The 141,662-nt window shown below is 39.4% G+C and overlaps 12 protein-coding genes, 3 long non-coding RNA genes and 4 pseudogenes across 21 annotated transcripts; 8 read left to right on the top strand and 11 right to left on the bottom strand.

Annotated features, from left to right (window-relative positions):
• Window positions 1-1,218: 1,218 nt before the first annotated feature.
• LOC130139617 (uncharacterized) lies at window positions 1,219-2,582 on the top strand (annotated as a pseudogene).
• Window positions 2,583-8,148: 5,566 nt separating this feature from the next.
• Window positions 8,149-8,856, bottom strand: LOC130139801 (polyol transporter 5-like). Its single transcript, XM_056317504.1, has one exon. It carries the CDS (start codon window positions 8,854-8,856, stop codon window positions 8,149-8,151), a length of 708 nt encoding a protein of 235 aa, XP_056173479.1.
• Window positions 8,857-18,266: 9,410 nt separating this feature from the next.
• On the top strand, window positions 18,267-26,516 carry LOC115688011 (uncharacterized; annotated as a pseudogene).
• A 1,108-nt stretch (window positions 26,517-27,624) lies between these two features.
• LOC115688013 (uncharacterized) lies at window positions 27,625-29,969 on the top strand. Of its 2 annotated transcripts, XR_008817820.1 has the most exons (3): window positions 27,625-27,687; window positions 28,575-29,373; window positions 29,826-29,969. It is a non-coding gene; the product is annotated as an uncharacterized LOC115688013 (long non-coding RNA). The 2 variants fall into 2 exon arrangements; XR_008817821.1 differs by lacking the exon at window positions 29,826-29,969 and having other exon boundaries at window positions 28,575-29,647.
• Window positions 29,970-30,909: 940 nt separating this feature from the next.
• On the top strand, window positions 30,910-37,194 carry LOC130139598 (uncharacterized). 3 transcript variants are annotated; one of them, XR_008817694.1, is made up of 3 exons: window positions 30,910-31,003; window positions 31,713-31,794; window positions 36,339-37,194. XR_008817694.1 is itself a non-coding variant. In XM_056316883.1 (3 exons), exons 1-3 carry the CDS (start codon window positions 30,964-30,966, stop codon window positions 35,097-35,099), a joined length of 303 nt encoding a protein of 100 aa, XP_056172858.1. In that variant the 5' UTR covers window positions 30,916-30,963; the 3' UTR covers window positions 35,100-35,187. The 3 variants fall into 3 exon arrangements, 1 of the variants encoding a protein (XP_056172858.1); XR_008817693.1 differs by lacking the exon at window positions 36,339-37,194 and adding an exon at window positions 32,040-32,647; XM_056316883.1 differs by lacking the exon at window positions 36,339-37,194 and adding an exon at window positions 34,919-35,187 and having other exon boundaries at window positions 30,916-31,003.
• A 1,898-nt stretch (window positions 37,195-39,092) lies between these two features.
• LOC115667717 (uncharacterized) lies at window positions 39,093-48,963 on the top strand (annotated as a pseudogene).
• Window positions 48,964-49,987: 1,024 nt separating this feature from the next.
• Window positions 49,988-50,755, bottom strand: LOC130139800 (uncharacterized). The gene has a single exon (XM_056317503.1). The coding sequence runs from the start codon at window positions 50,753-50,755 to the stop codon at window positions 49,988-49,990; it is 768 nt and encodes a 255-aa protein (XP_056173478.1).
• A 4,620-nt stretch (window positions 50,756-55,375) lies between these two features.
• On the bottom strand, window positions 55,376-56,314 carry LOC130139799 (pentatricopeptide repeat-containing protein At5g44230-like; annotated as a pseudogene).
• A 12,158-nt stretch (window positions 56,315-68,472) lies between these two features.
• LOC130139798 (equilibrative nucleotide transporter 3-like) lies at window positions 68,473-71,466 on the top strand. The gene is made up of 7 exons (XM_056317502.1): window positions 68,473-68,652; window positions 69,469-69,612; window positions 69,734-69,839; window positions 70,185-70,348; window positions 70,444-70,598; window positions 70,709-70,967; window positions 71,057-71,466. The coding sequence occupies exons 1-7, from the start codon at window positions 68,473-68,475 to the stop codon at window positions 71,165-71,167; spliced, it is 1,119 nt and encodes a 372-aa protein (XP_056173477.1). The 3' UTR covers window positions 71,168-71,466.
• Window positions 71,467-82,330: 10,864 nt separating this feature from the next.
• LOC115687989 (tRNA-specific adenosine deaminase TAD3-like) lies at window positions 82,331-88,695 on the top strand. 4 transcript variants are annotated; one of them, XM_056317368.1, is made up of 9 exons: window positions 82,331-82,492; window positions 82,570-82,624; window positions 82,734-82,807; window positions 84,009-84,088; window positions 85,255-85,337; window positions 86,159-86,258; window positions 86,814-87,251; window positions 87,750-87,859; window positions 88,148-88,695. In XM_056317368.1, the coding sequence occupies exons 1-9, from the start codon at window positions 82,414-82,416 to the stop codon at window positions 88,338-88,340; spliced, it is 1,212 nt and encodes a 403-aa protein (XP_056173343.1). In that variant the 5' UTR covers window positions 82,331-82,413; the 3' UTR covers window positions 88,341-88,695. The 4 variants fall into 4 exon arrangements, with proteins under 4 accessions (XP_056173343.1, XP_056173342.1, XP_056173345.1 ...); XM_056317367.1 differs by having other exon boundaries at window positions 84,009-84,127; XM_056317370.1 differs by lacking the exon at window positions 88,148-88,695 and having other exon boundaries at window positions 84,009-84,127; window positions 87,750-87,863.
• Window positions 88,696-89,083: 388 nt separating this feature from the next.
• LOC115687990 (glyoxylase I 4-like) lies at window positions 89,084-91,256 on the bottom strand. The gene is made up of 2 exons (XM_030613726.2): window positions 90,960-91,256; window positions 89,084-89,822 (listed from the first exon to the last, which is right to left on the bottom strand). The coding sequence occupies exons 1-2, from the start codon at window positions 91,202-91,204 to the stop codon at window positions 89,393-89,395; spliced, it is 675 nt and encodes a 224-aa protein (XP_030469586.2). The 5' UTR covers window positions 91,205-91,256; the 3' UTR covers window positions 89,084-89,392.
• Window positions 91,257-108,701: 17,445 nt separating this feature from the next.
• Window positions 108,702-109,546, top strand: LOC130134481 (translation initiation factor IF-1, chloroplastic-like). The gene has a single exon (XM_056317371.1). The coding sequence runs from the start codon at window positions 108,882-108,884 to the stop codon at window positions 109,356-109,358; it is 477 nt and encodes a 158-aa protein (XP_056173346.1). The 5' UTR covers window positions 108,702-108,881; the 3' UTR covers window positions 109,359-109,546.
• A 2,274-nt stretch (window positions 109,547-111,820) lies between these two features.
• Window positions 111,821-117,659, bottom strand: LOC130139740 (disease resistance protein L6-like). The gene is made up of 4 exons (XM_056317366.1): window positions 116,405-117,659; window positions 114,509-115,604; window positions 114,012-114,296; window positions 111,821-113,916 (listed from the first exon to the last, which is right to left on the bottom strand). The coding sequence occupies exons 1-4, from the start codon at window positions 117,160-117,162 to the stop codon at window positions 111,961-111,963; spliced, it is 4,095 nt and encodes a 1,364-aa protein (XP_056173341.1). The 5' UTR covers window positions 117,163-117,659; the 3' UTR covers window positions 111,821-111,960.
• Window positions 117,660-118,179: 520 nt separating this feature from the next.
• On the bottom strand, window positions 118,180-121,093 carry LOC130139742 (uncharacterized). Its single transcript, XR_008817841.1, has 3 exons — window positions 120,925-121,093; window positions 120,178-120,544; window positions 118,180-118,324 (listed from the first exon to the last, which is right to left on the bottom strand). It is a non-coding gene; the product is annotated as an uncharacterized LOC130139742 (long non-coding RNA).
• Window positions 121,094-121,240: 147 nt separating this feature from the next.
• LOC130139797 (disease resistance protein RPV1-like) lies at window positions 121,241-126,502 on the bottom strand. Its single transcript, XM_056317501.1, has 4 exons — window positions 125,191-126,502; window positions 123,766-124,861; window positions 123,267-123,551; window positions 121,241-123,172 (listed from the first exon to the last, which is right to left on the bottom strand). The coding sequence occupies exons 1-4, from the start codon at window positions 125,946-125,948 to the stop codon at window positions 121,241-121,243; spliced, it is 4,071 nt and encodes a 1,356-aa protein (XP_056173476.1). The 5' UTR covers window positions 125,949-126,502.
• A 1,589-nt stretch (window positions 126,503-128,091) lies between these two features.
• On the bottom strand, window positions 128,092-129,032 carry LOC130139741 (uncharacterized). The gene is made up of 3 exons (XR_008817840.1): window positions 128,860-129,032; window positions 128,643-128,727; window positions 128,092-128,479 (listed from the first exon to the last, which is right to left on the bottom strand). It is a non-coding gene; the product is annotated as an uncharacterized LOC130139741 (long non-coding RNA).
• Window positions 129,033-129,174: 142 nt separating this feature from the next.
• On the bottom strand, window positions 129,175-134,028 carry LOC130139796 (disease resistance protein RUN1-like). The gene is made up of 4 exons (XM_056317500.1): window positions 133,130-134,028; window positions 131,702-132,797; window positions 131,203-131,487; window positions 129,175-131,106 (listed from the first exon to the last, which is right to left on the bottom strand). The coding sequence occupies exons 1-4, from the start codon at window positions 133,885-133,887 to the stop codon at window positions 129,175-129,177; spliced, it is 4,071 nt and encodes a 1,356-aa protein (XP_056173475.1). The 5' UTR covers window positions 133,888-134,028.
• Window positions 134,029-136,739: 2,711 nt separating this feature from the next.
• LOC130139795 (disease resistance protein RPV1-like) lies at window positions 136,740-139,325 on the bottom strand. The gene is made up of 3 exons (XM_056317499.1): window positions 139,188-139,325; window positions 138,693-138,976; window positions 136,740-138,599 (listed from the first exon to the last, which is right to left on the bottom strand). Exons 2-3 carry the CDS (start codon window positions 138,897-138,899, stop codon window positions 136,740-136,742), a joined length of 2,067 nt encoding a protein of 688 aa, XP_056173474.1. The 5' UTR covers window positions 138,900-138,976; window positions 139,188-139,325.
• Window positions 139,167-140,164, bottom strand: LOC130139794 (disease resistance protein RUN1-like). Its single transcript, XM_056317498.1, has 2 exons — window positions 140,024-140,164; window positions 139,167-139,637 (listed from the first exon to the last, which is right to left on the bottom strand). The coding sequence occupies exons 1-2, from the start codon at window positions 140,162-140,164 to the stop codon at window positions 139,167-139,169; spliced, it is 612 nt and encodes a 203-aa protein (XP_056173473.1).
• Between the last annotated feature and the right edge of the window lie 1,498 nt (window positions 140,165-141,662).

The following is a 141,662-nucleotide window of genomic DNA, read 5'->3' as shown; positions in this document are numbered from 1 at the left end:
TTTTGAACCACCTTCCTTAAATGTTATTCTTTTTATTTTTGTGCGTGTTTAAATTAGATAAGTTTATAGATTTTTTGTTTTTGTTATACGAGAATCCTCCAAGAGTTGAGTATTGTATGATCAAGATTTTAATTAAAGGAATGTTGATAATTTTTACCTTGCGATGTCTATGGAACATTTATTTACAATCTCTCCCTAAAATACAATTGCTAATAACTCCACTTTCTAAATAGGAGTGAATTCCCCAAAAAATCCTAAGCTTTATGTCAAGTCTTAAATCTGCCCCGAACTTTTTTTTGTCTAAGAAAAAACCCTAAACTTTAGGTCCAGTCCCAAATCTGCCTCAAACTTTTTTTTGTCTCGAAAAAAATCCCAAACTTTAGGTCCTAGTCCCAAATCCGTGCCGAACTTTTTTTTGTCTCGGAAAATACCCCAAACTTTAAATTCAGTCCCAAATCTACCCCGAATCTTGTTTTATGTAAAAAAATAAGCAAATTTCAATTTATTTTCAAAAATATACCCCCGTGATCCCGTCCCAACTTGACGTGACACTTTCACGTCATAACAAATCAACATCAGCAAAGTAATAGGGCGATAGGAACAGATCGACGTTGCATTTTCACTTCAACAACAAATCAAACCAAATAAAAAATGTTGAAATTCTCCAAAATAAAATCAAATAAAATCATTTATTATCGACGTGGAAATGTCACGTCAAGTTGGAACTGGATCATCGAGGTATATTTTTGAAAATAAATTGAATTTTGGTGATTTTTTTTTACATAAAACAAAATTTGGGGCAGATTTGGGATTGAACCTAAAGTTTGGGGTTTTTTTCAAGACAAAAAAAAAGTTCATGGCAGATTTGGGATTTGATCTAAAGTTTGAGGTTTTTTCTGAGACAAAAAAAAGTTTGGGGCAGATTTGGGACTTAACCTAAAGTTGGAGATTTTTTAGGGAATTCTCTGTCTTCTCACTTGTAAACTTAAGAAATTACCTTGAATTCTTTTATTTCCTACTCGCCCTTTTTTTTTCTTTTGGCTAAAATAATATTTCCTACTCACCTATTTCATGGAAAATTATTATTTTTATATGCATAATTACTTAATTACGCGCTAAGCGCTTGTGTTATCCCCTATTATTTGATTAAGTGTATGAATATGATGATAATTGATATATGTTATCAGCTCCGACCTCCAATAGGCACCAAATCGGTGGGTTTTTCCTCCCCTGTTTTCTTCTCGTGCCGTTGCCCATCCTCCGTCTTGGGTTTCCTGCCTCAACCTCAATCGATCTTCTTCTTCTTCCCTCTTTCGCTTTCTCCGGTCTCGTCCGCCCCCTCGCATCACCGCTAAACCCTTAGGCTCGGGCAATGGCGGACTCCGACCGGACCCTGACGGGACACGGAGGTGAAGCTCCCGCGTCCCACCCGGGTCAAGAACAAGACCTCCGGCCCCCGAAGCAGAAGATCACTGGTCACACCGAGCTCGGCGATTACCGCCTCCGGAAGCGCAAGGAGTTCGAGGACCTCATCCGCCACGTCCGATGGAACGTCAGCGTGTGGGGTCAAGTACGCCCGCCCAGTGGGAGGAGTCTCAGTCAGAAGGACTTCAACCGGGGGCGCGCTCGGCCTGGGAGCGCGCTCTCGAGGTCGATTACCGCAACCACACGCTGTGGTTGAAGTACGTGGACATGGAGATGAAGAACAAGTTCATAAATCACGCCCGGAATATCCCGCTTGCCGAGGGTAGATCAGCTGTGGTATAAATATATACACATGGAGGAGAAGCTGGGCAATGTAGCGGGCGCAAGGCAGATTTTCGAGAGGTGGATGAATTGGATGCCCGACCAGCAAGGTTGGTTGTCTTATATTAAGTTCGAGCTCAGGTACGATGAGGTTGAGCGCGCGAGGGGAATTTACGAGAGATTCGTTGCGGTGCCATCCTAAGGTCAGTGCTTGGATTAAGTATGCGAAACTCGAAATGAAGAATGGCGAGGTTGCTAGAGCTAGGCATGTGTATGAGAGAGCGGTGGAGAAATTCGCTGATGATGACGAAGCGGAGATGTTGTTTGTGGCATTCGCAGAATTTGAGGAGCGCTGTAAGGAGAGCGAGAGGTCGAGGTGCATATGTAAGTTTGCGCTAGATCATATTCCGAAAGGAAGGGCAGAGGATTTGTATAGAAAGTTTGTAGCTTTTGAAAAGCAGTATGGAGATAGGGAAGGGATTGACGATGCTATTGTGGGTAAGAGGAGATTTCAGTATGAGGACGAGGTCAGAAAGAATCCGTTGAATTATGATTCATGGTTCGATTACGTTCGCTTGGAAGAAAGTGTGGGCAATAAAGAGAGGGTTAGGGAGGTTTATGAGCGTGCAATTGCCAATGTGCCGCCTGCTGAGGAGAAGCGGTACTGGCAACGTTTTATCTATTTGTGGTAGGTATATATTCGTGAAATGTATATGCTTATATTTACTCTCGAGATGAAATATGCCTCATGCTGTTTCTATTGGTGTTTCAGGATTTAGTATGCATTGTATGAAGAGCTTGATGCTGAAGATATGGAGCGTACATGGGATGTATAAAGGTATGTATGTCCTTGTGTTGTGGAAGTTGCATTTTTTCGCCTTTTTGACAAGGATGGGATCTATCTCACATCCTCCCTGTTTGTGTTTTCAAAAGAATCGGATTGAATAATTTGTTGGTTTATACCAACTTTCCTATTTATGCTAAGGAGTCATAAAAAATGGTTCATTGATCATGCTACGCTATAGATGATTGCTATATTTGTTTCTAAACTCATGTATATCTGATGTCTTGGGAGAGTTGATGCTACATAGGACTTGTACTAGCTAAACTGATGACATGTGATTTTCTCTTGTCCGAAGCTTCACGACTCGCAAGAAGGTGTATGAGAGTGTACAATGGAATCAGTGGCTTGTCTATCTGAGTAATTATTTATTTTATCTAAAAAAGGGGGTTGTTGACCTTAGGTTGTTATGGGTCCCTAATGGTTGGAGATTGTGTTTGTGAAGGTTTTAGTGGTTTTGCTGCATGGTTGAAAGTTTTGGTGGCGGGATTAAAGTTCGAGCAGATTCGAGAGCTACTATGCTTTGGATTTTTTCTTTTCTTTTCTTTTCTTGTGGGTCCCAATTTCCTTCATCCTCTTCCTTCTATGTTTTTTGCAGGCAATTCTCCTTTTACACTTTTTGTAAAACGTGGTATCCTTGGGTAAAGTTGATGAGGATGCAAATGGTAATATCATCGGAATTGTGAGGCCACAACAAGCCTAAGTCGGCAAGGCTCCACTCTGGAGATCTTCGTCTGAGACATGCCGTTGAAGACCTTCCTCTGCGGCGTCTGCTTCGGCCTCTCCGACGTGCCAGTCCACGATCCACTATGGTACCACCTTGAGGGCAGCGATGCAGCAAAGAATAGTTGCATCTCCGGCGACATCCAGCTCTTCGTTTGGATTGGCATCCAAGGCGTGGAGCTCGAAGGCGTTGTACGTGGCTCACATGCGCTGTATGGTCTGCCATTCTCCAAAGCTGTAGTACCTACATGTGATGGTGATCGAAGCTCAGGACCTCCACATCACTCTGAATCTGCCGCCACTGATGGTGCGAGTGGTGAGGGTCGATGCACAATCCGTGTGGAGTGGCGACGGTCAAGGAGTACGGGTTCTTTACATCTTGATCTAATTGCTTGTTGCCCTTAAGTAGTTGATACTGCCAAGTGCCATGAGGAGAAGTTAAAGCATTCTGCTACAACCTTCATTTTCCCTTTCTTGAAGACCGACTTGAGTTCAAAAAATTTTTTTTGACCCCACTTGCTAACTTCCTATACTATGGAGGAGAAATTTTTGTATCTCTATATTGTTCTGTTTTTCATGGTGGTGTTTCGGCCTGGGTTGTTTTCTAGTTTCTTACTTGAACACAGTGAAGAAGCTTGTCTATAATTGAATTGGAGCTTCAAGCTGTGGTTTTTCATTCTGTTTTTCGAGGTGGTTTTTTACCACTTGCACTCCGCGTCCTCCTCAACTCCGCCATAGGGTATCAGGAAGATAATTGCCTGAAGAGAAATAAAAAGATGAGGAAGAAGATGAAGGAAAGTGGGACCCACAAGAAAAGAAGAAGAAGGAAACCACAAAAGGGGAAACACATAGTAAAGGTGGGACTCGTGAACGGTATAATTGTCAAAACACTGTATTAATGAGTGTTTTAGTAAAAAAAATGAGTGGAAAAAGCGCGACCCAAGAAATTTAGAAGGAAATGGTACATAAACAAGACATATGACCTTACCTCTGTCGCCACTGCATGCGTCCACAAATGTGATCATTGTTTTTAAAAAAACTAAAGAGGAAATATAACCAAGGGAAAGGGAATAAAAACTCAAGCATACTTCTCATTAGACGACGCCAGTTTTAGGCTTCACCTTGCTACTTCTCAAAGGATAACTTTACAAATACCACATAACTCAAATTGCATCTTACTCCATCAACATTTCAGTAATTAGGAGTGAATGTTCATATGAAAGTCGAGACTCCTGTACCAAAGAAGGAAGGGAAGAAAGGGAAACAAATGGGACAATTGGGTTTACCATTGTCTGTTAGATACCGGTGGTGTGGTGGCACGTATATGCATTGGTTCTGTCCGTAATTGAAAGACTTGCATTCTTTGGACGATGGTTATATTTAGATGGCATTCCACTACTAGCGTTCCCGTCTCTTTTTGAATATTTGATGAACTTTTTTGTACATGAAAGATCTTGGATATCCGTCACAACTTTAACAACTTTACTCATCTGGGATGAGCATTTGGATCTAGGCTGAGGCAGCGCACAACCAACTTGACAGAAATCTGGACACCTTCTTTTGAGAACTCTTTAAGCCTTGGAACCATCAATTTGTACAAATTTCTTTTCCTTCCTAGATGCAGCCAACAATGTTATGTCGACCGGAACGTTGATTTTCGTCTATGAATCTCATTCCGGTCAGAATTTCCAAAAGAACCACGCTAAAACCGTAGACATTACTCTCTAATATGGAGCGCACTGAAAATAGTATATGTGTAGGCACTAGATAGGAATACATAAAATAAGTACCAATTGATCCTATATAGATATAAATACAATCCATGAAGTTCCCGCCAAGTATCTCAACCACCTCTAGCAATCAAAAACAGGTACTAATTGACCTAAAAGGCTGAAACAATAACTTGGTTCCGTCTTTTCATCACTTCTTGTTTGTTTTCCCTCGTGATTTTACTGAGTAAGCACTCTGCAAGTTGCTGCGGAAAAAAATCTATCAGTATTAGTCATAGAATTAATCAAAGTAATTAGTGGCATAAAAGTGTACTAAAGCCCAAATTAAATTTGAGATTTAGGAGTTGAGGAATGTCATTGAGAACAAGTAAGACTTTATTGCGCTCCAGCACTCTTTTCAGATTGTCTGAGATATCGCTTTCAAAAGCTTCAACTAAATCAGAAGATATTTGCTCCGTAATCTCCTCGGGCACCTCTTTGATGTTTCCATTAACGGTGAAAGAAGTCGCACGTGGACAGTTTGTGTTAAATAAAGTACCCTTATTTTTACTGAATAACTCATAATTTTCTTCTTTTCTTTTGTCTCCCTTGTTCATCAATACTTTCCCACTCTATGTAATTAAATACTTTCATCACAGTTTAATATGAATTCAATATAGACGTTGCAGACCTTATGAAAATTTTTTGCAGTGCGAACACTCGTTTTTTACATAATTAGACACTTTTACAATATGAAATTGCTATTATCAATAATTTAAACCTGCTGTACGTATTTTCATAAAATATATCATAGAGCAAATAATTTTTTCGCTCGCACTACAAGCATTAAGTTTACGGCCGACCACTATTGGCACAGGATACGCTATCTGCCATCAACATTCCAAAGTTCATTTTTAGGAAAAAAAAAACTCGAAGAAAATCAATTGATGGAAAAAGAAAAATTTCTCAAATTCTATTTTTGTTCTTCAAGTTACGAGGTGACAACTTGAGAATAGATTGATAAAGGTAATTGGGTATAGAATGTAAAGATTGGCTATTTAATTCTGAAAATATATGCTTAAGGCAAATTCATGTAAAATCCTCGTTTGATCAAACCTAATTTTAGGAGATAATGGTTTTAATCGCTACATTCTTACTCCATAGTAAATGATATGACATAATATGATAGAGTGTTCAATAAAATAATATTATACTATAGTTTCCTTGAGAAATGAGGTCTCAAATTAAAATTTGGATCTTACTAGTATGTATAATAACTCCAAAAGAGCATTCCATATAAGATTCGTCATTGCTTTAAAGTGTCAGTTTTCAACTTTAGAGGAAACTAATTAGCAGAATACTTGAACTAAGCATAGGTTCAGGCGCTCCTTGAATAGAAGTTCTTTTATTCATTGCTGTAATATATAACACATGGTCAAATTACCCTAGGAGATATCAATTTTCGTGCTGTAAGCAAACAATAGAAAATACTAGAACGCTGTGGCTCACACAATTCATATGTCATCGAGAAGCTTGAATTGTTTCTGTGGTTCCTCTTACTCTGCACCGGTGCTTCGAGCACTTTGAAGGAGGTTGTCTGAATTTTTCAACATTAAAAAGCTCAGTCTAGCTTTCCCGATTATAAAAGCCAACTCATGCAATGCGGCTGAGAGTTTTCAGAGGGACTCCTGGAATTTACAATCCTCAATCATCCATACACACAGGCACTCGACATGGAATTCATCCATCCCCAAATTGTTAGTCACCAATCATTCCACCGCAATCTAAAATAATTCGCCATTCCACATAGAGTGTTTTTTTTTTCTTTTGTGGGCATTTTCCTTATAAACCCAACTCTAATTTTAATTCAAAAGCTCATCCTCTCTACTCCACTCTCAAAAGCTTATGCCTTTAAACCCCCTTATAATTGAGCTTATCAAGCAAGAATTTTGAATGGAGCAAAAGACGATCACATTCTACATCATAAAGTGTTGGTTAATCCACTAAGAGAAAGGCCTCCTTAAGTGTCGTCAGTTACTCTCGAATAACTTATCTGTTTTGCTGCCTCACTGTCTTTTTTTTTTCTATTTGATTTTTTAGCCAAAAAAGAAATGTGATTTTTTCTATTTGAACATTTGTTAATATGTTTCCTTTACATTGTTCTCAACATTCAAACTATAAAAGTTGCGGTCATTGTTTTTTCAATTTTAAACAAGCCGGCTTTCCCTTTTATTTCTTTGCATATACAATAATTTATTGGATGGCTATTGGTCATTGTACTCGGTGATGAAAACCATCTAATTGGTAAAAAATTTGAAAGATGATATGTGTACTTCTTCGCGAAAAATTGGATCGTTGTGATTGATCCTAAGTTGGCAAGTTGGATCACTTTAAGTTAATAGATGAGAGTTAATAGACGTGAGCTAAAAATCGGATCGCCGCAATCCGATCACTTGTGTTAATAGACGTATTGGGCGCAAGTCAGCAATAAAAGATGGACATGAACTCGGTCAAATGGAGCGGGATGAGAATTTAAAACTAACTCAAACATTCAGTCAAATGGGTGATGATAAGAAGAAGAGCTATGTGTCACGGCCCGAAGAATTGGATCGTTCCTGAGGTTTTCTGGACGATGGACCGTGACCGACCCTTGGACGAGAAGGCGGGCCCCGAGTGTTCTAGTACTAGGGTTTTCTTGATGTCTTCTAGAATACTCCTGGGGGCGGGCGATACGGTAATTGTACCCTTCCGTAATAAATGCGGTAGTTGGGGTAGTTGGGGGAGTACGATCTCGACCGTTGAGATCGGGGTGAGATCTACGGATACGGTCAGCCCGATACTTGTATATAATGGGGTCTCCTCCCCTCATTTTATCATCTCTCATTTTCAAGAAGCAATACAAGTTCAGAGCTTCTCTCTCTAGAGTTTCTCTCTCTAAAGTTCTTGTGAGTGTGAGTGTGGGAAGGCTTACTTGGGGAGAAATTCCTAAGGCCGCACGGGTGTGGGAACGCTAGATCGATCGACCCATGACATATGCATGATGCGTGTCTAATCTTTAAAAAAGAAATACCCTAACAAGTAACAAAGAAATTTATGTTTATCAGACACCCTAATCTTATAATTATTCCCTTAGTTGCGGTTGCCTCGATCGCTTCCCCCCGTTGTTCCCTGCATTTCAATCTCCCTTACTGGAGACCTCCGCTGGATCCATTCACCAAAAAGTTGGCCCATCTCCTCCAGCGTCAGTCCTTTGGTCTCCGGTATTGTGATGAAGAAGAATACCCAAGCTATGATTGCAACCACCGCAAATGAGAAGGCAGCCCCACTGAGGGTGATCGGCTTATCCAATGCTAAGAATATAAAAGATATCAATGCACTCACCCCTTGGTTCGCAGCAAAGGCGATTGCGCATCCCTGTGCCCGTAACGTAAGTGGAAATACCTCTGAGTTGAAAACTGAAGTGACAGGCCCCATCCCTACAGAGAAGGAGGCCACATAAAGTAACAATGAGGCGATGCAAGTATTTTCCATCCACATTTGCTTCTCATCATTTGAGTTGTTATGCTTCGTGTCGATTTGGTCGATCTTCACAAGGCATATTCCAAGGGTGATAAGAGCCACGACCATCCCACCAATGCTGCTCAATAGCAACTGCCGTCGCCCGAGCTTGTCAAGGAGCAAAGTGGCCGGGAGGATGCATATCATCTTTACAATGTCGACTATGCCAGTCCATAAGAGTTTCTCGTTGGAGGAAGTAAGGCCACCCTTCTCAAAAACACGAGCAATGTAAAGAAGGATAGTATCAATGCCATAGGCCTTTTGGAATAATTGGATCATAATGGTACAAACGAGCGCGTGGCAGACAAATGGGCTCGGGTGGTGGAGGAGATCCCGCCACACGCCCTTCCCGATGTTCTGCGCAATGAAGTCATTGTTGGGTTTAAGGAGTACCTTTGATTTTCTCTAGTTTAAATGTAGGATAAACGTGGGCCCCACTGAACACATATTGATCAACGAATGGCGTAAATTTATTTCTGACTTGGCAAGTGAGGTGGACGCAACATTTTCCTTCGTTCCCCTTGTTGATAATATTTTAATTTTCCCAATTAAATTAATTACACAAAATTTAGGAATAAAATTTTTAACTCCTAAAACAAAAATATTTCCATTTAATTGCTTAGATATATTTTGCATTATTAGAATATATTTCCTTTTCAAAAAATAAAAATTCAAAAAAAAAGGAAAAGAAAAAAAAAATCGGATGGGGCCGGGTCGACCCAGCCTTTTTCCCTTTTCTTTTTTCCCCCTGCGCGGGACTGGGCACAGCCCGGCCCAGCCTCCTCTTCTTCCCCCACCGCGTGAGCCAACCTTTCCCCTCTCTTCCTCTCTCTTTCCCCTCCGTTGCTGTGGATCAAATGAACGGTGGAACAGCCCCGCCGTTCCGTCCAAGCAAGAATGAATGGAGAGGGAGCACCCGGTATAGGGCATTGAATGCCCCCTTATCCCCTCTCCATCCCTCTCTCTCTGTCTCTCTTCTCCCCCCCATTGTCACGGTGGCAAACAAGGAGCAGTGGAACTTGAGTATGCCGCTCGACCAAGTAAAAAAACGAGCATAGGGGGAAGCACAGTACGGAGAGCAGACTTTGTGCGGTCAGGAGGTGGCCGACGGCCACAATATAAGCCCCGATGAAGAGAGAGAAGCGGTCGGCATTTTCGAGAAACAAAGAGAGAAAGAGTGAAACGATAGAGATTTGAGAGTGAAAAAAGCATGGTTTGAGAATTTACAGGTTGCAAAGGGAATCCAACCAACCTCGCCGTCGCCAGAAAGCCAATCGGAGACCCCCCAGATGCGACTCAACCAGTTCGACTCCTCGGGCCTCTGTTTTCCCCTGTTTTTGTTTGCAGGTCGGCCGGGACTTGCACCGGTCATTTAGTGCGAATCCCGGCCCATACCAACCCTGATCCCGGTCCAGACGTCGCCTTCGGAGGTGAGTCTTGGCCGTCGGCGCAGGCCGGTGCCCCGAAATAGGTTGGAGGTCACCTTTTTTAGTTGTGCACGCCTGGTGTTTGATAAAAGTTCCAAGAGAAGCCGATTTGTTGTGGTCACCGGCTGGCAAGCAGGTAGTCGTCTGGCGACTTGGGTGGCCTGAAAATGCCTTGTGAGTGCCTCTAGAGGCAAGAACCAGGCCAGAACTAGCTGGGTCGGCCGGCGAGACGTCGGATCTTGCTTGACCCACGTTCCCACATGCCTGAGTCACGCAGGAACCGGGTTGAAACGGGCCTGCAGTCTCGGTCGGACCAGTATGTGGGCCCTTTCAACCGGTCCGGTCCCTTTAGGCCGGCCTTTTTTTGGAATATTCCAAGGACCGGACCCCAGCCGGGTTCGATCCAATGAAGAACCCGGGTCATTGACTGCGGTTAGCACTGACCTGGTTCGGATCTGGAGATCCGATCCGGGTCAGCTGATTTGGGTCGGGTTTCTAGACCTGAGTCGATTTTGACCGAACCCGGATCCGATGACCCGATCGGGTCTGATTATTATTATAATATATTATATTTTATTATAATAATATTTAATATTAAAAAAAAATTATTTTCTTAAAATATATATAAAATTAAAATTCCGAAAATTAAAGAAAATGGAAATTGGGCTTTGGAATTGCCTTTTCTCGCTTTCTTGTATGATGAATGCCATGATAGATTACACGATTGGTTGATTCGCATGTTTGAATTGCGTATTTAATTCGACCTTGCATGTACCTGATTAGAGACATGTTAGGCATTTGTTTATGCACTTTCGATACATTGATTGTCGTTTTCCTAGCATGGTTAGGATTAGAATCCTAGGATTCACAATAAGTAGGAAGATTGCACGATAACTTTTAAATGTTGTTTGAATAAGGTTGGGTACCGAAAGGACAGTAGTTAGATAACTAGTGTAACCAAGTCGCTTGACTCATTTGAATCTCTGATTCGTATGAGTAAGACGATTCTCTCATTGTCTCACTTGGATTTCTAATTGACCCACCCTAAACTGATTAGTGGCAACTCTTAGATAAAATTAATTTTCATGTTAATAACTTCAACCCTAAGTTGCAAGAAGGTATGGGCTTGAGATAGCCTGAGTTAAGTCCTGGGTTTAGACTTAACAATCCATTAGTCTCTTAACCACCCTTGTCGGCCCACCAAGGGCCGGCGCCCACGGGGAAGTTGCGACACCCCTCTTAGAGTATATTATTTTGGGGAGCTTATAGATTGAGAGAGAGTGAGAGTCATTGCTTTCTCATCCATGTGAACAATTGGTTATTATAAAAACAGTTCCTTTCTTAGCGTATGCACTTCATTCTGATGTTAGGTTCTTGATATCGGCTTTGCCGGTGACCAGCAAACATGTGGCAAGCCGTTTTTTTCTGAATATGAAGGATGAAAAAACAAATTAAATACTGAAATAAAGATAAACACAAGTAGAAAAATATTATCACTATAAAAAAAATTATCAATAATAAATTAGTAGACAAAAAAAATTACCCTGTTGATTTGAATCTTGTAGATGAAGATATGCAAGGACCTAAAAAACATTACAACATCAATCCTAGGATCACATGAGTCAAAACTAAAGTTAAAATAAAAATAAAAAGGATATTCCATCGAATTCCGGTCTAACACCCTAAAAAACCTCAAACTTTAAATCACGTCTCAATTCTACCATAAACTTTTTTTGATTCCATAAAAAACTCTCAACTTTAGGTCATATCTCAATTCTGCCATAATTTTTTTTTGTTCTATGAGAAACCCTTAATTTTAGATCTTGTCCCAATTTGAACGCCCAGTCCCAATTTTACCCTAAAATTTTTACAATCTTATAAAAAATCATAAATTTTTACTTGAGTCACAAATCTGCCCTTATTAACCCTCATTCCAAAATTTCTCGTTGGAAACCGAGAGATGGAAAGCTCCCAAGAACAAGCTGTTCAAGTATCTCGAGCACAAGCTATTCGAGCGTCCCGGGTGCGAGTTCTCTGACCGCCAGAGATGGAACATTCCCAAGCATGAGAGATCAACGAGCGCAAAATCACTAAGGGCAATTTTGACGAAGGGTTAATTGAGAAAAAATTTGAGACTCAAGTAAAAGTTAATGATCTTTTATAAGACAAAAAAGTAATTAGAGTGAAATTAAAACTTGACCTAAAACTGAGAATTTTTACGAGACGTATAAAAAGTTTAGGGTATAGTTGGTACTGAACCCAAAATTGGGGGGTTTTTTATGATACAAAAATAGTTTATGGTAGAATTGGGACTATATCTAAAGTTGTGGGTTTTTTATGGAACAAAAAAAAGTTTAAGATAGGAATTGGACATGACCTAAAGTTGGAGGTTTTTTATAAGACAAAAAGGTAAAATTGAGAGAAAAGCTAAAGTTTGAGGTTTTTTAGGGTATTAGGCCATCAAATTCCATATAAAGTTTGTATTTGAGTTATGAAGTTTCTTTTATTGGGAACAATATCCTTAAATCTTCTCATTGACCCAGAGAATAACATATACTATTTTAAATGTTGCAATTTAAAACCCTTTGAATTTACTTAAATATTTTCTTTGATGGAACAATATCCACCAAAACTTGTGGGTCAATATCTTCTAGATAATTACTTTAAATCTTTTTTTTTTGGGTGCTAAAATCCTATCTTTACCTCTTGTGACTGACTGATTGCACTCTCCCACCGTTCTCTACTCGCTTACACACTGTTGAACAAGTCAAACGAGAAAATCAACTTAAGCAACTATATGTTGAATCGCGAAAATCAAGGGAGATCTGCAAAAGATCCGGCTAAGATAACTGGTCGGAAGGAGAGATTAGAAGGGGCAGGTGACGAAAAGAGAGTAAAAAAAAAGAGGGGAACACACAAAGAAAATCTCTCGGTGACGTCTTTGAGGGCTCGTTATCCACTCCCGTTCATCCGTGGCGATCTTCCGCCGTGACTCCGCCGCGAGCTCCGTCACGCCGGTCGTTCTCCTACAATACACACTCAACTCTCCATCCATCGCCGTGACCTTCATCTCCATCGAGTCCAGTTCTCAGAGAGCTCTAAAACACTTTGTTTTGACGATTTTTTTCCTTTCACGAACCGTCACAATCGCTATCGAACGTTGTCCGAAGCTGTCGTCTCCATTAAACTCGCCGTCGTCCCGAATCTTCCCTGCATCACCCTGTTCTTTGGCCGAGAGAATTCGAGGATTTCTATTCTCGCTAGAAGCTCTGTTTCTGGCACTCATCTCCACCTGCGACGCTCTCCAGGATGTGATCGTACTAGCTTGACTAATGATCGCGATCAGAATTCCTCCTAAGCAAGGTAAGACTCGAAACACTCTGATTCGGTTATTTTGCAGACGAAAGGTTAGTTTGAAGTCAATGACGTTGATGTTTGTCTGGAAAGTGATTAGGGTCGGAATTAAAACCTTTTCTAGAAATACTTTGGATTGAAATGTATACTCAGTATTGCATATAGAATTGTTTTCCACGATGCTCACCATTTTGTTCGATTAAATGCACGAGTTAGATCCGTGGCTGTGACCATCAGCTCCTGTTATTTATAGATTAGAAACCAATCCGGCATATCCTAGATGATTTTGTTAAAAAAAATGTTGATTACTGGATGTGTTTGCTAAGTCAATTTCCTGCCAATCCAGAATTTCTTTCACATATTGGTGGATTTGATTTCCATTACATTTTGTCGTCCTCGAGTATGTTACTGATTCCTTGTTTCTGCTGTTGTTGTATTTGCATGGTTCGTGTTAAACGGTGACTATTTGCAATAAAACGGCTGGAGAAGGTCAAGGTTATGGATTCTTCGAGAATGTTCATCTTCTATCTCGGTAAGTCATGGCTGAATGTTGATGGAATTGCTGTCCGGCAAGGGCCGAAGATGATAACTAACAAACATAGTTCTTGCTATAAAAATAAGTTATCGGCGAGGAATATATGTTTGATATCTTGACGTTTTGGAATGATGAGCTTCGAGTTTTGATAGTCTGGTTTAGTGAGCTACGTTTTTTTGGATTTATGTTTTCCCAATTTGTCTTGAAGAAGACGATGAAAGGAATATGAAAAAGAAAAAGAAAATCATGGGTTTAATCAGTTCACAATAAAAGATGGACCTAAGTTGAGTTTTATTAAACATGAGCTTGTTACGATTTTAATTGAGTTTGGGTTTGGCTTCGTCTTGGAAAGTTTGGGCTTACTTTCACTCAAATAGATTTGGGCTGAATTTCTCTTTTTAATCATGTGAGTCTAGATAGATCGAAAGGGCCTGATTTAAGATTCCAAATTTGTATCTGTGGCCCAGACCCGTAGGATCAGATCAGCCCATATCCGAGCCCGGCCCGAGTCCCCGTTTCCAGAAAATAAAGTCTCTGTAGTTGTTCAAATATGAGCATGTTTGATAGATTTTGTCTGTTAAAATCATTTTGTTAGCCATCAAGTGAAATTTTTTTTATATATTTCGTGGTTGTGGAGAATGAATTTGAACATGCGTTGTTTTCCCTGTTTTGTGTTCTTCCTGCACTTTTATGGTGATTGTGTTGTGGGTGACCTCTGGTGAGATGGTGGTGTGGACTTAATGGCTCCAGTGTAAATCTGTGAAGTTTGTGTCGATTATGTTTTCTTTTCCATATCCGGGGACTGTGTGTTTCTGCAAAGGTTATGTCCGAGAATAGGAATGGATTGCGAACGACTTTAGCTGGCGGTGGCGGTCCGATGGTGGATGAAGGTAAAACGATGGTGGCTGAGTAAGAGAAGATCGGTCTTGTATTTTAATGCGTGGTCTATGGATGTTCGAATATTAAGCTTATTGCTTCTGTTTAGAATAGTTTGATTAAGTAACTTTGGTAGTCTCTTGGGAATGAGGAAGAAAGGGAAGAACACAGACGTCCATGGAAAAGAAATAGAAAGATAAAAAGATAAGAGCGTTGCTAAGCTAATAATGGTGCTGTTTCTACCACATACTGCCATTGAGATTTAATTGGCAACCGGAACCTACACAAATAAATAGTCATGCATCATATTTGGGAAAGAATCACAGACAAGAATTTCTCAGATATTCAACACCATTTCTTTCTATTAAAAAGGAAATGACACCAATAAGAATGATATCTAATTCTCAGTAATTATTTTTTTAAAACTTTTACTACTTAAATGTAAAACTCAGTTCTTTTGTAGTGTATCCGCAATAACATTTTAACATATTATAGATACAATGAAAGCCAAATTAGCAACCACACATATTTTTACCTAACTTAATGAGATTTCAAAGAATTACCCAACAATTGAATATTTGTACTCTGTAATAAGTCTCTTTTTTTCGCATTTTTTGAATTAAAAAACAATACATATATATCTAGTTAAGTTATTCTGAACAAAAAGTTGGCTGGCATGTTGAACAAGTAGGATTGTACTTAAAAAAACAGTGAGGCAAGAAATTTAGTTAAACACATTTTTAAATACATTTCAGTTTTTGCTAATCACAAGATGATCATATTTTTTAGTTAACTTGGACTACTATGGCTCGAGCTGAACGTATCGATGATTTAAGCTGTTTAATTTGATGTTACTATTACGAGAAGAACTAGCCTTAAGTAACATAAAAAAATAATAGCATAAAAGTTTAAAGTAAATAATTTTGTGATTTTAAAGAATTAGACTTCTATTAGTTTTAAATTGGGTGAGACACTACAATTAAGTAATGTGAAGAGTGAATAGAAATTCTACTGGATCTTTCAAGTTTGTCATCTTTCGTATTTGGTTTTGTTTATAGTTATTAAAATTAGATCACATTGAGGTGATTTTCTCGTTACTTGTCCATGTGTAGATGATTTATTTTTTAAATGAAATGAGTAGTAAATTTTTATTTTGCAATGTAAAAATCATGTAGGATATTATTTTAGTTGTAATAACCGGAAAAAAAAAGATTTAAAAGTTTATAATGAAAGATTTTCTTTTAGTTGCTTTTAATATGAAAGCTATAACATAAGAAATGAAAGACATTAATAATTATGACCACTTATAGGTGGCAACGTCAGAAATTCTTGGTGTCATCCTTGCCTAATGGATGGTAGTCAGAGAATGAATAAGCAAAGAGAAATCGGTAAAACAAGTTGTTTCGGTTTTTCTGCAATATGTGCGGTGGTGAATGCACCATCGTTTGCCTCCCAATAACAGCTCCTTTAGCTTCTCATTCTCCTTCCCACGCTAATCTCGCACTAGATCCCCTCTTTTTTCGTTTTAATTATAAAGAGCCCATTGTCATTTTTATTTCTCTTTCATCTTGTTTATCTTGTTATTATCTTTTGGAGAATGAGAAGCTAACTAAGCCGTTATTTGGAGGCATGTGACGCTCCATTCACCACCGCACAAATTGCAAGAGAAACTGGACAACTTGTTTTGCCGATTTCTCTTTACTTATTCATTCTCTGCCTGCCATCCATAAGGCAAGCCTGACACCAAGAAGTTCTCACGTTGCCACCTATAAGGTGGTCCATAATCATGAATTGTTTTTCATTTAGGGTTAATATAATGAAAAACACTAAATTGGTATACCTGTGACAAATTTATCCGAAACTAATTTTTTGATCACAAAAATCCTAAACTGGTACACCTGTGATAAATTTTCCTTAAAACTAATTTTTTTACTGCAAAAAACTCCAAATTGGTACATTTGTGACGAATTTAACCTCCATTTAATTGGATTAATACCATGAAAAATCGCAAACTGGTACACCTGTGACAAACGAAAGGTAAAGCCCCAAAATGGTATACCCCGTCAACTGTCACGTGTCATCCAATTCAAAAATTTGATGGTAAAATTTAACGGAAACTAACGGAGGGTAAAATTGTCACAAGTGTACCAATTTAGTGTTTTTTGTGATAAAAAAATTAATTTGGGATAAGTTTGTCACAAGTGTACCGATTTGGTATATTTCGTGATATTAACCCTTTCACTTATTATGTTATAAATTTTATATTAAAAGCAGCTAAAATAAAAACTTTCACGGTACATTTAACTTTTTTTTCTTGTTTTAACTAAAATAATATTCTACATGATTTTCACATTGCAGTATACAAATTTACCTACAATTCATTAAAAAATAAATCATGTACACATGGGCAAGTAACGAGAAAATTCACCTCAATGTGATCTAATTTTAATAAGGGTAGAAGCCACCAAAAATCCTAAACTATGCCCATTGTGACATATTTACCCCAGACTTTTTTTTGTGAAACCAAAAACCCTAAACTTGTACCTATGTGACATTTTTACCCAAAATTTGTACAATGTGACACATTTACCACAAACTTCTTCTTGTGACATCAAAAACCCTAAACTTGTATCCGTGTGACATGTTTGCCCCAATAATTTGGTGTCCCAGAAATTTTTTTGGGTTTTCAGTGTCACAAAAAACAAGTTTGGGGTAAATGTGTCACACAGGCATAAGTTTGGGGGTTTTTGGTGTCACTAAAAAAATTTTAAGGTAAATGTGTCACACGGGTACAGTTTTGGGGTTTTTGGGGTCACAAAAAATAGTTTAGGGTAAATGTGTCAAGGTGGGCAAAGTTTGGGTTTTTTTTTAATGGCTTTTTCCCTTTTATAACTATAAAAAAGACCAAATGTGTAGGCATCCATACGACTCCTCTATCGCAGAGCAATCATCAATGCATAGACTGGTTGTTGAATTGCTTGTGATATTTTGATTAGGTTATAAGTTGCATTACAACTAAAGTTGAGTTGAGTATTTATTTGAAGTTGATCAGGTTGAAGTCCATTGCAATTAAAGTTGAGTACTGATCTGAAGTTGATCGACTTTCAATGCTGGACTAGTTTAGGGAAGCACTCAATGGTTGCGAACTTTTGACTATTCTCTATAGCTCCAGTGCTATAAGATACACGTGGCCCTGCTATAATATACATTTTTTCTCAGGATTGTTTACAAAAGGGTTAAAGCTGCTAGAAGTTTGCTTTCATTGCTTGGAATTCCATGCATGTTAAGTTTCTAACAAATGATTAGATGAGTCTTCATAGATTCATCTTTGTTGGTCGGTGTTGCATACTTACAGTCACTTGGGTTTGCCTGTTTAGGGTAGTTTCTGCTACTTTAGTGAAGTTTTATGGATGTTCTTATTGCACCTTTTACTTTAGTTTGGTATGCAATTTTTTAGTTAAATTCATATATGATAGTTTGTTAGCAATATAGCTGTGATGGAACATGTATGAGGTCGTTTCATGCTACTGAAGAAGATGGTGAATACTCTCTTTGCGATTCTCTTGGATTTTCACAGAATGAAGTTGATGCAGGATGATACTTTATTTCTTTTTTTTTTCTGCTAGGCCTTTTTTTTGCTCTGGTTTCTAATTGTACTTTTGTCGTGATGTTGACAGGCAGTGCAGATTTTTAAGTTCCAAAATTGTATTAAAAAAAAAGTGAATATATCATCTGGACAAGATATAGCCAAGAAAGCCAAAGTGACAGATGTATCAAAGAAATTTCACGGGGATACTGCCAGGTCCAGGTTCTTGGAGCCCAGCACGTCTTTTACCATGAGGGAGCACACTTCTCCGGGTGAAAGGTTATATTCCTTCATGACAAAGGCATCTACGCAAATAAAACCAGGAAAACAAGTTGTACCAGATAGTGAAGAGAGAAGAGCAGTGCAGCCTGCTTCCAAGAAGTCAGACGACTCGCTTCCTGCACTACATGCTGACAGAGAGAGGAGGTGATTCGTTCTTGTCTGCTATCTTAGTTGGTATTTAATGATCAGCGAATGCGAATCTGTAGGATGTATTCCATTCTATTTAATTCTTCAATTATGTGTTCCCACGATAAGCAGGCTTTTGAATCTAATGAAAGAAGATGTATCTTCAGTAAGCATGGAAGATGTTATTAGAGAGCAGAAAGTCCCACTTACTCATGCGCGATATCTGAAGTCAACTGTCGATAAGGCAATTACTATTGAGGAAGTGGAGGGTTCAGTTCAGGTACATATTTATGCACTAACTCAATGCGTCAATAAGGATACTTTAATTGAAAGATTGCACGTGCAGGCTGTTCAAGCTGCTTTGCAGAGGCTAGAGGAAGGAGACAGCATTGAAGATGCAAAAGTTGTCTGTGACCCAAATGTTCTAACGCAGATATTTAAGTGGAAGGTTCAGCACCTTCACATCTTTTTTTCTATACTCACATTTGAGGTCATTCTTATGTTCTAGTTTCAATCCGAGATGTGGTCTCTCTTTCTCTCTCTCTGTTTCTCCCCTCCCTCTAATGTCTGGTGTAATTTGCACTGTGCTTGATTGAAAAAATGCTTTGCGGCTGCACTCATGTTTTTCTCTTAAGTGGAAAGAATAGCTAGGCCTTTAAGTTATCAAAAGCATTGGTTCTATTTGTGACCTAATGTGAGCTCAGACTGTAGATTAAGCTTCTTACGTTTGATCTGGTCCTTTATTTTCCAGCATTACTTGCATCGGTTATTTGTTTTGACCATTCGTCTTTATATGGTTTTACTTTATCTATTTGTCTAAAATTTTTGTAATCAGCTGTTTCTTTATCTTTTATAACCATTGGAGGTTCATGCATGATTTATCTCCCTTTTTAGCTGATACTCGAGAAAAGAAAAATACATTAGCTCACTCACATGGCCCACTCTCTAAATTTGTTGCCCTTGTTATGCTTCCTATCGAATGTTTTCCATCCTGTTGCAATTTTTTTGTTGATGAACAATCTCTCATATGCTGATTTGATTGGCTGCAGGACAAGCTTAGAGAATATCTTGCACCATTCGTATATGGTATGTGCTACACTTCCTTTGGTCGACATTTTACGAAGGTGGATAAACTTCAAGAGGTGATTGTTCTATGAATCTGAAGCCTTTTTATCTTTGAGTTGGAAATTTTAGTAGGTTTTATGTGCAGATGTAGTGCTTCGGTCACTTGCTTTTTTGGCAAATTGTTACACACCAGAATGAAATATATAAGTAAAGATAAATAAATTGATTTTCGACCTTCTGTTATGAAATTTAAAGATCTGTGCACCCCCTTTCATTTGATAGGGAAAAATAGTACTTACAACATAGAAGTAACTAAATGTTCGCCAGCCCATTCACAAAGTAACACTTCTATGAAATTTTATGGAAGTCAACAACTTGCAAATTGTTGCTCTATTTATGCTTGCAGAAAGCTATTCTGGAATCTCCAAATTTACTTATATCTGTTGCCTTTTCTAGGAAATTCTTCTGATTTTTTGTCGAATACAACTTCTTGAAACAAGAAAATGTAGGACTTATGGATTTCATCTATCACTAGTCTCTCTATACTATACTTGTGCCCCTTATACCCCATTACAGGTCAGATTTTCTTAATTAAGAAAAGAAGATGGATGTTTCCATTTCCTTAGCTTCCTTACTCGGCTTTTTAGTGAGGCTAGCATCTTACATATTTATATGACACTTGGTCAGCCCACTAGGTTTCAGTCGGTTTCTTTGTAGTAGTGAGTTAATCGGTCCCTTCATCTGATTGCTTTTGTTTACATTGAATCTTTATTTTGAGGTATACATGCTACCATCTAATCTGATCTTAATATAGGGTTTTGTAACCAATGAAATTGAACAACAAAATTCTATGAGAAATTATTGAAGCTGTCAGTTACTTTGATGAGACAAGTACCTACAAGATATCTCTTTGTCACCCATGGACAAATAAAAATTGCACATAAGCTTTTGTTGACTTATTTGAACTTGTGACAGTTTTGTATTTGGTGAATAATGTGCATAAATATTGTTGGTTTGTTCATCGGATAGGCATTTGGTTTAAAGAAATGATGTGTCTTGATAGAAGCTTGTGTATTATATTTCTGTATGATTATATGGGTGAAGTGCACACTTTTAATGATACATCCTTGGACGCAGATTGTTGACAAGCTCCATTGGTATGTTCGGGATGTTGACATGGTAAGAACGTAACGCTTAGTAGTTTGTTTCCACTCTTGATGCTTGAGAATTTTAAATGTAGAAGATCACGCTGATCTACGTGTGATCGGCAACATGATTGGTGAGGTTTCTTCTGAGGGATTGAAATTCTGAATTGCTTTGCTCGAGCTTATATTTCTTCAAATGAATCTGACAATCATCACATTCCCTCGTGTAAATATTTAATCTTTCACCAGTGTGCCATAAAAATGAAATCTGCTTCTTAAACTTTTCCCCCTTACAATGGCTCTGTTCGTATGACCTTTGATGTCACTCATCCAACTCATACAAATTGCATTGACAGATTGTTGACTTCTGTTGTGGGGCTAATGATTTGAGCTACTTAATGGCAAAGAAGCTTGAAGTGACCGGAAAGAAGTGCTCTTACAAAAATTATGATATTTTTCCACCAAAGGTAATTTGCCCGTGCTACCTCATTTCATTAAGTTTGATGTGTGAAGAATGTTTTAGTTGTCTTTGCAGACGGTTCTGCAGCATGGCGATTTCATTTTTTTTTTGGGGGGGGGGGAATTTCTTTAAGGGTGGTTTTTTTGCTACTATTGTTAGTAAGCTTGTGTCTAGTGGTTGTTCACTTGTTTCGCTGGAGGAGGTTGAGGGACGTAGAGCCTTTCTTTGTTCCTGTTCCAGGGTAGTAAAGAAGAGACAAGTCCTTAGATTGTGGAATGGAAATATAGGGTTGCCATAGTTATTGAGTATAGTATCCGAGGTTAGACTAGGTTGGCTATGAAATAATTGTACTCTCTCAACCATCCATTTGTACAAGTCATCATGTAATTTGTTCCAATAAACAGTAGTTTACAATAGAGTCAAACAGCACGATTGTATAAGTCATGCAAGTTTCTTTTTTATTTTTATTTCCTAATGGTTTAGAAAGTTCAAATCAGGTTTAGGATCCTTTAATATATGGTTCTAGAATATGCTAACAGTCTTTGGAGGAGCTACAGAACAAACAACACCTGCAAATCTGTGGCTGGTTATGTTTGAGAAGTGGTCAAAGAGGTTTTGGAGGAAGCTTCTAAGGGGCCTGAGTAGTAAAAGAAAGAGGTACAGAAAATATAGGAAAAAACAGTTCAAAAAGTAGAGGCTAGAGTTAATAGTATTGGCATAAGAGCTAGAACTTAAAGAAATATAAGTTGGCAAAGAAGGAAGCTTGTAAAGCGAGCTGGAGCACAAAGGAAAGTGTTCCCAAACGTAAGACTTTAAACCCGACTGAAAGATGAATTTTGGATGGGAAAGTACCATATTTGTGAAACCAGAATGTTCGAGATAAGAATGCATCGATGAGTGTATGTGCATTTGATGATAGAGTTGAAACAAGTGTATTCGTAGAAAAAAGTTGGGATGGCATACGAGAGGAAGGGCCTATGGAACAAACTCATGAATATCTGAGATAGATATGCTATCCCACAACCATGGCCCTTCCTCGGCCTTGAACAAGGGACTGCCTTTTAGTCTCTAGAAATCACAAATCCATACCATAAGACTTTCAAGTCTCAGAAATTTTCTGTTCCACAATGTCTATATAGTAGCAAGTGGTGAACAAAAATCATGTAACCCAGTTCACCTTATCAAGCTGACAGTGCAACTCTAAATATCTAAGGTCATCAGACCTTGAGGAAGAGAGGGAAAGTGTTTAGAAAGACATAGGAGATGTGTATGCCATAGAGATTATCCTAACTCGGTCTTATTGCACAACTGAAGGATGATACCCTTATATCGGTCCAAGGGTATTACATACCCTTAACAACACAACCATAGACTCAAGCAGTATGCATCTTTATTAGATGCTCTTGCAAAGCACACTGACACATACTTTGGCCAAAGTTGGCACACTTATTCTAGCAGTACAATAATTCACAACGAGAGGTCTGGAAAGTCATTGTCAGAGTAGAGGACATCTTCAGGATTGTCTTCATCCACATATTTCCAGCGTTTCCATCGTTTCAGGTCTAAAGTAAGCTGTAGCCTTTATATGTTTAGAGAATCTGGAGATGCTTTGCTGTTGCTAGTGCTGGCATCGGATTCTCTTTGAGAAGCATTGGATTCCCTGTGAGGAAGTGTTGGTTGCAGCTTGCTGGCTATATTCTGGAGATCAGAGGGGGGACCGTAATTCCATGGGTCTTGAGAAAGTGGTCCTGGGAACACGACTGTTGTTGAGGAGGCTGCCGAGGTTGAGGTGTTTATACAGGGTTATTTGCATAGAACTCTGATATGCCCTGTCTGATAGCATCTCTAGTTGGTTCATATGCCTGCCTATAATCCCATGGTACTTCATTCAGGAATGCATTAGGCCATATTTCTTTAGGAACAGTGTGGTTCCTTTCGCATAATATCTTCTGTTTTTCTCTGTATTCAGAGTCGATATCCGCAATGCTGCATCCATATGACCTGTATGCTGTCGCAGAGGAGGATGAAGTGTTGAGGTACTCGAGCTTCAGAGTGCAGGAGCAATGAATGAAAATTATCTCCATGACCTGCTTAGTAGGGAATGTTGATTCAGGAGGACTCATGTAGCCTACCTACATGAGTTGTTATATCATTCTTTTGAAGTTATAATTTTAAGTGTGGAGTAGACACACTGTCAATTTTCTGTGAAAGGAAATTGGTACCAAAATTTGGTAAGAAATTGCTGGATTGTGGTTTGAAGTGCAGTTGAAAGCTTAGCCATCCTGTTAACTATGAAATATGGACGAGGAATAGGCTGTCCATAACCATAAAGAAGGGCATGAGTAAGTAGTTGTGAGTCGGCCACAGTTGCCTGCTTTCTCAGCCTTATCCTCATTGCTTCCACTTTGGTCTCACCACTTTGGTTATGCTTAACTTTGAAATCTGAAGTAATGACAATTTTGCAGGATGTTGATGCTTTTGAAGCTTGTATAAGAAACTTGAGGCATGCCAAAATAATTTTACTAGTGACCCATGCACTTGATGTGTGTGCCTTTTGCGCATGGTGTTTACATTGAGGCACACACGACTGTCAAAAAGTTGGATGATATGGAACTTGAGTCTGTCTGTTAGATGCAATTTGCTTGTGGTTTAGAAAATAGGTTTATTATTCATGTTCCTCACTTGTTTTTGCACTTGCAATTTGTTAGCGATTCTGTTTTTATGCCTATAGGTTGAAATAGGGAGTCTCTGTTAGGGTCTTTCCAGGCTGTGGCCTCTGGTAACCCATTTTTTATGCTTTAGCATTTGCTTTGAGTTAGTTTAGTTTTCAGTGAATGCCATGAAGAAGAATAATGGTGGACTTAGCATATGCTGGTAATGCTGGTGTTGCTATGATCTCTGTGAAATGTACTTGGTAATTGAACCTGGAATTGCCTTTGTGTAAGCCTGGTTTTATATAGTTTCTCCTCCTTTTGATTGCAGAATTACTTCGAGTTTGAACTGAGGGACTGGATGACTGTCTAACTAAAAGAGCTACCTTAAGGGTCGAATTTGTTAAGTGGCAGAGTTTTGCTTTGCCTTCTGCATTTTGGTTGGGTGTATTGGACTTTTTGCTCCCCTCTCTCCCTCCCTCCCTCCGTCCTTCCCTCTCTCTCTGAATATACCCATGTATTATTGAATGTTTTATCATTCTATTATGTTGCTTCCTTAGTAGATCAAGGGGCTAAATCCTCCTTTCGGAGTTAGAGCAGCTTTGGCGAACAAGTTTATTGATAAAGCTCTTGAATTCAAACCAAAGCTCCTTATTCTGATTGTGCCATCCGAAACTGAAAGGTAACTATTTTACTTTGAGCCCTCTCTTTTTCCTTTGCAAATACTTAAATCTAGTGGTGCGTTGCAGATTAGATGAGAAAATGTTTCAGTATGATCTGGTGTGGGAAGATGATCGATTGTTGTCTGGAAAGGTGAAATGGGACATCCTGTTCATCCTTCTGATCATATGTTTGCATCTGATGGCTTCACTGTAACCCTTTCATTTTCAGTCATTTTACTTGCCAGGGTCCATTGACGTGGAGGATAAACAAATTGAACAGTGGAACAATAAGCCACCGTTGCTGCATCTATGGAGCCGTTGAGATTGGACTGCAAAATACAGGACAATAGCCCAAAAGCAGGGTCACTTGCCAACGAAGAGAAAGAGGCCACTGTCAAGCGATGATTGCAATGGATCACTGGATCTTCATTATCCGAAAGATGACTGGAGCCTTTGGGTCGGTACTTCGTCACTCACAGGTGATACCTACGTGCCAATGGGCAGGCCTGAAGAAACCAAAGACCGAGTCGATATGGCTGAAGGTCAAAAAGGGTGTTTTTCTCGAAATGACAGCGGAACAGATAGCAGGGAGTCTACTGGGACTTCTACGGGGAAGGCCAATGGTATAGGAACAAGTGGAAGAGAAATTTATGAGAAGTCACCTGCAAAGGAAACACCTCATCATCCCTCGCTTAAGTTGACAGATGGGAAGTTGTCATTCAACGATCGGTCCTCTAAGCAAAAGGCAGGTGGTAGAGGAATACGCGGAAGAGAAATTGATAAGGAGCCACCTCGTTGTCCCTCGCCCAATTGGACGAATGGGGAGTCTTTTTGCTCAATGATCGGTCCTTTAGGGGAAAGGCAGGTGGTAGAGGAATACGCGGAAGAGAAATTGATAAGGAGCCACTGGCGAAGGTAACCTCTCGTCGTCCCTCACCCGAGTCGTCTGTCAATGATTGATCCTCAAGAACACGTGAAGTTCTCTTTGAGAAGGATGTCTGCGGCGGCATGAATTATCAACACGCTGGCCCGAGCATGTCTGTCACATGCTGAGAACTTTTATGGCGGGCAAGGATCCACTCTCTCTGATGATGCCAGCAGGATGTATGGACTGAACAACAATGAACATTGTTCAACTCAGAGATGGTCAAGTGGTGGTGGCCCTCTTACCATTCATGGGGCACGGAACTTGGAGGGACAGCGTACAGCTCATATGAGGGACACTGATAATTGCAGACTCAATGTCTCTGAACCTTACTAGAGGGACCTGGAGATGCGTTCGCCGGTCCGTCTGTATGGTCAGCAAGATCCAAATGTATCTCAAAGAAATTACATGACAGGTCATGATCCCGGGTATGACCAGCCAGGGCCCTTGACATCTACCTGTGGACTCCCGGGTTCCATCGCCGAATCATCCCAGCAAGCGAACATGTCAGCGATGGAACGATATGCTTCCCATTTGGATGAACTGAATCCGACGAGAACGAACAATGCGAGGCCTGAGGGAACCGTGATTCGTGGAAACGGGTATCTTGATCCTAACGGGGGACCGCAATTTGGATAGCAAGGCGATTCTTCTGGCTTTGCTACCGGTCCTCGTTGGCCATACTCTCAACAGAATACTTTCGGTTGGCTTGATGAATAGGTGCTTGGATGTTACTTCCCGTTCTTCCTCTTCCTACATGTTTTGACAATGTTTCAGATTGTTAAGTCGTACTCTCAACGGCGATCTATATAATTTTAGTTCAGAGAAGAGGACAAGTTTTTACAGCATGGTTCTGATATTTCACTTTCTGCTTGAAATTTGCGGATGCTTTTCTTAATCGAGAGTGCAGCGTGTCAACTTGACATCTATTGCTCTTAGGCATGATTGAAAACACTCTCTCCTATGCCCGTCTCCTGTAATTTTTTCTTTTCTTCTATTTTCCTAGCCTTAGCCTTTTCACGTTCCGGCCGATGGAGTCCTAAATCTTTTTAATTTTTTTAATTTTTTTTCTTATTTTTTCTTTACTTCTTTTTTTTATTTTTATAGTGGCCGGCCTTGCGAGGCTAGATCTAGCCAAAGCCAGGGGAGGGCTGCGACGCCCCCTCGCCTGGTGGCCAATGAGGGCCCGGTGACTCTCGCTGGCCACAGTTAAAAAAAAAGAAGAAGGAAAAGAGAAGAAAAGAAAAAAGGAAAAATAATAAATTAAATGGAAAATCGATAAAAATATAAAATATTATTAAAAATTATCCATGTCAGTAATTTTCAGCAAAAATTGGCCGTATAGACCTAATTGACAAGCGTGAATTGGTTTAGAATTCAATTGGCACAATAAAAAATTTAGGATTGAATTTGCAATCCTTCGCTTGTTTCGACATTTTAGAAATTTGAGTAAAGTTCGTAAAGGAGTGGGATCGGATATTTTAGAGAGTTTTGAGTCACTAAATCTGGGATACGGAATAAAGTTCGTGGGAGAGGTTCTCCTCCGATTAATAATTTCATTAATGACATCGATATCGGTTCATAACCTCATGGGACGTGATCATTTATCATTGGCCTCTCAATCTATCTCTTTGCATTGACGAATTCGAAGTCGACTCAGCATTCTTCACCTGTCAACATGTCGTTTGGCATCATTTCTCGTTCGAACCTCTTAGCCCCTTCCAGATTATAAACAAAACCCAATGCAACCAACTACACAAGCACGATAACCATATCATAACATTTTTCTCTTCGCATACAAAACCCAATGCAACCTCCTACACAAGCATGATACCCGTATCAAAACATTTTTCTCTTCGAATGTATGAATGTGTAGCATCAATGAGATGCATGATTTTTGTTGTGATTTTGTTAAAGCGAAGGTAACATACCTTGGTGCGCTGGGAATGATATATGCGATTGCTGTACTCGATCACCTGGGATGGGAAAGAGCCCATGTCATTGGCCATTCAATGGGTGAGTTTTGAATGACCCAAATTTCATGGATGCTTATTTGGCTCTATGGTTCATATGAGAAATTGAAACAACCATTCCGATTGCAATTTCTGGATGCCTGGATTTATCTGGCCATTTTTTAAACTTAATAATGAACTAAAAATCACATTCATGACATGTCTGCCCGTGAGTCCAGATCGGGTTCCTGTTTGTTTCAGGGTGACTAACTGCCCTCTTTGGCTGTCAAAACAGGAGCTATGATCGCTTGCAAGTTGGCTGCCATGGTGCCCCACAGAGTTTTATCTTAAGGATTGCTCAATGTGACTGGTGGAGGTTATGAATGTTTCCCAAAGGTATTGCATCCATTTCAGTATGCGATGGTCCTTCCTTTGAATAGAATGATGGAGCTTCATGGAGGGCACCTAGTGAGTCATGAGAGGACTAAAGAGGTACTTTATTTGAACAATAATTGGAAAGCTAGATATTGTTTTTTTAGAGGGCAGTTTTTCTGGCACTACTACATGCTTGCTCCATGATAATTTATAGAGGGCAATTAGGTTTTCGGAGTGCACTGGACAAACATGTGAATAAGTTGGATGAAATCATTCTAGACGGTTAGCTTAGTGCTTATAGGTTTTGTGCTAATTATCAATGAAATTGATATACTTTAATTCTTTCAATTGACTTGTTGTGCGTATGAATTGAGATCAAAAGGAATTTGTAAAGTTTATTCAGACTTGAGAGGTTTTTAGATGTGGCTTTTGAACATATTATTGCAGTCCAGAGTTTCTCAAAAATGAGGGAATCACATCAAACTGTTTCGGTATTTTGGTCATACAAGTTGATTTGATTGTCTGGGCTTGATTGTTGAACTGCAAAAGATGGATTGAAGCTATGCTCTTGTTCAGGTTAATCAAGCTCTTCTCAAGCTGATCAAGGTATCAGAAATGAAGGTTGTCCAGCATGATTGGACTGACTTGCCTAACAATAGCCCTGGTGAGTATTTCCATGCTCAGAATGATTTCCCGGTCTCATTTATTCATTCTCTGAAGCATTTGTGCATGTTAGAGAATCCCGAGATCGACCTAGTCTTCAAACTTTTTGATGAAAGGATGACTCTAAAATGATGAAAGAATTCATTGTCTTAATGACGCCTTATGCAAACTATGCTAAATATAATTGGGAATGCGGTGAAGTTCACAAAGCAAGGCTACGTATCAGTTGTAGCTTCCATTGCAAAACTAAAGTCTTTAGCGGAGTGGCAACCAACCGATTTCCATCCAGTCTTTAGCAATGTCCACTTCTACCTGAGAGTGCAGGTTGATGGCTTTTGCAGTTTAGCTTCATTTAGCATGTATAGATTGTCCTTTTGTGCAAAACTCCTTATCTTCAGCTCTCTCTCTCTCTCTCTCTCTCTCTCTCTCTCGGCTTGCTATATATTGCTTTGCTTCATGTTCTCTTGCACTGATAAATTTGAATTACAGCGCATCCAATATCAGAAAACATGGCTGTCTTTTGTAAAAATCGATCTGGGTTATCATTGTCTTAATGACGCAACTGACTTGGATTCTCATAACAAGTTAAGGACTCTGGCTGTGGCATACAGCCACAAGATATTTCTCAAATATTTACCAGATTTATTCATCCTCGAAGTGGATCTAATCGAGGTAGTGGCGGTGTAGGACTTGTACTTGCTATTTGCAAAAGGTAGATTGCACACTGCTTAACGCTTTTGCTCAAATTGCAACTTTCTTTTCTTGTGTAAGCATATATGGTCGTTTGGACGCTTTACTGATTACTAGTTCGTCAAGCATATGAAGCCCTATTGTCTCATGCACACTAAACTGTGAGTCAGAATGTCCAACCTTGGGAGGGCTTCAAATGAGTTCAGTTGAATCAGGAAAGATCTATGGATCTTTGAACCTTAAATTTTATGCTTCTCGAAGCATAATATCAAATAGCAGCCCTTGAGGTTGTGGATTGATTTATTTGCAGTGGTTACTATTTTAGTTTTCTGACCCCTTTTGGACACTCATGATATCTCAGAGACAATTTTCTTGACCCTTTTGTCTACTAAAGTTTGCAAGCCACCGGATGAAATTGCATTATCTTGATTTTGTGATCTGACATCTCGCCTACTCTCCTTTTCATGATTTTAGATTTATAAATCTCATGAGAGGTCACATATCCATCGAGAGTGAAGGCCACGACAAGGGCACTGACGTCACTTTTGTCGTCAAACTACAGAAATGCAGCAATGCAAATGACTCGGCAGCACACAAGATTACACCTAGAGCTCAGTCTAGTCAAGTCATGGTTTGTGCCGATTTTGCTCGGCACAAACCTCACAGAGATACTGACAGAACGGTCCCCTCCAACTCCCAGTATCAAAGAAGTTTTTGAAGCCTCAAATGCAAGTTGGCATATCCCAACGAGGTCTTCCCAAGATATCTTTCAGATGAAAAATGGGTACTGACTACGTAATCCCTCTTCATCTTGGAGGCCTGCACATCTGATACTTGAGTGATACTTCAAAGCATCAACTTTATGTCTTGATTAGAGAGGTCTCGAGGATGCGAGTAAGAAGTTGTGCAGGGAGGCCCTTCTATTTTTTTGTAAGTAAAAGAGTTTTTGTATGATCCAGTAATTGTCATATACTACCATAGGCGGATTGGGATGAATTCGCTAGAACACGAGGGACCCGACGCAAGTGTCCAAGCAGTCTTGTGAGTATAACTTTCGACTGTTCCAGTAGAATAACCGTTGATCCCTGCACTCTCAATTTTCTTGTGTTTGCACTTGCCCTACATAGTCCTAGGAACTAGGTCCATGATGCACTATAGTTTGGGATGTTCCCAATGATGGAAATTCACGTTCTCTATGTGCGGAGCAATGACTAACATGCGCTTTAAGAGTTATTAGCAAAATGTATTACCAAATCACTCTCCTTCTGCAAATTTGTTAGTATAATAATAGCAATAACTATTATTATTATTGTTGTTCTTTGCCTTTTTCTTTCCGGGTGGGGGGTTGGGGGACGACCGGATTGAAGGCGGCACCAGCAGCTCTTGGAATTAATCGCCTAATTTTTGCGAATGACATCTCAAGCTTTTCACAAGAGCCTCTCAATTTACATGCAATGGAAGCTTTGTCTAGAGGAATGTTTTCGCACTACTTTCTGCCTCCTCCGATGTTGGGTTTTCGTCCTCGTGCTCATGCACTTCTCATGTGCTATCTTGTTTCGTTTTTTTTTTATTATCTTTTCCAGGCAATACCAAGCTCGCACCAGAGGTCTCAATGCGTACGACCGGCGCTGGAAGTTGGTCGATGATTTACGGTGCGTGTGGCTTCTTTCTTGTCTCGCATCTCCCCTCTGATAGAATGGGAATTCCGCTTTTGTCTGTGGGTTGCTGAAATTTGCTGGGTAATGTCGTGTCCGCGGAAGTTCTCTGTGTACTAAGCTAGTTACGACTCAAGTTTCAGTTCGTGGTGTGATTTGGTTAGCCGTATGCTTTGCTCTGGAGTTGGGACTACATGAAACGATGCACATTAAGAGCTATTGATGTGTGGTTTTCCCGTGGTCCTATATGAATAGGATGATGAACAGTCCCCTCCAATTAGAAGGATGGGGGCTACTACAGTCATCCTCATATTCTCGTCTTCGATGTCGATGGAATTCCGACTTGCCTTCTATCCTAAATTTTCTACAATAATTCTGTGTGAGGATTTAGTTGAGTGGGACTTAGTTATCTGCTGAAGTTGGATCCCAACAACGAGTGCAAATATCGAGCTTCTTATTTGTAGGTTCATGGTGTCCTGCAGTAAAATGGATAAAGAATGGTCCTTTTTGTGAAGGAGGAGGTGTCTACACTTACCCTCACATATTATTTATTTTGGGTGGAGTTCATCTTAGGTTCTTATTTTCAGCAATGTTAATTCTTATGGTGATATGGGTCTTCGCCATATTAGAGCATTCCAATTATGGAGGTATGCTTGCTATTTCTTCGTAGGCAAAGTCCCAGCTTACCATCTTACGGGTTTTGCAGTTACTTTCTATGGCAAAGAAAGATCAGCACTAGCAAATTTGCCAGTTAAAACTGATCAAGACACTTTACGAGAAGGCTACAGGTATTTTCATCTTGTGTCCCTATACATTTTTATAGCATTTTGTATATGCAATATTTCTATTTTGAGCCAGAGGGTACTAGTTATGTTTATTTCGTTTTGAAGCGCTAATTATAACTTTATTGAGGACTATAACTTAAGAGAGAGGGCATATGATCAAAGTGAAATGCATCAATGTTGGCAGGCGTTCCATCTTTATAAAAATTCATTCAATACTCATGGTTCTTAAATTTCGTTTTCCTCATCAGTGAATCAGAGGCTACATCAAGTGTACCACTGCCGATGACTTTTACTGTATAAGTCAACCGTTTCTCTCCTTTCTTTCCTATTTTTTTGGGGATTTGATGGATACTGATGTTCACAAGCTTATGGTGTCATTTGTGCAAGTCTTGTATGATGTTGTTATGCTACATAGGTTAGATTGAATGAAGCGATGTTTTGAACTGCTACTCGTTCTTCCATTTGGTATCTCTTAACAGTTTGCTATGAATCATGAACTATTAATTGGGAGTTTGCTCAGTTTATATGGATGGTCTTTTCATCTATCTTTGACATTTCTTCTCCTGCACTTCAGTGTATGCATTTATCGATTTCGGCGCTCTTTATCAAGGTCATATTTACTTCAGATTTATTTTTATACTTTAATTAATGGATTGATTTAGGTTTATAAGAACAGAGGAAGAATTGAAGCCGATTGTTAGCTTGTGTGAGGAGTGAGAGTTTCTTCTTGACAAGAATCCTGCTAGTTATAACCAATCTCTAAAAGTTAAACATCGAGTAAGAAATGAACTGCAAATACTAACCTAACAACACCATACACAAAAAATTGGGAGAAACAACTCTTCAAAACCCAAAACCATTTATCTGCATGAGCAGAATAACAAACCACAAGATTAATAATTAAGGAAACTTGAGAGATGAATAGGACCAAAATAGCTTATGCTTCGCTCCTCTTTGCTACGTAAAACAACAGCCCATCAGCCTCCTTTAAGAGACACTTTTTCCCACCCTACCAAGGGTTCCAAGCTTTCAACTCCTAATTTATCCACTCCCAAAAAGGGGAGGTGCCACATGGACAACGTCTTGGCCAAAAACAGCCAATACTTAAAGAAGTGAAAGGTGCAGCTGAAATTTGGATTGGATCGGGAAGTACGTGCCCTGAAAAGTATTTGCATTGGATTGCTGGGAAGAGAATACTTACCTAATTAGATCAGCAATAGATACAATTTTTCGAGTTCTCCCGCTGTGCACACTCGCGAAGCTTAGGTAATCTTGCCATGGAGCCATCATCATCCACTACCATACAGAGAACTGCCACAGGTTCCAATCCAGCCAACACAGCAAGGTCGACAGAAGCTTCTGTATGCCCAGCTCTTTTCAGGACACCACCCTCCCTGTACTTCAATGGGAAAATATGTCCTAGCCTGTTGAAATGTTCAGGTTTCAAATCTCTAGATGCAAGAGCCAAAACTTTCGTTGCCCTGTCAGGCGCTGATATGCCTGTAGTTATCCCATGCTTTGCATCCTATAACAATATCTAATTAATTATCATCAGTTACAAGATACGAGAAGAGCTGATTGAAGGAACTATTTAAGCATCTTACAACATATACCACAGTCACGGTGAATGCAGTCCGAAGCTTCTCTTGATTCTCCCCCTGATTCACCATCAAAGGAAGTTGCAAGCGGTCCAAATCCTTCCTCTTTCATGCTCGCACAAACAATCCCAGTGCCATACTTCACCATAGATGCCATAGCCTAAGGTGTTGCCATTAAAAGATCATCCTCATTCTTCCTGTCTTCATCGTCTGCCACCATTACAATCTGGAATTCAGTTCCAACCATGAGATAGGCATTAATGGATGAACAATTGAAATGCACTCGAAAATGCAATGCAGAAAGCCTACCAACCTTCCCTTAGCGGATGTCCTCGATCGCTTCTGGAATAGAAGCAAAGGCTGCTCTGGGTGGATCCAAGTCAAATTCATCATCTTCGATGAGGATAACTCTCTGTAGACGAAAAACCAATTTGGCGAAGAAGGGTGGGCCTGAAGCAGCAAATTTGTTGATTTCGAGTTTCGGCAGACTCTACATGAAACTAGACCACAGTTAGATGAATATAAGACACATTTTTCCGTTGACAAATGCCCTAAATTCTAAGTGTTTACTTTCACATGCAACCGAGAGGTTTTGCAATCCTGGTATGGAGATCTAGCGATTGCTCGTGATACCTTCATTATTCATCGAAAAATCTGATATCTCGTGGATGCTCATGTTGTGTTTTCATGCACGTTGGACGTTGGACCACAGGTGTGATTTTGAAATTTCACTTTATTTAATTTATGGGCTCGTAAGATTACCAATTCTAATAGAAGACATGGTCTCTTTTTTCCCTATTAAGCATTTCAGGTGTATCGAAAGAAGATAAATATTATTTACAAACCGAGAGGATGTGGTAGAGACGATCAGTGTTAGAACCCTCGAAGCGTTACCGTGGGAGTTCAAAAATTGTGTACGCTATCGTAGGGTCTAAGAGCATAGTGTTAATGGCATTTTGCCTGCAAATTGCCAGGTTGGGATTGAGGACCCATGCTAGAAAATAGTAGCATAAATGTGCATTTTGTTTTCCTTTTGTTTCTTTAGTATTTGCTTGTTTTTATTATGTTTCTCATCGTAGATTGGTTCACAAAATATCTACATTGACAGAATATTACTTGTGAGTTCATAAAGAGATACATTCAGAAGAACTGGCATATTGCGACTCTTAGGTATTTAGACAAATCGTGGCTGGGGCAGCTCAACACCTATCAACACAATTTTTTGCAGCAAACATCTCTAGCGGTTGGTCAGTGTTCGCAAGAGAAACTTGTCTGCATGTTTGAACTTTTTGGTAGGGATGGTGTTGTGTTCAAAGTCTCCATCTTCAGCAATGCCGGTAGCGATAAGAACCTCATTTAGGTCGATTGAGATGAACATTGGAAGATTCACTTGAGGCTATATATCAGCAAAGCAATTCGTGTCTCCTTTATTCCGCTGCGATGAGTCAATTGAAAGTGCACTTACTTTTGGCTTTTCTTCTGAATTAGTTACAATCTCATGAGAATTATCCTTATTTCCCTTTGTGCAGTGAGCCCTTTCGAGCATCTTTTCCATGGCATATCTCCATGGTGATTGTCACCCATTCCACATCTGTGCCTCACTGTCCAAACTTTTCCCAAGTTAACTTGCTTTCAGTAGAAATTACTGGATATGTTATCTTCCTTCAAGTGTTCATGGCCATATGTGTAAATCAGGACACAAGGTCATAGGGTTGAAAAAGGCAATAACCACCATGAATTAGGAATCTAATGATTTATAGTTCAAGTATAAATGCCTCCCAAAAGGGACTACTTGATACTTTCTCTGCACATAATGACTACTCTCTCTCTCTCTCTCTCTCTCTATATATATATATTTTATAGGGATTGTCATAAATAGTGTTTATTCTTTACAAGCAGCTTTGATTGCTATCCTAGTGGAAATATGGACGGTTACTCAAATGTAAATGTTGATCAAGGTCGCTTTTGGAGAATTTTTGTCCAGCAAATATAAGAATCTAATAGACAATAAAGAGCAATTCTCTACTAATATGAACTAAAGATACATGGGATTGCATTTTCCCTTAGCTCCCAAGCACTTCGATCCTTGGACCATGTTCTCCTTCTAATCCTTGACTTCTGACTCTTCAGGATTTCTATCCTCTCTTATTCTGATTTTACTCCGATGCACTTCAATTGTTATGGTGCATAAGTATCATTCAATGAGATTAGATGTTGCCGCATTTGTGGGTCCATATGTAAAGAGTAGTAGCTATGAAGGTTGTGCCCAGTTTGGTTTTTGTGTCCCCAATTCAAACCAAACGGATTACATCACATGTATCTTCAGTGTCTCTTTACTTCGAATTGCAAATCGAGATATCAACATGGCAAAGGCAGGTCATAGAATCAGAATCCAAGACCATTTGTAGGGAGAAGTTCGGCAATTCACTTAATGTTGTTGGATTAGATTGTAAGAGGTGGATCAAACAAGGAAACTATGTTGATGAGGACTTACTAACACAGCAACAATGTGTCTAACTCGGTGATGGTGGACCAGTTGTGATTGTACGGTTTCACCATTTTGATATAATGACCATGTAAGAGTGTTCAAGCTCTAAAGAGTTACAAGATATTTTTGTACTTTTCTATAACTAATCAGAGTGTGTGAAAAGAAGATCGATAACTTCATATTTTCACTAGATTCGTGTGTGTCTCTTATATTTGATTACATGTACTCTATTAGACATATACATTCTATATGGGCACTAGCACTCCCCCTTTTCTTTATGTTTGCTTGTAGCTATTATGTTTCTCATCTTAGATTGGGTCACAAAATATCTACATCGACAGAGTGTTACTTGTGAGTTCATAAAGAGATACATTCAGAAGAACTGGCATATCACGACTCTTGAGTATTTAGACAAATCGTGGCTGGGGCAGCTCAACACTTATCAACACAATTTTTTGCAGCAAGCATCTCTGGCGGTTGGCCCACGTTCGCGAGAGAAACTTGTCTGCATCAAGATGTCTGCGCGTTTGAACTTTTTGGTAGGGGCGATGTTGTGTTCATAGTCTCCATCTTCAGCAATGCCGGTAGCGATAAGAACCTCATTTAGGTCGATTGAGATGAACCTTACAAGAGTCGCTTGAGGCTATATATCAGTAAATTCGTGTCTCCTTTATCAGCTGCGATGAGTCAATTGAAAGTGCACTTACTTTTGGCTTTTCTTCTCTTTTCTGAATTAGTTACAATCTCATCAGAATTATCCTTATTACACATATATTATATGAGGACTTGTTTTGTTCTGGAGCTGTCTATTTGGATCGAGATTTGTCTTCTTATCCTCGGTGAAAGCACCAAAGTTACATTGGATGATGATATGCTACTGTGCCCTTGGTATGCTTACAGGCGGCAATATAGGGAAGAGATATGCCAGAATCGATGAGCTTGGCGTGCCCCTTTCAATCACTGTCCTTTCAAGTGCTGCTGATGCTGATGCCACCATTCGAGAAAGGGACAGCAGAGAGGGAGTTCAGGTTAATATGGGTATAGTGGCTTCCGTTGTGAAGGCTTTGATTGACGGGTCGAGGACCTGGTCCGACGTAAGGTCAAGTTTCCCACATCGTGAATAGTTTAGTTGCTGATATCATTGTTTACTTAACTTTACATCAGTTAGGATCAAACATTTTTGTCACAATTTTGGGGGACATCCGAGGTAGCAAACAAATGGTGTACTTTTGATACGTCTTTTGCTGGCTAAACATGCTGTTCATGTCTTTTTCGTGTGGTAACCCGGAGATAAAAACAAATAGGAAGTTGCAGATCTGCCTTGGTCTCTTCTCTTGATTTCTATCGCTAATTTTTCATAGAAATTGTCTTAATATCGAGTCTGAAATACGCTGAATTTTGCATTGTTTACATGTGTTTTTTTTTGGGTATTTCGTTGAAAAGATGACTTCTAAAAGTGAGGATAACATAAACCCTAGTTTCCCGTGACTCCGATATGCAAAGCCCCTTCCACAATTTGTATGTTATCTCACGAAATGATGCGAATTTTGTTTAACAAGAGACAAAAATATTAGCTTCGAAGAGTTTCAATGTTGCAATGTTGTAAATTACCAATTAGTGAGAATTCCTACCTTTTTCCGCAACTAGTCCCCTGAAGTACTTCCTTGGAAGATTTTTATCATTTTCACTTGACACCACAATAATTTTGTTAATAGCACATACAATTTTCCTATATTAAGAAACTTTCTGACCGTTATCAAGTTCTTATATTTTACTATTATATATGATATGAACTCAGAACTCCGATTCTTTGTTGTTTGAAAATGGGTAGATTCATAACGCAATTCGACGGGTAATTCATATTCGAACTCGCATTCCGATCTTATATAGATGAAAAAATTCATGGAAATTGTCTTAATGTTGAGTCTAAAATACGCGGAATTTCGCAATGTTTACATGTGCTATTAGGGTGGGTTTTTTTTGGTCGAAAAGAGAATTTCTAAAAATGAGGATAATATAAAACCCTAGTTTCCCATGACTGATATGCAAAGCCCCTGCCACCGTCATGGCTGTTGCTCCGCCAGATGCTAGAAATGTTCTTGCTGTTCAGAGATCCTAGCTTTGATCGCATGGCGGCCGATCTTAGGAATAGAGTAAAGGCAACTATTTCTTTTACACAATCCTTCGTTGATCTCCATCTGTGATGCTCCAGGGGGCTGCACGAGCACGACGCATCCTTAGGGAGTGGCTGACGTTCTATCCTCCTAAAGGAAAGTTGAAATTGCTACGTATGGTTTTGATGTATCGTGTTCGTGTTCCAATCTAATGCGACTCCATGGTTGGTGAATGGTACCGGAGGCTTCTTTTTATGTGTCATTCTCTTCATTTCATTTTCGGGCATACCTCAGAGTTTAAGGTTAACTATGACACTGCCTTGTTGAGATCACTAAACTACATCCTCCTTAAATCTAGTTAGGGGTGTCAAAGTTCGACACATCATGATTCTATTCAATTTGATCTTAGACAATTAAGTAAAAACATTCTGCTTTTGACTCTAACCACTTCTTTTCAATCAGAAAGTTGGCTAGAATCATTAATAACCAATTATCAATAGTAAAGAACGATAATTTCCTAATATGACATTTTTTTTTCATGATTCATTGGTCAAGAAAATTCCAAAATCAATTTTAGGCAAACTTCAATTTCATTCAGCTTTAGAGAAAACCCTAATTTTTCAGTGGTTTGATTCAAGTTTCAAGTATAAAATGGAACCGACCCAAATTATTTAATATGGTCTCTAAATTATCGATAAGTATTCAATTTAGTCTTTAGATTATATGAAAATGTATAATATTGTCCTTTTATTAATTCAACTTAACGAAATCTGTTTGGACGGTGGACCAAAAAAAAAAAGTTACACGTGAATTTTCTTTGTAAGATATTCATTTCAAATTTGAATATAATAATCTATATCATCAAATAACGGTAAATATTCAATATAATCTTTATCTAAAAGATGGATAAAATGATGGATATATCAATTCATTATTTTTAAAAATTCAACTCAGTAAATAAATATCTGCCTCGTCAAAATAACGTCCGATTTATAATTTGAGAAAATAAAAAGATTATATATAATTTAGTGATGATATTTAATAAATTAAAAGTTGGGGGCCTTATTAGTGTTATTTTCCCCTTATAAAGAAACAGTAAGCCTTATGCATTTTCATCGATCCCGAAAACGATCAGCTCCTGCTGTCGCGCAAACAAAACAGAAGTCAGTGGCGCCCCGCCTCCGACGAGCGACGACGCAGACTCCGCCGCGAACGCCGACGAGCTCCCCCCGGCCTCCGGGAGGCCGCGGTTCTCAGCCGCTATTCGAAGCGCCTCTAGTCGACTGCGAAGCTCCGGAGGGGGGAGATTAAGCGAGTCTTGTTGTTGGTCGACGTGCTCGGCAGTAGACGGCGACGTGCCGAGGCTGTTGCTCCGAGCGCGAAGCGCGTAGATCCGGGGCGGAAAGATCCGCTCGTCCTGTCCGATCCTTCAGGAAGTTGCTGCTCGACTCGCGACGCCGTGCGTCTGCTTGGAAGTTCTTGTCGAACAGCTGTTCGATGACAATTATGGAATTGAAAATGGAAATTTTGAAGATTACAAACAAACGGTGATGCGACTGATGCGACGCTAATCCTCCTGAGTCCGCTTCAATTCAGGTTTTTGAGATGGCTGATGATCGGAGTAGTCTCTCTCATACTTTCAAGTACTTACTAGGTCAGTGCCACATCCGTTGTTCTTTTTTCTCTTCGAATCTCTTCTCAATTTGGTAGCTTTTGATGCGTTGTTTGATCGGATTTTGGAAGTTTTGTGCGTTTTTCTTTTGCTGAGCAAGTTGGTTTCTTTCTCTTGGTTTTCCCAATGGTGGAAATCAGCTACGCAGTTTTTGGCCAGGGGAATCCCTTTTCTGTTCAATACGTGGATAGTGCGGCATCTCACTGCAGACGATTACGCGGTACTCGATTGGTCCTGGCCTTTTTTTTTTTTTTCCTTTGTTAATTGTTGAAATGTTCACTGATGCTGCATTATCAGGTGTTGTTTATTAGCCGGTAAAAATTTGGACTTGCAGTCGTTTAGTATATGCACACTTTTAGTTTGCCTTCCGGCATCAAGGAATGGGAAATTAGTGTTTGCGGGAGTTTCTTGCAGGCTAACTATTCTTCATTCTTCTAGAATGTCTGAGTTTGCATATAAGCGAGAGACCCTGTTATGATGTATGAAGTTGGAATTTTAGCAGTTAATCCTTATCCCCTGATGCTGGGTCTCTCTAATCTCGCATCCTGTACTATCTGTGATGTATTCCGATATTACATAGATGAGATCTTTCAATATGTTATGTTATGCCATGTTATGATCTTCTGCTCTGTGTCTCTGTAGATTAGACTGAAATTTCTGTGTCGTTATTAATGAAGCTCTACGCGGTAAAATTTCATCTGTTCGTCACCTGTGTGTTGTTCCTCAGTCGGGAGGGATTTTGTCGAGCATGCATGCGAGCTGACATTCAATGGTGCTTCTCCTTGCTCTTTCATGTATGCATATTGGTGACAGTTGTGCTGTTAGACTTTCTATCATTCTGACGTTGTGTATATACTAATTTTTGTTTGGTCGAAGCATATATACTAACTGGCGCTTGAAGGAGTTGGCACTATTGGATCTGTGTTCAAGTTTATTGATTACTTGCTAAGTTATGTCTATGTTTGTATACACTTACCTTTACCAAAAAAAAAAAAAAATGTCAATGTTTGTATATTGTAGGGGAGACAGCATCAGTAAATAAGCAAACTGCTTCTGGTTTGGTGTTTTGGATCTATTGAAAAATAATGAATGCCACCTAGTGCTATCTATTGTTATATCCTTCGAAAAATTCCCATGTCAGATTCACATATTTAATGTCCATTTTCAATTGTCAATCAAGTTTTCTCTGGTTTGCTGGCCTAGTGACTGGAGCTAGTTTTATATAGTTCCATCTCTCGTCGGACTTGTGGAGGCTGCTGTTTAGTTTGTCTTTGCTACCTGTGTTTTCATAAGTTTGTGCTCAATCAAAACCTTTATAGCTTTCTCTGGGTCCATTGTTACCTGTATCTAATCCTCTATATATCCAAAGAAAAAGAAGTCAGCTGTTGGTGTGTGGCAGTAGTACACATGAACTAATATCTGGAATTTATGTAGGTAACAAGTCAAAAAATGTAGACCTTGATGTTCATCTGCATTACTTTTAGGAGTTTGTGCTTTGTGGTTCTGTTTCCGACTCATAGTTTTTTTGAAGTTATGGATATATACTTACCATAATGTCTTGTGATGCTTTAGCAATGGAGCTTCAGCAGGAGAAAATGTTATAAAGCTATTGAAAGTTGCTTGGATGACTATACCACTTGGACTAGCCATTACTGCTGCGGCGTGTTCTTTTATCTTCTGGTGGCAGGAACTAAGTCATTCTGACCCATATGCACAAGCTATTCTTATAAATGGTAACGTTCTATCCTTATCAGACTTTAAGTAGTAAGTTTGCAGATTGTTTGTAAGTGGTTTGGAAATTGAACTCATTGTGTTTGGTTCTAAGTGGCACTTCTGAATAGCTCTATGGCCCTCTGCATAACATGCTCTCCCTGGGAAAGGCATGTGCAGAACCTGTTATAATATTTCCTTAACGCATCTTTTGGTTGATCTGCTCTTTTGGCTTGCTGAGTTAGAATATTATGGCCTTAGATTCGATAACACTTGCTTAAGTAGTTAACCAGGTCAGTTGTTTTCTACCTTTATTAGGGAATAAGTGGATAAAAGTAGCTTAATGCTTTGACAAAATACCATTTGATTGAAACTAATGACAAACCATCTTTCACTACTTCTTAATTCTCCTTTAAGAAAGCCAAAGTAAACCCATCTGAACCCAGTGCTTTATCCCTATTACTACTCATAATAGCATTCTTGATCTCTTCTTCTTCAAAAGCTAGTTCAAGAGTCGATGCCATGTCTTCACTAATGCGCTCTCAAAAGACAAGTCCTCGGGACGAGGACAAGCGTCGCAAGTCTATAGTAGTTCCCAATCTCCTCCTTTAGCAGATTAATGTCTTCAAAAGTATTCCTATCAGTTTCCATTCTATTCAAAATTGCATCGCCTATGAACCCTAGCCATTCTGTGGAAAGTATCTTGTATTACGATCCCTCTGTCTTAGTCAAAGGCTTCAAGACTTTTGCTTCCACATGATTTCTTCCAATCAGATCACATCAGCGAGATGCTTTTTCAGAAGTATTTGTTCTAATCTCTTGTTTTCTTTTCGTCTTATGTACTTTTCTGGTAATCTAATGCATTAAACAATTCTTGCCATGACAATATTTTGGCTATGCAGGTTTTGCATGTATGTTGGAACTTTTGGCTGAGCCTTTTTATATCCTCTCCCAGAACCTGCTTCTGCTCAAATTACGGTTATTGGTGGAGACAGCAGCTACATTTTTACGTTGCTTAACAATGTATATACTCATTGTTAAGCAAATTAACATGGTAAAGTTTCTGGCTACTAGTTATGAAAACTCTTATAGAAGAAATAGAAGATATCTACCTTGCTGTTGGGCTGGTTGGTTCTGCTTGTTATGCTATTTAGTATACTTCAGTTTGTGAATTCTTGTGTCTTCTGCCTATCCTACATCTTCAATGTGGATAGTTGGTCCAAACGTTTAATTTTCAAGATGCTTTGCTGTTGAAATACTCCATTTGATTGATGAGTTTAATGAGCAGTTATTTACGTATTACATTCTGGTTTGATCAACTCTGCAATAGAAAAATCAGATAGGTTGGTTGGTCCAAATTTAAGTTGTGCCTTTCTCCCTTGGATTTAGCAAATGGTAATGTGGATTTCAGAATATGGACATAACAGTGGATTCGCAGTATATCACAATAATTGTTGCTTGTCCTTTACTCAAAGGAGCTGTTTTAAATGATTCTGCAGGAAAAGGGAATTGTATTTGCGTTGTCACAAGTTGCATATGGAGCTTGCTTCTTCTTTGGTTAGTGGGGTTTTTACCTTTTCTCGAGTTCATTCAAGAGTTCTGATCTTTTTCCTTTCAGGTATAAATCCATTTCTGTCCATGTTACTCTCATATCAGATACAATTTGGTTTGCCTTCATATATTCTGCTTTGCTCCTCTTCTGTCTTCTTATGCTGTGAGGATAATTTAGCTGGAACTTATGCTTATGCAGAGTGAGCGGTATGGCACACTTTGATGGTCAGCTTGCCAATATGTCCATGATATTCACTTTTCAGTCCTTTCGAAAGTTGATCCTTCAAGAAGGAGAAAAGATGGTTCTTGTATGGTTTGATACACCATATAATCAAGCTGTATATGGCCTAGTAGACAAACTAGGTAAGGCTTTTGGTACGTTGTTCTTGTGTATAGTTAGTAACCTTTCTATGCACTAGAATGTTATGGATATGGTCATACTCTAATCGCATGAATCGGGCTTTTAACTTGCTTTTTCCTGTGCTTTATGTTTGAGAATACTTAAGTTGTTGATTTGAATGACCGTCAGGGAGCCTCGTGGTGAGGCTGGTGTTCCTTCCCTTTGAAGAAAGTTCGTATACAGCATTTGCAAGGTCCGCATCAGGTTTATTTCTCTTTTTTTATTTGTCCTTTTTCTTTAGATGTAAAGATATCTATCTTATGTTGGTTCCATGTTTCTCTGTATAGTCATGACACCTTTTGGTTTTGCTCGAGCTGACTAGCTGAATAGCAATTCGTTTCTATAGAATCTGTGACTGAAAAGGTCTTTTAAATTCCATGGGGTTTCAAATTTTGGTGAGAATATGAAGAAACACTGCCTCTGGGTGAATATAATTTGTCATGCCATGCACAAAAAGGGCATGACTACAGATCTATCTGGCTATCTGTCCTGTCAATCGACACTCGTTGCATCTGTTGCGATTTCACCTTGTGTTGATTAACACTTCATATTGAGGAGAGTAAAGAATATTGATGTTGCTATTACGGGGAGATCTTTTGCTTCTGTTACAATCCAACATGACCAACCACCTAACAACCCTGACCAAGGCTTTCCCTTTAATTGCGACATCGATCTTTTCCCGCATTTCCACTGTAATATCTGGTATGTGTATTGAGATCTGGCATGACCAACCATGGAGGGAAGTTTTTCCTTCAAAATATAGCAACAATTGGGTGGATACAAGTTAATAGGAACTTCTTATTGGAAATCCATGGAAGTGGTGATTTGACATATGTGACCTTGCATGTTTTTGGCAAACTCGTAGAGACATATTTTAAGTTTTGTCTAAAGGCAACTTCCTGGAAGGCATGAATAGTACATTTCTGTCTGCACGTGCATGCATGCGTGTTTGGATTACTTTAGGCTTTATGGAACGCTCTCCCAAGCAAGTCATGCATAGTTTGGTGGTAGAACTACGTCTTTTTTTATCTTTTCTGTATTATGAGGAATGATTGCTGACATGGTCCAAAAGTTTTCCAATCTATTTATTCTTGGAGTAATAGGCACAACTTGCACTCCAGTCATACGCTATTTCTTAATTGTTGTGTGTATATGCATCATCTACATTATTTTCAACAACTTATTTATATTTTATATTTTTATGTCCTTACAGGACAAAGTTCAGATAGAAGTCGGAAGATAGGAAGAAGTCTTACAGAGGCCCTTAAACTTGTCATGTTGATAGGTATGTTTCACTTAGTTTAATTTGTTTTATTTGGGAATTTCTTATTCTCAACCCTCTGTTTCCACATTTAACATACAACTCTCAATATAGGCTGCTATGTAATGCCGTTTTATGTGCATGGCTGAGGAACCCCAGAAACATACAATCACTTAGCATTCTGAATGATAATTGCTTATCAATGTCTTTGCAGCTATGATTTCTATTTCCTTTTGTAATTAGCGTGTACCTTCATCTCCAGATCGTGCTTATTAAAGAGTGAAGCTGTTTAAAAGTTACTTCGTTCCATTTATCTGTATATTTATAGACATGATCAAGAATTTCTTATTGCTTTATTATCTAATCTATGCGCAATGAAGCAGACACTGAAATGGGACTTGCATAATGCCTCTGGCCTTATTCTAAGTGGTTGAATCTTTTACTTGACCTATATTTTGGCCGATCAAATAGATGCACAACAGTGTCTAACTAAAGTTATACACCTCTTAGCTTTGTTGTTATCTGCAATTTTCGTTTATTAAACATTAGACCTTAATTAAAGCAATGACACTTTTCTATTAGTCACTTTATGCTCCTTGATGAGTTAGGTAGACTCTTTTGGCATATCTTTTACTTGAATTCCAGTATATGTTACAACCTAGTTGTCGTGTGCCTTCCTATTTTTTCTGTTACCAACAAAAGGTCATTGACTTGAAACTCAAACAACGTGATTTGCTGTACTATCATACATTTTTCGACTTTAAGAGTGTCTGAACAAGATAGTAATGAGGATTCAGGTTTTATAATATGCTTATCATGTTCCTCACTAGACAGAGCATAAATGGAATACTATAACCAGTTTCATCCGTTAAAGCCTGTGGCGATATCCTGTTTGAATATGCTCTCTCTCTCTTTCTCTCATGTTATCTGTGATTACATGCCTTGTAGGTCTTATATTTATTGCTTTTGGCCCAAGTTACTCTTACTCCCTGATAAGGTTGTTATATGGTCAAAAATGGAGTGATGGAGAAGCACCAACAGTCCTCCGCTACTACTGCATCTACATCTTTTTCGTGGCTATGAATGGTTAGTGATGTTTATTCTTTAAATATGGATCTAAGATTAGCTGCTATTGCATATATAATCATTGTGAAGAGCAAGTGAAAATAATATGAGATGGCATTTAGGATAATTCCTTTGTGCTCATACTCCTCTCTCCTCTCCCTTTAGGTATTTTACTACTAGCTTAGTTGAATCGGTCATGTTACCACAAAATTAGAGTACCAATTAATTGACGTTTCTACTACTTAATCACTCTATATTTGGTTCCCCGCGAATCGCCGTATAGATTAGGATGCTTCATAATCCTGAAATATTTTGTCAGCTTATATCGGAGCAGAAAGGAGATATCCAACTATATATTTGTTGATTATATAAGATCATGTCATATGGTGCAGTGTGATTTTCAACTAGCGATTGAAATATTTCATTTGGTCCTGTGGCAAACTGAAGTTCGTCGAAAAGCAAACTGTCTGACTCAGCCATCATGGAGATGCTTACATCACATCTCTTCTGATTATGCATCAGGAACTTCGGAGGCATTTCTGCATGCAGTTGCGGATGAAAACCAGCTCAAACGCTCAAATGATATGTTGCTCGTGTTCTCATCCATATATGTGGTGCTAAATATCATGTTAATAAAATCAACGGGTGCAGTTGGCTTACTTATGGCAAATTCTTTGAGTATCCTTTTTCCCCCTCTCAACTGGTGTATTTTCTTGTTACCCTTCCATAGTTAAGCCAGATTGCTTGGATAAAGAAGCGAATTGTAGATGAACTGTGACAACTTTGAAGTCAAAGCATCAGCCTATGCTTCCTTTTTCTTCAAATTTATAGGAAACCCTATCTTCGTTTTCAGCCCTTCCTTCCCCTATGTTCTAATCCAATTTTGTTGTCGTTTATTAAGGAGTGCTGGTACTTGGTAACATCGTTATCTCTTAAGATCAGGAGTTGAGATTCTTGGAGATTATGTTGATGAGGTTCTCGATTTTTGACTTCCTTGATTGGGTTAAGACATGCTTTTGAGGATAATCTGCTCTGCAACGTTCATAAAAAAGTATTTCCAGGTATGACATTGAATTTGGATCTTTTGCTTGTCTTTCTTGGCAAGTCCTATCCTAATTTTAATGTGTGATTTGGTGGTTTGCACAGGATTCTTCATCCTTTTCATTTCACGAGTGCTTCCCTTCAGGGTCAACAGTTTTGCTGCTTTCTGGTTTAGCTACACTTACCTCGGAGAAAATTTTCTTGGACAAGGAAAACTTTTGGCCCTCATTTTTAGTTCATTTTTTTGTTGGGTTGACTTGCTTCTGCACATCAGCCTTTGTCATGTAAGTGACGCCCTCTTCTCTTATTTCCTTTCATCGACTATTTACCATGGTCTTTTACTGTTTGAGTGTGTTGATGTATTTATGCTAAGCTCGTATGATTTTCTGCTCCATCAGTTATCCCCGTGAGAAGGCTTTTGTGAACAGAGTTATCCGCTTTCGTGACCATGGTGATTGATATACCAGAAATCATCCAAATCCTCAACCAGGTGCACTCATGTTTTCTAAGGCAAACAAGTTTATGTTTGTTTTAATTGCTTAGTTCAGTGAATGATATTACAAAAGAATGATTGTTTTGCAAGAAAGACCATGCCCAGTAAATAGAATGATGCTTGCAATGTTCGACATTCTTGGCAACACAACACCCTACAATGCAAAAACTAGAAAAGTTACTGGCGGAAATATGAATTTTGGCAAGAGATGAGCATGATATACTGGACACTACCACAGTTAAAAGAGAAAAAGCAAGTGTTGATCATATTTTTAGTTTATATGTTAATCTAGCAAGCAATAACCTGAAAATGGCACGAATTACAGACGTGTACACAATGACATGAGATGATTGCCTCCCTTGGGTCAGACACCACAGCCATCTATCATTCAGCTTTTCAAAATTATCGTTGGCTGAGATGGGACCCGGGAGGATGCCACATTACATTCACTATTGTTAAGAAATTTTGAGGCAAATATAAACTCCCTACTACAGATGACATGGTCAACCCCCTACTTTCAAGAACATTGGAATCTAACTTTGTAGTTTACTATTTGAAGGAATTACTTAAAGAATGGGTAAATTAGTATTACCCCTTGGCTTGACTATCGCAGCTCGGTAATTGGTTTCACACGATTATTCTCGCTCTCATTGTGAAAATGAAATCTGCATCATCTCTGGCAGGTGGTAGCCGGTAGGCAAAGGTTTGCTGATGAAAACTAGATTGATGAGGGACACGAGGAAAGGAGGTGATGTTTTACAAGACACCTGCGCCGTGCTCAATCGCGCTCCAGTCTGACTGTAAGAGACGAGCAATAGGTTCAATTGGTAGTCATGACCTGTGAGAACTTCAGATTGATTAGCAGCAAAAAATGGATTGATGATTATTATTCAGATGTAGACTAGGTATTCTTTCTAAAAACAGAATGGTGACATTTTTAATTTTGCATTTGAAGTAAGATCCTTGAACAGATATTTTCGCTGAGGCCTTTTGCTTCAAAATGCAGGGAGGTACGAGCTACCACCTCCGCAATCTCACTCGCGTTTTAGCTGGTTTTTAAATGCATGTGCGAATTAAATTCATTAAATCATCAGTAACTACATGCATTATCTCAGGGAAAAACATTACGAGGCTTTGTTATCATTGTTGTCATAATTGTTTTGCCTTGCGAGTTCTTTCGCATTAATTCGGTAAACAATTAGATAAGATTTTGTCTGATTTGCAGAAAAGCTCTATTTATGGCCTATTCTGGGTGAAATGTGGCTGCATATCGGATGGTAAATCCCAAACCCTACTTATATGAAAGATAAAGGCAAAGGAAGATGGTTACAGAAACAGGTTGGATACGGAGGTTATGCCTTATTGCCTTCTGGTGCATCCCGATACATGATGCTCGCACATTGGCTTCTAGGCATTTAAGGGAGTTTATTATTTCTCTAGTTCCAAATCGTGGAGGATGAGAATAGATTTGGGAATCTGATCGCAGGCCTGTTGAATGCTAGATCTGGGGTTTCTAGTGAGGAGCTAAACTGTAACTTTTGTAGGACCGAATACGAATGAGGGAGGACAAAACCATAGGCTTCTTGTTCATGTGTTTTCCTTTTTTCCAAAAGGCGGAAGCTGAAGTCCAAAACTTACCAGCGAACTCATCAGCGATAGTGATGTTTCAGGTTGTTTTGGACGTATTCTTGGGGCCAGTGCTTGGATCTTTTCTTTTAGCTACTGTTGTTTCAACTTGAGGAGCTTTACTGGAAGATGTTCTTCGCATTTTTTGTAGTCTTTTGGAGTAACATTAAATGTGTATATTACCCGTGAAATCTGATTTCTTCATTCCATTAATGTTGTTAGTGGATACTATGTTGGCTTCATTTTGTCATTTTGGTACTGCTCATCTGATGGCTGATGTTGCTCCAAATATGTAAGACTCGTTCTTTGACATTTTGTACGCTTTGATGTTTGTATGTCTTGGTAATGTACATGCACAAAAATTGCTAAAATATACATGACTACCCCAAAAACTATTAAATCAACCTTAGTTGACCTGCCTCATATAAGCTTTCAGGTGATGAAGACTTCTTATTCAACTACATAAGATGAGTATGAAGTCCAGATGGTGAGAAGGGTACAAAGTTTGGTTTCTAAACTTTTGGTAAATGGGATTAATCATGACTTACTTACATTCTAAACCTGCCAAGTGACACAGAGAGACCTACTGCTTGCTTTGTGCATGCCATTGGCAAAACTTGTCTGCAAACTTGTCTAACAGCATGTTGTTGGATCTGAATTTTGTGGACGGTGGCCTGGAAAAAGAGCCGTCTAAATCTAGTGAACCAGTGATTGTTAGCTTGTGTGAGGAGCGAGAGTTTCTTCTTGACAGTATAGTACATAGTACTGGTTGGCTATGAGTTTTCGAGGTGCTCCAATTTGTGGATGTGTTCGAAATTGTTCGCTCACAATTGTTGAATCGCAATCTTTGTTAATCTGAGTTACGCATTTAACAAAGCGTCGGCCACACACACTTAGAGAATAAGTAGAACGTCAAGCAATTTCATCTTGATTTTTTAACTTTCCTATATCTGCTGCTTCACAAATACACTGTGCATTGCATTATAATTCTAACTGTTCATCAACCATGTGCACAACAATTCCACATAAGCTCCGACGCTACATTCATTTGACAATAGACTAAGTAGAAATGATCACTAAATCATAGATCACTAAAGAAGAAAAAAGACCATTATGGCCAAGAACCTAGCAAACTAAAGAAGAAAAAAAGACCATTATGGCTTCAGTCAGTAGGAAGTTAGGAACACGAGGGAAGATTGTCGACCGCAGGGTGATCTTCGGTTGCTATATCAGCGCCCGTGACCAAGCTTCCCTCAGTCGTGGAGTTCGCAAAGGCGATCCTGAGGTCGTCGCAACGCACTTCGATGTGGCCAATGTCCTTCTTCTTCGCCCACGAGGCATACGCGTACGCGCCCCGCATCCTCAGCCCCAGCCCAACGACCACCGTCCCGACCGACCTCCGCTCTCGGTCCATGTCCTCGGCCACCGCCGCCTCCTCGGGCCTCCCCATCGTCATCCTCGTCTTGACCACGGTCCTGTCGGTTCTCCGCAGCATGAAGGGCTTCGCCGGTGCCACCGCCAACCGTTGCGCCGCGTCCCAGTGATAGTAGAGGAAGCATTCCACTTCGGTGAAGAAGAGCCTCCCGAAGATCCATGATCTCTCCACCAAGAGGTCGGCATTCCAAGTGGCGCCGGTGGGTGCGGCGACTGTGAGGTTGGACACGATCAGGCCGGCCACCTTCACCGTCGGATAACTGGGCGGGACAACGCAAAACAAGGAGATGGAACCCAAAACCAGTACGACACAGACCTCCAAGAAAACAATCAGGCAAAGGTAAAGGAATTTGTCCTTCTTGTAAAACGGCCGAGGTCCCCTCGGCGGAGGCTGAGGACCGGCTTGGCTGGCGGCGGCCGCCGTCGCTGGGGCGGGACGCGGCGGAGGCTCGGGACCGGAGCGGCCGGCGGGCGCCTTCGCTGGAGCGGGACGCGGCGGAGGAGACGCCATGGGGAGGAGGATTCTCACTAGCTTAGGGCTTCGGGAGTGTGAACTGTGAAGAAAGCGAGAGACGTTGATTGGACAAGGGGATAAATCCCCACGGCAGTTACGGCACCGTTAAGAATAACGGTGCCTTTTTTAACCGCAACGGTCCCGTTTCCTCTTATCAGCCCTAAATTACTGCAAAAAAGTCGTAAAACCAATTACATCCTCTCTTATTATCCTTTAATCTGTGCGAAAATTCAAAACTACTTTTTTTTTAATAAAAAAAAATGGGGGTCTGTTTGTAGCAATTATGTTGCAAATACGTGGCGGTGACGATTTATTTGTAGACATGGTTGCAGGATTGTAATTTGTTTTTACTTCTGGTGTTGCCAAATAAAATTTGGACTTATTACATTATGTGCATGGTATAAGTACAACAAACTTAGGGACCTGAAATGTCGATTTTCGAATGTCATGGGTTCTCTACAAAATTAACCGAGATTTAACACGGTGTAACTGTGGACACAATTTCCTCCGTATTGAAAATTTGAAATAACCCGTATTTTTGTTTGGCCTTGCTAGTAAAAAGTCCTAAGTCCATGCATATTTTAGACGGTCAATATTGGTCCAAAATTAAAAAATTAATATCACATAGTCAAACGTTAGAAATTTACATATTGTAAATAAAGATATTCACATTTTAGAAAGTTTTGCACTTACACCATAAAATTGAAAATTCTTCGTATACTGTCATAACCGTAATATTAAAAAAATTTCATTGTTGCACTTTGTTACAATAAAACTTTGTCAAACGTCGTCACAAAATACTCGAAAGTTTTGAAAATGTTGAAATATCAAATACTACAGCGTACAATTGGTCCATTTATGACATCTTGACTTTTATTTATCACCAAAATATTTGGAAATTTTCAAAAATATTCAACATCAAATACTGAATTGTAAAACTGATTTATTTTTAAAACTTAGAGAAAACGTCTAAGTAATAGGTCTTTACTATAAATAGAAAATTTTTTATCCCAAATGAGTATATATCTTATTATTAGTAGTAGTAGTATTTCACATTTTCTTGACATTGTTTCTCAAATTGCGTCTGAAATTAAAGGACAATTTTGCAGGAACTTTGGACGACGGGACCCACCTATATGTGCTTGCAATGTCCAAGCCACGCATGCAAAATTGCTGAGACATTTACTTTCTCCATGGAAATCGGAAGGTTTTTAGATGTCTTGTTTGGCAGTTGCATTAAGGGTATATCAAATGAGATGTTCATCGATTACGAGGGTCATTAAGAGTATATCGCGTCTTTAAATTTTGAAAATAAAATATATTAACTTGTTAGTTAGATTGACTACAATAATTAATTAAAGATAGTTTCTTTTTTTTTATTTAGCCAATAAGTGATTTATCAAACACTTTACATCGAAATTGAAACTCATTAGCAGAAAACTCAATTTTACAGATGAAATGTGTAAATTGATTTATAATTAGATGATACGTATATTTTCGGTATTTAGTTTTAAAAAATTATCAAAAAAATTCAAAAAATCCAAAAAAATTGAAAAATTCTAGAAAAATTCATCACAATTTCCAAAAAATAAAAAAAAATTCAGATTTCGGGAAAATAGGAAATTTGTTGAATTTTTTTCAAAAAAAATCAAAAAATCAAAAATTTCAAAACTTCATAAAATGACTTAAAATACCTGTGGCCATCCACTTTTAGTGAAATTTAAATTTTTTTAGGTGCCCAAAAAAAATTCAAAAACTCAAAAATTTCAAAACTTCACAGAATGGCTTAGAATACCTGTGGCTACCCACTTTGAGTGAAATTTTAATTTTTGGAGGTGAAAAAAAAAGCAAAAATCAAAAATTTCAAAACTTCACAGAATGACTTAAAATGCCTCTAGCCACCCACTTTAAGTGAAATTTGATTTTTTTTAGGTGCCCAAATGGTATTTTTTATTTTTTTTATTTTTTCATTATTTTTCGGCACCTAAAGAAAATTAAATTTCACTCAAAGTGGATGGCCACATGTATTCTAAGCCATTCTACGAAGTTTTGAAATTTTTTATTTTTTGCTTTTTTTTATTTTTTTGGCACCTAAAAAAAATAAAATTTCACTCAAAGTGGGTGGCCACAAGTATTCTAAGCCATTCTGTGAAGTTTTGAAATTTTTGCTTTTTTGCTTATTTTTATTTTTTTTCGGAACCTAAAAAAAATAAAATTTCGCTCAAAATGGGTGCACAAGTGTATTCTGCCTCATTCTGTAAGCTTTTAAAATTTTTATTTTTTATTTTTTTTGGCATATAAAAAAATTTAAATTTCGCTCAAAGTGGATGGCCACAGGTATTCTAAGCCATTCTGTGAAGTTTTGAAATTTTTTATTTTCTGCTTTTTTAATTTTGTCGGCACCTAAAAAAATATAAATTTCGCTCAAAGTAGGTGGCCGTAGGTATTCTAAGTCATTATGTGAAGTTTTTAAATTTTAGATTTTTTTATTATATTTTATTTTTTTTGGCATCTAAAAAAATTAAATTTCGCTCAAAGTGGGTGGCCATAGGTATTAAGCCATTTTGTGAAATTTTTTATTTTTTATTTTTTGATTATTTTTTATTTTTTTGTCATCTAAAAAAAATTAAATTTCGCTCAAAGTGGGTGGCCACAGGTATTTTAAGCCATTCTGTGAAGTTTTGAAATTTTTTATTTTTTGCTTTTTTTAATTTTTTTTCGGTACCTAAAAAAGATTAAATTTCGCTCAAAGTGGGTGGCCACAGGTATTCTAAGACATTCTGTGAAGTTTTTAATTTTTATATTTTTTGATTGTTTTTTATTTTTTTGGCATCTAAAAAAAATTAAATTTCGCTCAAAGTGGGTGGCCATAGGTATTCTAAGCCATTTTGTGAAATTTTTTATTTTTTATTTTTTTGGCATCTAAAAAAATTAAATTTCACTCAAAGTGGGTGGCCATAGGTATTCTAAGCCATTTTGTGAAATTTTGAAATTTTAAATTTTTTTTATTTTTTTCGGCACCTAAAAAAATTTAAATTTCGCTCAAAGTGGGTAGCCACAGATTCTAAACCATTCTGTGAAGTTTAGAAATTTTTTATTTTTTATTTTTTTTTCCCACTTCAAAGATCGTGACTTCCAGATGAACATGTTTTTTGAAGAAAGAGTTCTCTCAGAAATAATTCTCATTTTTTGTCCAAAAATAGAAAACCTACTTTTTTTTTTTGTTCTGATTTCTGGTTCAAAATCGGTTCTGGAACAAAAAGTTGTCCCTGAAATAGAAAAATGATATTGCGTTATCAAACGGGTTTCTGTTCCAAAACTGTTTCTCGGAACAGAAAACTAGTTCTGGACAGAACCGGAATAGTTATCATGCGCTATCAAACACAAATGGTCCACGAATTTTGGCTCAATATGTATTTTAGTCTCCGAATTTTTAATTTGTTCAATTTAGTTCTCAAATTTTAATCCAACATGTAATGTCATTCCTGAACTTTTAATTTGTTCAATTGAATCCTTGATTTTTTTGTACATCTTCAATTTATTCCTTGTACAACACTGAGCATTTTCATATAGTCCAAGGGATTAAATTCAACTTGTATCAACAGTTAAAGATCATATTGAATAAATTAAAAGTTCAGAGATGACATTGCACATTAGGCCAAAGTTCAAAGACCACATTAAACAAATTAAAATTTTAGATAATACATTGTACGTTTGACCAAAATTCAAAAACTATTTGTATCATTAACGCTAAGAATTTCGATTTAAGGAATTGCTATAGCGAAGCTAATTGCCGGACTCACATATAGAAGTTGGTTACCATGCAAACTTATGTGATTTTTTTGTCCTCGTTTTCTTATTCTCTCTTTATTTTCTTTACTTTCCCATGGGTGCATTTATGATTGAAGTTTCTCATTTTTTTTTCCTTTATTCTCTTAATGCGATTATCTTTACTTTCTGATTGTCTACCTCGTAATAGGGGCTAGGTTATGATAAAATTGTATAATATTTACGATTTCTTTTAGCTCGCTTTAATGATATCTATGTGTATAATTTACCTTATAAAGTGAAAAGCATTTCTGTCATATTAACAAGAGGTTAGCATTTCTCTTTTTCATCACTCAGTAATGCTATTTGCTTTTACCATGAAATTCATCAATCCATTCGGTTTCTAAGTACCCAAAGATAACCTTGCATACCCGTGAGAACTAGTAGGATGAGGAATAAAAGACCTGGCAATTTTCTACACAATTTAACACTTTTATACGTGATTATATGGCGAATTCGAGAGTGACGAATTGACACAAACTTAATATACATAGGTTTTATATCATAATTAACAAAGCATGTGTTTTCTAAAGACGCAATAGCAAAACCCCGTTATAACACGCTGTCGAGACGTCTTCTTCACGCCTTTACCTTCAAGCTCGTCCGCGGGTTCCTTCGCCGAGAGGTTGCCACGTCAGACAAGCTCTCGCCAAGGCCCCAGCCACTCCAACGTCGAGCATCACGTCGCCTCTTACGGCCCGCCACTCCAACCATTACCGGATTATTTCCGGCGACATGAAGAACCAAATGCCATCCCAGCAAAGCAATCACACACATGCGTATGAAAGCGAGGTAAAGGACTGACCGTGGCGGCCTCTAACGGCGGCCACCTCTCCAGAGAGGGGAAATGGATTTTCCAGAGAGGACACGTTCGTCCATAGCCGATCCCATAACAACATTCTCAGTCGGCCCAAGTCCAGATTTTTCGGCAACATCCCGAACCCATTTAGCATGTTTAGCCGTACCCAGCTGAGCACAAGCCGAGATAACACTGGACAATGTAATCTCATCCGTCTCAACTCTAACATCCTTCATTCTCTTGAAAAAACTGCAATGGCTCCCTCGGTTTGACATTCTGTGCAAACCCGGTAACCATTGCAGTCCAAGCCACCATATCCTTCACCGGTAACCCATCAAACAAATCGCCGGTCTTCGTGTATGCCACTATCAACGTCATCCAGGAAATAACATCTCTGTGCAGCATTTCGTCAAACTCCTTACGCCCACTACCTAAATCGCCGTAAACGTGAAAGACACGGGGTCAACGCCCTCCTTCCTCATGCTCGTATACAACCCGATGAACTCCCCGAACGGCCCCTGAGCCAAGTACCCACGAATGAGGGCGGTGTAGAGAAACGGGTTCGGGCACTCGACCTGCCGGAAGACGAGGCGCTGGTACGAGTCCATGGGGACGCCGAGCTCGGTGAAAGCGTGGACGAGCTTCGGGAGGACGTAGCAGCACTAGTCGAGGCCCTGGCGGTAGAGATGGGCGTGGACCTGCTTGAGCCGGGGGAGACCGTGGCAGCCAACGAGGAGCGAGAGACGAGGCGGGACTCGAGTTGCTCTCTGTCCTCGAAGAAAGGGAAGGAGTTCCCATACGGCCGGCGGAGGTGTCTGTGCGCGGCGTACGGAGAGAGCTACCTGGGAATGCACTGGAGGGATGAATTCAAAATTTGTATTCTCTGTCGCCAGCTCATTACGTCCTTTTGTCCAGCCGTTATTCCCCATTTTTGTCCCTTCTCTCCCTTGTCTGTTCTGTCTTTTTGTCTTCTCTGCTCTTTGTCCCGCTCACAAACGACGCTAAAGAAGCGAGGGTGAGAGGAGAGGAATGAGTGAAAGGCCAGGCTGGGCTTGTTGAGTCCTCAAGCTGCTTCATGGGCCTTTAAATTGAAATGTCTAAAATAGAAGTCCAGAGTCATGAGTTTATGGGCTTTGAAAACTATGGTAGAGATATGGGCTGGGCCCAAACTAAAATAAAAGGAAGGAAAAATAAAAGATCCAAGTTCAAACGGGCCGGCCGGAACCGGCCCGGTTCTAATTAGAGATGTCAGTGGGGTCAAGTCAGGTCTAGTTTTCATAATACCCGACTGACCCGAAATATCAACATGTGTCAAATTTCAACCCGAGACAAAACCCGAACACGATATAGCCACACGATCGGGCCAGGCCGGGTCGGGTCGGGTTCCGTGTTTCAAACAAAACATTAGAAGTCATAGAATCACATCAATTTCTCATGACTCAAGTCTCCTTATAGATGTTTGGACGCATCTTGCAACTTCAACAAGAAGGATTAATTTGCATCCAGTGAACCGAGACATTAGTACAAGATGCATCTTGCAACTTCCGCATTTAACATACATTTCCACAAGAGCTTTATCAACAATTGGTCAAAATCCAAACCGCGCTTTGTAATCTAGCTGTGGAATTGTTAACCATGTTGGAGACTTTCTAGATTCAGTGAAACTGGCGAAATCCAATCGTACCAAATCCCTTGCCAGATTTAGTGAATAGAAATTTTCCATGGCAAAGGCAGGTGATAAAGACCCATAAAAAAAAACTTTCTAGATTCAGTGAAACTGGTGAAATCCAAGTGTACCAAATCCCTTGCCAGATTTAGTGAATAGAAATTTTCCATGGCAAAGGCATGCAGGTGATAAAGACCCATAAAGAAAAAAGTATTAAATGTGGAAGGAGATGAATCGTTCCATGAGAGAGAGAGTGTATTGTGAATTAATACTTAAGGTTGCAAGTCAATTTTGGTAAAGTAATGTGTTTCGGTTCGGTTCGTGTTATGACCCGAACCAAACCGAAACATATCACAATACCCATTTTATTATTGTGTACCCGAACATAATAAGACCCAAACCTAAAATACCATAAAATTTCGGGCTAGTTCAGGTCGGTTCGTGTTTCGGTTTGGGTATAGTGTTTGGTCTTGACACCCCTAATTCTAATAATTTTATCTTATTATCTCTCCTTCTTACATTACTTTGGCCCATTTGCATTTTAAGCACCGATTTATCGAATTGGCAAAAATCAGATGTCAACACACGTGACCTTGAAAGCCAGCTTGTCAATTTTTTCAATAGAAAGTACATATTTGGCAATGTCTAGATTGAGCAAAAGGAGAAAAAAAATTGTAACCAAGTCGTTTTCAACCAAGTTTCGTCAAATTTATTTGACGTGGCAGTTCAATCACAGCTGATCGTCTTATGTGTAACGGCAATAATGTGACGTGGACTGAGGTTAGATGAGACGACTCTATTTTGTTGATATAAATTGTGTCTTTGCTTGGTCGAGTGGCTAAAACCCCAAATCACCAAATCTTTAGCTCGAACGCTTGACTTAAACATAATCGAGAATCCACGACTGAATCTACCAATAGCAAAGCCGCGACACCCACAATTGCAAAAGCAACATCACCCTTCTGAAACAAGACCACCACATAAATGAAGTACACAAAAACAAACTCACCAACGAAACGTAGCAATTTCAACAGCAAAAGTGAAAATTGCCAACGGACCCCCATTTTTTCCTCGACAATAATCAACTTTGTTTACCATCAATCATTGGTTTATTTCCACGTTGTAGCAAAGATATCTCGTCAAACTATTACATGTTCTGGCCCGGGCAACGTGCATTGCTTTTTTACATAAATGGTTCAATTATGGGATTGTGGTAATAATGCATGGCTGCTTTCTTGGAAACTAATTACTTTATTGAGGATATCATAAAAAACGAAAGTATAGGCTAAGAGCTCTGAATGTTATTTGTCAAATCATTCCCTACTTAAGTTACCCGGTAAGTTTTCCTATTTACCATATAGAGACTTCATTCATGTCATAAATTATACATTGATGTTGATATTCTTCTTCTAATGCCATAATCAATTGGAAACTTCTATCTTTATTTGCTTAAAATTTCAGAGTACCATAAAGTTCCAAAATAAAAAATAAAGAAAACACTCAATAAAATGTAGAATGGCCATACACACACGTGTGTGTGAATAATTTTTTATAATGTTCTGCCGATTTACATATTAGACTTGGCATAACTTAGACCCTTATATCTAATTAATGTTGACCGTTAAAAGTCTAGATATTTCACGTATTCTCTCTCCAATTTTAACGTTTTTTTTTACAGAAAACTCCTCATATCATATCATAAAAAAAAAACTCAGTTTGTAAGAAAATTTTGAAATTGTTTATTATTTTTGCACAATTGTAAGATTAGAATGTTAAATTACTCCCTAATCTGCATAAATGTTATGGATATTTCTAAAGGTTATGACTACTTTCTAACAAAAAAAAATGTATGAATAAACAAAAACATCGGAACCGAATGTTCTCACGTTCTCGTCTTTTAACAGCATTTTTCCAAATTTAGGAACTGCGGAAATGTTTTAGATAAAACCACGGAATTCTATTAACCAAATTGATATGCGATCTGACTTAAATTTTCATGCAAGTATTTCTAGTTCTCGTGGTGCGGATTAATATGGTTTTTCAATAAGACCCTCCTAGCATGCATGCCAAGCCTCGGCTGATTTTGATTTTGAAGGTGTCAGGTCCGAAAGCCCTTTCAATAGCCCAGCCCAGCCCCTCCCTCCTTTTCAACCGTAATGGCACGGAAACCATACCATACTCGGGCATGATTGCTTGCCACCTTCGGATCACCTTAAGCAAAAGTTCGAATCGAGGCATTTTGTGGAAGATGGGGATGCCCGAACTTTGCAAAGGATAGGGACAAGTTTAGGGAAAGAATGAATTCAACCACAACTAGACGGAGCTCGATTCATGACCAGGGCGAGGAAGAAGAAGACGACGATCCCGATCAATCGATCGAGCTCATTCTCTCACATTCACCCAATCTCTCTCTAGAACCGAAGCAATTTATCAAGATGACGATTTAAAATAAAAGAGGGGCTTGTACCGGTTTGTAATTTTTGTGTGCGAACTTCACTGCCTCTAAAAGGGTGCCAAAAAGAAGTCCCGAAATCTCACGCATAAGTGGGCCCCAGTCCTACTGTGTACCTGCGTTGCAGGGAATTAATCTGGACATGGATATTGATTTGGAATACCTTTTGAGAGCCGGGCTGATCGAACGGCGGAAATTAGAGGTCAAGATCCGCTCTGTGTGGGATTGGGCGCAGAATACAGGAATCGCGGAAGATATTTGTTAGATTTCGGATTTTAATTTTTTTTTATGGGGGTCCACCAGAGATTGCCACCCCGAATGGGAACACGCCACGTGGGGAACAGATTGATGTGGGATGTATGGGATTTTCTCTCTGATAAAACTTTGTTCATTGTCGATACTCTCTTTTTCTCTTTTATTTTTAACTTTAACCCATTGGCTACTAGACAAGTGGAGTGACCGATCTAATTTTGATTATGGGCAATTGTGGATGTTAAGGATGTCCAAACTTCTATTTTTGTCATCACGACCTACATGAATTAGCAAACTATATCCCAGGCGCATGCATGAAAATCGATACATGCTTGATCTTTTATCGAGAGATTCAATCTTTTAAAAGTGATCGAGACGTGCCCTGATTCGTTGCCGGCATGCACGCGACCTTGTTTGCGACCCGACCTAGCTTGATCCATCAACGGAACTTTCTTCATTCGCCATTCCTCTCTATTAATTGTTACCGCACCTTTTCTATTCCTCATATTTTGATTATCTTTTTTCATATCACTATGCAACTGATCCATATTGCTATGTTTCAAAATATTAAAATGCTCTTGCAGGGTAATCTCAATTGCGTCCTCCATTTTTTAAATTAAATTGTCATTATCTTTGTCTGGTCTGGCATAATTGAAGAAACACATGAATCTCAAAGGTCACTGATTGGGGAATGATCAAGTCGGTAACTCTTTTGAGTGTTTTCATAAGAGCTTCACACCCATTACAAAATATTCGATTTAACTCATAATTTCTTCGCATCATTAGCAATCCGAGAAATCTAAGGTTGACGAACCTGTTGTCGAGACCCCATCATAAAGGTTCTACACCCGAAGATTCGAAAGTGGCTACGCTAGGTTGACGAGCCTGTTGTCGATTTTATTCTCTTTTGCAACTAAGCTTTTATAAGGGTTCTACACCTGGCATGCACGCGACCTTGTTTGCGACCGGGCCTAGCTTGATCCATCAACGGAACCTTTGTTATTTGCCATTCCTCTCTATTAATTGTTACCACATCTTTTCTATTTCTCATATTTCGATGATCTTTTTTCATATCACTACGAGCTGATCCATATTGCTATGTTTTGAAATAGTAAACTGTCCTTGCAGGGGAGTGAAATTGAATGATGGGGTGCTGTAATTTTGCAACTACATGTCGATCTTGCCTAATCTCATTTAATAGAACGTATGGAGTGGCCTTCAGAATGTACACAATTTAATTGAATCGCATGCTTTGTTTAAATTAGTGATTGCCTTTTTGTATAATTGTACACCATCACAATATCTCTTAAGCATTTTGATTGAACAATATTAGGCGAAAAGAGGAGTCCCCTTCATACTCGAAAACTATGAGGTGAATATGACCAATGGAGTAAGGTTTTGTGAATTCCCACCACCCTTTAAACAACGAAACGATGTGATTATTACTCATTTCTAGTTCTATGGTCCAGGAACCGCCTCGAACATTGAGAAGCATCGTGTTCGACAGACCCTTTCCACATCTTCTCAATGGACTTCTTGGAATTAATTCTCTATCATATAAAAAATTAAGCTACAAGTCCATGAAAATAACTCATAGTCAAATCGCAAGTGCAGAATAGCAATGTTCAAAGTATGCTGCGGAAACCATGGCACAGTTCACTTCATCTCGATTGGTTCAGGACAAAGACGGGACTGCTCGGTGACCGAGGCAAAGATGCCTTCCCATGTACTATAGTTAAAGACGAGTTTCCAAGGCAAAGGGGGAGTGGTAGTGCCCATATAGAATGTATATGTCTAACAATTTATCTAATTTATCTGATGTGGCCTTTTGAAATTCAATTTATGATGGTTGCGATTGACGAAGCACCAAATAAGTGTTTATGTTGCCCCTACTTCGGCGTCAAGTGTGCCCAAATGAAGTTAAGTGGTTTAGTGCATCCGCATTATCGGAATTTTTTAAGCATTAAATCAATTATTTAGATTTGCGAGTGTAATGTATCCAAAATTACGTTGAGTTAGCATATATTTCATGGATGAATTTTGACAATTAAGTCTATTTGAACCGTTTAATTTGTGTATACCTGAATATTATGATTTGTGTCCAGTATAATATAACTTGGTGTAATAGCTATTATAATATTATTGTTTTAAAATGCTCAAACATTAGTTAATAGCTAAGATAACAAAGGAATACATCCAAGTAAAGTATATAAGATACCTTGTCCATTAGATTAGACTTATGGATGCGTGTAGCAAGGCAGATGGGCCATCGAACGGCTACTGAGCAAAACTGTAAAACAGTACCTAATCCCTGATTAATCAATACAAAACCTTCTTTAAGAAACCACATACCAAATTAGCGACATTTTTTTTTTATTATTTTCAAGAACACGTGATATTCAAACTTTTGACTTGTTAACCAGCTGATAGCCCTTGTGCAGAAAATTAAAGATTCAGCAATTAATGCTATTCAGCTTGTTAGATAACTCTAATTAGTTTAGACTTAAAAGATTCAATTAAGCTAGAATTTGACTTATCTAATACGTAAAAAAATGGGTTCACCTAATTCATTTAGTAGAAGATATAATTGGTGATAATTATAATCTTGTCAACTATATGGTTAGGACCTTCCAATCATGGTCGCGAATCTATTTTTGGAAAGAAATTATAGATATCTAGTGATTGTCAAACAACTCTTTCGTTCTATTTTAACACTTAAAGATTATTAACACTTAAAGATGAGTTCTTAAGTTCTTAGCATTGATTCCTCAATATTGTCAAATAGGCCTAAATGTACATAAATCAATACATTCATGTAGATCGAATAAGGCTCCGAAAGAGTGGTCGGTGTGGCCTCAAATTCGAGATTACTTTGAACTGGAGACGTAATTTCAATTTAAGTCACCACCTTCTAAGTCATTACCTGCACTGCCTTTGAATGAATTTATATGTATGGAATGTTCACTTATGCTTCTAAGTCTACCAAAATTCTCATGTTTCAAAGATGCTCAAACAAGATTTAGTGAGTTCCAAAATAAATAATAAGGTATTATCTGAAAAAGTAAGCAATCTGATACCACATTACTTAAAGTACAATTGATAATAGTAATTCCGTCATTTGCCACAAACCTCTCTTTTCTTGGGGCAATAATGCCAAAGATGGAATTATGGCTTTTTTCTTTTTCCCCATTGCTTAGTCCTTTTCCTCAACAATCTGATAAGCTCATCATTATTCTTAAAGGCAAGAGCTCAGTGTGAAGTTGTAGGCCAAGAACATACTGATGCATCGACTTTTGCAACTCTTTAGTTCATCATAGGAGATAGCCTCTATATACCAGGCCTTTGATTCAAAAGGAGTTTTGTCTGAATTTGGAAGCTTATCCTGATGCCGACCGTGACAAAGTGGACCACATTTGCCTTGTATAGCATCGACCACTTTACTGTTTATAAGATGTATTCAAATTGGCCGTTACATAGTTAAATCATTGCACATGAAACCTGTGCAATGATGTCCGCAGCAAAATGTGGACAACACTCAGTTTTTGGTCTATTGCACCAAAAGTTGGAAGAAATGACCTTTATCGCTTTCTTTAAAGCTGAAGACGTTTCACCAGAGATACGAACATACGAGCATCTTACATTTTCTTCACATGAATTGCAAGAAATCGTTGCAAGCATATGCATATTTTGTGCTCAGAATCTACTATACAGTTTCGTTAGATGTGCATAGATGCAGAATGTAGAGTATCCTTCTGATCTCTACTTCTTTATTACTGCACATGGTAATACACATCGTGCTGATGCAGTTTCATGTTTTTCAGGATACGTCTGCTAGCAATGAAGCATCAGCTCCATCATTCGTTTGTTGCTGCAGGAGCAAACGCCTGTAAACTGAACTTTAAAATGGCATCTCATCAATCTTCTCCTGTTCACAATTGGGCATATGATCTGCCAAAATGTAAGTTCCAACATATTGTGTGATGTTGACGATTATGATTCTCATTGATGTTGCCACTTGCTTGTGGAGTCTCTTGACATTGTGATCTGTGTAGTCTGGAGGTTGATGCATCTGATTTAAGCATATCATCGGAGCTCGATGTTGAGGGCGAAGTTAAGGTTTCCATGTCATTTTTCATGCATATGAAGTGAAGATGCGTCTCCCAAGCACACGCGCCACAGATGTGATCGTGCGCATAATACCATATGAGCCTACATTATGATGCTTGCGTGGCTACAAATTATAGACTCTAGTCTTTTGTAGATCTAAATGTAACATATATGTTATCGTCGGCATGATTGATCTAGTAGCCTTCACTTTTTGGTTCTTTTTTGAAGGTGAGGCTCTACAAATAAATCAGAGTTCTAAGGAAAATGTCGTTATCACTATAGTATTTATGATACTATGCCACTATATCGATCTATTGTATCTTCAGGTTATATCAGTCTTCTAACACGCGTCTTTCTTTTTAGAATATTTTATTTGAATTGTTTTTCTATCATCTGACAAAATTCTTGTCCTTATGATCATTCAAACTCCTTGATGAAATAGCGGCTAAATATTCTCTAAAAGAGTTCTCGATATTGTCCTAACATACCATAATTTGGAACTGAAAAGATGGTAAACATTTCACAGTTTCAGCTCGTAGATTACCAACGTCAACTTGCATTACGCACCCGTGATTGTCATTGAGTGGAGAGCTGCTATTTCCGCCATAGTGCGGCCTCTTTCACTTGAATTTGCTTATGCAATGCCACATGCGTTAGATTCTCTGGTGTTAGTCATTATTTATAGTATTATACAAAGTGGGAAAAAAAACTTCTACTTTTAAAGGATTTTAAATATCCTTGAACACTTATTTTGCAAATATTGATTTTGTGAGCAAATATGTGAATTATAATTCTGTAATCTCTCACATGTTTTATAATTGTAATCTAATTTTTCCTAGCCTTCTAAAAAAATTCAAGTCTCGAAATATTTTTATCCTAAATTCAAACCTTCCTAATTTTTTTTATATAAATACGGAAATTTTCTCAAATTTTTCTTTAACTTTCCCCCTTCTTCTTGTCAAACTAGAATTTAGATCACGCCCTCTTTTATTTTTTGGTTGGAAGATCACGTCCATTTAGAAGAGAAAAAAAAAAGGATGGAAGAAAAATGATTTCAGCTTCAATCCGAATGCATCATTAAATGGTCATGGTGATGTTGGGCTTCTTTGCGTTGAGCTTTTCCTTCGTCTTGCAACCGGCAATGGCAATGCACTTCAAAGCAGCAGAAATTCCAGCGCTTACGATGCGAGGAGCCGTCCGAGCATGGGAGGAGCCATCCGAACCTGGAAGATCGCGACGGTTTCCGGGAAAATTCTGAATCCTCCACACCGGGCCTCATGCAAGACCAATACTTTCTTTTGATTGCAGATTGCTTATTGGGATTTGGCTTGTAGTTTAAACCGACTTCAGTTCGTTTCGGGTGCCATGATCTGTGCGTGATGTGAAGTCGAAGATTACGAGGATATTCTATTTTAACGTCCATGTTGTTACCACGTCGGTGGCATTTGAAGCGAAGTTTCCTTTTTCGACATACAGTTAAGAGATGTTTGCTTTCGGATGGTTGAGGAGACATTTTCTTTATTGCTTTCTCCAAAAGAACTGAACTGATATGTCCGAAAAAAATGCATGCTTGTTTGTAGCATTCAAGAACATTGCACATGAAATTTCCAGCACAATGGTAAGGAAAGGACGTTGGTTTGGCTGAAGTAGTTGGTTTGAACAAGTAAACATGGGAAAAGAGTAAACATTTGTTCTCTCTCTCTCTTTCAAACAGCGCAATAGGTATTATAGCTTAGTTACGTTACAATCATAATAGCTATTACATCATAACCTTAACCATTACTGTGAGCAAACCAAACGTGCAATAACAAATTTGTTTACAAGGAGGAATAGAGAAGTGGGCCGGAGGGAAAGTAGTGAACTTGCATCTCAAGATTACTCTAGCGACCTCCATGAACTAAAGACATGTGAATTAAAGTGAGAGGAAGTCTGATAGTAGCGTATTTCATGATGAATACTTTCCAAATAACGAGGGATGTGAGGAGGCTAGGTAAAATAGAAAGAAGCTTAGGGAAAGAATAAGAATGAGGGAGCATGTAAGATGAGAGTATGAAGTCCAGATATTGAGAAGGGTACAAAATCTGGTTTCTAAACTTTTGGTAAATGGGATTAATCATGACTTGCTTACATTCTGAACCTGCCAGCCAAGTGATACAGAGAGACCTATTGCTTGCTTTGTGCATGCCATTGACAAAACTTTGTCTACAAACTTGTCTAAGAGTATATTGGAAGTTTTGGAACAAATTCCTAAAAGCGTACGACACCTACTTGAAAAATAAAAAATGCAAGGGCTCGGCTAACATGGAACCAAAAGTTCAAGGGTTATATTGAAAAATTTCCTTAATCATATCGAACTTTTTATTCACTTGTAAGGAGTTTATTTTTCTAATTTAGACCCAAGAGTTGCAAGATCGTACCAAAGTTCTCATTGTGGTGCACATATAGTGTTAGTAATTTTATAATTGATAAAATCCTAAAACACATGACACATACTTGAAAGAATCAAAAAGTATAAGGGCCCGGCTAACACAGAACCAAAAGTTGAGGGGGCTATATTGAAAATTTTCCCCAATAATATCCAACTTTATCCGTACGTAAGGAACTTATTGTTCCAATTTAGACCCAGGAGTGTTGACACATGAAATTTTGTCGACAATTCAATTTTTTATTCTTAAAAAAGAAAGAAAGAAAGACTAGCTAAAAAACAAATTACTCAATTAAAAGGCGGACCCAGACCCATAAAACCTGCCAATTCAGTCATCTGCCCATTTTTATTTTCTATTAGCCCATTTGGTAAGACCATTGGGCTGTCACTTAGACCCAATAAAAGGGGGCCCGGCGTTCCTTTATTATTTTCTCTCACCTTCGTCTAAAAAAACTTCAAAAGCTTTTCTTTTGATCACATAAGATGTAGCATTCTTATAAGAATACAAACTTAATTCACCATGCCATTCGTTTTTCCAAACTCTCTCTACATCGACCATGACTTTTTCAAGGGGTCGCGTTCTCATTAGACTAGTAAGTATTTTAGAGGCCTATAAGGTTTTCAAGACAGCCCGCTATCATGTATTTTTTAACATGCAAAGAAGTGGGGTCGATTCAATAAATAGTCTAAGTTAAAAGGCACTTCGACCGAAAGAAAGTTAGAGAACCATCATAGCTACTCGAATTAAGCTTGCGAGGCATTGAGTAATTAGGTCCAGACCTTGTATTACCAAGCTCAAATTCGATTCAATTTATTTTGGAAGTCAAAGATTACCTTATCCATATTTTGGGGCACACTTTTTATTGGCCAATGCCACATCACCCAAATGACGTGGCTTTGCGGCACTAAGACAATGACGCATTTGGAGTTTTCTGCTGTCGTCGCTTCCATATCACTGCCTCCGGCCTTCAGATGTGACGCTCCGGTTCCTTCCTTCCACGGTGGAGCTTGCTTTCTTTCTTGGTTTTGCCCGGTCGAAATCTCTCCATCTCCCTGTTACTTCGGACTGAGAGCATCAAGCGATGTGCGTATCGTCTCGGGTCCCGAGTTCATGTCGACACTAGAACGAAAGGCGATAATCCTCGACCCTAGATTATTGACCTGGGTGCAATTCCAACGATATGCGCACCACATTGCTCTCTCCTACACGATACACAAAGTGTCGAATGCTCGTGAAGATTTTTCTTCTTCAGAGGAAGATATGCACATCTCCAGAGACTTGAGAGATTGACTCGAAGGAAACTCCAAAAGGGATATCTTTATAGTATAAAAAGAAAAGTTGAAAGAGGATTTTAATCATGAATTTTCTTTCAAAAGGTTTCGCTAAAACTCATAGACATTCATCAGATAAACTTATGATTTATGCCTAACTAATCGATAGTATCGTTATTCAAAGTTAATAAGATAGTTAGATGTTTATCTATAAAATGTCTCGTGCTTTTTATAACCTAATCTTCCCAATTTTACAAAATTCGAGTCCGAAATTTCAAAATAGATAAGATACTCATATTTTTGAATTAGAAATAACATGTTAGGTCTACGTGGTGAGTTCGTTACAATTATATTCCTAATGGCCTCCTTTTGCGGATTAGATGAAGGGAAGTGAGGGTGGGTTGAGTTGTGGCTTTCATTATCAAATTCTTGTTTTAAGCCTAAAAGATTAACATTATTCACGAAGAAGTGAACTTTTAGACACTCTCGGAGACTATATTGATTGAATAAGGTATTTCAAAAATAGAGAAGATTTCTCGATGCACTTCAAATTCCATCACCTCAAAAGGGCAAAGAATCCTCCTCGAATTCGTCCCAGCCGTCTTAAGTTTCTTTGCGCGCTCTTCTTCGTACAGAAAAAAGAGACAGATTCTTCCTTTTGTCTAAGTTGCTGTTCGGTGTAAGCACGTCGCTCCCCAAGTGATCACCGTTCAATGTCTCTTAGGTAGACAGCTTTTGATTGACCAGACTCAAAAGTAACTTTTCTGTGGGCTGAGTTTGTTTTCTTTGGTGAGTTTTGCAGGGAAGCAACAATGATCAATGCTGCTGAAACGGGGCTTCCAGTTCGACTTGAGGTCTGTGTCTCCATGCGCTCGTTTGTCTTGTTTTACAGTTTTATTAGGAAAACTGGTACATGGGTATTATCTTGATCGATGCGCTCCGCCTGTTTGATGACATGTTGGAGTCAATGTACCAAATTGTTTTTCAGGGGAAGTTTAAGGCAATGGTTTTCTGTTGGGTGCTTGGACTTGGGTCTCTTGTGGCTTGGAACAGTATTCTGACCATTGGAGATTATTACTATAAAGTGTTCCCGGTAATCAATTGCGGATTATTCCCAACTTCCCATGTTCTTTTAAAGTTAATACCCTGATCGCTCTGTTTTGTGATCTATATTTATTGAACTTTTTGTTCTCTTTAGCTGTCTGATTTGATTTGGAAGAGTCTTGACTCTGTTTGAGTTCCGAGAATTGTAGTTCTATAATTGTTTATTCAACACTGTCTGACTAGAAAACAGGTGTGTCTAGAGAATTTTGCTAATCAAGTTGATTTGTTGTACCGTGATTTCACCATTGTCATCGTGGCCAAGGTTCATCTTCTTGATCCGTTGACTCGTGGCAATACGAGTTTGTTGCTATATGGTTGATATAACTATCACTATGCTGGGTGACGTCCGGATGGGTAATTAACATAATCATCTTACGAGTGCTATTTTAGGACTAGCAAACTATTTACTTGTCTTTTGATATCTTTTCTTCTAATTATTTCGTTTTGTAATTTGCTTAGTGTAATATAAAGTCATAGGTTGATTGCGCTATTCTAACTACATGTTTTGTGTTGGCTGAAGCATTATCATCCTTCGAGAGTGCTTACAGTTATTTATCAACCATTCGCAATTGGGACGATGGCTATCTTAGTGTACCATGAATCCAGAGTTGACACAAGAAAGAGGAATATAGTTGGATACACTCTTTTCACTCTAAGTACACTCTTTCTCATAGTTGTAAGTTGTCCGAAGGCATAAATCTTTCTATTCATGGTGATCCTACTAGTGCAATTATCTAATTCAAGTTATTTTCCATGAATTCTGGTATCTTACATTAACTCCATTGCTGGATTTCATACATGATAGTTGGACTTAGCCACGTCAGGGAAAAGGGGAATTGGGCTTTATTTCGGTATATGTCTGATCGTTGCTTGTTTTGGAGTGGCCAATGCTCAAGTTCAGGGTGGTATGGTCGGCGATCTGTCTTTCATGTGTCCTCAATTCATGCAGGTGGGCGGTCTCCTACTGTTTTATTGCATTCTTTCTGCAAATTATTCCCTTAAAGATGCATCTTTTCAAGTTGGATCTTGGTCTTTCTACCTCAAATTATGGAGGATTTTCATTTATGCAGTCGTATTTCGCTGGTTCAGCTGCATCAGGAGCACTAACATCTGCTTTGAGGTTGATGACAAAGGCAGCCTTTGACAAGACTCATGACGGTCTTCGCAAGGGAGCTAGTATGTAATTCTTTGTCGTCACTAGAAAATCTTTATCAATTTCTAAATTCATCCCGTCATGTAGAAGTCTTGTTGTTAGTGGAATTTTAACACTCGAACAAGTCTGGTTTGACTTGATAGCATCTGTGATCACGTGCTTATAGCATGTAATCCTTAAGGACTTAGGCTTTATGTCATACCATGGTTTATCTCATTTTTTAAGGAATTATCAATAAGTAGGTAAAACCCACTTTCCTATGTTGTGCCTTGACTATACACAGAGGAAGCTCATGGTGCAATAATCAGCTTTGTCATGTGAAAGCAATATGCAGAATTCTTCTCATCAATTTTCAATTTATTTTTCAGTGTTGTTTCTGGCAATCTCTACGTTCTTCGAGTTTATATGCATCATTCTGTATGCTACTTGGTTCGCTAAGATTCCAGTTGTGAAGTCCTGCCGCTCCAAGGCGGCCTTGGAAGGGTGTAAATCTGTGTCGGCTGACCTTGCTGCTGCTGGAATTCAAAGACAGGTGCATCATAGCAGTAAAACTTTTTCTGTTGTAGTTGTAAAATTTGTGTTCCTTTCAATGTATCTGAAACCTTGAAAATTTTGAAATTTTGGCAGGATGAAGGCTCTAAAGATGATCGATTGAACAACAAACAATTGTTGTTTCAAAATATAGATTATGCCATTGGTCTATATCTTACACATGTTTTGACATTGACAATCTTCCCGGGCTTTCTCTATGAGAACACCGGAACACACCAATTGGGATCATGGTGAGTACTGGTAACAGAAGCCGATTTCTCTAACGCTTCTCACGATGAATGTCGCCCTCTGTAAAGGTTTGTGTACTCACTACAATCTTGCTTTATCGCTTCCGTTTCAGGTACTCGCTAGTTTTGATTGCTATTTACAATGTATGGGATTTCATAGCTCAGTACATTCCCCTTATCAGTTGGCTCAAGTTAGAGTCCCGAAAGGGCCTCATGTTAGCGACTCTTGCCCGTTTCCTTTTTGTCCCTGCATTCTATTTCACAGCAAAGTATGGTGATCAGGGGTGGATGATAATGCTCGTTTCTTTCTTGGGCTTGACCCATGGTTATCTTACTGTCTCTGTTATGACAGTAGCACCCAAGGGCTACAAGGTTTGACCCGAACTTTATCTCTTTTGAGTTGTGTTCATTTTAGCACAATTTCTTCTTACAATTCAAAATGGGTCGAGCTCTTTTTTCAGGGACCAGAGCAAAATACCTTGGGCAACTTGCTTGTGTTGTTTCTGTTGGTTGGGACATTTTCGGGAGTCGCTCTTGGCTGGTTGTGGACGATAGGCAACGGCAAATTTTAGAGAGCCGTATCGCTTTCATGAGGATGACTTTTGTTAGGGAAGGAAATGATCTCACTCGAGGTTCTTTCGATTTGCATATATTGAAAAGGACACAATCAGTTGTTAGGCTAAGTACAAGTCACATTTCCCTTTCTCTATATATAAATGCCCATTAATTTTGCAAGTAGAATGCAATGGTATTTTATTTGTATTTATCAATTATAGTAAATGTTTCGGTACGGCGAAAATGCTTTTACTTTCACACTCAAACCTCTGGGAGGAAAACCCTATAGCTTCACTACATTGAAGTATTTATCCTTTTTTTTGTGTGGTCATTATATAGTATTTATCTTTGAAAAGCCTCACTTGGGGTATATTTCAAATCTTATAGCTGCTTTGAACTTTAGTACAAGTCACCTAGAACACTCTTCAACTGGATGCGATTTGTATGACAGCCTTTTCAGCCTTCCTAATTCTCCTACAGCTCAGATGAATCGATCATGCACAGAAAAAGCCCGACTTCTAGCTTATTTGTCTGCTTGATGTCCAATTTGATCTGATTTGATATGCCGGTACCGGATGCTGACAAGGGAATTTATGAAATGATTCAAATGAAGAAGGGGAGAATACTCTCTTGCAGAGCTGACTGCATACAACGAGTTATCGTATAAAAGGATCAACAAAGAAAGGATCGGAAAAGAAATTCCGATAATGCAGGGATTATGCAACTAGTTTTATGTCCACATTTTGATGCATGAAATGGTCATCCCAGCAAAAGACACTATTGACGGACAAACAATCTCTATCAGTTCAGAAACTCTCAGTTATATAAATTTGAGCCATTAGAGTCATAATAAGCCCAAAAACTTTCCCAATATATTCTGCAAAAAGCAATAAAGAAGAAGCAATAGTTTGCTTCTGCAACACGTCCATTGACACAACGTCATCATCATTAAGCACATGTTTCATGCAAAATGTAAGAACCTACAAACCCACGCATGCACGGCATAGGATATCTACTAAACTTGCAAAAAAGAAGATTGGAAAATAGTTATTATTATTCGATTTTATAGCCAAAATAGGGGTCTCCAGCAAGAAATCTCGAGCAAATCCAAACGGTCGATCGTGAATAGGGATCGACGGTTCAATTTGTGTCATGTTTGTGGATTCGTAGATGGCAAGAAGTAATAAGCATATTAATTTATAAGTTTAATATGACAATGGATACCACATGCAATGCAATTGCCACGTGGCATACGGTCACCTCCATTTGCCCCCAATGTGATCAGTCACACGCCACGTCGCGCAACCATATGAACTCTTCCAAACTTTACAATATTATTTTAGATTGGTTCTGAGCAAGTATGTCGGTTAGACTCCTCCTTTTTTGCCGTAACAAAAATTTCAAAATTTATGTGAAGTGCCTTGTTGTAAATAATTAATTCGAAATAATTTTATAAATATTCTCTAATAAGGAAATCTCTAATCTGTATAAATATACTTCATCACTCCACTTCAAGCTAGAGCATTCAATTTGTATATACTGGTGCAACTTTCTTCCAAAGTCTATGATCATGTGCCGGGTAAGCCGGACATTACACTTACAACTGGATTTGACAAACACCGAAGCTGACACATGCTCAGAAAGTTGACATATCTTTTTTACGTAACCTTGATAAATATTGTGGAAACCCAACTTGAATTGTGGCAAATTAAACCGCATCACCCCACGGCGCTCATCTTTGGCCGCTCGATGAAGGTGTGCTCGACTCTGGCGCTCATGGCTACATGGATACTTAATGACATTACTCCCATGGCACTCATCTTTGGTTGCTTGATGATGGTGTGCTTGATTCAAGCGCTCACAGCTACCTAGATATTCGACGGCGACTTCGCTCGTTGACGAAGCTCGTAATTAAAAGAGAGTACCACAACAAATAACATCCATGGTAGTGATGTTAAGTGTTGACAAAATCGGTAAGTTTCGGAAAATAAGATGACTAAAGATAGCATAAAAGAAGAAAATGCTAGGGTTTGATTTGATTTCTTCTCTTGGTGGCTCCGATACCACGTAAATATTTTTTAATAAGGAAATCTCTAATCTCAGTATATATACTTCATCGCATTCAATTTTCAAGATAGCGAGGTGAGTTTACATAACACGAGAACAATCAATACATCGAAAATCGCAATTTTTCTTATTTAATCGCTTCAACAAGTGATGCGACACCAACCATTGGAGATACGAACTGAACCGACGGGACCACGGCGCATCGGATCATGTTAGGAACACGAGCATCTGCGCTAACACAGTAGCCGCACTTTAAGCAAATCCCAAGAAGAAGAATGGAGTCAGTCGCAGACGAATCCGAATCATTCGACGCATGGCCACCCTCGAACGAACATGGCGGGCGTCGTCACGGGACAAGAAGGGGAGGCAAGGAAAAAGATCCAGGGATCGATGCTCGTGCGCCGCCAGCGACTCATCCCGACTTCTGACTGAAGCCTCTGGCATTATATCGCTCGGGGACGGGGGGAATCGAATCGTGAAGGAACTGCAGTTTCTGCATATGCCGCCATGGTCCCCGTTCCAGATCGTCTTTATCTTTTGCCCATTAGGATTGTTCTTGTGCATAAGAATAATCCTAATCTCCAAGAAGGAAGAGCCCAGCCTCCCCCACTTCCTCAAACCACATTCAGGATTCCCTGATTCCTAGCCAATTTGATCTGACCTCACAGTCCACTACTGCCAATATCCACAGATTTCTTTTGTAAGCCGAGTGCTTTGAAACTATGTATTCGTATGTGGGGTCCGTTTGTTCGAAGGAAAACTGTTTTCGAAAGATTGTTTTCCGACTTTTCATGGTCGAAAGTAAAGAAAAAAAGTTTGTACTTTTAGGATGCTTAAATGAAGAACGAGATTACCAAATGTATAGCCTGGGTCCATGTTCGATGTTTGAAGAACGAGTTCATTTGTACTTTTCGATGTTTGGATAATGGGAGGCTAATCGATTCGTGGAAAACGTCTTCCGTGCACTAAAAATAATAAACTTGCATAGAGGAAAACGAGGTTCTAGAAGGAAATCGCTCTCCTTAAACCATCAAACTAAAAAAATTTTCTTAAAAATGATTTCCATGACAAATATTTTCCTTAATCATAAAGTTTTCTGTGAAACAAACACAATCTTTGGTGTAGTGATAATGAGTTGGTGTCAAGCAAGTCGGGTGAGTGATTACGGAATAGAGAAATGTGTGTGGATTAGGTGCATGGCATTACATTAGATTTCTTGCATTGCAAAGTGCAATATGCTCCCATCTTTGTGCCTCCCACTCTGCTTTTGGCCCTCCTCTAGCTCAGTTCATGTGATTAGCGATGTATTTCATGGTCGAAAGTAAGGAAAAAAAGTTTGTACATATCGCTGTTACTTCGCAGCCAAACACACCTTACCTTGAGTTGAGAAAAATCAGCAGCGACTAAAGCTCGATCGGCCTCGGACTCCGACTCCTCACTTGAAGCTCCTAATCTTCCGACTGCTGCAAGGAAAAGGACTCTGGTTATCTTTCATTCCCATCGTCATTGTCTCCGACGGCTTCTACCTGATTAATCAATACAAAACCTTCTTTAAGAAACCACATACCAAATTGGTGGCATTTTTTATTATTATCTTCAAGAACACGTGATATTCAAACTTTTGACTAGTCAACCGGCTGATAGCCCTTGTGCTGAAAAGAAAGGATTCAACAATTAATGCTATTCAGCTTGTTAGATAACTCTAATTAGTTTAGACTTAAAAAACTCAATTAAGCTGCATTTGACTTATCTAATCCATAAAAAAAAAGGGGTCACCTAATTCATGGTCACGATTCTATGTTTGGAAAGAAATTACAGATACCCAGTGATTGCTAAACAACTCTTTCTTTCTATTTTAACACTTGAAAATGAGTTCTTAAGTTCTTAGCATTGATTTCTCAATATTGTCAAATAGGTTTAAATGCACATAAATCAATACATTCATGTAGATCGAATAATGTTTCGAAAGAGTGGTCGACATGGCCTCCAATTCAAGATTACTTTGAACTAGAGACGTAATACAATCAAGCATTTATCTATGCGATGTTTTTGATTTTTTTTTTTTGTCATTTAGCCATAAAACAATATGAACGTATTGTTGATTGGCCAAAAGGCAACAAATGCATAAATTATAAAGCATGGGCTCTTTGCAAATGCGCGAGCCTAGGCTGGAGTGACCTCCTTCTTTGTGTGTGTTGCGCTTGCCTCACCTCCGCACCACCGTTGCCACTCACTCCCATTACCCTACACGTCATGCCACCGTCATCCTTCGCCTACCACCATTTCCGCCCCCGGCCGGAGGGAAAGTAGTAAACTTGCATCTCAAGATTACTATAGCGACCTCCATGAGCTAAAAACATGTGGATCAAAGTGACAGCAAGTTTGATAGCAGCTTATTTCATGATGAATACTCTCCAAATAAGGAGGGATCTGCGGAGGCTAGGCAAAACAGAAAGGAGCTTAGGGAAAGAATAAGAATGATGGAGCTTGATTTCGTTGCTTTTTTCCAATTAATGCCACAAGAGGAGATAACAGCCATGACAACTCAGATGACGAATTTGTTACTCCCGGAAACAGTGAGGATGACGAGGGTTGGGATAGACGAAGGTTCTTCTTGTGTAATCTAAGGTGTAACCGCAAGAACCTTGTTTTCAAAAGAGGAATGAGATTTGAATCTTCATCTCAATTTAAACATGCTGTCTAAAACGATGCGAATTAGGAGATACTTTGAGGCAATATGCAGAGAAAAGTAATGTTACAGGGCATGAGATCATCTCTGCTTTTGGAGGCAAAGTGTGCATACATAATGGTCACAAAGTATGCAACACCTTGCCTGCTTTTTTAAGCCTACGTGCTGTGCACATGAAGAGTAAACGGCTGATGAAAATTCCAATTTGTTCATATTCTTCGATCGTACAATGTGTCTACTTTCGTGTGCGATGTTGAGGAATGGTTGACGAAACAAGACAGTAATAAGAATCGACGTTTCGTTAGTAAAAAAATGGAGATTTCATTACTAAAAGCCGACACCAAAACAAAGTAATAAGCTGCCATTGTTTCCAGCTACAAAAGAACTTCTAAGATCCTAATCTATCCAACCGCACTATGTCAAGCGACCTAGATGACTCTCCTCTATTTCCAACATTGACAAACATGCACTTACTACTCTTCTCTTCAATATTCATTATTTTTTTTTCCCTCAAAATTCACATTCTCTCTATACTCTATCAGTCGAATCTTCTGCTTCAAGTTCTCCTTTTGAGCCATCAACATCGATACAACTTTCAGAGATCACACCCTTCGAAAAATTCCACTCTGCATTAGGTCTTTGCTGGAAGCAAAGTAACACACAATCAAGCATCAACAAAATATCAGATTTTTCCGGTAAATTATGATAGCGTACCAGCAATCGTTAGATCTTAATACCATGATTGCAAAACCTCTCTCGGTTGCTTGCAAATCTGAACTACATTTAATCGAAGCATCCCCACAATCGACACTTTGAATCGTTGCCATCGGCTGCGGAGGTAAAAACCCATTAAAAGCCAACCTCACTCACTGACACTTTCAGTCCTTCGTATGGAAGTTTGTTCTTGACTACTTGGTAGACAAGAGATCGTGCAACTGTCTTGCGCCCGGTGAGGATTAGTCGGATGCCGAAATGGCCCCGAAACAACTTCCCTTTTTAAGAAAGGGGAAGCAAGATCGTATGCAATCATACGAAGCGAAGAGTGAGCAGCTCAGAAGCATTTACCGCTCTTTCCTCGTGGGAGAGGTAATGGCAGTGGGATTACGAGCGAGGGTGTCACGCGCTCTTCTAGTGAAAGATCACTTCAATACGTGAAGCAATTACTCAGTGGAATAGGCCCACACGCGTTACGTGCAGATAGATAGCCAATATGTTCATCGCAGATTCCGAAGAAAAATGACGATGCGTGAATCGAAATGCATCTGGTGCCGACCTTTTCACAGGTGGAAAGAGACCAGTGCAGGGAAACGAATGAGCTTTGCGAGTGAGCGGATGAAATCAGACATACCTTGGAAAGCGACAGAGAGACCGGATGCGAGCGATGAATGCAAAGGTCCCGTCTCCCGAGCAAAAGAAGGCACTTCGAATCCGAGTATGCTTCGGCGATGCTCGGACAAGAAATCTTCGATTTTCACAGCCAACTGTACGGTGTGCGCCGAAGTATATATGATGTGGGCGAGCGAGGGAGAGAGATCTACGTTCGCAGAAAACGAAGACTATGCTGCTCATGTCGATCTGATCTGAGCAAAGCGAAACCAAGCTATTTTCCTAGTCAAGGTGGTGATCGCCGTGTGTGCGAGCATGTTCGAAGACGGGACGCGATGGGCCGGCTCAACGACTTGATTTGATCGGTGGAGGTCGCCGCCAGAGAGACAATTTTGCCCGCGTGGAAGATCAACGGCATGTAGGCGTGGCCGAGAGCGGCCTTGGTGTCCCGTTTGGTCAGATGTACTCCTTTTCAATGTCGTCTTCTGTTCTATTTAGAAATGTCCGCTTGCTTTTAGGATGCAGAAAACGACATTTTTTTTTCTTTTGCCTAACCAGCTCAGCTGCTGAATAGATTCATGATGACACGTCAGCTGCCACGTATGCTATTCAACGGTGGTTCCAACTTCAACGGACATGTCGTTTGATTTTATATTTGAGATATGCCCGCGATGAATGTAAATGAGAGCCTTACCGCTTTTCCTTTCATGACAACAGATGGCCAATCCTATGCTGTTAGACTTTACAATAGGGTGCATGTAATCAATATGAGAGACAGACACGAATCTAGTGAAAATATGAAGTTATTAGTCTTCTTTTCATACACTCTGATTAGTCATAGAAAAGTACAAAACTATCTTGTAACTCTTTAGAACTCGAACAATTTTACAGGTTCATTATTTCAAAATGGCAAAGCCACACAATCACAATCGGTCTTCTCTCACCGAGTTAGACACACCGTTGCCATGTTAGTAAGTCATCATCAACATAGTTTCCTTGTTTGAGCCACCTCTTCAATCTAATCCGACAACGTTCAGTAAACAGCCGAACTTCTCCCTACAAATGGCCATGGATTCCGATTCTATGACTTGCCTTTTCCTATCTCGATTTTCAAGATAAAGAGACACTGAAGGTACATGTTATGTATTCTGTTTGGTTTAAATTGGGTTCGCAAAAACCAAGCTGGGCACGACCTTCATAGCTACTCTTTACATATGGACCCATAAATGCAGCAACATCTAATCTCATTTGATGATGCTTATGCACTATAATAATTGAAGTGCATCGGAGTAAAATCAGAATAAGGGAAGATGGAAAGCTTGAAGAGCCAGAAGTCAAGGATTAGAAGGAGAACATGGTCCAAGGATCAAAGTGCTTGGGAGCTAAGGGAAAATCCAATCCTTGGTTCATATTAGTAGAAAATTGCTCTTTATTGTCTATTAGATTCTAATATTTGCTGGACAAAAATTCTCCAAAAGCGACCTTGATCAACATTTACGTTTGAGTAACCGTCCATCCTTTCACTAGGATAGCAATCAAAGCCACTTGTAGAGAATATTTTCTCGACAAACGCTATTTATGACAATCCCTATAAATAAATAATATATATTCCTTTGCAGCAGTCATTATGTCAAGTGAAATTATAAAGTAGTCATTTTTGGGAGGCATTTTATACTTAAACTAGAAATCATTGGATTCCAAATTCATGTTGGTTATTGCCCTTTTCCAACCTTCTGACCTTGTGTTCTAATTTACGCAAATAGCTATGAACACTTGAAGGAAGATAACATATCCTGTGGTTTCTGCTGAAAGCAAATTAACTTGGGAAAAGGTTGGACAGTGAGGCGCAGATGTAGAATGGGTGACAATCATCATGGAGATATGCCATGGAAAAGATGCTCGAAAGGGCTCACTGGACATTTAGACTATTTGGTCCGACCTGCACAAAGGGAAATAAGGATAATTCCGATGAGATTGTGACTAATTCAGAAGAAAAGCCAAAAGTAAGTGCACTTTCAATTGACTCATAACAGCTGAATAAAGGAGACACGAATTGCTTTACTGATGTATCCTCAAGTGAATCTTCCAATGTTCATCTCAATCAACCTAAATGAGGTTATCGCTTCCGGCATGGCTGAAGATGGAGACTTTGAACACAACACCGTCCCTACCAAAAAGTTCAAACGTGTAGACATCTTATGCAGACAAGTTTCTCTTGCAAACGTGGGCCAACCGCTAGAGATGTTTGCTGCAAAAAATTGTGTTGATAGGTCTTAAGCTGCCCCAGCCACGATTTGTCTGAATTCCTAAGAGTCACAATACGCCAGTTCTTCTGAATGTATCTCTTTATAAACTCACAAGCAACACTCTGTCGATGTAGACATTTTGTGAACCAATCTATCATGAGAAACACAATAAATACAAGCAAACACTAAAGAAAGAAAAAATGGCAGACGAAATTCATCCAATCTGCTGCTTCAAGCCCACCCTTCTTCGCAAATTGGTTTTTCATCTGCAGTGAGTTATCCTCATCGTTGATAATGAATTTGACTTGGATCGACCCAGAGCAGCCTTTGCTTCTACTACAGAAGCGATCGAGGACATCTGCTGAGGGAAGGTTGGTATGCTTTCTGCATTACATTATCGAGTGCATTTCAATTGTTCATCCATTAAGGTCTATGTCATGGTTGGAACTGAATTCCAGATTGTAGTGGTGGCAGACGATGAGGACAGTGAGAATGAGGGTGATCTTTTAATGGCAACACCTTAGGCTAAGGCATTTATTGTGAAGTATGGCGCTGGGATTGTTTGTGCGAAAATGAATCAGAGGGAGAATCAAGAGAAGCTTCGGACTGCATTCACCGTGACTGTGGTATATGTTGTAAGATGCTTAAATAGTTTCTTCAATCAGCTCCTTGTATCTTGTAACCGATGATAATTAATTAGATATTGTTATAGGATGCAAAGCTTGGGATAACTGCAGGCGTATCAGTGCTTGACAGGGCAACGACAGCTTGGGCTCCTGCATCTTGCAACGACTGCGAATCCTGTTGGAGGTCCACCCAGCTAGTGCCGACCTGAAAAGGCAAGACAATTTAGAAATCCCTATCAGAAAATCATCATGCTCTTCGCCCATGTTCAAGTTCTACCTTGCTACTGTTGGCCTTACTAATTATGTCCCCTCACTTATCACTCCTATGTCTGCCAAAATTCAAAATGCACATTCCGTGTACGTACCGTGCATTTACCGTGCACATATCGTGCACTTACCATTCACCTTTTCTAGGAGAACTTATGGTAAAGGACTCCTCAATGTGTATATGCTCAAAGAAAATACCGTTAATTTAGTGATTTTGGTGTAGTTATTTCCAAAATACCTTTGAAGTTAAAAAAGAAAAGAAAGACAAATCACCTTCTTTTAACTTTAATTTTCTAGCCTTAGTTTTTCATCCAACAAAAATTGATGATAAATTAAAAAATAAAAAATATGCTACAAAATTAGGAAAAAAAAAGAAAGAAAAGAAATGAATACCTCATGAAAGGAGGTGAGCAAGCCGTGGTAGAGAGTAGGAGAGATCTCGACGATGTAGACAGGAGCAATGGTGAGGACATAGCCAACACCGATATTGGTGATGAGGCGGCTCAACATTAGGAAGAATGAGTTGGGCACAATGCCCATGAGGAGGGCCCCGACAAAGAAGAAGGCCGCTGCCAACACAATCTTGCAGCGACTGCGAATCTTGTTGGAGGTCCACCCAGCCAGTGCCGACTCGAAAAGGCAAGACAATTTAGAAATCCCTATCAGAAAATCATCATGCTCTTCGCCCATGTTCAAGTTCTGCCTTGCTACTGTTGGCCTTACTAATTCTGTCCCCTCACTTATCACTCCTATGTCTGCCAAAATTCAAAATGCACATTCCGTGTACATACCGTGCATTTACCGTGCACATATCGCGCACTTACCGTTCACCTTTTCTAGGAAAACTTATGGTAAAGGACTCCTCAATGTGTATATGCTCAAAGAAAATACCGTTAATTTAGTGATTTTGGTGTAGTTATTTCCAAAATACCTTTGAAGTTAAAAAAGAAAAGAAAGACAAATCACCTTCCTTTAACTTTAATTTTCTAGCCTTAGTTTTTCATCCAACAAAAATTGATGATAAATTAAAAAAATAAAAAATATGCTACAAAATTAGGAAAAAAAAAAGAAAGAAAAGAAATGAATACCTCAGGAAAGGAGGTGAGCAAGTCATGGTAGAGACTAGGAGAGATCTCGACGATGTAGACGGGAGCATTGGTGAGGACATAGCCAACACCGATATTGGTGATGAGGCGGCCCAACATTAGGAAGAATGAGTTGGGCACAATGCCCATGAGGAGGGCCCCGACAAAGAAGAAGGCCGCTGCCAACACAATCTTGTAGCGACTGCGAATCCTGTTGGAGGTCCACCCATCCAGTGCCGACCCGAAAAGGCAAGACAATTTAGAAATCCCTATGAGAAAATCATCATGCTCTTCGCCCATGTTCAAGTTCTGCCTTGCTACTGTTGGCCTTACTAATTCTACGTTAAATATATACCTAGCTTTCCATTAGTGATACCGAGTTATCTCATTTAGCTTAAATCATACATTAACCATGTTCGTATAAACTTTTAATTTATCACAATCACCATCACGAAGTAAAAAGAAAAGAAATAAAAATATCAACTCAGCATTTACATTAGATCTACATCACAGTTTTAATTTATTAACCATGTTCATATAAACTTTTAATTTATTGAGTGTTATATTATTATTTACGCCTCCCTTCCGGGTTCTTTTTCATCTTTTCAGCACGTGATGAACCCCTGATACGAATGTTAAGAAAATGATAAAGCGTGTACTATTTAATAATTATAAAAAAATTACAAGAAATATCTTTCAAAGAAAATCAATTGAGAAAGGAAAAAGAGCCGCTGCTGTGTAACAGAGTTTGTGGGCTCGTCCTAGTGGGACGGGCTTGAAAGAAACTGGGCCGGTTAGGCCCACAATCAGGCCCAGTGTGCTCCTTTCTTTGCTCCTTCTACTTCAACCGCCGTCGAGCTCCGCCACCACCGACCGACGGCGTTACGGTTTCCCCTCCGCTTCCGTGCTCGATCGCCTCCCCGTTGGGCCGGTCGCCGGAGATAGGTGCGAAGAACAATGAGCGGCGAGAACGATGCGTGGCGGATCGTCCACGTCCCTGGCAGGCCGCCGGTTCCGCCTGATCAGCAACTCACAGGTTTCTTCTTCACAGACGACTGAACGAATCGTTTTGCGCTTCTGAATTGGCGTTTTGTTGTGTTCTTTTGCAAGCAGTGGACGTGGTTGCCGCTCAGATTGAGCAGCCGAAGCTCACGAACACTATCATAAGGTCAGTCTCGGTGTTGGGCTTTTATGTATTAAGCTCGTTCTGCGCTTCTGGTTTGATTTTTGCGCTCAAATTTGGGAGTCTGAATTTTTTTTTTCCGGTTACGGGTCAGGCGTTTGAGTCAAATTGCGCCATTGGAGGACCTCCATCACGTGAAGCGGGTGAAGAAGAAGTGTCTGGAAGGAGGTACATTCTGGGTTCATGAGCATAGCGGTGTCTCTTTTCGTTACTGGCGTGATTGGTCACTTGATGATAATCATATCTGAACACCATCGTTTCTCGCGTCTTTGGAATTGTGCAGCTGCTTAACTAGGTCTTTCTATTGCCTTTTGTTGCTGGATTACCCTTTAAAAGTTCTATAAAGATCATCGAAATATTGTTTCTCCGTGCCAAGGTCGTTTAACAGGAAATAATTGTATGTTGTTTATACTCACGCGTGTAGTTCTTGATCAGACATCAGTCCTGGGTACTTACTGCTTTTCAAGTAATAGAAAAGAGGGAACAGAATCTTCTGATCCCATATGCATGTCAGTGGTCATCAGATCGAAGAAATTGTATCTGAACTTTGAAGCCCCAAAGCTATGAGAAAGCTTTTTCTGCATTGGAAGCAGCGTAAGTCATTAACTTGAGTATAGCGAGTCAATCAGCCTTAGATATTTAAAGTCGTATTCACATAATTGGTGTAATTCCTCTACAAGACACTTTCTCCTAAGCCACACTCTAGAGTGATGAAGCTGTGGTTTTTGATGGATGGTTTGATTATGATGTGGGGTGAATGAGGGGTGTCCTTACCTCCTCCAGTCTGCTTGCAAATCCTAAATATTCTCCTTCTACTGCTGGGAATTCTTTTGAGGGACTATTATGAAAAACAAAATGCCTCATCCAGGAAGAATGTTTTCTGCTGAAACTCAAATGCTACCATTGGTTGTCTTTAGCTTGTTTTCTAATATGTATTAGCTTTGTAAGGCGTTGAGAAACCTGATGAACAATTATGAAAACAACCCATATTGATTGTTAATTTAAGTGCTCAGTTTGTTGTTTTTCCCTTATCAATCATGAGAATTGATTGAATAGGATGACAGTTCCTCTTATGTGCACATGATGCGTGGAAAAGGAACATTAGCAGGAAGTAAATAGGATTGAAAGATCAGAAAGTTGAGACAACAAGAAACCAAACAAAAACATTAATTTGCTTTTGAGGATGAACTGGTTATCGTCTCGAAGAATCTTCTAATTATTTCCTATGCAAGGTCCATTTGGTGGAAACCCGGGATAGGTGTTTGTATTTTTTCGTCGACAAATCATCTTTTACCTACCCAGCTTTTCAACAATGCTTTAACTGATTTCTTATGGATTTCTTGAACTGTCTGGTTGTTGTATTTGACAGGAAAAATTCAGCTATCAGTGATCTTATGTCTGGCTTCTGAAAATGGTGATTTTGATGGAATTCCATGTGACGTGAAGGATGTAATTAATTCTTATCAGTTGAGTCCTTTTGTGGCAAAAGTGGGTTATTTTCTTGTTAGCATTTCATGTTGATTTTCCCATATTTTACATTATCTTCAATAACTTGTAGAGAGAACCATAAGCAGTTTTGACAAGTTATGGTATCCGTGAGTGGTGATGTTTACTTTCGGAGCATCTTACATTACCATTAACCGCTAGCGCATTTGACATCTGTTCATGCCTTTTCTCTTCTCACATGTAGCAAGTTCTAGAAAAATTTTATTTCACGAATTCTCCCTCAGTTATGTTTTGACGGGACATCTCATTTAAGTAACTAATGCATATCCGTTGATAAGTCTGCATCAAACTGTCGTTTAGCTGAAAAGAGTTTGTTCGCAATGATCTCCTTTCTGCTGCTTTAGGAGGTATAGTTGTGTTTATGACCAAAGTGGACAATTATGGGCTTCGCTTGGGAATTTCTTTTGGTCTTTGTAGGTTTTTTTTCAATGCTTTATAGGTTATTATGCCAAAGAGAGCTTCTTGGTATTGGTTGTCATATACTAATATTGTTTGCTCTATTATGTCCGCATCCAGTGAACTGTACTTTCAAGTGAATGAATAGTCGGAACATCTTTACTGGTTCATCGTTATAAAGCAACAGTAAATACCTGCATTGTCAATGGCATTAGATACTGTAACATAGCACTTCAGTGACTGGATAGGATGTCACTGTATATGTAGATCAATTTGGCTTTCAAACCTAAATGAAATTTCCATCTCTTGAATAATTTGTCATTTTTCTTTTTCATCATGTAAATTGTTTGTTTAAGTTCATTATGGCATGAAAAGAAGCCATGTTTATAGCCTGGAATAAAGACGGTTTAGGATATACCATATCCTATCTCATGTTAAGGTAAAAGTGTGAATCCTTCTCAAATTTTTCAAAGTGCACAGATTATTTGATATTAAGAAAGTCTATTAGTAGTAAATAAAATTTTAATGCTTTATCTGCTGCATATCATGCTTATCTCAACCCGTATATATTTGTAATTCAAACATGCTTGTAAGAAGATATACTACATAAGAACTCCTGTAACATGTAGCCAGAAATGGCATTGTTTCACTTCATTATGTGATGGCAAAGTGGGATTTTGTTCTTTGTACTTATTCGTGCTAATTTGCGATAGGTCTGCAAATATGCTGCATCATCAAAGGAAGAGTGGGTAGAACAGTGCAAGCTATGGCCCACCTCATACCATCCACCAACCTAGTACGTCTCTTTTAAATTTTCCCATCAGTAGCAGTAATGCAAGTTCATGTCTTAAGAAGAACATTTTGACATCATGTTTTAGGACATTTTTGCAGGCTTAGGGTATTTGCATCAGCATGTGCAGGTGTCTCTGATTCTAATGTTGTGTCTAAGTAAGCAGCAGGTTAAGGTGGTTTTTCCGGGATAACTTTCTTAGGAATTTCAAGAATCTCTTGGGCAGCTTTCGGTGTTCATTTTATCCTTTTTACCTCTTTCATAATTTATTTCCAAGTAGATAAGTTGGAAGTTGGAGTCTGAAAACCAAAGACTTACAAAAAGTTGCAGTTTCATCTCAAATTTGATGAGCTTTGTTTTTAGAAATTTATGATGTGATTGATTTTACTTCGTTCAGCTGAGTTATATCAGTTTTGGTTGCATCTGGACCAAGAGAAGTTTTGGGTCATAGATAAACGAGAGAAGTTACTCTCAAGGAATAACTGATCAAGCCATCTCCATCATGCATAATGGCTGCTAATGAATCATGACTATATAGACCAAGGGTTGCCTAGTTGGTTGAAAATCACTCTTTTAAAGGCACTAGGCCATGTTTAAGTCTTATTATTCTCCTCTCTCTCCTTTTGCAATCAAACTTAAGCTTCACCACTTTGCATGATGCAATTCAATGGAGTTTGTGCAAATCTTTGTTCTTTTTTTTTGCATGTCCTAATTTTACTTCTTGTCAATGATCACAAGGAACTATCTGTTCCTCTATATTCATGTGTATTATGTGCAGTTATGTCAATACTGATACGTTCTCTTGACTTCTGATTTCCACATAGCAGCAATATCAGTGGCATAACTGGGTTTAGTGAAGAAGACTCACGATCAGTTGTAAGTTTTATGAACTATGCTCTGGAATTGGCGAAATCTCATGGTAATGTGGTAAGTGTTCGGGTATGACATTAACTTGTGATTAATGAATGCAATTTTGTTTGATTCTTCAATTTTGCATCTAATTATTTCTCAGACTAGTGTACATGCTTGATGAGTATCATTTCTAACTGCTCGTGTTTGAACTTTCAACATTTTTCCCATCAAGCCTTAGAGGGTTCACCATAGCTCGCGTTGGCTCATGGGAATCATTTTGGGTTCAGTAACAGGAAGTGAGATTTACCTGTTGTAATCAACTTGACAGGAAAGTGAAGTTTTTATGTGAAAGTCATGTTTATTGACTTTTGTACCAAAATACAAGAAGAAATCTTTTCTATAATAGGGGAAAACAATCCAATCATTTCGAAGGTTGGGTCCTTTAGACAGTTGTCCCTTAAAATGTTCATGCATAGACATAGTAAAATAGAGGTTTTGGGAAGGAATTATAGCACTTCATGTTGCTCCCCAGTTGTGCGTCCAATTTTTGATATATCCTGGCGTATGCACCTCTTATGTTGTGGAAATTGCACAAATTCTGCTTTTGTTACACCCTTCTCTTGTCTACAGGTGGTCAATGCTGCAGCCATTGTAGATCCTCTGTCTAATCAAGTGATTGCAAGGGCATGTGATGAAGTCTGCTCTTGGCATACTCCAAAAACAGAAGTTGGTGCTGAATTTAGTAGTTCCACCAAATCTCCTGCTGACATGACTGGATGGATAAAACATGAATTAGGTCTTCAGCGCTGTTCCTCAGGTGGGCCAGAGCAAGTTGCGACATCCATTTCTTGTCTACATCCTCGGTGGTGGGTAGATGAACAGACTCGCAGGAGCTCTTCATTTTGGCACCCGTTGCGACATGCTGTTATGGTGGCCATTGAATCATCTGCTGCTAGGGACAGATGCTTATTCCCTGATGTGAGATACAAAGATGAAGCTACTAAAGAAGAGTGTATTCTATCTCCTGCAAAGTCTCAAGCAAAAAGACGGAAAACTGATGGCACTGACGTAAGCTTTTCCTTTACATGTGAAGGAAATCCTGGCAAGCCTTTCCAGCATGACAACGGCATCTAAGTGTCATCTGTTTCTTTGTTTTGAAGTGGATGATCGTTTCTCAACATTTGCGAATATCGTCATAGTAGTTCATCTATTATTGCTCAACTCAAACTCCGATTAGCTCTCGGATCGTTGGTTGGGTGCATGTTATAATCATCCCTTAGTCAATTTCATTTTCTCGATAGACTTGCTAATGGTCAACTCTGTATATACGATGATTATTAGGTGAACAACTTTTGATGACAACGTATACTCAACCAATAATACATGCACTGTCCACCAAATAACTAGTCGGCACTAAAGGTGAAATGCTCGAGGATTATTTGGCACTGAACATATGGAACCAACTATTGCATTTCATCCTATAGCTTGATTCTCTGCTTCTTCTTTGCATTTAATCAGACAATATTTCAGCTTGGCACTGACTTCTATATAATTGTGGGAATTCAGGTCGACGATGGTGACAAAAATGATGATGCTCATGGAAATGGTGATCTCTCTAGTAGACCGTATTTGTGCACTGGCAATGACATCTACCTTGTTTGGGAGCCATGCACAATGTAAGTTAAAACAAATCAACTGCAACTGTCTGGTTTGGTGCATGTGCAGGCTATTTGGCTGATTACCCTTTTGCCCAAAATATCTGCAATTCTGCCTCAGACAGTAGTGGTTCTTTGCACATGCACTTTACATTCCTGTCGTCTTTCTAGATTAGATATTTTTCACATTTGAGAGGGAGAGTTGCATTTCATTTGGCACAACAAGCGTTAAAGAGTTGTAGATTTTCTGAAATAGAGTGATGAATTACCTGATATTGAGCTTTGCTGTTACATCTCGTCTTGTTTAAGGTGTGCGATGGCACTTGTGCATCAGAGAATCAGGCGTGTGTTTTACGCTTTTCCAAATCCGAGTGCGGGAGCGTTGGGCAGCGTTCACCGGCTACAGGGCCAAAAAAGCTTGAACCATCACTATGCAGTGTTCAGGGTTGTGATGCCACAGGATATCCTCGACAAAGCAAAAACGTCGATATGTGGGAGCTGAGGATGAGAATGTCGAGTTGAGGATGCCTCAAATTTTGCAGGAAGAAGATCGTAGGAAGATTTGTATTGCATTATTTATCTTCTTGGTCATCAGATTTTGGACTTCTTTTTCGCCTTTCTAATCTTGTTCGAGTTATGTATTGCATTTAGATGTCCATATTTAAGTTAAAGAAATTCCACAGTTGTTATGAAGTTGGCCTTCATGCTGTATTCTTATGAATGAGAGAATGAAATATACAGAGCAAGGAACTGGAGAGATGGTATTGTAATTGGGACAGAAGCATCTGAAAGACTCGCAAGATGGCTTCGAAGACTAGGAGCGGTGACTTGCGAATATAGCTTTTTGGTTTCGGTAACTGTATCGTTTAGGTGATGTGCTCATGTGGGTCAGCCCCCATTAGCATGTATGTTACGGCCACTTGACCTTTCTTGAGATGTCTTGTTGAGTTGAAATGTCCAGTAGCTTGAAATTGGCTATGGCTTGGGCAAATATCTTCTAAAGACCCAATCTGTAACTTATTCGAAGAGTTCATGATCTCTCTCCTTCCATTTCCTTGTAACAATGCATCTCTGCTCTTCTAAGATCTTTGAACCATTAGTGAACTCAAAGCTTTTATAGCTAAGCAATTTTTGCTGATTATAGCTTGTGTAGGTCAGTCGTTTGACTTAGTTTTGCAATGGCTGGTGAGTTTGGTACCGAAGCTTCCCCAAAGCAGCGCTAATTTTCATGAGTCCAATCAGAAGTTATCACAATACAACAATAGATGAATATCACTTATAATTTGAAGCTACAGTAATGGAATCGACAACCCTAGGGTTGAAAAGCCTTTACAACCGAGCCAAAAAGGGGAAACATGACAGACACTACTAATTGAAACAAAGATTGAATTTGCTTGTACTTTTTTTTCAGACTTTGGAACATGTCCTTATTTTTCAAATCTTTACACTCATTTTGCAACCAGCATTTAGAGAGAGAGACTTGGGCAAATTCTATACACAAAAGGGTCCTTCGAATTTCTCGGCAAAATTCGGCATCGAATCCTAGATTTGGCTTTATATTGAGATGTCAAACATGTTCTTCACCAAGTTGTCCATCATCTGATTCGCGACTTCTATGGCACATTGTATGTCCAAACTCCGATTGTCGAACTTGCCATACAATGTGGATGGCGATGGGTTCTTGTTGGTTTTGGGGAGCTTGAGAGGGCAAGAGGACAGGGGAAGAATCGGCAAGTTGTTGCAGTTGCAGATCTCGATCATGTAACCATCCGGGTCATGGAAGAACAGCTGATCGACTTTGATGCCGCCTTCCTCGACGACCGCGGTCACGTACTCGATGTTCATCTCTTCGAGCTTCTTCATCACGAGCTTCATGTCGGCGCACTGGAAGGAGATGTGGTTGTCCTTGGGATTTATCACCCCTTTCTTTGCCGGAACATCGTCCACTTCAAGCAAGTGGATGCCAATTCCATAGTTGAACAGCCTGAAACGGAGAAGGCCAATCCTATCATCAAATCCGGTCGCACCATCGACTCACGTATCGAACATCTTTCTCGAATTCGACAAATCTTCGCCCGAGAAAAAAATCAATGGAATTCACCATACTATTGTACATGTGAGTTCAAAAAACCTAAACATCTACCTAAACAGAACTGCCACAAAGGAGCTATCAGGTGATGATGGATTGGAGACTTATTCTTGTTCAACTGATTAAAAGGTAAGATTGTAAAGTCAAAAGAGTTGGTGGAAAGTGGACACAATTTGGTTATCCCAAACTTAGGACAATCACCTACCTGCTTTAAAAGCAGGGTCTTGTTAATAAATTTTCCTGAACACCTATGAGGCAAGTAATTGAGAAAAATTTCCACAATCATCATTTTGAAAATTAAATTAACTTTCATTTAATATACTTAACAAATGCATTGAAAGCGCTGGTTTACAACATACTTAAGAATATCAGTTTTATCATAGTGTCTTTTAACTGCTTTGCACCTGAAGCTGGTCTGACCCATCGAGAAACCAATCCTGTTCTCTTTTTCTTTTTCTCTTTTCTTTCCAAGAAAATAGTTTTATAAAAAAAATTTATAAATATCCATAATGATTGTCTCGCCAGCGCACTTGGGGCCCTTTGTCAAATTAAAAAGAGCAAATTAAACAAAGATGATGATGATGATGATGATGATGACGATGATGGTGGTGGTGACATGTGATGGCAAACCCATGTCACCACATGTTTTACTCTTTAGTCACCTTCTTTTCCAAACTACACGGTTCACAAAGCACTTTAGAAAAGGCTGCTACAATAAAGGAAAACAAGATGATCTAGCGCAAGTCAAGTAAAGTTAGGCTAAGATGCACAGCAGGTCCAAGGTGTTTTGATAATGTGGACCACAGGGGAGTAAATTTCTCTTTGGAAGCCCTCAAAAACTATAGGACCACAAAATCAACACAATTCGACACCGAAGCTCGAATCATACTCACGTTTCGTGTCCGATGGGACCGGCCAAACCACGAAGACCGGGGCCGGTACCGCCGGTCCGACCGACGCAGTGCGATCTTCAAAGCACTGATTCGGAGGGGCGAAAAAAAACAGAAAGGGAGGCGCGGGGGCGGGACTTACCAAGCGCCTTCGAAGTTGAAGGAGGAGGGCCGCTTGATGAGGACGAAGCCCAGGACGCGCTCGTAGAAACTCACGGACTCGGCCAGCGACTTGCACACGAACGACACGTGGTTCAGCGACAGCAGCGGCAGCTCCGGCTGCTGCTGCTGCTGATGCCCCGACGACGACGACGAGGAGGGGTACGAGGATTCCGCCAGCCACCTCTGCATCTCCTCCTCCTCCGCGCTCACTATCTCCTTCCCCATCTCTCTCTCTCTCTCTCTGTGTTTTGGAATGTGATGATGGCAAGAGGCGTTGCGAGCTTTGATGAGTGGGAACTGCGAAGAGAATAATGTGAAATGAGTGAGGGGAGGAAGGAGGGTTTATATAATGGCGAGAGAAGAGCGCAAGGCAGGTTTCACGCTTTTGTCCTCTTGAAAATACAGCGAAAATCTCTGTCGTCACCCTCGAAAGAAACAAACAAAAAAAGAAGAAGGAAAAATTACCAAAAAAAAATGTATTTAATAATGCGAGCCCTCTCTTGCAGCATTTTTCATGCCGTGTTTTTATGTTTATAAGTGATAAATTGATAAGGCTTTGCTTCTTCTTCTTTTTTTTAAAATTGAGAATGGGTCGTGAAGAATTTGGTGAGATTAGCTCGCCGGCAGTGGCACGAGGCGGCTCGTCTTTCGTACGCGAGTGAAGATGGGACTTGTTCGACAATAGAAAACGGTGAAATTAATGCGTTCCGATCGCGAAAGGAGTTTCTTTATTTAATTTTTCTCTCTATTTTTTTTTTTTCAAAAATGTTACCGGTTTCACTTTTCGACCCCCAGATGATAACATGACGGCCCTAATTATATATGTGTATATGTATGATCTAATTTTATAAACATGTAAATAAAAGTCGCGAATGTTCGGCGACCCTTTTGAAAGTCAGGATTCGCGCTTGTCCTTTTGAAAATACGGCAAAAATCGCTGTCATCACCCCCAAAAGAAAAAGAAAAGGAAAAATTACGAAAAAAATGTATTTAATAATTCGAGCCCTTTCTTGCAGCATTTTTCATGCCGTTTTTATTTTTATAAGTGATAAATTGATAAGGCTTTGCTTTCTTTTTAAACTGTAAATTGAGAATGAGTCATGAAGAATTAATGCGTTCTGATAGCGAAAGGAGTTTCTTTATTTAATTTTTCTTTTTCTTTTTTTCAGAAATGTTACAGATTTCACTTTTCTACCCCAAATTATAACATGACGGCCCTAATTATTTACGTGTATATGTATGATCTGATTGTATACATGTAAATAAAAGTCGCGAATATTCGACGGCCCTTTCTTTCCGTGGCATCTCTCTTCTTCTTCGAAAGGGAGAGGGAGGTCGAGAATTCGAGTTATGTACCAACGATTTCAACAAGGACAAAGAAGTAAAAACCCAACGGTTCAAAAGTAGGGTTTTTTAAAATTTTCAATTTCAGGTACGCATAATTATGGAGAATTATGTCTATATCCTTGGATCCTCTATATTGGTCAATAAAGAAATCAAAGTGACCCAATAATTCAAACATTAGAAAAAAAAATCTTTTCTTAAGTGGCCTCCAGCTACTAATTACAACATTCTTATTTTTCTTAATCACGAAAATTATCGATGTAAATCAACCTTTTCCGCTTATAATTAAAATAATCACCGTTTGATTATGTTAAACATTCTGAAACATTCTAGTGACCACAACAGTTTTTTGCACAAATTTAATCTTTAAAACATGTGTAACAAAAAAAATATTGTTGGGGTCACGGCGATCAACATCGCTTTCACAATCATTGTACTATTTGGGATACGTGTCACCACGTGCTTTGTCGCTTGGATTGCTCTTGTTCCCCCGCTAAAATGACTCGTTAGTTAAAAAATTATGCAAAAAAAAAAAGTTTATTAATACCGCCGAAAACCTAATATCCGTCGCGATACAAATACCTAAAATTGTTATAGTGTCGAAAAAAATCATAATCCATGCTCACGGCAATGCCGGTATGAAAAAAAAAAAAAAAAACCAATTCCTATAGCCATTTTGCACAAAATTCCAATGAAGTCATTCCGATCAAATTTTGTCGGAAATTGCTGGCTCGGCAGTCCAGTCGACATTGGCCATCTTACGTGGGCACACCGCTGCGTCACGATTTCCAACGAAAATTAACCGGAAGGGATTCTTGCGAGAAAGTTTGGAGCCAAATTAATAAAATTGAAAAATTAAAGAGTGAATTGACATACTTATAAAGTATGTTCGTGACCGATTGGACAATTAACCCCACCTTTTTCGTGTCGCCAAAACCTTCAAATTTGTACCAGCGTGACAAAAAATCGGGACATTAGTGTCATTTTGGGGTTTTTTTTAATGGTATTTTCCACACAAAAAAAAAGAGAAAAGAAAATAAAGCCATTTGAAATAGCAGGTGAGAACGGAGACAAACGTACGGACAGACAGGGACCGTGGCGATCATCATTATACCGTGTCGGGTCACACTTATCACGCCCTCCCCCTTTTCACTTTATTATTTATTTATTTTTTATTCTTTCATAATAAAAAAAGAAACACTAAAAACCCCAAAATTTTTTACATGACACATTTTACTCGAACTTTTTTTTTGTGCACCACACTTTGTTATTTGTGACATTTACTGCAATATACATTGTCCATGGGCATTTTCGTCTTTTTAGCTTTTTCTTTTTCTTTTACTTTTTTTTCTTTCCTGGGCGAGGCCCCTCGCCGGATCCGGCGAGGGGGCCCTCGCCCTCCTCGCCCGAGCCGGGCGAGGCTCGCCCGGCGCCGGCGAGGCTCGCCCTCGCTCGCCCGGGCGAGGGCGAGGCTCGCCCGGCCGGATCCGGCGAGGGCCGCCCTCGCCGGCGTAGGGCGAGGCTCGCCCTCGCTCGCCCGAGCGAGGGCGAGCCCCGCCCGACGCCGGCGAGGCTCGCCCTCGCTCGCCCGGGCGAGGGCGAGGCTCGCCGGCGTCGGGGCGGGGCTCGCCCTCGCACGGCGAGCGAGGGCGAGCCTCGCCTACGCCGGCGAGGGCGGCCCTCGCCGGATCTGGCCAGGGCGGCCCTCGCCCGACGCCGGCGAGGGGCCCTCGCCGGAAAAAAAAAAAAAGTAAAAAGAAAAAGAAAAAGCTAAAAAGACGAAAATACCCATGGACAATGTATATCGGGGTAAATGTGTCACAAATAATAAAGTTTGGGGTTTTTGGTGTCACAAAAAAAAATTCGGGGTAAATGTGTCACAAGTGGGAAAGTTTGGGGTTTTTGGTGGTTTTTTCCCATTAAAGTGAGTTTTTTTTGTGAATAATAAATTAATAAATATGCAGTGGTGGCGATCCTATCCACACCGAACGACTCCCTCCTACTACTACACGGTCTTTTCCAAAGCCACGCGGGGGGCGCGTTTTGCCTTCACTTAATTTCGTAACGTTTTTCGTCTGCGACAAAATTGGTACGCGTCGTTTCAGTTTAGTCTAATTCAACTCAATTCAACTCAATTCAATTCAATATAATATTTTTCTGGGGCTTCACATTACTGCTTGTTTTTTTCTTTTTCTAATTTCTTGGTCAGTTCGTGAGTAAAAGTCTCCATTTCAAGCGGCGGGGCCGAAATTAAAATCGGGAAAAACGACGAGAAACGAGCAGATGCGAAATCGCCAGCATAAATTACCGGGATAAGTATTTTGGAAGTCATAAAACTTATCACGAAATTGCAATCGAATTATGAAACTTGCAGAAAGTGCAACCAAGCCTTTAAACTTGTCAAATTGGTTCTATTGAGTATGGTTTAATTCTCCGGATAATACTACAAAAAAATCTCAAACTAGTATATCCATTAAAAATATTACCTCCGTTGGCTTCTCCCCGATATTATCGTTGATGTGAAAACACACGTGACAAACAACGTATAATTAATGTGCTACATGTATCCAATGTGGAAATTCATCATAAAGGCTCTCCTATACAACGTCGTTGGGGAGCTAGATCTGGAAAAAATGAACTGGGATTGAGAAATCTGCTAATTTTGGCCTAAAAATTTCCCTACATTTCGAAAATCTAATGAAATCGCTAATTTTGCCCTAAGATTTTGATAGATTTGTCACCGGCGTTTTAATTTGGAATTTTTTTGTGATACGAAAGGTAATATAGGGTAAACGTGACGTGTCGGTTTGCAAATTTGTTTTTTGTGGTACTACTCATTTAATTTTCGACCACAATTTTTCGCGGGTCCATAAATAGGAATCAAAATAGTGGACCCAAAAATGAATTGGATTAGACAGTGCGTAGAGATATGGTAGGGCTAGGGCTAGGGCAGACATGGTCTGTTCACTCGCAATCACATGTGGATCGTTTTATGTGTACTTAAAGTTGTACAGCTAGATGTCTAGTCATCGTCACGTCATTCTATGTCCCACAAAGAAAAAGCTACGCATGCATGTCGATTCAAGCAAGGCTCATTCATAAGTAATCTTAATTAATCGGCATATAACACATACACATATATAAGGGCTATTCCCAAAAAAAAAAACACAAATTTTACATTGAGCGATAATTTTGGCCCGATTTTTTTTATCTCGATAAAAAGCACCAATTTTTACTCGAGTCTCAAATTTGGCCCTCGTGATGTGAAATTTTCAAATTGTTCGGGCCAAATTTGAAATTTAAGTGAAAGTTAGTAATTTTTTATGAGACAAAAATGTTTTGACAAGAATTGTCACTCAAGATAAAGTTGGTGCTTTTTTTTAAGAATTAAGCCCATTTATGTTTTATGTTTACGGGAACTACAGTGAATATCGTGAGGATAATTGTCCAAAAAATCCTAAATTTATCGTACAACGGCCAATTCAGTCTTATAATTTTCAATTTGACCAACTTTAGTCCTAAACCTTTTTGACGATTTGCCAATGCTAGTCCTCCTGGCTGCCGCATTAGCAATTTTCGGCAAAAATTGATCGGAATGACTACATTAGCAAATCATCAAAAGGTTTAAGATGAAATTAGATAAATTGAAAAGTTTATGACTGAATTAGCCACTGTACAATAGGTATAACAAATTTTGGACAATTTTCTCGAATGTCATGAGTTCGTAATTTCCTTTCGCACGTGGATTTTCATTCATTTGTTTAGTTGCTGTAATCATTATTTTCTTTTCCACATATATTAGGCAGTTCCCACATATATACTCAAGAAGTCAATTAATTGCATTGGTGTAAGGTAAACATGGGAAAGCTTAAGATCGACTTGGACAAAATTGACGTTGAATTTCTAGATTGTTCAGATGGAAACAGCCCCGCAAGTTTCGCCTCTAGAAGTTGGCTTGATTTGTGGACATGATACAATAAATAAAATGACTATCTTCGTACATAGATAAAGATCATAATCGTGCTAATCTATGATAATCACGACATCGCATGATATTTCGGGTCAATTTCCGCTAATGAGACTCAGTCCGATCCGCCTCTTCGGTCCATTCATTAACATAAAACCGTTCTACACAATCGTTAGGAGTAGCTTCCGTAAAACCTAACCCGAAGTAACTATCTCGATTAAGGAGGATGAAAAAAAAAAATCCCGTGCTTCTTTAGATGCCAAAAAATGGTTCGAGCGACGCCTTATTTTAGTTTAGTAATAGTTTCCTAATATAATTTGGTCACTAAATCGAAAACGACGTGGGCATATGACTGATTGCTCCTTAATTAAGCATTCGTACATCAATAATCACTCTTAGGATCTCCACGAAAAAGCGACATATTTTTGGTGATCATCCATGAATTATTACTATTAGATTAATACAAGAAATCATTTAAAAATTTAATGTCGTGATTCAAGCTTTGGACTGCACGCGGACAATGACTCGATCGTCAATAATCATTTTTTGCACTATTTTCCAACATTACGTACAAGTTTCCCCCGTCGGATCAGTTTGATTCGCAGTTTTTGCTGACTTGTACCTGACTCCTCGTCGATATATTCAATCATTCAATGGGAACCACTCATGCAAAACTTGGAATTAAAAATCGAAAAAGCCCTTAATTTAATCCTTTGCTAAGTAAGGTCGCTCAACAGCTTTGCCTGTCATCAAACTTTCAAGTAGGCATTATAAAATTCTTATAGATTAATTATATATAGGACTTAAAGTATACAAGAAGTAATGATTATCACCAACCGCTTTAAGCTTGCAGTCATCGTATAAGGGGATAACTATAAAAATACTCATTGAACTTTGATCAAATATGCAGTGTGGTCATTGAATTTTTAATTTGTTCGATTTGATCCTTAAACTTTTGGTAAATGTTCCATCTAATCCCTGGAGACCTATATCTCAATCTTACAATTTCGCACGTGATGATCATGTTCTGCCAATCGTGTTAAGAGTTTTAATTTAATCTAACTAACCACGGCATAGATGGCGGTGAGACCTGCATAGGATTGAGTTGATCATACCTGGGATCTGATATGCTCGATCGAGTTTGGGATTAGGTTGTAAAACCCAGAAGAAACTCAAGACTCGAGTTTATTTCAGAATTACCTAATGTGGGTTTTGATCCTCATGGTAACATATTAACGTACTTAAAAATCTTAAGGGGTAGTTAATATTTCCAAAAACCATCAGGAAATTCTCCTCATTTACACTTTTCGCATGTTAGTTTCAATATCCTACATATTGTAGATTGAGATATCAAAAGACCCATTATACTTTTTGAGAAAATAATTCCGTGGAAGAAATGAATTTAATCACGGGATTTAAGTGCCAAACCTGTCAATTAATCCCTTTTGATTAATTCATCTAATGACTATTTATTTTCATGACAATGTTGTACCTTAGTTGACTAATTTTTCCTATGCCAATAATATGCATATAAATAATCCCACGTCAATATTTGTATAATTTAAAAAAAAAATCAGTTCAACATTAACTAAAGATAACGTAACTCGAGCCGTAAGATCAAAAAAATAATTAAAAAAAATTCTACCTAATCTATCACATTGCTCTTCCAACACATTATTAATTTATTATTTACAATATCATTTACCTCTCATAACTACTCACGAGGCATGTTAACACTTTTAGGAGCAATCATCAATTGTTGAAAGGGAAAATTGTCCAAAAGTCATAAACCCATTATACGGTAGCCAATTCAGTCATAAACTTTTTCAATTTATCTAATTTAGTCATAAATCTTTTGATGATTTTCCAATGTAATTACTCCGGCTAATTTTTATTGGAAATCGCTAATGTTGACACCGGTGGTCCTACGTGACACAGCCAATGTAGGATGGTCTGCTCTAATGTGGATGAATTTTGCAAAATTATTAATTTTTGAATTTTTTTCCTTTTCTTTTCCTTTTAGCCTATGGCCAGCGAGGGTTGCCATCGCCTAAGCAAGGGTTGCCATCGCCTAAGCGAGGGGTGGCTAGAGAGGGCCGTGACGCCATTGCCCTTACCAAATCTGGAGAGGGTGACACCAGGGTGATGACTGATCACAGGAGAAGAATGAAAAAGAAATTTATAAAAAGAAAAAAATTTAAAAAAATTGCAAAAGTCTTTTATATTAGCACCGGTCATGCCACGTAGACGGCCAACGCGGACCAGACCACCAATAGCGATTTCTAACCAAAATTTGCCAAAATGACTATTAGGAAATCGTTAAAAGTTTTAAGACTAAATTGTCTAGATTGAAAAGTTTACGATTAAATTAACAACCGTGCAATAGATGTAGGACTTTTTGGACAATTATTCGAATGTTGAAAAGTTATTAACCATGTTAGAAAGTCTAATAAAAAAGCTTAAATGATAGGTGACGGGAGACCCATCATGTAGAATTTGATGAAATTTGAGTAGAATTTGACTCTAATATCATGTTGGAAAGTCCATCTCAAAAGCTTAAATTGATAGTTGATTCTTGTGTTATTTCTCTCTCAAAAAACAACATATCAATGAAATAAAAAACTAATTAAAAAATTCACATTTATGACATATATCTTCGCTTATAATAACTACTTTCGATTTTCTTAGGTTGCATAATAGCGCAATGCGTCATTTGACTGATTCTGCAATCAACTGGGAAGTCATAATCACACGATGTTGGTCTGAAAGTGATAGAAACGTTCACGACATGGGCAATTTCTGATGAGCCAATTGCTTAAAAAATAAAGCAAGGAAATAAAAAATCAACTTAAATTATATGGAACTTCTTCTTTCTACTGTTTGAAATGTTGAAATATAATATTCATGTTGAATTGGTACAACTTCGATTTTTGATTTGTTAATTAAGGAGGGTAAAATTACATTAAACTGGTCGTGAGACCGATATTGATTAATCTCTAATTCCGTAGTATATCACTTAAGGAATTAATGATTCTACACTGTCGACTATTCGGTTTATTTCTGAAATTAGAATAGGACCATCGGCCAATATAGCGTGTAATTATTGAAGTAACAAATCAAATAATAATGAATCAGCACAATTATAGCGTAGGTCCACATCATCAATTCGCGGACAACATCTCTGTTTATCTTTAGAATAGCTTATCAATCAATCCATCATGCATAGTCTATTATATATGCCACAAAGATTCAGGAACTGCATAGTATCATCTACCATTTTTCTTGGCGGCTACCCATGGTTTATTATTATTATTATTATTATTATTATTTAAAATAAGAAGATTCATGATTAAATTATCATTTATTTTGGGTGGTGGATTGAATATCACATCAGATCAAATACAATCCAGACCGTTCATGGATGGTCTCCTAATTGCATGTTGAAGGTTGCCCATGCAATCTGCTGGATCCCATGCAGATTCTCACTCTATTTTGATGTTTTGTGTTGACATTAATTTCTTTCAACAAAAACTTCATTTCAATCCCACAGATTTTTTTTTTAAAAATAAAATAAAATAAAATAAAATAAATGTGACCCATGCAACGGGCCCAAAAATTTGCATTCCAATAAAACAGGATTTATTACACTTTTTGGACCAATATTTTTGTAGATTAATTCAGAAATGTCCCTTTTACTTTCGCAATTCCACTATTTTGACCCTCGCAATTACTTGTCCCCCTTATCGACCTTACCGACCGACTCGAGATTCACCTATTCAAGATTAGTGAAATATAAGATTGTGGGTCGGCAATATATCTAATTACGATGGGCTTCCTAATCAGAGGGTTTAGCTGCTCACAAGTGGATAATGTTTCGTCTAGAAAGGTAAAACCGTCCTCGCACGCCGCTTGCACGTCAATAGTTTAAGTTGCCATGAAAAGAATAATTACATGGCTATGTGTCATTTATGAATTTGAATTTCTAAAAAAACAATTGCAAAATTGGGTTTTGAATGAAGTGGGAAGGAATCTTCTTTTCTTAGTTAAGCTCATCTAGTCTTTTAACAAGCGAGCCTCATATGTTTCGCTAAAAATAAATTATTTGAAAAATATTTTCCTGAAAATAATTGCTTGTATCGCTTGAAATAAGTAGTCAACTGAAAACATTTTTCATTCACGATAATTTTTTTCATTCATTCATTATTATAAGCGATATAAATAATTATATTCAGGAAAATAATTTTAAAATTATTAATTATTCGAGGAATAAATGCATCCTTAGTACATAACAAGCCCTTTCTTCACTAAGCACCACACGTTAATGATGAATGTATTCCACGCAAGCGTGCTGGTGATTCATCAGTGCTTCAACTCAATCCACGTGAAAAGACCCCGTGGTGAGCATTCATACACGTGCCCAACAGCTTGTAGCAGCGTCCACGTAAGCAGGTGTTCTGTCTAATTGATTTTCCCATCCATAAGCTAGACACAGTCATTTTCATTAACAAAAAAATATATATACTTTTATTGATTTAAAGTGCCCTGGTTTGTCTGTGGTGTAGTTCGACCGTGCAGTGGCTAGAGATTATTATTATCAATCACATGGAATCGATCAGTAATAACACTTACAGAATTTGTCTTTCCATTTATCCCCAATCTCCAAGCTTAATTATTCGCTAATCCTATGTCACGGCCATTGCATTTCCTAAGAAAATGAAATTAATTATGCGAATCGGAGGCATGTTTAACCGCCTAACTTGTTGACTAATACCACCTTTTGTGTTAGTCACCTGATGACTCGTCAAAACCACCATTTTATTGTCATGACAGTGCTGTGCCTCGGTTGGCTAATCATTCCCATGCCAATAATTTGCTCATAAATAATACCATGTCGGTAATTGTGTATTCTGAAAGAAATTTAGTTCGACATTAAATAAAGGTAAAGTTGCTCCGAGCCGTAAGATCGGAAAAATAATTACAAAAAAAAGGTTCTTCCAATTCTATCACATTGTTCTTCCAGCTACCAACACATATTTAAATCATGATTTACAATGTTAATTACTTCCCGTAACTACTCAGGAGGTATGTTAACAATATTAGGAAGAATCATCGGTTGTTGAGAAGTGATTAACGAGATTGAAAAAAAGTAGATTCTTGTGCTCTTTCTCTTTAAAAAAAGGATTAATATCGTGAAAAATCTCAAACTGGTACACTTGTGATAAATTTATTCTCTGTCAATTTCTGTTAGATTTTAACGTCAAATTGCTGAGTTGGATGACACGTGGCAGTTGACGGGTGTACTAGTTTATTGTTTTATCCATCTATTTGTCACAAATTTATCAATTCATGATTTTTCGTAGTATTAATCTAATTTAACAGAAGGTAAATTTGTCACAAGTATACCAGTTTGGGGTTTTTGGTGGTCCAAAAATTAGTTTGGAATAAATTTATCACAAGTATGCTAGTTTGAGGTTTTTCGTGATCAAAAAACTAGTTTGGGATAAATTTGTCACAAGTGTACTAGTTTAGGGTTTTTCATGGTATTAACCCTTAATAAAAAAAATAACATAGCAACAAAAGCAAAAATTAATAAAATAATTCACATTTATGACATATATATGAGATTATAATAATAACTCTCAATTTTCTTAGATTGCATTATAGCGGAATACGTCGTTCGACTGATTCTGCAATCAACTGAAAAGTCAACAAATCATACGAGATCTTGCTAGCCGATTCGAGATCCACCTAATCAAGATCGGCCAAAATATATTATTTCATGGGTCAAAACATCGATCGATATAAGACGGGCTTTCTCGTCAAATGGTTTAGTTAATCACCACAAGTGAAAAAGTCGACGCGCGCCTTCGTAATTCGATAGTTTAAGTTGCTATGAAAAGAAAAATTTACACGGCTACGTGTCATCTATGAATCTACATTTTCTCAAAAAAAATTTGTAAATTTTGATTTTGAACGAAGCGGGCTGGAATCTTGTTTGAGCGGGTCTTAGTACGGACAAGCCCTTTTTTTTCTATAAGGAAAATAATTTTTTTTGAGATTACTAAGGACCGCACGTTAATGCTGATTGGATTCCACGCAAGCTGTGAACAATATTTGTCATGTCCAATCCATAAGCTATCATTTTTTATTAACAAAAATACTTTATCGACTACAGATGAGAAATGCGAAGAACAGGAAATAGGAAAACGGTACTGAATAGGAGGCCGGCCCTCAACTTTTGGTACAAACATGTTTGAATGTGCGCAATCGCCTCGGTGATGATTGACCCGGTAACGTCGAGTGTTTTTCTTTTTAACAAGCAAGTAACGTAGAGTTTACTTTCGAGTGGTTCGGAGACTTCTCTGGTCACAATTTCCGAAATCCCTGATATGCCCCTCGACCTCGGGGGTTAGCCCTAGTTCCGTTTGTAGAGCAGGTTCGACTCCGGCTCGACTGAAAATGCGTCCCATCCAAGGCGGTCCACGGTGGACACGGATTCCTCCTGCACCCGTACTCATCCTTAAGTTACGAAATATTCTGTTGCTAGTCTGGAACACCTACAATTACGTTCGAGAGATCGCCGACGCCGATCGCCCATTCTCATCGTTTTACCGATAAAAAGAATGTTAAGATGGGTGCACGCGGTCCCATTACTCCGAAATCTTATATGCCGAGTAGGAGTACTTACATTGCACAAAATTAAGGCAAGAGACATATAGGTAGAAGTTAGGTGGAGCATGTAAGGCAATCTTTATTTACTTAGAATTAAAATAATGCATTTCTCGCAAGGATTTTGATATTTACTTATTAACAATATTCAGTGTAATGCAATTTCCACATCCTCATCTCGTGCTTGGGGGCGTCCCTCCTCTTGCAGTTTTATCTGGGATACAGCTGGATACCTTATTTCTAGGATTACTCCTAATTCTCGACATGATATTATTAAAAGTCACATTTAATGGGTTACAACATGAACTTATGTACGCCACAGATGAAACCACGTGTCCTCATTGTAATAGCATCATGAAGGTCCGATTCCCCAAGCCAGACCCGATCATCATCGGCGACGACATCCCACAAGCCTATCCCGACCCGGTCCGAGCAATGGTATTTGGTCGAAAAAAGCGAGACCCTATCCTCAAATCTGTACGTATGAGGATGAACGGGTTTGATTGACGAATTAACCGTGACCCTAAAGATCCGATTCAAGCCCGCCCAATGATCACCTCCGGCTCGGGCGACGCAGCGACTACCAAATATCTTTCCATACGAACGCGGTTACAGCTCCATAAGTAACTTTTTTCAAAATATACACGAGCAATTATTGCTTTTTATTTATTTTTTAATTTTTTTTTCCATTTGGTTGAAAATCGAAACGAGCAGCTCTGAGCGCCTTTTACTTTTCGGCGCTGCCTTATCGTCCCCCCCTTTTCTCCCACGAGGGAGGGAGAGAGAGGGGTACGAAGAAATCGTACCTTCTCCACCCACCGCCCCTTCCTCCCGACCCGACCATCTTTCACGCTGATTGGACAGGACACCCGTGGGGCCCGCGGCTCGGGGGTAGGCGGGAGGCAGAGCCACGTGGCGGGGCCCCCACACCCCGCCCCACGTCGCCCGGGGTTCACATTGGACGGTCGCGATGGAGGGGCCCCCCCACCCCCAACAATGACAGCCTGTCTCCGATGTTGACTGGACCGGTCCGGTCCCTGGGCGGGCCCCACCACGGGTGTAGTAAGGTATCAGAGAGAGAGAGGACCAGGGAAAAAGTTGGGAGTACTTATCAAGACGAAGGCCATGTGATAAGGAGAGGGGGAAGGAGTCGTCCTTTCGTCTCTTTTCGGCGCGTCCTTTCGTTGAAATCGTGGGGGAAAAAGACAAAGGAAAAGAAGAGAAGGAAAAAAAAGGCACAGGACCACATGTGCAATTTATTTCTCGAATGGCAACTACCGATGCTCCTTATTTATCGAGTTGAGAATGCTTCTTTTTTTTTTTGTGATTTTTGATGTATTGTATATTCATTATAATGTGCGCACGGTGCATTATATATCGAGTTCGGACCCATATTTGAATTCTCTTGAAAATTTGAATTTTTTTTTAAAATTAATAAGCGTGTTGGAGAGCTCTCTAACAAGACTCCTTTTGTTTGGGTGTAAGTTGGACACCACCTAATTCATTGCCTATCCTCCATTCAAACCATTGACCACGTTGATGCTATCTTTTAAAACATGAAGAACGAAAATTTTGAGTGGAAAATTGTGAAAATTTTGAAAAAACTGAGAAATAAAATCTTAATGTTTTTTTTTTAAATTTCTCTTCGAGTTTTCTTTCCTAAATCTCTCCAACTAAGCCCTCAATATTTTTCGGGCCCAATTCCAAAAAAAAGCACAAATTTTATTTTGAGTTACAATTCTGGCTTAAGCTATTTTTTTTTTTTCATGAAAAATCACATACTTTTACTTAAATCTCAAATCTGGCACGGATAATTTGAAAATTTCATATCACGGAGGGTCAGATTTGGGACTAGAGTAAAAGTTGATGCTTTTTTATTAAGACAAAAAAAGTTTGGGCCGTCACTCAAGATCAAGTTTGTGCCTCTTTTTGGAATTAGCCCATATTTTTCGATCACTCGCTCACACTCAAGTTAGATCCCTCGGACATTGAGCAAGAAAGTTGTCGTAAAATTATAAGTAAGAAATTAGAGTTGGGAGTGAAGGTAGGAGAGAGTTGGTGTATCTCAATCGCGCGCCTTTCGACGTGAATTTAAGCCATCACATTCATCGACAAATTTTTTCTTTCGTAAGCTATGATAACAAACGACAATCTACTTGTCCATCATTTGTTTTGACAAGTACCCAACTTCGTTTCGAATGTTAGTTGAATATAGCCATCGAAAATGACTCGAATCGTATGACGATAAAGGATCGCTGAGCTGCATTGAGTTGTTCCTCTGTTGCATGTCCTCAATAGCAACTTATTGGTGGGTCGATTGAAACTACTAATCATTAGCTTGGTTCGATCTCGACATCGACAGAAATCTTCGACAGAGCGATGAAAAGACACTTTATAGGAGGATAACAAAAGGGATATGACTAGATAATCTCCCTCGTGTATGAACGTGGGCGGACAAATCAACGGTGGAGAGTAGATGAAGAGAGCAAAAACGTGGGAAATGAGTTGGATCTGTTGCCCAAAGCCATTTCAATAGATTGGAGTTAGCAGCTGGATTGCATGTGATTTCGTTTATTAAAATGGAGCTGCAATTATTTGGGGATTACATTCCCATGAGCGTTTTGAAAAAGATGCTAGCGAAGCATTAAAAAGAGTGGGCCCCACACGTGTACGTCGAGATGCTCGTGAAGTTTATTCTCGAAACAATCATGGGCGTGGTGGCCCGCTACGATCGATTGCGTCTCGAATTCGATTAGATTTTGATTGATCACACGCGAAACGTCTATTTCTTAATCGTGAATTGGTCCGGGAAAGAAATTTTCAGACCCGACGCCGAAGCTGCCCCTCCCATTCGTGAAGTTTTACTTGATACAAATTCAATCAATCGAAGTTTGTAACTATTTAAAACAAAAGTTTTTATGCTAATTGCTAGCTTCAAGTCAAAGTCATTTGGCTGATTATAACTGTTAGAACTGCCTAATTTTTTGTCACATTGAAATGATTGTGGGCATGGGGCTCACTACGATCAAGCAATCCCAATCGATTAGATATGCAAAATCATCGAGTTTTGACTAGTCATGTCTATTTAATTCTTCAATCCTGATTTGATTGATTTTACATAAGGTGTGTATTTTTTCTAACCATAAATTGGCATAGGCAAGAAACTTTAGACCTGATGCCGAATCTACCCCTCCCTTTCATTGGCTTTACTTGTAATTATTTGTAAAAACAAAAAAGGTTTTCCGCTAATTGCGAGCGTCAAGTCAAAGCCATCGGGCCGATTTCAAATGTCAAAACTTTCATACTTTCCCATCACATTGAACATTGTCGAGGGTTAATGACAGCTTACCTCGGTCCTTGTGAAACGCTCCTCACACACATGAATCATGTGGATTTCACGTCGCGCTTATCCAATCCAAGCCGAGAGGTATTTGATCAAACCCTCCTCTACCATCTCTCCCCTCCAATTTCGTCGAAATATATTGTCCAAACTTTACATAATAGCATCTTTTCTTGTCACGCACTGATCTTAGGCCTTCGAAAAATATGATATATTAAATATTCTCACTATACAAATTTAATCTTTTTTCTCTTGCAAGGCATCTCATATCATATAGTCAAAAGCATGCACGGGAGGAAAAGTGGCAGCCCTTGCAATTGCATTGCATTTTCTGTGCATGTCTCTATTAATGAGACCGTGGGCTTCTTTGGGCTTCCACACGGTAATGGGCTTTTCAATTCTTGACCCTAAATCGAACCATCGCTCGTGGCCCAACCACTAAAATTTCAGAAATCCCTATCTTATTTACTATCAAAGATAGGGATCCTCTAAAATTAGGGATAATTATATATGCAATTATTCTACAAAAGAATAAAAAGATCTCTAGATTTAGAGAAATTAGCACAAGTATTGCTAAGCGCGTGTTCGCGACTCCACAGGAGTTACTATCTAAGTATTAACTTTCACAGATATATTATTTATTGATTTGGGAATTAGTCGGTGGTCGTTATTAAGACACTGTGTAAGTGAAAAAAAATTTTCAGTAGAAATCAAATTGAGTGGTGATTTCTCAAATTATAGTTATAGGTTCGCCCGAAAGCTCCAAATCCAAATCCCAACTCCACCCTAGTCTGCGCAACGCCACGTAACCATAGATTTGGTTCTTTGATTTATGTTCGTGTTGTTTTCTCAATTAGTAAGGGTTCAAATTTGATACCTTTTACACTTTTATTCAATTTCACTTGTACAGACCTATTGATTATCTTGGTCAAGACTTTTTGAATGGCCTATTAGTTAATTTTTCAATAGGAAAATTAAGTTTTCTGTACTTTAATTCTTGAACCGTGTGTAATCACAACCGTTCGATTTTTGCACGACTCACCTTAAATGATCGATGGCCATAATTGAGTCGATAATTATGGATGACGTCGAGATAAGCATCCACCCTCAAATAGGCCAATTTCGCTTAATCATTCTGGAAGGACGAGAATGGAACGTTCTACAAAAGGGCATATATGAAAACAACCCAAGGTTACTTAAGTAACAGCGTGTTCATGTTCATCCTTCAATGTTTCGATTCGAATCGCTATAGTTACGCTTTTTCTTAGAGCCACAATAATATGTAGTGGTGATCATTGAGCTGGCCTTAATTTCTGCCTATGCTTTGCCCATCACCTAAGTCTTATTTATGAAATACGATTCTTCCGGCATGGTCGGGCTTGGTCGAGATCCGATCGGGTTGGGCTGGGCTGGGCTTTCTCATTAACCGCTCTTGCCCAAGCTCGCGAAAATTGTCTATGGGCCTTTATGACTTGAGTTGGGCCTATGAGCCCGCGTGTCGCCAGGTTCATGATTAAGTCTATATGTGAGTTTCGATTATATTTTGATTGCAAGAGAACTTGATTGCACACTTGATGGGGGACTAGTCGGTCGCCAACTATCACTGGGCACCAGCCACCTCATTATTTAGGAGTAATCTCACAAAAAATTATAAAGTTTTCCTCGTGGAACACAAATTCCCCGGTCTTCCTACCGTCTCATCAATACCCTCAAACTCGTATTAACAACTCAAAAGCACCTTCCGTCAATATGACCGTTGAAAATCCACCGTGGCATCGTGCGTGCCCGGTTAAAAATCTGATGTAACTACGCTCTTGATTGATGTTACACTATGCGTCCATTGTCACATCAAATTCGTTTGATTGACATTATCCATATGTAATGCTGCTTCGGATTTTTAACGGTGATTATAAACACAATTTAAAAGTACCTTTCGTCCATATGACCGTTGAAAATCCACCGTGGCGTCGTTCGTGACCGTTAAAAATCCGATGTAACTATGCTCCTGATTGATGTTACAGTATGTGTCATTGTCACATCAAATTTGTTTGATTGACATTATCCATATATGCCGCGGCTTCGGATTTTTGACGGCCATAAAAAAACGCAAGTCTAACGGAAGCCATTTTTGGATCACCAGTGTAAGTATAGGAATATTGATGAAACGAAATAATGTTTTGATTTCTGATGGAATTATCCCCTACTATTTGATAAAGAAATGTACCAAAATCAGAGGTGAGCATGGTCCGGATAGGCGGTTCTCATCTTAGAACTGGGAATCGCCCACTCAGAACTGGTTCAGAAAAATTAGAATCGAGAGCCGCTTGTTGGTTATATGAATCCACCCGGGAACTAGACCGCCGGTCCGGTCCGGTTCCCGGGTAGGTTCATGGAACCGGAGCGCAGGCGATTGCCCCTCTCGAACTTTGAGGCCGAGAGGATAGGAGATCATCGTTCGACTCAAAACCAGTCTCACGTTCAGACACGCCTCGGAGAGGATGAGGAGCTGAACAGAGAGCTCCGCACATCGTCTTCTTCCTCCTGTAGAAGCCCTTCCCATCCCTTCACTTCGCTGTTCAGCCATGTCTTTCGCTCTCTTCCACACCCCCAACACGCCCCACGCACGCCTTCGCATACCCACCGCCGCCGCCGCCGTCAGCAGCAGCAGCGGCAGCAAGCTTCTCTTCCACACCCCTCCTCCCGCCGCTCTCTTCAAGCCGCTCCGGCCCCACGACTCTCCTCCTCCGCCGCCGCCGTGCCTCTCCCGGTCCATCGCCCCGCGGCCCGTCGTGGCCCTCTGCGCCAAGAAGAAGGTGTCGCAGGGGATGAAGGAGCAGAAGTGGACCCACGAGGGGGTCATCGTCGAGTCGCTGCCCAACGGCATGTTCCGCGTCCGCCTGGACAACGAGGACGTGATTCTCGGCTACATCTCCGGGAAGATCAGGAAGAATTTCATCCGGATGTTGCCCGGGGATAAGGTCAAGATCGAAGTGAGCCGCTACGACTCCACCCGAGGGCGCATCATCTACAGGCTACGCAACAAGGATTCCGGTGATTAGAGGCGAGTGCTTACTAACGGTGCGTAGCGTGCTTCATGTGTTTGATGAAATGGCTCTGTTGGGTATTCCTCTGAAGTGCTTTGGTAATGGAATTGGGAGGAGTTTGGGCACCTTGTTTTTGCTTATGTAATTAGTTTTATAATACTTTGACCTCTTACGTTCAATATGGCATTTTTGGGGAGTGTTGCCTTCTCGAGCAGGTGTGAGAGTTGCTCTTCAGTTGAATGGAAATGAAAATGTATTTATCTCAGACTGTTCCATGGCGAAAATATGTGCTTCATGAAGCGTAGCAATTCAGTCATCAAGGCCTCTTGGGATTTCTACTGCGTGAGCACCGGTTGCGAGTTTCTTATTGTTGGCCTATTGTTCGCGTGGTTGAATTGTGAAGTTCGACCGAAATCGAATGTGTCATCAATCGCAGCCGTATCGTCTCTTTAATTTTGTGGCATGAAAGTTCTCCTAGATGGGACAATTGATCGATACTTAATTGATAATCTCGGTTGAAGTAAGAAAGCACCTGGCTCCATGACTGCCTGACATGAATTTTGTGATCCAGTATCCAGATTATGCTGGAACTGGAATCGGAGATGCAAAACTAAATGTTGAGAAGAATCTGTGTGTGCATGTAAGCATGCAAATATGTAATTCTTGAGCTTATTCATTTGACAGAGTCTGCATCAGACGCGTTGATGAAATTAAGTAGCTAGGACTAATGGAGAACTTGCTGCAATAGTTCTATCTATTTTCGAGTGTCATGAACTCAAAATCATATAGCAGCATAGATGAATCATTACAGTGGTAAGTGTGGATGGATACAAGAGGATATGCTAATATATTGAGCTCTAAACTTCATCATTGTGCTTATATATGACACTACTCAGAAGGGAAATCTTATTAGCTCCTGCTTTGTATAGTAAAATAATTTTATCACGGGAACTATCTTGTTGCATCTCTGGGTGTACAAAAGTGGAGAGGACAATCTTTAAAAAGACGGTCGAGTTCTTCAATCTGGCCTCTTCTCCTGTGTGGGCGGCTTACCATTGCTAAATTTGAAGAAAATATGGCCCTGCCATGCTAGAAAAAGTTAACTGGCGGAACTGCAATCGCACAGTTCATGGGAAGATCTAGGTCGCATGATTTGCAGCAAAAGGGCCAACCGTTATACCCTTGCCGAGCATCGCACTAGTGAGAGGCCTGGCACCACTCGAAGGAGAGGTTGCTTTAATTGACAGGGATGTTGTATCTGTAAAGGCAATTCAGGACACGACTTGTGGAGGAAAAGTTTGCATTCTTCGCAGCAGTGCGTGGAACCCCGGATTTCCATTTTGCACATTGAACAATCTGGATATTTCATGGAATTGCAATATCTACTATACAACTCTCACAAGTGCAAGTTAACGAGCATGACCTGGATGTTGAAGACTAGCCACTTCAGACTGATAAGAAAGGAAGAGAGCGAGCGTAGATGGGCCCGACTCGAGGAGTAAATAGAATGGCTTCTCACCCAAACCTATCAAACTGGTCTTCTTTTATCCTCGCTTCATTCTTTCTCGTTTCGGTCTTGTATGGTGTCTTATTTCATTAATAAGAAAAAAGTTTGCAAGCAATGGGATGCTAAACCTAATATAATTGCCTTGTAAAAGGAACTATATGGAACTAGACTTGCACCAGAAAAAAGACTAAAGTAGCAAGTTGCTAGATCTGCCATTTGGGGTTCTAAGAAGACCCCTCTTTATATGGTCCACTTAAGATACAATACAGGCTTGCTTGACTTTGGGGTGCCAAGTTGGAAATGCTGTGATTCCAGGTTCTATCTGGAGAAAGTCTCTTATTGCTAAATCCCGTAGAACTAATGTGACATGTTCATCACAAGAGATGAAATATGCACGGGATAACTCTTTAGTGTGCGAAGAGTTAAATTTGAAGTTGCCCTGACAGTCAATAGTACATGATAACCGGATTGGTATTGCCATCAACTGATCACTTTGTCTGCTTCGATTCTCTTTAAAAGCTCGGACTTGAAATAGCAATTGACCCTTCATCAGTACTCAAAACTCACAGTAAGAGAAAACTCGACTTGAGGACCACTTGACGTGAATTTTGTGATCCAGTGTCCAGATTATGCTGGAATATCAGAGATGCAAAAGCAAATCCTGAGAAGAATTTGCACTATTTGTAAACATCGAGTACATAATTCTTGAGCTGATTTATTTGACACAGTCTGCATGATTTGCACTGTTGAAATTAAAGAGAAGAATCAACATAGAGTATAGGAGATTATGCGGTAACTATTCTATTTACTTTCTAGTGTCACAAACTCAGAGCCATATAGCTATGCAAAGATAAATCATTACACTGCTAAGTGCTGATAGATACAAGCAGGTTCATGCATTGAGCTTTTAACTCCATTACTCTGATTATGTATAACAGGGAACTGCAAGAGAAAATTTCACATGAACCACTGAGAAAAGAAAGGAAATCTTATTAGCACATCAGACTTTATACAGTAAAATAATTTCGTCAACTGTCCTTTGGCATCTATAGCTGTACAAATATGGAGGACACTATTACAAAAGAAAAAAAAAAGTAACATTTAATTTCTTTAGTCTTGCCAATTTTCCCGTACAAAAAGCTTACCATTCCTTAATTTGATGAATCTCAGGATCGCAACACCTACAATTTCACGTATCTTTTCACATTCTTCAATGTGCAGAGATTTCAGGCTTTTGAAGTTCGATAGGTCCGGTAACTTTTCCAAAGATTTGCAGTCAATAATCCTCAAGTCCTCCAAGGACTCCAATTGGCCAAAGCCTTCAATGTCGCTTATCTTCTTGCAACTCTTGATCTCCAAGTCTTTCAGCTTCTTCAAGTTTGACAAGTTTGGTAGTCTCTCCAAGGATCTGCACCCTGAAATCTGCAATTTCTCCAGGGATTCTAATCTGTCAAGCCCTCCAATATCCTTGATCTTATCACAATTCTTAATTTCCAGAATTTTCATCTTTTTCAAGTTCGACAAATCAGGTAAACTCCCAATGGATCTGCATTCGGAAATCTGCAGTTCTTCCAATGACTCCAATTTATCAAGTCCTTGGATCTCGAGCAACTTCTCACAGTCTCGCAGCTTAAATTCTTTCAGCTTCTTCAAGTTTGAGAGATTGGGTAATCTGTCAAGGGACTCACAGTTACGTAGAACCAAGCGCCTCAGGGATTCTAACCGTTCAAGCCCATCAAGCTTTTTCAATTTGCAGTATATCACATCGAAAACGTGAAGCGACTCCAAACCTTCAAGGCCCCGAATCTCTGATATAGCCGAGTGAAGGAGCTCCAATTCTGACAGATTTCTCAAGTTTGAAAGATCAGGAACAATTTTCATAGACCTGCAGTTCCCTATATATAGTGTAGATAAGCTAGAGGGAAGTTGAACAAAGGATTGCAGATCTACACAGGACAATACCAATTTCTTGAGTCGATAAAGCGAACCCAGATTAGCTGGTAATGCAGTGATTTTCGAAAGGGAAAGCTGCAATGTCTCCAATTTGGATAACATTCCAAGCCACATGGGATTAGGATCTTGAACCAGCTTGCTTGGGTCACTGGTGGGATCCTGCTGGTGAGAGCCGTCAGACAAATACAAATACCTCAGATTAATCAGATTGGAGAGATCTGGTATTTTCTCCATCGGCTGAGAACTAACTCGTAAATCAATCAAACTACTAGGAAGCTCTGGAAGCCCCTTAAGCTCTTTGCATGACTCCAAATCAAGGGTCTGCAGATGAGAGAGTTTGCAAATGGTTTCTGGTAAACTATGAATGCGATTTTTTGATAAGCTCAAGATTCTCAGATATGCAAGTTCCCCTATATCATTAGGAATGTCACCCTCCAGGTAGCAATCCTTGGCATGTATCTCCTCAAGCTTTTCCAGCATCCCAACAGCAACTGGTATATGCTCTATGTAACTTCCCTCGACATTCAACACTTTCAGGTTTCTGAGTTCCCTCATCGAATCGGGCAACTGAGTCATCCCCGTGCTGGATAGATCCAGCTCCACCAATGACTCTAGTTGCCCGATGGTGTCTGGAAGTTTGTTTATTGACCTGCAACCTTTCAGAGATAAGCGTTCAAGTTTCACTAACTCTCCAATAGAGTCTGGGAGATGAGTGATTTTTGCATTATCTAATGCGAGGTATGTGAGAGATTCCAGCTGGCTGATTGAGCTCCTAATTTGGGTCAATGACTTGCAATCACAGGCGCTGAGAGTTTTGAGCTTCTTCATACCTCCGGGCATGATAAAAATTTCTTGTACTGAGGTTCCATCAACAATGAGCTCTGTCAAAGCTTCCATAGAGCCCAACTTTTCAGGCAACTCTTGGATCGAATGGCAGTCCTTCATGTTTAATGAAACAAGATGTTTTAAGCTACCAATGGATGCATCGATTCCCACTAAACTTTCACAGCCTTCAAGAATCAATATCTCGAGAGCTTCATAGGGAGAAAAATCAGGGTTCCTGGATAAGCACGTACATCCCGTAAGATTAAGAACCTTCAGGTTCTTCGACATCTGCAAGAATAAAAACAGTGAGATCGATAAAAACATAGGTATACTGAAATATGGAGCCACGAATAAGATCACGGGAGTCATAAAGCATGTCCTACCTTGATTTGATGCCAGCCCACCCAATCTTCACTGATATTGCTCCAAGAGAGATCAAGTATGACTAGATTCCTCAGATAAAAATTGGTAGGCAAGAATTTTGAAGGGCAATAATGCCAACAAAGCCACCTTAACTGTGGTAGAAGATTTTCAAAATTACCAGCAAGGTTCACGCCATTGACCTGGAGGAACCTTAAGTTCGATAGACATGAAAATCCAACTTGAGTGAGGTCGTAAGGCGACTTGCTATCAAACTTAGGACAGAGGGCTTGAACCATTTCAGTACCCTACAAATGCAACATGTAACATATTAAGGACAAAAGACACGATAAGTCTAGGTATAGATCAGCAAAATAGCTTGCTCCTAGCTTAGAGAATTTTATAGAGGCCATTAATAAAAGCTAAAAACAGCATTCGACATTATGCAAGCAAAGTGAGTAAGCACCTAAAATGAATGGTTATTTCCTTTCGGTAATGGTCAAAGAGGAAATTTTTTTACCGTGTCATTTATTAATGTGTGCAATGATTCCTCATGGTTCCATAATCTACTGCGCCTCCCGAATTCCATGTAACTTTCTTGTCGAACTATTTCTCGACCGAGGTCTCTAAGCTGGCCGTGCATCCACAGCTTGTTGTCATCACCAATCTTTATCAAAGACATGAGACGAAGGACTTCAATACCTTCCTCTGGGAAAAAATTAGTGTCGTCCCATAAGTGAACTACAATTCTCTTGTCAAATCCAATGAACAGACATGCTATGTCAAGAAATATCTGCTTCTGCCAGTGATCTAGAGCATTGTAGCTTATCCTCAACGTTTTCTCAACTTCATGGCGAGGAACTTTTTCCAACTTCTTCAACGTGTCTTCCCAAACTTTTTTTGTTTTCCCAGACAGAAATGAACCTATAATCACAAGAGCTAAAGGAAGGCCTTCGGTGATGTCGACAACCTTTTTTGAGTAAGCCAAATAATCATCAGGCGGACAGTCTCTTCTGAACGCATGTCTACTGAAAAGTTGAATGGACTGATCTCCATCCATCTTTTCCAGTTCATATGCCCAATCCACTTCAGGTACATTGAGCACATCTTTGTTTCTGGTTGTAATAATAATCCTACTACCTGGACCAAACCAACTGCGCCTTCCCGCAAGCGCATTTAACTGAGCTCTCTCGTCAATATCGTCAAGAAGGATAAGAACTTCCTTACCAGAGAATCTCTTTTTGATTGTGTTGATGCCATCATCAACAATAGTAATTTCTGGACCCTTATTTTTAAGGATCTCTGAGATAAGTCGATTCTGCAAAAATTCGAGACCCTTGTTCTGTGATGTTTCTCGTACTTCTGCAAGGAAGCTACAGCTCTCAAAACAACTTGAAAGCTGGTTGTAAACAACCTTGGCAAGGGTGGTCTTGCCAATGCCACCCATTCCATGAATTCCAATGATCCTTACATCCTTGGAACCCACATTCAGCATTCTCATCAGTTTATCCACGTCATCGTCAATTGCAATTAACTGGTCAGTTACATTCAGATGGTGCAGCTTCAGGCTAACCAGAACTCTTCGAACTACTAACTCTATAAGTTTTCCTTCATGCCTGCATTACATGGATAGTTGATGGCAATAGAAATGAGAATACTCCAATAAGAAAGATCATCAAATTGAAGCAAATGGAATTTCAGAGTATGAGCTATGCCATTCTAGTCCATCCAGCGACTTAAAAGTAACACAAACAAAAATTTAGTTCCAAACATCTCAATTACTATTTAGGGAAAAAGACACAAAGAGTCCCTAAACTTTGGCCCAATGTGCAATTGGGTCCTTGAACTTTTAATTTGTTCAATATAGTCCTTAAACTTTAACCTAATGTTCAATGTGGTCCCTGAATTTTTAATTTGTTTAATCTGGTCCCTGGACTTTTAGTACATGTTCAATTTAGTCCCAGAACTATATGAAAATATTCAATGTAGTCATTCCATTAATTCAAGTTCAAGGACTATATTGAACATTTTCATAAAGTTTAGGGACTAAATTGAACATGTATCAAAAGTCTAGCGACCACATTGAACAAATTAAAAGTTTAGAGACCACATCGAACATCAGGCTAAAGTTTAGGGACTATATTGAACAAATTAAAAATTCAGGGACCAAATTGCATATTGGGCCAAAGTTCAGAGATTGTCCCTATCATTATCCCTACTATTTATGATTGCAGATAAAAAAAAAAATTGACAACATCAATAAACACAAGACACTACTGAAATTCTGGTTCTACTTCTTTTTAGCAGATTCCCTAATTTGAGGTTTTGTTTCCTTGATTAAGAGAACCAAACTTAGATTCCAAATAGAATTCCTAAGTAATGCATTAAAATAGCAGCAAGCACCTGAGGAAGTTACCCGTTAGTGTCCTTTTCTAACTCCCAGCCCTTGATCTTTCCAACCTCCTTCAGAGCCTCTTCCCATTGGTGCACAAGGTTGGGCTTATTCTTCTTCTTGTGTTGACGGAGGGCTTCTAAATATGGTCCCTTGTTCAGCTTTACTTCAGATGGTTCCACGTCGTAGAATATGGGCAGAATTTCCAGCCCAGTTGGTTTACTGCATTCCACCATCTGTGCCAACTCGCGCAGGCACCATTCACTCTCTGCATAGTCTTTAGAGAAGATGGGTATGCATATCTTTGAGTTGTTGATTGCTTGGAGTAGCCAACTGATCCTCCCTCCAACTGGGAGCTCATCATTGTCTCTGAAAGCACGGATTCCGGCATCCATAAGCCCGTGATAGAGGCAATCCACAAATCCTTTGCGTGTATTGGGGCCTCTGAAGCTCAAGAAAACTTCATACTCAACCCCCGGTAAATCTGTAGAGCTATAAGATGATAGATCAGAACTTTCTCCTGTATCTGAATAACTGCTTAGCAGTCCTTTTCTCTGATAAGAATCTTCATGAAACCTGTTGCTCCGATAAAATTTCTTTTGCGAAAATTGTGCCGGAAGAGCACGAAGAGTTTCCCGGATGCGTACCTTCAGGGTTCTACGATCAGATCTCTGAAAAGCTTTCCTGGGAGCAAATGGGTAATGAATACCAGAATTAGGAATAAGGGGTCTACCATACACTTGATTAGGGGTCGGAAGATTTAAAATTGCTTTGCACATCATGATGAAGATGTACCAGAACTAAAACAGGTGAGGAGAAATTTTGATCCTTATATGAACAGGCCAAATGAATGATATGTTTGATGGAGTCCACGGCTGATGCTGCTAAACTCCCTCGCATATCTTTCTAAATCCCAGTTTTAATTGGTCATACCGCCAGAATTCAAATTATCTGTCTTGATCACCAACACAACACGGTCTAGACCTTCCGAACCAATAGTAGAGATTCGTGGGGACGAAGTTTTAGGATTTCTAACAGTCAACTCACCGAATGGTTGCTACTCTAACTACATTTCTAAAAATTTTCCTCCAAATCTCTTAATAAAATTTCCCTTATAATGTAGGTCTCGAAAATGACATTGGCTTTATCCATTTGCATAGTCACCAGACGAGAAAAATTAGGAGGATCTCAACAGTAAAACCTTCTAGCGCCCCCTTTTCACCAACAACCTGCAGAAAAAAGCCTGCCCCAGAATCTGTTGAACTGATATACAACAAGACTTTTCTTTCTACTTTCCCGGAATCTACCTCGCAATACATCATATGGGATTTGACATTAAGTGAGAGAGAGAGAGAGAGAGAGAGAGAGAGAACAAATGTTTACTTTTTTCCCATGATTACTTGTTCAAACCAACTACTTCAGCCAAACCCAACTACCTTTCCTAATCATTGTATCGGAAATTTCATGTGCAACGTTCAAGAATTTTCTAAAAATGCAATTTCCTCAGACAAGTCAGATACTAGGAACAAGATTTATTTTCAATTCTTTTTGAGAAAGCAATAAAAGAATGTCTCCCCAACCATCTCCGCAAGCAAACATGTCTCAACTGTATGTAAAACAAGGGAAACTTCGCTTCAGATGCTTCCGACGTGGGAACAACATGGACTATAAATTGAATATCCTCGGACTCTTTGACTTTACAGCATAGCCCAATCCCAAGAAGCAATCCCGCAATCCAAAGAAAGAATCAGTCTTGAATGAGGCCCGGCGTGGAGACTTCCGAAATTTCCCCGGAAACCGTCGCGATCTTCCAGACTTGGACAGCTCCTCCCGTGCTCGAGTTGGAGTGGAATACGGGGGGGTGAGCGCTGGAATTTTCAGCTGCGTCGAAGTGCATTGCCATCGCCGGTTGCAAGACAAAGGAAAGCTCAACGGAAAGACCGACTGAGGCAGGGGGAAAATAAAAGAAAAATTGAGAAAATTTCCATACATATAAAACATTGAGGAAGGTTTGAATATAGGACAAAAATATTTCGAGATTTGAATTTTTTTAGGAAGGTTATTTTAGGATAGGAAAAATTAGATTACTATTGTTAAACATGCGAGAGATAACGGAGAATTACAATTGATATGTAGAGATAACCAAAAATTATAATTCATATGTTTGCTCACAAATTCAATAGTTGCAAAATAAAATTTTAGAATATTTAAAATCCCTTAAAAGTAGAAAATTTTTTCTTCCTACTTTGTATAGTACTATAGATCAAAATTCATGACTAACACGAGAATCTAATGCATGTGGCATTGCATTGCATCATCAATTTCATACAAATCATCAATCGCTGGATTGAGTAAAGAAAAGAGCCATTGAAGTATATGCCCAAGGCATATAAATGGCCGAAAGAGGCCGCGCTATGGCGGAAATGGCTGCTCTCTTCTCAATGACAATCACGGATGCACAATGCAAATTGACTTTGGTAATCTACGAGCTGAAGCTGTGAAATATTTACCATATTTTTAATTCCAAATTATGGTATGTTAGGACTATATCGAGAACTCTTTTAGAGAATATCGAGCTATTATATCATCAAGGAACTTGAATGATCATAAGGACAATAACTTTGTCAGATGATAGAAAAACAAATCTCATAAAGAATTTAAAAAAAAAACACGAGTTTAAGGACTGATATAACCTTGAGATATAATATACGAATATAGCGATATAATATGCATAAATACTAGGGAAAATTTCATTTTGGTACCCAAAGTGGGGCCTTTTTCTCAATTTGGTACCCAAAGTGGACATAGTCCCAAATTGGTACCCAAAGTGCCCATTCAGTCTCAATTTGGTACCTAAGTTCACTGGTAGATCAAATCTTTGGACCGTAGGCAAGAATTTCTTGTTGAGCTCTAGGAGCGGTATTTTTACTTTTTATTTTATTTTTTCCTTTTTCATTTTTTTCTTTTCCTTTTTCTTTTCTTTTTTTTTCCTTCTTCCCTCCGCGACCACGCCATGGCCGGCGGAGTCGCCCAGCGTCGGCCCTCGCCGACGGCGGGGCAGCCCTCGCCCGGCCAGGCGAGGCCGCCTCGCTCGACAAACGAGGGTGACCCTCGCCCGAATCCGGCGAGGGCAACCCTCGCCCTCGCCGGATCCCAGTGAGCGTCGGCCCTCGCCGGCGTCGGGCGAGGCCGACCCGGCGAGGGCCGCCTCACCCGGCGCGCGGGCGGGCGACCCTCGCCGGCCCGGGCGAGCCGCCCTCGCCGAGATCCGGCGAGTCGGCCCTCGCCCGGCAGCCGCGACCTCCGCCGGCCATGGCGTGGCCCGGCGGAGAGAAGAAGGAAAAAAAAAGAAAAGGAAAAGGAAAAGAAAAAAAAGAAAAAAGAAAAAAAAAAAAAAAGTAAAAAAATCTTGTTCCGATAGCCTGAAAAGATAAATTTCTTGCTGGCCGGTGAGCATTTGACCGGACGGCGAACTCAGGTACCAAATTGAGACTGAATGGGCACTTTGGGTACCAAATTGAGACTGAATGGGCACTTTGGGTATCAATTTGGGACTATGTCCACTTTGGGTACCAAATTGAGAAAAAGGCCCCACTTTGGGTACCAAAATGAAATTTTCCCTAAATACTATAGTGATACCGACAATTTTCCCAGATCTCTTATTTATTCAAAGAGCCTCACACCTTAAAAATATGTGAAGGCTACTAGATTGACAATGCCGAAGATAACTAGATGGATTACATTTAGATCTACAAAAGACCGACTCCTGTAATTTGAAGGCTTATAAGGTTATGTACACAATCACTTCTGCAGCTAGTGTGCTTGGGGAGACGCATCTTCACTTCGTGTGCTTGAAAGACGACATAAGAATCTTCACTTTGCACTCAACATCGAGTTTCGATGATGTGCTTAAATCAGATGCAATACCTTCAGACTGTACAGATCATAATGTCGAGACTCCACAGGCAAGTAGAAACATCATTGAGAATCATTATCGTTAACATCAAACTACAGGTTGGAACTTACCTTTTGGCAAATATTATACACAATTGTGAACAGGAGAAGACTGCTGAGATACCATTTCATAGTTCAGTTTACAGGCGTTTGCTCTTGCAGCAACAAATGAATGGTGGAGCTGACGACTTCATTGCTAGCAGACGTATCCTGAAAAACATGGAACTGCATCAGCACAATGTGTGCTACCACGTGCAAGAATAAAGAAGTAGAGATCAGAAGGATACTCTAGATTTGCAGCTATGCACATCTAACGAAACTGTATAGTGAATTCTGAACACAAAATAAGTATATGCTTGCAACTAATACTTACAATTCATGTGAAGAAAATGTATGATGCTCATATTTCCATATTTCCAGTTAAATGTCTTCAGCTTTAAAGAAAGCATTGACATAGTCTGGATGATATGCATTGATGAAATTAAACAGGGAATTAGCACAGTCTATAAGAGATTATGCGGTAACTATTCTATTTACTTTCTAGCATAATAAACTCAGAATCAAATAGCTGTGTAAAGGGAAATCATTACCCTGCTAAGTGCTGATAGATACAAGAAGGTTCATACATTGAGCTTTCAACTCCATTACTGTGCTTCTGTATGACAGGGAACTGAAGAAAAAATCTCCCATGAACCATTGAGAAAACAAAGGGAATCTTATAAGCACCTTGGATTTTATACAGTAAATAAATTCATCCCGTCTTCTTGCATATACAGTTGTACAAAAATAGAGGACACCATCAAAAAAAGAAAAAAAAATCAACGTTTAAATTCTTTATTCTTGCCTATTTTCCTGCACAAACAGCTTACCATTGCTTAATTTGAAGAAAATAAAGCAGTGTCATTCCTAAAAACAGTTATCTCCTTTGATGGAACTCAGGATCCCAAGACCTACGATTTCACGTATCTTTTCACAATCTTCTATGTACAGAGATTTCAGGCTTTTGAAGTTCGATAGGTCTGGCAACTTTTCCACAGATTTGCAGCCAATAATTCTCAAGTTCTCCAAGGACTCCAACTGGTCAAGGCCTTCAATGTAGCTTATATTCTCGCAACTCTCGATCTCCAAGTCCTTCAGCCTCTTCAAGTTCGACAAATTTGGTAGTCTTTCCAAGGATCTGCACTCCGAAATCTGCAATTCCACCAGGGATTCCAATCTGTCAAGCCCTCCGATATCCTTGATCTCATTACAATTCTTAATTTCCAGAACTTTCATCTTTTTCAAGTTTGACAAATCAGGTAAACTCCCAATGGATCTGCAGTTGGATATTTGCAGTTCTTCCAATGACTCCAATTTATCAAGTCCTCGGATCTCGAGCAACTTCTCACAGTCTCGTAGCTTGAATTCTTTCAGCTTCTTCAAGTTCGAGAGATTGGGTAATCTGTCAAGGGAATCACAGTTACGTAGAACCAAGCGTCTCAGGGATTCCAACCGTTCAAGCCCATCAAGCCTTCTCAATTTGCAGTATGTCACATCGAAAACTTGAAGCGACTCCAACCCTTCAAGGCCCCGAATCTCTAATATAGCAGAGTGAAGGAGCTCCAACTCCGACAGATTTCTCAAGTTTGAAAGATCAGGAACAATTGTCATAGACTTGCAGTTCGCTATATATAGTGTAGTTAAGCTAGAGGGAAGTTGACTAAAGGATTGCAGATCTACGCAGGACAATACCAGTTTCTTGAGTCGATAAAGCAAACCCAGATTAGCTGGTAATGTAGCGATTTTCGAGAGCGAAAGCTGCAATGTCTCCAATTTGGATAACATTCCAAGCCACATGGGGTTAGGATCTTGAACCAGCTTGGTTGGGTCATTGGTAGGAAACCCCTGTAAATGAGAGCCGTCAGACAAATACATATGCCTCAGATTAATCAGATTGGAGAGATTTGGGGTTTTCTCCATTGACTGAGAACTAACTCGCAAATTAATCAAACTATCAGGTAGCTCTGGAAGCCCCTTAAGCTCTTTACACAACTCCAAATCAAGGGTCTGCAGATGAGAGAGTCCGCAAATAGTTTCCGGTAAACTACGGATGCGATTACGTGATAAGCTCAAGATTCTCAAATATGCAAGTTCCCCTATATCACTAGGAATGTCACCCTCCAGGTTGCAACCCTTGGCATGCATCTCCTCAAGCTTTTCTAGCATCCCAGTAACAACTGGAATTTGCTCTATGTAACTTCCCTCGACATTCAACACTTTCAGGTTTTTCAGGTTGCTTATCGAATCTGGTAACTCAGTCATCCCTGTGCTGGATAGATCCAGCTCCACCAAAGACTCTAGTTGCCCGATGGTGTCTGGAAGTTTGTTTATTGACCTGCAACCTTTCAGAGATAAGCGCTCGAGTTTTACTAGCTCTCCAATAGAGTCTGGGAGATGAGTGATTTTTGCATTATCTAATGCAAGGTATGTGAGAGATTCCAGCTGGCTGATGGAGCTCCTAATTTGGGTCAATGACTTGCAATCACGGGCGCTGAGAGTTTCGAGCTTCTTCATACCTCCGTGCATGATAAAAATTTCTTGTACAGAGGTTCCGTCAACAATGAGCTCTGTCAAAGCTTCCATAGAGCCCAACTTTTCAGGCAACTCTTCGATCGAATGGCAGTCCTTGATGTTTAATGAAACAAGATGTTTTAAGCCACCAATGGATGCATCGATTCCCACTAAACTTTCACAGCCTTCAAGAATCAATATCTTGAGAGCTTCATAGGGAGAAAAATCAGGGTTCCTATATAAGCATGTACATCCCGTAAGATTAAGAACCTTTAGGTTCTTCGACATCTGCAAAGAATAACAACAGCGAGAGCGGTAAAACATAGGTATACTGAATATGGAGCTACAAATAAGATCACGGGAGTCACAAATCATGTCCTACCTTAATTTGATGCCAGCCCTCCCAATATTCGCTGATCTTGCTCCAAGAGAGATCAAGTATGACTAGATTCCTCAGATAAAAATTGGTAGGTGAGAAATTTGAAGGGCAATAATGCCAACAAAGCCACCTTAACTGTGGAAGAAGATTTTCAAAGTTACCAGCAAGGTTCACGCCATTGACCTGGAGGAACCTTAAGTTTGATAGACATGCAAAGTCAACTCGAGTGAAATAGTACTGTGACTTGCTATCAAACTTAAGACAGAGGGCTTCAACCATTTCAGTACCCTACAAATGCAACAAGAAACAGAGTAAGGACAAAAGCTACGATGACTCTACAGTATAGATCAGCAAAATAGCTTGTTCCTACTTTGGAGCATTTTAAGGAGGCCATTGGTAAAAGCTCGTAACAGCATTTGACATCATGCAAGCAGAGTGTGTAAGCCCCTAGAAGTGAATGGTTATTTACTTATGGCAACGGTCAACAAGGAAATTTTTTTACCTTGTGATTTATTAATGTCTGCAATGCTTCCGCATGGTTCCATAATCTACTGCGCCTCCCGAATTCCATGCTACTTTCTTGTCGAACAATTTCTCGACCGAGGTCTCTAAGCTGGTCGTGCATCCGCAGCTTGTTGTCATCACCATTCTTTATCATAGACATGAGACGAAGGACTTCAATACCTTCCTCTGGGAAATAATCAGCATCATCCCATAAGTGAACTACAATTCTCTTGTCAAATCCAATGAACAAACATGCTATGTCAAGAAAGATCTGCTTCTGCCAGTGATCTAGAGCATCGTAGCTTATCCTCAACTTTTTCCGAACCTCTTCGCGAGGTACTTTTTCCAACTTTTTCAATGTGTCCTCCCAAACTTTTTTTATTTTGCCAGACAGAAATGAACCTATGGTCTCAAGAGCTAAAGGAAGGCCTCCAGTGATGTCCACCACCTTATTTGAGTAAGCCAAATAATCATCAGGAGGCCAGTCCCTTCTGAATGCATGCCTACTGAAAAGTTGAATGGACTGATCTTCATCCATCCTTTCCAGTTCATATGCCCAATCCACTTCAGGCACATTGAGCACATCTTTGTTTCTGGTTGTAAGAATGATCCTACTACCGGGACCAAACCAATTGCGCTTTCCCGCGAGCGCATTTAACTGAGCTCTCTTGTCAATATCGTCAAGAAGGATAAGAACTTCCTTACTGGAGAATCTCTCTTTGATTGTGTCAATGCCTTCATCAACATTAGTAATTTCTGGACCCTTCTTTTTAAGGATGTGTGAGATCAGTTGATTCTGCAAAAATTCAAGACCCCTGTTCTGTGATGTTTCTCTTACATCTGCGAGGAAGCTACAATACTCAAAACGACTTGAAAGCTGGTTAAACACAACCTTGGCAAGAGCAGTCTTTCCAACGCCGCCCATTCCATGAATCCCAATGATCCTTACATCATTGGAACCCACGTTCAGCATTCTCATGAGTTTATTTACGTGATCATCAATCGCAACTAACTGGTCAGTTACATTCAAATGGTGCACCTTCAAGCTAACCAGAACTTTTCGAACTATTGACTCTATGAGTTTTCCTTCATGCCTGCATTACATGGATAGTTGACGTTAAGAGAGATGAGAATACTCCAATAAGAAATATCATCATATCAAGGCAAACGGAACTCCAAAGAATGAGTTACGCCATTCTAGTCCATCCAGGGACTTAACAGTAAGATGAGGTAAAAACTTGAGTTTGACACAGAAAATGACAATATCAATAAACATGAGTCGAGACTTAAATTCTGGTTGTACTTCTATTTTGCGGATTCCCCAATTTTGTTTCGTTTCCTTGATTAAGAGAACCAAACTTAGATTCCAAATAGAATTCAGAAGTAATGCACTAAAATAGTAGCAAGGGCCAGAGAAAGTTACCCATTAGTGTCCTTTTCTAACTCCCAGCCCTTGATCTTTCCAACCTCCTTCAGAGCCTCTTCCCAGTGGTGCACAAGATTGGGCTTATTCTTCTTCTTGTGTTGACGGAGGGCTTCTAAATATGGTCCCTTGTTCAGCTTTACTTCAGACGGATCTGCATCGTAGAATATGGGCAGAATTTCCAGCCCAGTTAGTTTACTGCATTCCACCATCTGTGCCAACTCGCGCAGGCACCATTCACTCTCTGCATAGTCTTCAGAGAAGATGGGTATGCATATCTTCGAGTTGTTGATTGCTTGGAGTAGCCAACTGATCCTCCCTCCAACTGGGACCTCATCATTGTCTCTGAAAGCACGGATTCCGGCATCCATAAGCCCATGATAGAGGCAATCCACAAATCCTTTGCGTGTATTGGGGCCTCTGAAGCTCAAGAAAACTTCATACTCAACCCCCGGTAAATCCGTAGAGCTATAAGATGATAGATCAGAACTTTCCCCTGTATCTGGATAACTGCTTAGCAGTCCTTTTCTCTGATAAGAATCTTCATGAAACCTGTTGCTCCGATAAAATTTCTTTTGCCAAAATTGTGCCGGAAGAGCACGAAGAGTTTCCCGGATGCGTACCTTCAGGGTTCTACGATCAGATCTCTGAAAAGCTTTCCTGGGAGCAAATGGGTAATGAATACCAGAATTAGGAATAAGGGGTCTACCATACACTTGATTAGGGGTCGGAAGATTTACAATTGCTTTGCACATCATGATGAAGATGTACCAGAACTAAAACAGGTGAGGAGAAATTTTGATCCTTATATGAACAGGCCAAATGAATGATATGTTTGATGGAGTCCACGGCTGATGCTGCTAAACTCCCTCGCATATCTTTCTAAATCCCAGTTTTAATTGGTCATACCGCCAGAATTCAAATTATCTGTCTTGATCACCATCACAACACGGTCTAGACCTTCCGAACCAATAGCAGAGATTCGTGGGGACGAAGTTTTAGGATTTCTAACAGTCAACTCACCGAATGGTTGCTACTCTAACTACATTTCTAAAAATTTTCCTCCAAATCTCTTAATAAAATTTCCCTTATAATGTAGGTCTCGAAAATGACATCGGCTTTATCCATTTGCATAGTCACCAGACGAGAAAAATTAGGAGGATCTCAACAGTAAAACCTTCTAGCGCCCCCTTTTCACCAACAACCTGCAGAAAAAAGCCTGCCCCAGAATCTGTTGAACTGATATACAACATGACTTTTCTTTCTACTTTCCCGGAATCTACCTCGCAATACATCATATGGGATTTGACATTAAGTGAGAGAGAGAGAGAGAGAGAGAGAGAGAGAGAGAGAGAGAGAGAGAGAGAGAGAGAGAGAGAGAGAGAACAAATGTTTACTTTTTTCCCATGATTACTTGTTCAAACCAACTACTTCAGCCAAACCCAACTACCTTTCCTAATCATTGTATCGGAAATTTCATGTGCAACGTTCAAGAATTTTCTAAAAATGCAATTTCCTCAGACAAGTCAGATACTAGGAACAAGATTTATTTTCAATTCTTTTTGAGAAAGCAATAAAAGAATGTCTCCCCAACCATCTCCGCAAGCAAACATGTCTCAACTGTATGTAAAACAAGGGAAACTTCGCTTCAGATGCTTCCGACGTGGGAACAACATGGACTATAAATTGAATATCCTCGGACTCTTTGACTTTACAACATAGCCCAATCCCAAGAAGCAATCCCGCAATCCAAAGAAAGAATCAGTCTTGAATGAGGCCCGGCGTGGAGACTTCGGAAATTTCCCCGGAAACCGTCGCTATCTTCCAGACTCGGACAGCTCCTCCCGTGCTCGAGTTGGAGTGGAATACGGGGGGGTGAGCGCTGGAATTTTCAGCTGCGTCGAAGTGCATTGCCATCGCCGGTTGCAAGACAAACGAAAGCTCAACGGAAAGACCGACTGAGGCAGGGGGAAAATAAAAGAAAAATTGAGAAAATTTCCATACATATAAAACATTGAGGAAGGTTTGAATATAGGACAAAAATATTTCGAGATTTGAATTTTTTTAGGAAGGTTATTTTAGGAAAGGAAAAGTTAGATTACTATTGTGAAACTTGTGAGAGATAACGGAGAATTACAATTCATGTGTAGAGATAACGGAAAATTATAATTCATATGCTTGCTCACAAATTCAATAGTTGCAAAATAAAATTTTAGAATATTTAAAATCCCTTAAAAGTAGAAAATTTTTTCTTCCTACTTTGTATAGTACTATAGATCAAAATTCATGACTAACACGAGAATCTAATGCATGTGGCATTGCATTGCATCATCAATTTCATACAAATCATCAATCGCTGGATTGAGTAAAGAAAAGAGCCATTGAAGTATATGCCCAAGGCATATAAATGGCTGAAAGAGGCCGCGCTATGGCGGAAATGGCCGCTCTCTTCTCAATGACAATCACGGATGCACAATGCAAATTGACTTTGGTAATCTACGAGCTGAAACTGTGAAATATTTACCATATTTTTAATTCCAAATTATGGTATGTTAGGACTATATCGAGAACTCTTTTAGAGAATATCGAGCTATTATATCATCAATGAACTTGAATGATCATAAAGACAATAACTTTGTCAGATGATTAAAAAACAAATCTCATAAAGAATTTTAAAAAAAAACATGAGTTTAAGGACTGATATAACCTTGAGATATAATATACGAATATAGCGATATAATATGCATAAATACTATAGTGATACCCACAATTTTAACAGATCTCTTATTTATTCATAGAGCCTCATACCTTAAAAATATGTGAAGGCTACTAGATCGACAATGCCGAAAATAACTAGATGGATTACATTTAGATCTACAAAAGACCGACTCCTGTAATTTGAAGGCTTATAAGGTTATGTACACAATCACTTCTGCAGCTAGTGTGCTTGGGGAGACGCATCTTCACTTCGTGTGCTTGAAAGACGACATAAGAATCTTCACTTTGCACTCAACATCGAGTTTCGATGATGTGCTTAAATCAGATGCAATACCTTCAGACTGTACAGATCATAATGTCGAGACTCCACAGGCAAGTAGAAACATCATTGAGAATCATTATCGTTAACATCAAACTACAGGTTGGAACTTACCTTTTGGCAAATATTATACACAATTGTGAACAGGAGAAGACTGCTGAGATACCATTTCATAGTTCAGTTTACAGGCGTTTGCTCTTGCAGCAACAAATGATTGGTGGAGCTGACGACTTCATTGCTAGCAGACGTATCCTGAAAAACATGGAACTGCATCAGCACAATGTGTGTTACCACGCGCAAGAATAAAGAAGTAGAGATCAGAAGGATACTCTAGATTTGCAGTTATGCACATCTAACGAAACTGTATAGTGAATTCTGAACACAAAATAAGTATATGCTTGCAACTAATACTTACAATTCATGTGAAGAAAATGTATGATGCTCGTATTTCCATATTTCCAGTGAAATGTCTTCAGCTTTAAAGAAAGCATTGACATAGTCTGGATGATATGCATTGATGAAATTAAACAGGGAATTAGCACAGTCTATAAGAGATTATGCAGTAACTATTCTATTTACTTTCTAGCATAATAAACTCAGAATCAAATAGCTGTGTAAAGGGAAATCATTACCCTGCTAAGTGCTGATAGATACAAGAAGGTTCATACATTGAGCTTTCAACTCCATTACTGTGTTTCTGTATGACAGGGAACTGCAAGAAAAAATCTCCCATGAACCATTGAGAAAACAAAGGGAATCTTATAAGCACCTTGGACTTTATACAGTAAATAAATTCATCCCGTCTTCTTGCATATACAGTTGTACAAAAATAGAGGACACCATCAAAAAAAGAAAAAAATCAACGTTTAAATTCTTTATTCTTGCCTATTTTCCTGCACAAACAGCTTACCATTGCTTAATTTGAAGAAAATAAAGCAGTGTCATTCCTAAAAACAGTTATCTCCTTTGATGGAACTCAGGAACCCAAGACCTACGATTTCACGTATCTTTTTACAATCTTCTATGTACAGAGATTTCAGGCTTTTGAAGTTCGATAGGTCTGGCAACTTTTCCACAGATTTGCAGCCAATAATTCTCAAGTTCTCCAAGGACTCCAACTGGTCAAGGCCTTCAATGTAGCTTATATTCTCGCAACTCTCGATCTCCAAGTCCTTCAGCTTCTTCAAGTTCGACAAATTTGGTAGTCTTTCCAAGGATCTGCACTCCGAAATCTGCAATTCCACCAGGGATTCCAATCTGTCAAGCCCTCTAATATCCTTGATCTCATCACAATTCTTAATTTCCAGAACTTTCATCTTTTTCAAGTTTGACAAATCAGGTAAACTCCCAATGGATCTGCAGTTGGATATTTGCAGTTCTTCCAATGACTCCAATTTATCAAGTCCTTGGATCTGGAGCAACTTCTCACAGTCTCGTAGCTTGAATTCTTTCAGCTTCTTCAAGTTCGAGAGATTGGGTAATCTGTCAAGGGAATCACAGTTACGTAGAACCAAGCGTCTCAGGGATTCTAACCGTTCAAGCCCATCAAGCCTTCTCAATTTGCAGTATGTCACATCGAAAACTTGAAGCGACTCCAACGCTTCAAGGCCCCGAATCTCTAATATAGCCGAGTGAAGGAGCTCCAACTCCGATAGATTTCTCAAGTTTGAAAGATCAGGAACAATTGTCATAGACTTGCAGTTCGCTATATATAGTGTAGATAAGCTAGAGGGAAGTTGAATAAAGGATTGCAGATCTACGCAGGACAATACCAGTTTCTTGAGTCGATAAAGCAAACCCAGATTAGCTGGTAATGTAGTGATTTTTGAGAGCAAAAGCTGCAATGTCTCCAATTTGGATAACATTCCAAGCCACATGGGGTTAGGATCTTGAACCAGCTTGGTTGGGTCATTGGTGGGAAACCCCTGTAAATGAGAGCCGTCAGACAAATACAAATGCCTCAGATTAATCAGATTGGAGAGATTTGGGGTTTTCTCCATTGACTGAGAACTAACTCGTAAATTAATCAAACTATCAGGAAGCTCTGGAAGCCCCTTAAGCTCTTTACACAACTCCAAATCAAGGGTCTGCAGATGAGAGAGTCCGCAAATAGTTTCCGGTAAACTACGGATGCGATTACGTGATAAGCTCAAGATTCTCAAATATGCAAGTTCCCCTATATCACTAGGAATGTCACCCTCCAGGTTGCAACCCTTGGCATGCATCTCCTCAAGCTTTTCTAGCATCCCAATAACAACTGGAATTTGCTCTATGTAACTTCCCTCGACATTCAACACTTTCAGGTTTTTCAGGTTGCTTATCGAATCGGGTAACTCAGTCATCCCTGTGCTGGATAGATCCAGCTCCACCAAAGACTCTAGTTGCCCGATGGTGTCTGGAAGTTTGTTTATTGACCTGCAACCTTTCAGAGATAAGCGCTCGAGTTTTACTAGCTCTCCAATAGAGTCTGGGAGATGAGTGATTTTTGCATTATCTAATGCAAGGTATGTGAGAGATTCCAGCTGGCTGATGGAGCTCCTAATTTGGGTCAATGACTTGCAATCACGGGCGCTGAGAGTTTCGAGCTTCTTCATACCTCCGGGCATGATAAAAATTTCTTGTACAGAGGTTCCGTCAACAATGAGCTCTGTCAAAGCTTCCATAGAGCCCAACTTTTCAGGCAACTCTTCGATCGAATGGCAGTCCTTGATGTTTAATGAAACAAGATGTTTTAAGCCACCAATGGATGCATCGATTCCCACTAAACTTTCACAGCCTTCAAGAATCAATATCTTGAGAGCTTCATAGGGAGAAAAATCAGGATTCCTATATAAGCATGTACATCCCGTAAGATTAAGAACCTTTAGGTTCTTCGACATCTGCAAAGAATAGCAACAGCGAGAGCAATAAATACATAGGTATACTGAAATATGGAACCTTGAATAAGATCATGGGAGTTGCAAGGCATGTCCTACCTTGAGTTGATGCCAGCCCTCCCAGTATTCGCTGATCTTGCTCCAAGAGAGATCAAGTATGACTAGATTTACCAGATAAAAGTTCGTAGGCAAGAAATTTGAAGGGCAATAATGCCAACAAAGCCACCTTAACTGTGGAAAAAGATTTTCAAAGTTACCAGAAAGGTTCACGCCATTGACCTGGAGGAACCTTAAGTTTGATAGACATGCAAAGTCAACTCGAGTGAAATAGTACAGTGACTTGCTATCAAACTTAAGACAGAGGGCTTCAACCATTTCAGTACCCTACAAATGCAACAAGAAACAGAATAAGGACAAAAGCCACGATCACTCTACAGTATAGATCAGCAAAATAGCTTGTTCCTACTTTGGAGCATTTTAAGGAGGCCATTGGTAAAAGCTCGTAACAGCATTTGACATCATGCAAGCAGAGTGTGTAAGCCCCTAGAAGTGGATGGTTATTTACTTATGGCAACGGTCAACAAGGAAATTTTTTTACCTTGTGATTTATTAATGTCTGCAATGCTTCCTCATGGTTCCATAATCTACTGCGCCTCCCAAATTCCGTGCTACTTTCTTGTCGAACAATTTCTCGACCGAGGTCTCTAAGCTGGTCATGCATCCGCAGCTTGTTGTCATCACCAATCTTTATCATAGACATGAGACGAAGGACTTCAATACCTTCCTCTGGGAAATAATCAGCATCATCCCATAAGTGAACTACAATTCTCTTGTCAAATCCAATGAACAAACATGCTATGTCAAGAAAGATCTGCTTCTGCCAGTGATCTAGAGCATCGTAGCTTATCCTCAACTTTGTCCGAACCTCATCGCGAGGTACTTTTTCCAACTTTTTCAATGTGTCCTCCCAAACTTTTTTTATTTTGCCAGACAGAAAAGAACCTATGGTCTCAAGAGCTAAAGGAAGGCCTCCAGTGATGTCCACCACCTTATTCGAGTAAGCCAAATAATCATCAGGAGGCCAGTCCCTTCTGAATGCATGCCTACTGAAAAGTTGAATGGACTGATCTTCATCCATCCTTTCAAGTTCATATGCCCAATCCACTTCAGGCACATTGAGCACATCTTTGTTTCTGGTTGTAAGAATGATCCTACTACCGGGACCAAACCAATTGCGCTTTCCCGCGAGCGCATTTAACTGAGCTCTCTTGTCAATATCGTCAAGAAGGATAAGAACTTCCTTACTGGAGAATCTCTCTTTGATCTTGTCGATGCCTTCATCAACATTAGCAATTTCTGGACCCTTCTTTTTAAGGATGTGTGAGATCAGTTGATTCTGCAAAAATTCGAGACCCCTGTTCTGTGATGTTTCTCTTACGTCTGCGAGAAAGCTACAGTACTCAAAACGACTTGAAAGCTGGTTAAACACGACCTTGGCAAGAGTGGTCTTTCCAATGCCACCCATTCCATGAATCCCAATGATCCTTACATCATTGGAACCCACATTCAGCATTCTCATGAGTTTATCCACGTGGTCATCGATCGCAACTAACTGGTCAGTTACATTCAAATGGTGCACCTTCAGGCTAACCAGAACTTTTCGAACTATTAACTCTACAAGTTTTCCTTCATGCCTGCATTATGTGGATAGTTGACGGCAAGAGAGATGAGAATACTCCAATAAGAAAGATCATCAAATTAAGACAAACAGAATTTCAGAGAATGAGTTATGCCATTCTAGTCCATCCAGTCACTTAACAGTAAGATGAGGTTAAAAACTCTAGTTTGACACAAAGAAAATGACAATTTCAATAAACAGGAGTCGAGACTGAAATTCTGGTTGTACTTCTTTTTGGCGGATTCCCCAATTTTGTTTTGTGTCCTTCATTAAGAGAACTAAACTAAGATTCCAAATAGAATTCACAAGTAATGAAACAAATTAGCATCAAGGGCCTGAGAAAGTTACCCATTAGTGTCCTTTTCTAACTCCCAGCCTTTGATCTTTCCAACCTCCTTCAGAGCCTTTTCCCATTGGTGCACAAGATTGGGCTTATTCTTCTTCTTGTGTTGACGGAGGGCTTCTAAATATGGTCCCTTGTTCAGCTTTACTTCAGATGGTTCCACGTCGTAGAATATGGGCAGAATTTCCAGCCCAGTTGGTTTACTGCATTCCACCATCTGTGCCAACTCGCGCAGGCACCATTCACTCTCTGCATAGTCTTTAGAGAAGATGGGTATGCATATCTTCGAGTTGTTGATTGCTTGGAGTAGCCAACTGATCCTCCCTCCAACTGGGAGCTCATCATTGTCTCTGAAAGCACGGATTCCGGCATCCATAAGCCGATGATAGAGGCAATCCACAAATCCTTTGCGTGTATTGGGGCCTCTGAAGCTCAAGAAAACTTCATACTCAACCCCCGGTAAATCTGTAGAGCTATAAGATGATAGATCAGAACTTTCCCCTGTATCTGAATAACTGCTTAGCAGTCCTTTTCTCTGATAAGAATCTTCATGAAACCTGTTGCTCCGATAAAATTTCTTTTGCCAAAATTGTGCCGGAAGAGCACGAAGAGTTTCCCGGATGCGTACCTTCAGGGTTCTACGATCAGATCTCTGAAAAGCTTTCCTGGGAGCAAATGGGTAATGAATACCAGAATTAGGAATAAGGGGTCTACCATACACTTGATTAGGGGTCGGAAGATTTACAATTGCTTTGCACATCATGATGAAGATGTACCAGAACTAAAACAGGTGAGGAGAAATTGTGATCCTTATATGAACAGGCCAAATGAATGATATGTTTGATGGAGTCCACGGCTGATGCTGCTAAACTCCCTCGTATATCTTTCTAAAACCTAGTTTTAATTGGTCACACCGCCAGAATTCAAATTATCTGTCTTGATCACCAACACAACACGGTCTAGACCTTCCGAACCAATAGCAGAGATTCGTGGGAACGAAGTTTTAGGATTTCTAACAGTCAACTCACCGAATGGTTGCTACTCTAACTACATTTCTTAATAAAATTTTCCTCCAAATCTCTTGATAAAATTTCCCTCATAATGTAGGTCTCGAAAATGACATTGGCTTTATCCATTTGTATAGTCACCAGACGAGAAAAATTAGGAGGATCTCAACAGTAAAACCTTCTAGCCCCCCCTTTTCACCAACAACCTGCAGAAAAAAGCCTGCCCCAGAATCTGTTGAACTGATATACAACATGACTTTTCTTTCTACTTTCCCGGAATCTACCTCGCAATACATCATATGGGATTTGACTTTAAGTGAGAGAGAGAGAGAGAGAGAGAGAGAGAGAGAGAGAGAGAGAACAAATGTTTACTTTTTTCCCATGATTACTTGTTCAAACCAACTACTTCAGCCAAACCCAACTACCTTTCCTAATCATTGTATCGGAAATTTCATGTGCAACGTTCAAGAATTTTCTAAAAATGCAATTTCCTCAGACAAGTCAGATACTAGGAACACGATTGATTTTCAATTCTTTTTGAGAAAGCAATAAAAGAATGTCTCCCCAACCATCTCCGCAAGCAAACATGTCTCAACTGTATGTAAAACAAGGGAAACTTCGCTTCAGATGCTTCCGACGTGGGAACAACATGGGACTATAAATTGAATATCCTCTGAATCTTTGACTTTACATCAGAGCCCAATCCCAAGAAGCAATCCCGCAATCCAAAGAAAGAATCAGTCTTGAATGAGGCCCGGCGTGGAGACTTTGGAAATTTCCCCGGAAACAGTCGCGATCTTCCAAACTCCATGCTCGAATTTGAGAGAGACAGGGGCAAATCGCTGAAGCACTGCCAGTTTACAAGACGAAGGAGGCTCAACGAGAAGACCAACTGAAACCCATCATTGCCTGTGCGCTTGATAGAGCTTAGCGGTTTCCGATCCGGTCCGGTCCAACCCAAGAACCGGGAACCGAATTGGGAGGATCGATTCTCAATTTTTAGGACCGGAGACCGGACCCACTCATTTTGGGACCGTGGACCGATTCCAATGGGACCAATTATTTATTGGTAAAGGTGAGAGGGAATTGAGAAAATTAGATTAGAATTTTTATTTTTTTCAAAATTTAAAAAAATAAATAAATATATATATATATAAATTAGAAAAATATATATATTTATCGGTCCGGTTCGGTTCGATTCCCACCTTAGAACTGGGAACTGGACCGCTTGAAAACCGGTTTCACTTTTAGGAACTGGGAACCAGACCGATATTCTCGAGAACTGGACCAAATCGGTCGGTCCAGCCCGGTCGGGTCCGATCCGGGTTTGGGCAATCTATTTTGCTCACCTATAGGGCTTGATAGGAATTTTTCACGTCACCATGACCAGTTCACGATGAATTCGAATTGAAACCGAAATAAGCTTTTCTTCATTCTCTTCAAGCGGACGTCATCTAAGTTTCAGTTTGACAAGTGGATAGATAGGAGGAAAATAAAATAAAATAAAAAATTGAGAAAATTCCAATTTTGCCGGACAGAGTTTGGGATTGTTTCTAATTTTTAAATAAACAAAACCATTTCCGACCAAAAAAAATAATAAACAAAACCATATTTTAACCAAACTTTTAAATGGAAAGAAATTACGGATTAAATACTGAAAGAAAACAAATTTAAATATAGAGAAAGAATAAAAAAATAGGGGATTGAACTCTTTCAGGATGGTTATTTTAGGATAAAAAAATTAAGTTATAACAATAAAATATGTGAGAGATTAAAGAGAATTATTATGATTCACACATTTGCCCATAAATTCAATACTTGCAAAACAAATGTTTTAGGATATTTAGGGGGGGGGGGGGGTTATAAATTATAATCCTTTAAAAATAGAAAACTTTCTTTTTTTACTTCATAAAGTAGCGTCATGTAAAGGATGGCGAGCATGACATGTCATTCCCCTAATAATGCCCTTTAAGATTCACATATTGTTTCTTCAATTACGCCAAACCAGACAAAGATAATTTAATTAAAGAAAATAGAGGATGCAATTGAGATTACCCATGATAGTCGGTCTATATTAGGATAGACCCTAATTCTAAAGGGAGCGGAGTCGTGTAACTTTCATCAGGACAACTGATGAATCGCTCAAATCGATTATCCAAGGCAACATATTTTCACCAAGGGATCAGAACCACAAGAAATGACTGACACATCCCATTTAAAATGTGAAGGCCATATGGATTATATTTAGATCTAACAAAAGACTTGAGTCCTGTAATATGTAACCAGGCAGGCAAGGTACCATAGGCTCATATGGTATTATGTGCACAATCTGAACTTATATATAGTAAAATAAATTATTTCATTATGTCAAGGATCCTGTTGCATCTATAGCTGAACAAATATGGAGGACACTATCTTTAAAAGAAAGAAAGAATGAAAGAAAGAAAACAACGTTAGAGTGCTTTCTTCTTGCCTGCTTTCCTGCACAATCAGCTCACCATTGGTTAATTTGAAGAAAATAAAGCTGTGTCATGCCTAGAAAAAGTTATCTCCTTTGATGGATCTCAGGATCCCAAGACCTACAATTTCACGTATCTTTTCACAATCTTCAATGTACAGAGATTTCAGGCTTTTGAAGTTCGATACGTCTAGCAACTTTTCTATAGATTTGCAGCCAATAATCCTCAAGTTCTCCAAGGACTCTTAACTGGTCAAGGCATTCAATGTCGCTTATCTTCTTGCAGCTCTCAATCTCCAAGTTTTTCAGCTTCTTCAAGTTTGACAAGTTTGGTAGTCTTTCCAAGGATCTGCACTCCGAAATCTTCAATTCCTCCAGGGATTCCAATCTGTCAAGCCCTCCAATCTCCTTGATCTTATCACAATTCTCAATTTCCAGAACTTTCATCTTTTTCAAGTTTGACAAATCAGGTAAACTTCCGATGGATCTGCAGTGGGATATCTGCAGTTCTTCCAATAACTCCAATTTATCAAATCCTTGGATCTCAAGCAACTTCTCACAGTCTCGCAGCTTAAATTCTTTCAGCTTCGTCGAGTTCGAGAGATTGGGTAATCTGTCAAGGGACTCACAGTTACGTAGAACCAAGCGCCTCAGGGATTTTAACCGTTCAAGCCCATCAAGCTTTTTCAATTTGCAGTATATCTCATAAAAAACGTGAAGTGACTCCAAACCTTCAATGCCCCGAATCTCTGAAATAGCCGAGTGAAGGAGCTCCAACTCTGACAGATTTCTCAAGTTTGAAAGATCAGGAACAATTGTCATAGACTTGCAGTTGCCTATATATAGTGTAGATAAGCTAGAGGGGAGTTGAATAAAGGATTGCAGATCTACGCAGGACAATACCAGTTTCTTGAGTCGATAAAGCAAACCCATATTTGCTGGTAATGTAGTGATTTTCGAGAGAGAAAGCTGCAATGTCTCCAATTTGGATAACATTCCAAGCCACATAGGGTTAGGATCTTGGACCAGCTTGGTTGGGTCATTGGTGGGAAACCCCTGCAGATGAGAGCCATCGGACAAATACAATTGCCTCAGATTAATCAGATTGGAGAGATCTGGGATTTTCTCCGTTGACTGAGAACTAACTCGTAGATTAATCAAACTACTAGGAAGCTCTGGAAGCCCTTTAAGCTCTTTGCATAACTCCAAATCAAGGGTCTGCAGAGGAGAGAGTCTGCAAATAGTTTCTGGTAACCTACGAATGCGATTATCTGATAATCTCAAGATTCTCAGGTATACAAGTTCCCCTATATCACTAGGAATGTCACCCTCCAGGTTGCAACCCTTGGCATGTATCTCCTCAAGCTTTTCCAGCATCCCAATAACAACTGGTATTTGCTCCATGTAACTTCCCTCGACTATCAACACTTTCAGGTTCCTCAAATTGCTTATCGGATCAGGCAACTCAGTTACCCCTGTGTTGGATAGATCCAGCTCGACCAATGACTCTAGTTGCCCGACGGTGTCTGGAAGTCTGTTTATTGACCTACAACCTTTCAGAGATAAGCGCTCAAGTTTCACTAGCTCTCCAATAGAGTCTGGGAGATGAGTGATTTTTGCATTATCTAATGCAAGGTATGTGAGAGATTCCAGCTGGCTGATTGAGCTTCTAATCTGGCTCAATGACTTACAATCACGAGCACTAAGAGTTTCGAGCTTCTTCATACCTCCAGGCATCATAAAAATTTCTTGTACAGAGGTTCCACCAAGAATGAGCTCTGCCAAAGCTTCCATAGAGCCCAACTTTTCAGGCAACTCTTGGATCGAATGGCAGTCCTTCATGTTTAATGAAATAAGATGCTTTAAGCCACCAATGGATGCATCGATTCCCACTAAACTTTCACAGCCTTCAAGAATCAATATCTCGAGAGCTCCATAGGGAGAAAAATCAGGGTTCCTGTATAAGCACGTACATCCCGTAAGATTAAGAACCTTTAGGTTCTTCGACATCTGCAAGAATAACAACAGTCAGCAATAAAGACATAGTTACAATGAAATATGGAGCCATGAATAAGATCACAGGAGTCATAAGGCATGTCCTACCTTGATTTGATGCCAGCCCTCCCAATATTCACTGATCTTGCTCCAAGAGAGATCAACTATGACTAGATTACTCAGATAAAAATTGGTAGGCAAAAAATTTGAAGGGCAATAATGCCAACAAAGCCATCTTAACTGAGGAAGCAGATTTTCAAAATTACCAGCGAGGTTCATGCCATTGACCTGGAGGAACCTTAAGTTTGTAGACATGAAAATTCAACTCGAGTGAGATAGTACTGTGACTTGCTATCAAACTTAAGACAGAGGGCTTGAACCATTTCAGTGCCCTACAAATGCAACAAAAAACAGAATAAGTACAAAAGCCACAATAATACTAGGTATAGATCAGCAAATAGCTTGTTCCTAGTTTAGAGAATTTTAAGGAGGCCATTAGTAAAAGCTCGTAACAGCATTCAACATTATGCAAGCAAAGCAAGTAAGCTCCTAAAATGAATGGTTATTTCCTTCCAGTAATGGTCAAAGAGGAAATCGCTTTACCTTGTTATGTATTAATATCTGCAATGCTTCCTCATGGTTCCATAATCTACTGTGCCTCCCAAATTCCATGTTACTTTCTTGTCGAACAATTTCTCGACCAAGATCTCTAAGCTGGTTGTGCATCCACAGCTTGTTATCATCACCAATCTTTATCAGAGACATGAGACGAACGACTTCAATACCTTCCTCTGGGAAAAAATCAGCGTCATCCCATAAGTGAACTACAATTCTCCTGTCAAATCCAATAAACAGACATACTATGTCAAGAAAGATCTGTTTCTGCCAGTGATCTAGAGCATCGTAGCTTATCCTCAACTTTTTCTCAACTTCATTGCGAGGAACTTTTTCCAACTTCTTCAACGTGTCATCCCAAACTTTTTTTGTTTTCCCAGATAGAAATGAACCTATGGTCTCAAGAGCTAAAGGAAGGCCTCCAATGATGTCGACAACCTTTTTTGAGTAAGCCAAATAATCATCAGGAGGTCTCTTCTGAATGCATGCCTACTGAAAAGTTGAATGGACCGATCTCCATCCATCCTTTCCAGTTCATATGCCCAATACAGTTCAGGCACATTGAGCACATCTTTGTTTCTGGTTGTAACAATGATCCTACTACCTGGACCAAACCAACTGCGCCTTACCGCGAGCGCATTCAACTGAGCTCTCTGGTCAACATTGTCAAGAAGGATAAGAACTTCCTTACCTGAAAATCTCTCTTTGATTGTGTTAATGCCTTCATCGACATTAGTAATTTCTGGACCCTTTCTTTGCAGGATGTGTGAGATCAGTTGATTCTGCAAAAATTCGAGACCCCTGTTCTGTGATGTTTCTCATACATCTGCGAGGAAGCTACAGTACTCAAAACGACTTGAAAGCTGGTTGAAAACAACCTTGGCTAGAGTGGTCTTGCCAATGTCACCCATTCCGTGAATCCCCATGATCCTTACATCATTGGAACCCACATTTAGCATTCCCATGAGTTCATCCACGTGATCATCAATGGCAACTAACTGGTCAGTTACATTCAAATGGTGCACCTTCAGGCTAACCAGAACTTTTCGAAGTATTAATTCTATGAGTTTTCCTTCATGCCTGCATTATGTGGAGAGTTGATGGCAAGAGAGATGAGAATACTCCAATAGAAAGATCATCATAATAAGGAAATTGGAATTTCAGAGAATGAGTTATGCCATTCTAGTCCATCCAGGGACCTGATAGTAAGATGAGGTAAAAAACTTTAGTTCCAAACATGTCTTATTACTATCGATGGATACAGACACAAAAAAAGGACAATATCAATAATCATAGACAAGAATGAAATTCGTTCTACTTCTTTTTTGCAGATTCCCCAATTTTGTTTTGTTTCCATGATTAAGAGAGCTAAACCAAGGTTCCAAAACGAATTCATAAGTAATGGAATAAAATAGCAGCCAGCGCCTGAGAAAGTTGCCCATTAGTGTCCTTTTCTAACTCCCAGCCCTTGATCTTTTCAACCTCCTTCAGAGCCTCTTCCCATTGGTGCACAAGGTAGGGCTTCTAAGTATGGTCCCTTGTTCAGCTTCACTTCAGATGGATCCACATCGTAGAATAGGGGCAGAATTTCCAGCCCAGTTAGTTTACTGCATTCCACCATCTGTGCCAACTCGAGCAGGCACCATTCACTCTTTGCATAGTCTTTAGAGAAGATGGGTATGCATATGTTTGAGTTCTTGATTGCTTGGAGTAGCAAACTGATCCTCCCTCCAATGGGGAGCTCATCATTGTCTCTGAAAGCACGGATTCTGGCATCCGCAAGCCTGGTATAGAGGCAATCCACAAACTTTTTGCGAGTATCTGGGCATCTGAAACTCAAGAAGACTTTGTACTCGACACCCGGTAAGTCTGCAGATCTATAAGATGGTAGATCAGAACTTTCCCCAGTATCTGAATAGCTGCTTTGAAGTCTTTTTCTCCGATAAGAATCTTCATGAAACCTGGTGCTCCAATCAAATTTCTTTTGCGAACATTGTGTTGGAAGAGCACGAAGAGTTTCCCGGATGTGTATCTTCAGAGTTTTACAATTAGATCTCTGAATAGCTTTCCTAGGAGTAAATGAATAATGAAAACCAGAATTAGCAATGAGGGGTCTACTGTACACTTGATTAGGGGTTGGAGCATTTGCAATTGTTCTGCATATCATGATGAGATGATACAAGAATTGAAACAGGTGAGGAGAAGTTCTGATCCGTATATAAGCTGGCCAAATGAATGATACGTTTGATGGGAGTCTTCAGCTGAGAAGGCAGCTGAGCCCCTTGCATATCTTTCCAAAACCTTGTTGCAGTTTTCCACACCACCAGAATTCAAGTATTAGTTTAGTTGATGATAGTCGTTAAAACCAAGATGGGAGCTGCAAGACTTCTAATTATTTGTCTGGATCACCATCACAACGATGTCTCGACCTTCTGGACCAATAACAGAGATTCTTGGGGACTA

This window comes from Syzygium oleosum, unplaced genomic scaffold (assembly GCF_021117445.2).
Source record: "Syzygium oleosum isolate NSW1041296 unplaced genomic scaffold, Sole_v2.1 Sole_v2.13, whole genome shotgun sequence".
NCBI classification, from domain to species: domain Eukaryota; kingdom Viridiplantae; phylum Streptophyta; class Magnoliopsida; order Myrtales; family Myrtaceae; genus Syzygium; species Syzygium oleosum.
This window is presented reverse-complemented; position numbering and strand designations above follow the sequence as displayed.

Coding starts and splice junctions, on each gene's coding strand:
- LOC130139801 (XM_056317504.1), bottom strand. CDS start 8,856: ATGATCCAATTATTCCAAAAGGCCTATGGCATTGATACTATCCTTCTT.
- LOC130139598 (XM_056316883.1), top strand. CDS start 30,964: ATGCGTACGACCGGCGCTGGAAGTTGGTCGATGATTTACG. Junction 31,004..31,712: donor AAGTTGGTCGATGATTTACG/GTGCGTGTGGCT, acceptor CGGGTTTTGCAG/TTACTTTCTATGGCAAAGAA. Junction 31,795..34,918: donor ACTTTACGAGAAGGCTACAG/GTATTTTCATCT, acceptor CCCTTTGTGCAG/TGAGCCCTTTCGAGCATCTT.
- LOC130139800 (XM_056317503.1), bottom strand. CDS start 50,755: ATGGCGTCTCCTCCGCCGCGTCCCGCTCCAGCGAAGGCGCCCGCCGGC.
- LOC130139798 (XM_056317502.1), top strand. CDS start 68,473: ATGGGTATTATCTTGATCGATGCGCTCCGCCTGTTTGATGACATGTTG. Junction 68,653..69,468: donor ATTACTATAAAGTGTTCCCG/GTAATCAATTGC, acceptor CATACATGATAG/TTGGACTTAGCCACGTCAGG. Junction 70,349..70,443: donor CTGCTGGAATTCAAAGACAG/GTGCATCATAGC, acceptor AAATTTTGGCAG/GATGAAGGCTCTAAAGATGA.
- LOC115687989 (XM_056317367.1), top strand. CDS start 82,414: ATGAGCGGCGAGAACGATGCGTGGCGGATCGTCCACGTCCCTGGCAGG. Junction 85,338..86,158: donor TCATACCATCCACCAACCTA/GTACGTCTCTTT, acceptor TCCACATAGCAG/CAATATCAGTGGCATAACTG. Junction 86,259..86,813: donor CGAAATCTCATGGTAATGTG/GTAAGTGTTCGG, acceptor TCTTGTCTACAG/GTGGTCAATGCTGCAGCCAT.
- LOC115687990 (XM_030613726.2), bottom strand. CDS start 91,204: ATGGGGAAGGAGATAGTGAGCGCGGAGGAGGAGGAGATGCAGAGGTGG. Junction 89,823..90,959: donor TTCAACTTCGAAGGCGCTTG/GTAAGTCCCGCC, acceptor TCTCCGTTTCAG/GCTGTTCAACTATGGAATTG.
- LOC130134481 (XM_056317371.1), top strand. CDS start 108,882: ATGTCTTTCGCTCTCTTCCACACCCCCAACACGCCCCACGCACGCCTT.
- LOC130139740 (XM_056317366.1), bottom strand. CDS start 117,162: ATGATGTGCAAAGCAATTTTAAATCTTCCGACCCCTAATCAAGTGTAT. Junction 114,297..114,508: donor ACACATTAATAAATGACACG/GTAAAAAAATTT, acceptor TTGCATTTGTAG/GGTACTGAAATGGTTCAAGC. Junction 113,917..114,011: donor TGGGCTGGCATCAAATCAAG/GTAGGACATGCT, acceptor TTATTCTTGCAG/ATGTCGAAGAACCTGAAGGT.
- LOC130139797 (XM_056317501.1), bottom strand. CDS start 125,948: ATGATGTGCAAAGCAATTGTAAATCTTCCGACCCCTAATCAAGTGTAT. Junction 124,862..125,190: donor TTAGAAAAGGACACTAATGG/GTAACTTTCTCT, acceptor CATGTAATGCAG/GCATGAAGGAAAACTCATAG. Junction 123,552..123,765: donor AGACATTAATAAATCACAAG/GTAAAAAAATTT, acceptor TTGCATTTGTAG/GGTACTGAAATGGTTGAAGC.
- LOC130139796 (XM_056317500.1), bottom strand. CDS start 133,887: ATGATGTGCAAAGCAATTGTAAATCTTCCGACCCCTAATCAAGTGTAT. Junction 131,488..131,701: donor AGACATTAATAAATCACAAG/GTAAAAAAATTT, acceptor TTGCATTTGTAG/GGTACTGAAATGGTTGAAGC. Junction 131,107..131,202: donor AGGGCTGGCATCAACTCAAG/GTAGGACATGCC, acceptor TATTCTTTGCAG/ATGTCGAAGAACCTAAAGGT.
- LOC130139795 (XM_056317499.1), bottom strand. CDS start 138,899: ATGTCTACAAACTTAAGGTTCCTCCAGGTCAATGGCATGAACCTCGCT. Junction 138,600..138,692: donor AGGGCTGGCATCAAATCAAG/GTAGGACATGCC, acceptor TTATTCTTGCAG/ATGTCGAAGAACCTAAAGGT.
- LOC130139794 (XM_056317498.1), bottom strand. CDS start 140,164: ATGGGAATGCTAAATGTGGGTTCCAATGATGTAAGGATCATGGGGATT. Junction 139,638..140,023: donor ACTGTAGCTTCCTCGCAGAT/GTATGAGAAACA, acceptor TACTCAAAAAAG/GTTGTCGACATCATTGGAGG.